This window comes from Chionomys nivalis, chromosome 6 (assembly GCF_950005125.1).
Source record: "Chionomys nivalis chromosome 6, mChiNiv1.1, whole genome shotgun sequence".
Classification (NCBI taxonomy): Eukaryota; Metazoa; Chordata; class Mammalia; order Rodentia; family Cricetidae; genus Chionomys; species Chionomys nivalis.
This window is the reverse complement of record NC_080091.1, coordinates 46887453-47031631: the sequence shown is the minus strand read 5'-3', so window position 1 is coordinate 47031631 and position 144179 is coordinate 46887453. Positions and strand designations below refer to the sequence as shown.

At 38.4% G+C, this 144179-nt stretch overlaps 1 protein-coding gene and 1 pseudogene across 6 annotated transcripts; both read left to right on the top strand.

Annotated features, from left to right (window-relative positions):
• The first annotated feature begins 37023 nt into the window (after positions 1-37023).
• On the top strand, positions 37024-127086 carry Rab28 (RAB28, member RAS oncogene family). 6 transcript variants are annotated; one of them, XM_057772190.1, is made up of 8 exons: positions 37024-37285; positions 41429-41525; positions 46502-46590; positions 58192-58321; positions 115813-115916; positions 118861-118938; positions 125020-125114; positions 126334-127086. In XM_057772190.1, the coding sequence occupies exons 1-7, from the start codon at positions 37211-37213 to the stop codon at positions 125107-125109; spliced, it is 663 nt and encodes a 220-aa protein (XP_057628173.1). In that variant the 5' UTR covers positions 37024-37210; the 3' UTR covers positions 125110-125114; positions 126334-127086. The 6 variants fall into 6 exon arrangements, with proteins under 6 accessions (XP_057628173.1, XP_057628172.1, XP_057628169.1 ...); XM_057772189.1 differs by having other exon boundaries at positions 126203-127086; XM_057772186.1 differs by having other exon boundaries at positions 124942-125114.
• LOC130875897 (rRNA 2'-O-methyltransferase fibrillarin-like) lies at positions 73414-74443 on the top strand (annotated as a pseudogene).
• Positions 127087-144179: the final 17093 nt, after the last annotated feature.

Genomic DNA, 144179 nt, shown 5'->3' with positions numbered 1-144179 from the left:
GCAAATTCCCTACATCCCTGATCATCACATCTGTGGTTTAAAAATAAACTGTGTGGAGATGTGCGCGCGCACACACACACACACACACACTTTTTTATGATAAGAGCAGTTGCTCCAGATCCTAGGTTCTATCATTAGGATTGGATATATACATACACAAATAAATAAAAATAAATAAATAGAGGACAAAGAGTGTCACTCAATAGTGTGCTTGCACAAGGCTCTGGTTTGAAATCATCATATATGTGTATGGGGGTGGTTATGTGCACACATGCGTGCCCTGTGAGCACACCTAAGAGTCCCTATGTATGGTTCAGATGGTCTCAGAACTCTCAGTCTCCCTGCATCCACCTCTTCTGTTCTGGGATTATGAGATTACAGGCACGTCTCACCGTGATGGATAGAAATCCTTTGTTTCTAATGAGACAAACCTTTGCTGTAAAACTATTGTTCTGTCCTTTCTTGTTCTTTCCTCACATATTTTCGTTTAGGTATCCATGAATATTTGTTGGACTGCTTCTCTGGGCCAGGAATATGACAAAAGAAAGTCCTTTGCCGGACAACTTTACCATCGGGCTGGAGACACCAAGGTCACAGCTGAAAGGAAAAGAAGATACAGTGTTGGTTGACAGGGAGCTCAGTGCATGACTATAGGGAAGGTCAAACACAAAGATACAGAGCTCCCTGCCCCTTCCCCTCCCCAAGAATTAATAGCTGGTCTTTGATAGAGCTCAGTTTTTGTCCTCCTGCATCATTGAGCATGGTGGTCATTGGACAGGCTGGACACTGGCCTGAAGCTCCTGGAGGAGCTAACTGCCACCTCCCCAGTCCATCCCTTTTCTCAACTCACTTATGCAGAGGCAGTTTCTGGTGATGCTGGGTTGGTACTTGGACTGTTAGGTTTCAAAGTACTCAAGACTGGTCTGCACTTGACGTCAGTTCCCCAGCTTACAGCTTCTGGGATGCCGATATCATTGTGGTTGAGATTAAAACAAGCAAACAAACAGGCCAACAAACAGGTAGAGCTAGGGTCTCCACGAGAGTCTGTGCTCTATCCTATACTGTGCTGAGTGCCTGCTTTAGGTTCATTAGCTCAATTTTCACAGCCTGAGAGGTGAGTTTGCTGAGGGTAGGAAGGAATAGAGGCATGCTGATGCAAGCTGTGCTTGTCTCAGAATGGGAGCATAGAGGCTTTGGGGGTGAGGTCAAGCTTGGCTCTTCTCAACCTTGTGGTTCGGGTGAGTTCTCTAATTGCTGGCTTTGTTATCCATGGAACAAGTGAGGCACATAGTTTTCCTTGAAAATGAAAGGAGGTAGCATCCTTTAGACTTGGTGCTTGGCACAGAACAAGCTCTTGAAAGGTTATTAGGACTTCAGGGTTGGACTCTGCCTTCCCAGAGTCCTGCCTCATTCTTCTTTTCCTTCTCACCAGACAAAGGGTGGGTGGGGGACTCTTTCTCAAGTTTGCTACTCAGGTGGCACAGAAGACAGTAGGGCACAGAGTCTGCAACCTCAGAAGGATGCCTTTTCACCTTGCCCCACTTGCTGTGCATCCCTTCTTAGCAGTGGTGTGGCCACCAGCAGGTGATACCTGGGATCCTAGCGGATTGGCAGCTGGGGCAGGTGGAGGGAGACAGCATAGAGGACTTAGTACTCCTTGTGAACGGATGGAGGTGCAGGGCAGAGAGGCAGAACAGGTGCTCTCAGTTTCATCTCTTCTATTTTTCAGAAATTCTGGTCACTTTTCTCGGGTCCTGGGTGGCAAGTTTCTCAGTGACAGCAATTTAACCCTAACCCCAAACTCACACATGCACATCTATACTCTTGTCCTCTGTCATCTTATCCCTAATGCAAAGAAGAAAAGTCCAGTCAGGGAAGGAATGTCTCATAGGTCCCTAGGACTTACCTGACTCCATTTAACCATCATAAGAATCCCAAGAATCCCATGAAGTGGGCAGGGATTATCCTTTTATAGACTGGTTAGCAAAGCTCAGGAGAGTCAAGTGACTTGGGCAGGGTCACACAGTTTGGAAGTGCTTGCAAAGACTGTCCAAAGGGTCCTGGGACTTGTAAGCCTCTAACTAGTGTGTTTTGACCAACAGAGCTTCACTCCTACATCTAGGGTGGGGACTTGGCAGTTCTGAGAGGAAGAGTGACTCCTGGGGGTGGGGAAGGAGGGATTAATTCTTTGGGCAGTTTCCTATTAAGAAAACACCCAACTGTGGTTGCCTCCTTCCCAGGGCTGCTGCTCTGCCTCCTGAAGGCGAGGCATGTATATTTGTAGTTTGATTCCACCCGTCAAGGCTAATTTCTCCCTACAACTTAATGGACTCGGCTTGACGTGCATAATGATTCCTAATCACGAACATTATTTTCGCTAGCGAGGAGACATGTTCCAGTTGTTGTGACAGATCGCGTTTCAGCCATAATGATGGAAAATTACCATTTCTAATTCTCCGGTTTTTGACACCTAAATCCACAGACCATATGTGGCAGGGGGAACTCTGGGCCTGGCCGTCCTCCCTGCTCTCCTGAAGCCTACAGGTCTGCAGTCCCTAGCTGTGCCCGTGGAGGTGGTGCGGTGAGACTCGCTGAGTACAGGCTCCTCTCGGCAAGCTTCTCAGACTTCCCTGACTTTCTCAAGCAAGGTCCCTTTACCTCCAAGGCAAAGCCCAGTGCTCAGAGGTCTCAGAATCTGATGCACCACCACCGCCTTAAATGGGGATCCATTTAACTGAGGAAGATCCACAGTTGTCGAGAGCGGGCAGCTCCTGCAGGATCTCACCTACTCATAAGTACCCATTGCTTTGAATGGTCTCTGCAGATGTGAACGGTGAGGCTCAGCCAGGGAAGCAGAGGGGAAGCCTACTCCTTCATTTGAAACTCTCCGAACTGTTCTTGAGGCAAAGCCTTGACAAACTACCTGGGTTAAAATGCAAAGGGATCAAACTGAGACCCAGAGTGGTCAGTCACATAGCACTGTTCCGGGTATACTGGAGCCCAAGTGCTTGCTCCTCAAGGGTTTCTAGGTGACCTCTGGCTTTCAAGTGCTGACATCAGCCAGGTGTAATTATTGTCACTTTGGGTTGAAGGAAGCTGAGGCTATTTGGTGGAAAATCAAATCAAAGACCAATTTGAAGTCTCTTTTCAACTCTTGCCCACTTAAGAGGTCTGGAGACCAGGGGCCTTCAGTATCTAGTTTGTGGGAAGTGTCTTCCTTTCCCTACTTTTCACTCCTGTCAGGCTCAGATCTAAACAAGGCCCTAACCCTGCCCACTGCTGATTAAAATATCCCAAACTAAATGTCCCAATAGTAACTGATGCAATTCATTTCTTAAGGTGTGAGAAGGTCCGCTGGCCAGATGGGTGTCACTCACAATTCACTAACACTGCTTTCGAGATGCAGTACAGATTGCCAGGTTCTTCTTCTGTAAAATGGGCCTAAACCGCTTCTGTGAGGGCAGTTTAGACGTCTACAGGCCTTCAGTCAGGGTAATGAGGGGACCCCAGCCTTTACCAACTAGCTCGTGAGGTTAGGGGAAGTGCTGAAGAGCTGCAGCGAGGATGGGGGGCCTGAAAGCTAGCTGCAGGTGTCAAGGGATAAGCCCCTGAGAAGCCAGAGAACCAGGGAAGTGCGACTCCTTGGGGGTGGGGGTGTGGGGGGGTGAAATTCAACAGGTCCTTGTGGGCAAAGCAGAAATCTGAGCTGGTTGAAGTGGGGTAGGGGTGGTCAGAGCACCCAAGTTAGGTTATTTTTCCCTGGTGTACCCCGTTTTTGTTTTTGTTTTGTTTTGCTGATGCGGCAAGTCCTTTCCTAGCGAAGAAGCAGTTTCGACTCAGGAAACAGCAGAGCTGGAGAGAGAAGAACTGCGGAGATCTGAAAGCTGGGAGGGGCGCGCGGGGGGGGGGGCGGCAACTCCCGGGGTTCTCTGCTTCTGCACTATCTGGCTCATCGCCACCACCCACGCGTTCCTTCTTCCCCCACGGTCTATCAGCCCTCACCATAAGGGATGTTTCTTCTCACCTCCAGGCTCTACAAGTCACCCCACAGCCTCAACAGTTGTTTCTTACTGACTTCGTGGGGGAGGGACGTAGGGAAGAAGGTGAGATCCTGGTGTGGCAGCCAGTGTCAATGCAAGCACCTAGTTCAACCCACTTCCAAAACTCGCGCTGGGGAGGGGGCGGCTTGCTGGTTAAAAAGAGAATATTTAGGCACAACTATCTTGAGGTTTTTCTTGAAGGGAAGTGCAAGACACTTACCATTTAGCTCCTTTTGACTAGGGAAGAAGTAGCCATTAGTGATGTCTTTGTGATTCTGGGTTTCAGTTCCTTTAGTGAACATAGAAAGAATTCCAGCCCTTTCATTTTCTAGAATGAAAGGTGCTAATCACTGTAACACAGGAAGAATATATATATATATATATATATATCCGACCAGGAAGAAGTGATCCAGAAGCCACAGAGATAGTTGTTCAGGTTCCAGACCCAAGCTTGATTTGGCCACTCAACTTACAAAGATAGAAACTGAGGCCAAGTCTGGGGGCAGCGGGTCTCTTTAGGATTCTTACACTTTAGCTTAGAAGGACAATTCCGTCAAAGGCATTCATTTCAGTAAGCTGGAAAGCTAAAAGAAGGTGGAGTATTGTTTCACAGGTCTTACAGCAAAGGAGGCCTCTGTTTTCATCGGTGTGGAGCCGTTTGCAGCCATTCACCCTAGGAGCCAGCACCAACTTTATCTTTTACAGGTTGTGTGGCATTGTGTTGTCAGCTTGCTCATCTGTAGATTCTACATGACATTAGAACTTATTCCACTGGGGACTGCTTATCGTTTTAAGCAAGTTAAAATGTCAAGAAGTTTAGGATAGTGCCCAGCATCTAGTAAGTACTTATTATTGAGGTCTGACCTATTGAGAACACTCAGGGCATGTTTCCCATTCCGGGGAGATACCACCACAGCTAAACCTGGAAAGGAAAAGGAGGTATTTGACCAGATTCAAACAAGCAAGCACATACAGCAACTATCATGGACTTATGGAGGTTGAAGGGATTTTGCCGAGAGGCCCTTTGCAAAGACTGCCCCTGGATGGCGACTTGAAGGGAAGCCTTCCCAGCCAGATGTCTGGATGTCATTCTCAGCTCTGCAGCATGGTAGCCTGGTAACTTTGAACCAACAGAGAATTCCTCTTTTGCCAACGTTTCTTGTGCAAAAGAAGGATGGCAAACCTACAAAAGAAGGTGACTTTGAGGTTTAAAAAGTACATGCAAAGATTTTAAAAATATTTTATTAATTCTTTGAGAAGTTCATTCATTGTATTTTATCATCTTTGCCCCCAACTTATTCCATCAGCGCTTCTCAGATCTGCCCACATCTTCCTATGACCCAACTTTGTATTTGTTCTAAATTTTTATTTAATAACTCTTCAACTCCAATTTGTGCTGTCCATATACTTCTGAGATTAGGAGCCACACCCTTAGAGAAAACTGACTGTTCCTCTCCCACTCTTCTTCTCCCAGACGACATCAACTGTCAGGGGCTCCTCAGCGATGTGGGTTCATGAACTCCTTCCCAGTCCATTACGCAAAGCTTTAAAAACCAAGCATGGCTTAAAGTCGAGCTTTGTGTTTGCTTTGAACAAGGTGAAGGGTTTCCCCACACCTAACACTCAATATTGTCTTTATTCCTTTTCAGTATATAAACTCCCTTTCGCAGATATTGCCAGTATTTCTAGAGGGAGATAAAGGGATTGGTGAACTCTCTGGTAACCGCTGTGATCACTAAGAGATAGGCTTTTAGGGATTATCAGAGTTCAAGATCCCTCCCTGGCTGGGTGGCCTGGTGTCAGTTGCAGCCTCCCTTAGCTAGCTGCCAATGGCTCTGGGACACAGAAGGTCGTTGGAAGCTCATCTTCGAGCTGTCAGGTAGAGAGCCCAGGATGTAGAATGAGGTTGGACGAGTTCCTGTGGCCCCAGTAGGTGTTTCAGCTGCTGTTAGTGCCCAGTGCATCCGAGGAAGGCCAAATGCTAAGCAAATGATCCAGTTCTAATTGCCTAGGTCTTTGGCTGGGGCATAAAGGCTATTTTCAAGTGTGCAGGGAGTTCGAGAACAGTCTTTAAAAAAATAATCAAGTAGGGGCATTTGGTACTTAATCTTTTTAAAAGTGTCTATGGAAGAAAAGACAAAATTCCATGGTTCACAAATGTATCTTTTGCGAAGGCAATTTTGATCCAGACTCCAGATCACTGCCTTCACCTTAGGAATTGCTCACTGCTTGCCGCTATTTTTATAGGCTTGGGTTTACAGCATCCAAATTGCTGACAATGTATTTGGCAAACATTACTAAAATACTGGAAGCCCCTATGATTAAGTCAAACCCCAACCGCCTGAAACTGAAAGGCTAAACAGAACCTTCTGGGTCCTTTCTGAGACAAAGTTCACGTGTGTATTTTTAAGCCTTTCCAGAAAAGTCTTGGAAGCACCGTGGAACGATTTCGATCCATTTCACTGAAGTATACCATAGGGCACTGAGATCTTTGCTACTAGAATTTCGGAAGGTAGTCAGAGAAGGCTCTGGATGCTTGCTCCAGGGCTTAGCGGAGGAATCCAGTACAGTTGGGAAGAACATCCTGCTGCGCATTCATGATATCCCCCCCCCATGCCTCTCTGCACCCTATTGTTACCAATTCCTTGGGAGTTGGAGTTGCGACCTAGGACCGATGGTTAGCTTCTACATCACACCTTGTTCCTCCAGGATCCTTGGAAACCATCAGAAGAGCAGGTCGGTGGAAGGATCTGGAAAAAAAAAATGTTAAGCTTACAGAAGTGGTTCTCAGTTGTAAGTGATGGTCTTTTTTTTTTTTTTTTTCTTTTTTCTTTTTGGTTTTTCGAGACAGGGTTTCTCTGTAGCTTTGGTGCCTGTCCTGGAACTAGCTCTTGTAGACCAGGCTGGCCTCGAACTCCCAGAGATCCGCCTGCCTCTGCCTCCCGAGTGAGTGCTGGGATTAAAGGCATGCGCCACCACCGCCCAGCGTAAGTGATGTTCTTTAAATGAATTATCACGCCCACTCTACAAGGGTTTACAGTTTCTGTGGCCAAGTTGCAAAGGACAGAATTCCTTTGTGGCTCTCCCATATAGTCAGAGAGGGCAGGAATTTGAACCTCCAACCCAAGCTGGCAACACTAACCGTGGCTATATGTTGCCTCCTTCTGTGTTACCAGGACCCAGAAGTGCCAGGTATCTGATAGACTTTTATGAATATTTGTAGAAGAGGAGGCTATCCATTTTCCTGGGGTTTAGACAGTGACAGTGAACTTGGCCAGAGAAAAGTGCCTGGTCTGGGGCAGAGCCATCCAAGCATCTCCAAAGCATAAGAGAGTTCTGGGGTTGCTTTGGATGTGTGGTGGTCATGGCATCCAATTGTTCAGTTTTCTCTTTCAGCAAACACTGGACCAGCTCGCAGTTCAGATGGCCACAGGCACTCTAGGTTAGAGTGTGGGAGTTCTCAGGCGTCCTGTATCCCAGAAGCCTGCAGAAAGGACTTAAACAAGGACTCCCATGTTTTCTTTCTGACTGGAGAGTTGGGCCTGTGTTTCCCTTCTTTTTTCCTCTCCTTCCTTTCTCTGGGACCTGAGTGCCCAAGGAGGATGCTGACTGTGTTTAGCCTTCTACATTGGACGCTCCCCAACCCTCCTTCCTTCTAACAACCACAGTTTTTCCTTACGATAGGCAACCCAGGGATTGTGAGGGGACAGGGAAAGTTAGGTTCTAGGACATAGGAGGAGGGATGGTGGCAGTGGATAGCACTCGCTAGCTTCTTATCTTCGCTTTATTCAGACCGGTGGGATCAGAGAATCCGCCTGCAAGCATGGGACACTTTCCTTGTATTCCCCAATCCCCTCTGTGTCATGACTCCTTGGGCCGAGTGCCACGGTGACGGTGAGGTCTAGCGCTTTGAAAAGCTAGCGAGGAACAGCGGCACTTCCAAAACAAGGCAAGGGACGGCAGAGGGGAGGGGGAAAAGCGGAGGGAGATCAAGTCTGGCCTAAATTCATCCTGAGGTGCTGCTTGCTTTTAACGGAAAGAGGTGGGCCCAGCAGTCTACATTTTTACCCTAGGATGCTCTGTGTTGGTGGCTCTAGATCTCACTGGAAGGAGCAAGCGTTTGTAAGGAGAGGAGTCTAGGGGAGTTGACTCTGGCCTCAGTTCGGTCAGCGCCTAGGAGCCCACGTGACCGGGACGCTGAGAATACAAAGTGCTTGTTCTCAACGCCTGCTGCTGAGTGGTAGTGATGGAGGTCTCTTCTTGAGCTTAACAGGGAGGTATCAGTCCTGGGGCCAGAACTGAATTCAAGACACTTAACACATGCAAAACTGCTTGAGTCCCAGGGCCAGTGTGCCATGCCTCTGGCGCGCCTGGGAGTAGCTTTGGCGACCTGCATAAGCTGTACTGAGCTCAGGGCAGTACAGGAGGCTGGCTTCAAGCTCTCTGTAGGGCGTCTTTGAAAGCAGCAGTCTGGTTGTGGCCTGATGAAGCCACAGGCACCTCACAAAGAAAATGATGGGCAACAAGGCTGTGGGTTTAAGTTTTGCCTTTCTTGGATCTTACAGCGGTTTACTCCAAGTCCAGCGCCGCAGACTGCAATCGATAGGTAGAGGCCAAATTTTTCTCTCAGAGAACTGGGGCATTGCTTCAGCCAGTCTGGGTGGGAGTCACATCAGCCTTTGGTTTGTACAGAACTTGGCAACCAATGAGAGCCACCTGCAGAGGCCCTCTGGCAAGTATGGATGTGAACCCACACCTGGACTGTGCCCCCTCCCACTCCAGTCTCAAAGCCCTTTCCTTGCGGGGTCTGTAGCTAGCTACAGTCTGGGTACCTCCCTTGAGTGTAAGGCAATGTCGTCAGGGAGTCACAAGCAGACACTGTTTGCTTGCCCTTACTTATCCAGGTGAATTATTTGTGGCGACTTCTAATTTCCTTCCCCAAAGAAAACCATGTCCTTCCATCTTTCCATCCTCCCCCTGCCCCACATTTAGCTTAAAGAATGATGAAAAACATTATGAAAAAAACATCTTCCGTGGCCTTTGGCGTCTCCTAGAAAAACAACCCAAACCCAGACTTCACTAGTAATAGTTAGACCTTAAAAATTCAAGTCTTTATTTCAGGCTCCCCTAGTTTTAATACTGACAAACATGTTAGAAAAAACAAATGTCAGGCTTAATACTTGACTATAATCAGAGATGGCCTGACTGGAATGACCCCATACCTATGAAAAACAGATTCCCACACCACAGATTCCCAGCCTGGGGTGTTTTGCTCAACTGTCTACACAAGCTTACTGAATGATCATCCTGGATGGAGTTTTTCCTTCTTTCTCTTGTTATAGATTGACTGTTTGTAGGCAGAAAGGTGGGGGTATAAGCCCATGAAATTCAATAAGAATGCCATTAGAATTTCCCCCTGCTTGTTCCTTGGTTTCTTTTACATGATATTTCATATATAATATAAACTATTTCTATAAAAACTTTCAGTGTTTCATTAACCAAAAAAAAATACGAGGAATGAAACAATTAAGGAACACAAATAGGTGTATTAATGAGCCCACCTTACACATGCAGCTATGGATTCTACACGATATTTTTCATTCCTACATGAGCTGTTAAATATACGAAGGAGGTACTTTTGTGGGCACATTAACACACTAGGAGAACTTGAACTTGTTCATTTCCTGGCTTTTATGGGCCTGGGTGAGCTGTGTGGGCATTCTTTATACCCACTCATGTGCCCTGAACTCCCATTGACTTCTAGACTCCACCTCCACAGATGGAGGGAGGCAAGGAGAAAATCACGAGACTAAGTATAAGCTGGCCAAATCAAAGCTGTTGCTAGATGGCTAATGGTAACTGAACACAGTGGTCTTGGCGCTAGTGTAGAAGGACAGAGGGAAGCTCTCTCTCTGTGTGATATTGGGCTGGAGTCTGTTTCTACACCCCATGGCCAGAGCCTTTTGGAAGATCACATGGCAAACCCACTACTATTTTGGTAGCCTCTCCCCTCATTGGTTTACTTGGGCCAATTTTGTTATGAATAAAAAAATATTAAACCAAAACTTCTCTGGTTTTTTTTTTTTGGGGGGGGGGGGTTTCGAGACAGGGTTTCTCTGTGGTTTTGGAGCCTGTCCTGGAACTAGCTCTTGTAGACCAGGCTGGTCTCGAACTCTCAGAGATCCGCCTGCCTCTGCCTCCCGAGTGCTGGGATTAAAGGCGTGCGCCACCACCGCCGGGCTACTTCTCTGCTTTCTTAATAGGCTATTCAGTTCTTTCCCTTTGTACAAGTGAGAGTGAAGTATCTTTCATCCTTTCCCCCAGAATGGGCCACTGTGCCTTCTATCTTAGATTTTTATTTCTCTTTATTCTCTATCACAGAATAGAGAATAAAGAGGATAGCTCTGTTCATTGAATAAAGAAAAAAATTGGAATTGTACTTGACAATGGGAGATGGAAGAAGTTAAAGTCACCTTCAAGACAGATCTTGGAGTAAATTTGAAAACGTTATTTTTAGTGCAAGTAACAAAGAAGGAAAGCGCTGCAATTGTTTTTTATAATGGAAAGGACTTTGAAGAAAACCGAAAACGATCATTGTCATTTTTCCATCTGGTTATAGGAACAGATCACCAGATATCTGAGAAGGAAATTTTGGGTTCTTGTTCCAGGGAGGTGGAGAGAGAGGAGAAAAGAGATGTATTGTGATTGAAGAGTCTACATTTTAACTGTATAGCCAGTCCATGATAAATCAATTGATATCTAGATTGAATATTGATAGTTTTAGAAGATGTGGCTTGCCGTTTTGACCTAAGACTGTTTATTTAATTAAAAGCATATCAAATTAAATATAAAACAGCAACCGTATGACTATGTAGCTTGCTACATAGCAGGTACCATACTTAGTACTTTACAAGTGGTATTTCATGCCCTCATATGAAAGTCTTTGGCATTATATTTATACACACATAAAGGATACGAGTGTACAAGTAGATCACTTCCCATCACATAGACAGTAAGTGGTGAACGTGAGAATGTGTGACTTTAGGACATACGTTTTAGCTCCCACTTGAAGCTGCCTCTCTCCACTGACATGAATAACCATGTTTCCCTGAGCAGACACAAATCCTCAGAAACTTGTACTGAAAAAGAGAAGTGTTCACTAAGTCAAATTAGTTCAAGTCAAAATGGTGGAATTGGCTATGAACTTGGACTCCAAGAAACATTACCTGACTTTCAAGACGGTGGTCTTAGTTGGTAGGCCTGAAATATTTCTGCTTTGCCGTTTTGTTTTGAAATGCTATTTTTTTGGAACAAAACCAATGGTTAGGCTCAGAAATGGAAATGCCAATGTGAAAGGAAAAGTGCTGAAACATTTTCCAGTTGTAAACCAGGGGGAGCTTGGTAGGGGGAGGGTAATACACATGTCACTTTCATATCAGAAAATGCACAAGTCTGATAGGTTTTATGTTGAGAAAGTCTTTTCAAATATTTGTGTGCTAAAAGATGTGCTCCAAGGACCAGATTCCCTGGCTTGTATACTGAAGATATTCAGCATTTTGAGTGTTACCAAGAGCTGTGAATTAATCCTTCAGAAAAATTCCTTCCATCTGCAAGTCTGCCAGTGCGGGGTTTTTCAGAGAGGACACTTGACCAAGGAAACTGTACTCCCTTTACTATGCAGATGTCAAGGAAGAACGCGCCCTTCAAAGCGGAGCCCTGGACCAGTAGACATTTTTCTTCTCTTTGAAAAATGAAAACTAAGGTTTCCTGCTTAGTATTTGCCTTTCCTATAAAGGTTTTAGTTTCTCTGCTCTTTGTTACGGTGTGACGATGGTTTGTTATTACTAAGCAACATTAAGTAAAAGACTTAAACGGATCAGCTATCGCCTCCGGTTCTCTATACTTGTAAAAAACAAGCAAACTGCAATAACACATGTGGCATTTGAATATAGTCCTAATAGTCCCAATACTTAGGAGCACTGGAATTCTTTTGTGGTTGAAGACTATTTAATAGTATTGATTGAATGTGATGAACGCTGGCTGAATAGGTCAATATGCTGTCTTTCTAATAGGAAGGCTTTGCTACTGGCTTGCCTTCCATAGTCAGGCACTTGGAGTTGTTTTTCAGGACTTTGGGAGCTAATGAAGGCCAATTTAAAGCAATTTTCTTGAAGATTGCTGTTCAACCCTGTCTGAATTATAATTCCAACATTTATGCCAGGCAGGAGTGAGTAGCTAGAGGTTAGTAAATACAATTATATTAATATTGATGTTATTTTAGTTACTTAGTATTCAGTTATCTTGCAGGCAGCCAAATTAACAGAGACCCGACATATTCAATGCATACATTACACCAATAAGCGTAGCATTTTGCCAGACATTTAAACTAAGTGTTTGAGAAAGCTTGAGCATGAAAATGGAGGGTGTTGCCTGAGCTTGCTCCCAGCTGCTAAAAAGGCCAACCTTTTATCTTTTTACTCTGAGGTAAATGAGTTGTTGGAATTTGCTCTTTTAGATAATGCCACTGTCATGCTTAGACATAAAATTGTGGTTTTTTTAGTTTTGTCGAGCGGTGAAATTATAGATTTTATTTTGACCTTGTCTCTTAGCATATCTGTCTCAAAAGGACTAATGAATAGGCAAATCAATTAACTCATATTACAGGCAATGGTCACACAATCAGAGGCTGGTTCAGAGAAAACTCATTAGGTTCCCCACCTCACTGGATTATTATTCAGGTAGGGGAAGGCGACTTTCGCACGTTTTTCTATCGTCCTGTAGACTCTTAGCTATTTTTAGGTTTCACTTTCCATTTTAAAAATAAAATTTCACAGATTAATTTATTTGAATTCACTTTTGAAAGTTAACAGTAGAAAGCGAAGCAAGACACATTCTTCTAGGACCTAAACTATCTTTGTTATTAAATTTGTCATTCTATGGGATTTAATTTAGTACTGTATAATATTTTATATTCTCAATTTCCTTGTGATCAAAATGAAATAAACTTCTCTTAAGACTGAAATACATTCATAAAATTATTTCAAAGACAATGACCCAAAAGCAATTGTGCAAAAATAGATTATTTGCTTTTTTTCATTTTTAATGATCTTACCTCACCCAGCAGAATCTGAATCTTAATGAGGAAATTTAAGTATATCAAATTTGTAGCCAACATCATTAAGTTGATATGTGTAAATTCTTTTGAAATTTTTGAGCTGTAAAATGGAAATTACTCATTTATCACAGTTATTTTAAGCCTTAACATATTGAAACAAATCAGATTAATACTAAACTAATGTAATGTTTGAAAATAAATTACTTAAGCACTTCCTGAAATTTTAATTCACGTTGACAGATAGTGGCTCGCCCTGTTACGTGAAGGCCAAATTTTAGATATAATTTAAATAAAATTTCAAGTAAGACAATTTGAATTTCCAAGGTTAAGTTGCTAATTTGTGTTAGGTGCAGTTGTAACTTTTGGTGCAAGAGCTAGGTCTTGGTAAAACCAGGTTAAGCATTTTGCTTTTGTTTTTTCTGCGAATTCACATCTTAACTTCAAGATAAGACAAATATAAAAAACCAGAATTAGGACTTTGAGGTGGGTGCTTACATTTTTTTTGACTTTAGGAAGAATTGTTTTTTTTTTTTTTTTTTTTTTTTTTTGTAAGGAGCACTTTCATTTGATGGACTTCTAAAAGAATACTGGATCCACCTTGTTAGAAAACCTTTGGAGAGAATTTGCTAAAGGTGACCTTAGGAACCAGTGACATCACACTGTTCTCAGAGTTTCTCTGTCTTTCAGTTCTAATGCAGAATAAGGAAGTGTGTATACTTTACTACTATGTAGTAACTTTATAAATGGTCTTTCTCATACTTCCCCCTTGGAAGTCATTAGATAATTTGTTTTTGTAGTCTCGAGTCAAACATTCAGATTAATATTCTTTCTCAACACAGAGCGTGTAATCACCAGATTATTAAGCATCTCATAATTTTGGGAGGTGTTTTAAACTCATGCATGTTTATTCCTGTACTGAGTTTCTTAAAATTACAACCTTTAATTCTGATTCTCCAAACAAACAAGCAAAGAGGGGGAGGAAAAGTTACCCAAGATGCACATAAAAGATGCATTAAAGGGGTTTCCTACTCTATGCTTTTTTATTATCCTTCTACCTTACCACCCACCAGTGTTGTGGATTTAAGAGAGTCGACATAATTGAGTAAGTAAATTACCAAAAACCCAAGCAGCTGCTGCAGACACCTAGCAACAGGCTGTACCTTGGTTCTAATGTTCTCGTATTAGCACATTAAAACAAGCAGAAAGGGGCTCTTAATTACACTTTGCTTTATGGGAGCACAATAAATTCCTTTTGTTGACCTTGCTGCAAACTCAATGGTGTTTTTGTGCCAGTGTTGAATTAAGAGATATCAGAAGTCATAGATTGAAGGATTATTCTGAGTATTTAAGGAACGTGTAAGTAGGTAGTAATGAACCCACAGCACAAAACCAATCTGCTTGTCTGCATGCAAAAGTACCAGTTATCCAACATTTCAAACTGACAGCTTGTAAATGTAAATTTTATTAAATGCACAGCAATAAAAATTTGTAGGTTTCTGTCACTTTGAATTTTAGTGGCTCGAAATGAGGCCTTTAGCCTTTTAAATCACAGCAGGCAGAAGCAGAACTCTCATGCAGTCAACATTTAAAAGCCGGGAACCATTCTCAGTTTCAGTGAATGCATTTGCTCACATAATATGCTTTGCAGGATCCAAGATGGATGGGTTATGTCACTAACAGGCCTGCATTTTCCATTGCCTTTCTCTGTCCCAGTTAACGAAATGTTTCTTATGCAGCTCTGCTGGAGGTGGGTCTGTAGAGTGTTAAATGGAAATAAACGTTCAAGAAATCTAAAAAGTAAATTAATAAAGAAATAAGAAACAGTATCATGTGATAATTCCTAACATGGGAAAATATATTTAAAAAATCATGCTCAGTTTTACGTCGTTACAGAAAACAGCTAACTGACTGAATTCACAGAAAGTAAGACTGTAGTGAGAAATTATCATGGGGAATAAACTCTTGGTTAAAATTTCATAAAGAAGTCCAAAATATAGAAAGGAAATTAAAACATGCATAAATCAAGGCTCAGTTTACAGGCCAAAATGATAATTGGTTTTTCAAGTAAAGAAAGACCAATATTAGACATAAATGGCAATCCTTCCTACACTCTGTCCTTGCTGAATAACAGGAGGGTTTGCTTTCTGTGTGGATCTTCCTATGAAGGAGCAGTTTCAAGTGATAGCTGACCAAAGTCAGAGCTTTAACGTGATAATTGAATATGCAGTTTGTCAAGTCATATTACTTTTCTGTGCTCAACATTGTTGCTATAAATGACTTTCCTGATGAGACTTGGGAGAAAGAATTTGGCCACCTGCAGTTGTTAAATGTCCCCCCCGGCACTTTTTCTAAGAGTTGAAGGATTACCCGGTGTTTTGGCCACATTCCAGTTTGTGCTAATGGCGTTCGTCCTCTCAAAGTCTGCTTTGCAGTTTTAATTGGATTGGACCCTTTTCTTCACATTAAGGAGCCTGCCTCCTGAAACAGTCTCATTCTGGTAGAAATAGAGGAGACAATCCTCCTTTCTTTGAGCAAGTCTCTGGAGAGCAATTACACTGTGCTGAGCATTGTCCCTGTGAATTTATACCCAGTGTGCATGTTCTCATCAGGACGTTTTCTCTTTTATAATTAAAAATACCCTTTGAGGTGTGCATTGACTCTTCCTTCCATATTAGGATACATATAGTATGCAGCTTTCCATATTGGTACATATAGGATACATATAGTATGCAGCTTTCTATATTGGTACATATATAGACACGGGACATGGTACTTAATATGCCTTTTTGTTTGTTTGTTTGTTTTAAAGACCAGATTGGCCTCAAACTCAACAGTGATCCAATTTCCTCTGCCTCCTGAGTGCTGGGATTAAAGCCATGCACCACCACTGCCCAGCATACTTAATGTTCTTAAACCAGAGTATGCAAATATATACTATTTGCTTAATGCTTTGCTATTATAATCGTGTTCCCTAAATATCCTTTTTTTGTATAAATAGGCTTATTGCTCTAGAATGAATATTTGTAGTTGAACTGAAGTTGTCCCAGGTTGTTACTGAGTCAACCATGGTCCAGAGAGATAATTTCTCTTCTTTTATATTTTAAAGATTTATTTTTAAATGTCATTTTATGTATATGTGTGCTTTTGTGAGTTTGTATATACCATGTACACATTGGTAACTGTGAAGGCCAGAGGGTGTTGGGTCCCCTGGAACTGGAGTTGTAGGCAGTTGTGAGCCATCTCATGTGGGTGCTGGGACCCAAACTCTGTTCCTCTACTAGAACCGTAAACACATCTTTCTCAGGACACACAGTTTGCCAGTACTGTGACCAAAGCCTTTGTTTCTCAACTTCAGTGACCTTTCTGTTTTATGCATTGGTCACTCTAGGGACACCTCTGATCTTTCTGGCCATCAAGTCTAGTCAAATAATTGAGTTCTATGTACAGTGAGCACCCATTTCAAAAAACATGTTGGAACCTGAACCAACTACCTGCTCCAACGCTCACCTCTTCTTAGAATTAACTTGTCTCATTGCTCTCATTTGCTGCCTTTAATTGGCCATATTGAAAACATCTCTGGCACATGGACTGGTTAAGAGCTGATGAAATTTGATCAAATCACCTTTCTCCATGTCTCAGACCAGAATGCTCACAATTCTTTGTGAGATGGGTCAGACACTCGCTATTCATCTCCATATGTGGCTGCTTCCTTGTGAATAAAAGCTTTTGTAAAACAAAAACCAAATAAACAGAAAAAAACAAACAAACAAAAAAGGAAAAGAAAAGGAAGGTGTTCAGTTATTGAGGAAGACACTCAATATTGACTCTGGTCTCTGTGCACACCTTCAACAACCATGTTCTTCTTCCTTTGTGGATTCCAAGCATTGCACTAATGTTAGATTTGTGTAGTAAGCTTTTACTTGCCGCCGAGCCATCTCTGTGGCCCTAGATCATAATTTTCAAAGGGCAGAAAAGCATTAAAGGAGATTTGTCATGCTGTTTCCAATAGACTATGTGATTTAAACAATCTTCTTGTCATCCTTCCACAGACCATTGTCTCCCATTTCCCAGGATACTGTCTGGTGACTCTGTCCCTTACCACAGAGTTACCTAGATCTGGGAAAGGTCTGTGGATTGAGCAGATAGAGTTCGACACTTTTAGTCAGTCATTTGATACAATGATTCACTCAGCAATAGAGAACTGATTTCTGAATGGAAAGCATGGCTGGCTTTCAGAATAGAAAGAAGTAGAGACTGCCATACCAAAGAGAGAATTGGATGAATAATGTGTCCAGAGAAAAACTAGTATAGAGATAGAGTGTGCACTGGCTTCCTTACCTAGATCTGGTTCAAAGCCTCTTGTGATGCCAAGTTCCTTTCTCGTCTTCATTTGAGACACTCCTGTCTCATCTCACTGTCTAGTTCCTTTCCCTTGAGCTTTCTTTGTTCTTTCTAGTTATACTTCCTAGGTGATTTAGCAGTGTTGATAAATATGATTGCTGGCTGTAGGTGGATTGTTCTAGTTGTACTGCCTAGTTGATTTACCAGGGTTGATAAACATGATTGCTGGCTGTAGATGGATCTTGCACTCACCAATCTTATAAAGTCTTTTTAGGGAGCTGAAGAGATGGTTCAGTGGCTAAGAACATTTGTTACTACTGCAGAGAAGCCAGGCTTGGTTCTCAGCACCCACGCCCGTCAGGTAGCTCACAGCTACCTGCAACTCCAGTTTCAAAGTATCTGATGCCCTTTTCTGGCCTCTGAATGTGGGCACCTCATGTATGTGGTGCACAGACATACATGCAGACAAAACATCCTAGACATTCAATAAAAATAAATAAATCAACAAATAAGTGCTTTTCGGGCTATACTTCTTCAAGTTGTCCTCTGCCCTCTATGAGCATGCTGTAGAACACTCATGCATATAAACATGCAGGTAAAGGTATAGAATTTGTTTTTTAATAAGAAGTAATTTAGGTTTATGAGTTTGTTAGATTTTCTGATCTTTTCTATGTACGTGACCATGTCACTTACAGAGTTTGGTCTTGTATTTCTGGCTCTTCTGATGATGCATAGAAAAGATAATGCTTGGGGCTGGAGAGATGGCTCAGAGGTTAAGAGCACTGACTTTCCTTCCAGAGGTCCTGAGTTCAATTCCCAGCAACCACATGGTGGCTCACAACCATCTGTAATGAGATCTGGTGCCCTCTTCTGACATGTAGGCACACATGCAGCCAGAACATTGTATACATAATAAATAAATCTTTAAAAACAAGAAAGAAAAGATAATGCTTCAGAAGTCTCTGCAAAGTGTCTCAGGAGTTAGTTTGCAAATCGGATTAAAGACATTTCCTTCTGTTCCTCGTATTTGTCATTTGAAAAGAAATCATGCTTGATTATAGACTTTTAGTGAATGCACCTTGGCTTCTGTAATTTATTCTATTTTATAGTTAGGTGTCTGTGGGGGATGAGGGCAGCATGCACACGTTAGTGCAGTGCCTGTGGAGGTCAGAGGCACCAGATGTCCCTGGAGGAGGACTTACAGGTACAGGCCCTCAAGTCCTCTGTACCCACAGAAATAATGAACCCACAGAGTTAACTGCTCCACTTTTCTGATTCACTATGATTTATCTTGTGAGTTCTCTTTCTACACCTTTTATATTTAACATTATATGGTCGTGGAATGAGTGCCTCGAACCAAAAGTTTAGGGAACCATTCCAGCTATGAGTCTCTTTACAGGTGGGCTGGTTGATGGAGGACACCCTGAGGGACACGCCCATGGGCTTCCTGTACACCCATGAGTTATTTGACAATGCACCTTTGATGGTAGAATTTATGGGAGATCCCCTTAGATTATTTAAATGATCTCTGAATGTAGCCACACACCGAGGAATGCGCTTGGAGAAGGGAGAGATCATTAGGTGATGAAGACTGACAGGGAATTTCACAGAGATTCCCAGGAAAACACAAGAGCACTAAGAGCTTGAGAGAGGCGGAGCATGTGCCCCAGAGCTGTCAGAGTGTGGCAACTCTCTTGGTAACTTTTATATCCTCAACTGAAAAAGAATACAGTTCTGATATTTTAAGCACCATGTTTTTGGGAATTTGTTATTGAAGTTTTGAAAAAATCCTAGAAGAATCCAGGTAGACTTGTTACTCTTTCTTTCCCCCTTAAGATAGGGTTTCTATGTATAGCTCTGGCTGTTCTAGAATTCACACATGTAGACCAAGCTGGTCTTGAACTCAGAGATCCACCTGCTTCTGTTTCTTGAGTGCTGAGATTAAAGGTGTGCCTCTTTTGAGTTGATGCTCTTTATTCTGCTTATTCTTCTTCTGCTTTACATGTTGCAAGGGGGCTTTGAATTATTTATTTATTTATTATTTACTTGTTTGTTTGGTTTTTCGAGGCAGAGTTTCTCTGTATAGTTCTGGAACTAGCTCTGTACACCAGGCTGGCCTCGAAATCACGGAGATCCACCTGCTTCTGCTTCTCCAGTACTTGGATCAAAGGCATGTGCCACCACCGCCTGGTGTCTCTTATCTTTTAAATTTGAATAGAGGCATTTGGCAGTTCTCACCCAGAGTACTATTGTGCTTTTGTTTTTTTTTTTAAATATTTCTGTTTTTCCTAGAAGTACTTGAACTTATTTTTTTCTCAAATTAAGGTAAAGGTGGAGTTATTGCAATTTCAAAATAAGAAAAGCACTACTAGTGAGGATCAATTTTAGTGAGGAAGTTACATGTCTCTTGGCATAAACAAAAATCCAATATTATTGACATATTAAGGGATGAAAGACTGTACCCTCATGTGGAATATGAGCACAGGATTTTATTGTTCTAGAAGAATCAGTGAGAGAAGATAAGTCTACAAGATTTTGGAAAGGCAGCTGAGCTCTGGAATGTACTAGTGTTTCACATGTCCTGATTTCTATCATAGAAGATGACAGCCCTTCCAAGGACACAGTATAGCAGGAAGCAGAGAGGAGAGAGAAGGTAGGGGTGGACCTGAGAGGAATTGAGGGAGAATGATGGGGTGAATGTGATCAAAATTCTCAAAGGATTAATACAAATATTACAAAAAGGAAACCACACACACACACACACACACAATCAGGACAAAAGTCTTTCCTAATCTCTCATTTTCTCCTTGATTCTTGTCGTGGTGCGTAATTTTGCACTTTAGAGTGATTTAACCTGAGGAGTCTCAAAGAAATAAAGTGACCCCACTAGATGACTTCTTCTTAGCTCAGATATGAGTGGCCTAAGAAACAGGCAATCTGTTAGATTTCTAGGAGGAACTTGAAGTCACCAGTACTGTCTGAACATGGGAGTCTCCCTCTCTGTCCCCCCCTCACCCCCGCCATGGGTCACCAGTAGGGGACTTTCTCCTGTGTTCACTTCATGAAGTGTTTTTCTCATTGGCAAGGATCCTCATCTTGTGACAGGGCTTTGGAGGGGAGAAGCAGGAGGCTCTTAGCTTGGTGAATCCCATAGCGGAGTGTCGAGATAGGTATTTTTCCCTGAAGTACTTCAGCTGTGACCTGAGCTACTGGAGTTCAGCTTCAGGATAATTGCAGCCCAGTGAGGGGCCCCTTCTGGAAACCAGCTGCTTGATCGGGGATTCATTTATCAGGGGGATTATGACTCCAAACATTTTTCTAGACTGTTGTGGCCATTTAAAGGGAAGGGGGGAAAAGAGGAGTCTGGGGAACTAATTAGGAAGGAGTGGCTCCCCTCGGTGTCTTGACCTTAACCCCATGAAGAAAGTATGGGATTTGCTTTACCTAAGTAAAAAAGGAACATAAACAGTTGGCAAAAATGCTTGAGGTGTGACTTTCAGCAAATATTGATCTGATATAGAAAAAGAGAAAAAAATTAAGCAAAACACTAGGAAAACACCAAATGTTTTCAACTTAGCACTTGAAGTTATCATGGCAAATAACTTATTTTGCATTGTCCTGCTTGCTGGAAAATAGAGCCTGTGATTAGCATATACAAAATAATATTAATTTTTTGGGGGGTTTTGATAAACTGTGAAGTATTCCCACAGTGAATCTGGGCATCACTTTTTATTGTTCTTTGTACACTTTGTGTGTTTGGTTTCGTGTGTGTGTGTTGGCTGGCAGTGTTGAGGGTTGATCCCTGAGCCTCAGATATGCTAAGCAAGCACTGTGTCCCTGAGCTATCCTCCCAGCCCAGTATATTATGTTTTCTACATTCACATTTTAATATCTCTCTTTAGTTCTGAAAAAGACTTGATGTTACTATCGCCTTCCTACATTCCCTTTCTCTTCTTTGGAACTATGGTTGTCTGGTGTACCTTCTTATTTCAACTTGTTTTTCAGCCTCTCTTGCATGCTTTTCTCTTCTGCCATATTTGTGTTAGGTCCTGTGTGACTTTATTATATCTATTTCCTGGTCACTGAGCTGTTGCAAACGGGCTATTTAATGCGTTCACTGAGGTTTTAATGTCAAAGACTGTAATTTGTTTCTCTGAAAGTTCTATTAAAAAAAACCCAGAGTTTAGGTTTGTGGTAGAAGGACTTTATAGAGTTTATAATTTGCTAAATACATGAGAAGCATGCATTTGTCTTTCTTTCTTCAAGCCTCTGCCATTTTCCTTTCAAGCCTCCTTCTGTTATAAGTAAACTTAGGAATAAAGAAAATGCAGGCACAGTTAGGCACTCAAGTGAAGAACAAGTAGTTGGAGATTCTTAATTAGTTTTCAGAACTGTTTAAAATAATTAGATTTATTTTGGGTCTCACTATGTTTTGCGTATTTCCATTCTACACATAGCAAGACTGAGACCTATAGGCCTGACCAGGGCCACCAAGTTAGTAAGAAGAGAAGCTGAAATGAAGCCCATGTCTTAAGGCTTTCGTGATATTCATATAGTAATTTTTATGAGTATGGGGGAGTGGAGGGTTGATAATTAAGACAAGTTGTACTTAATTGTATTTTTTTTTTTTTTTTTTGGTTTTTCGAGACAGGGTTTCTCTGTGGCTTTGGAGCCTGTCCTGGAACTAGCTCTGTAGACCAGGCTGGTCTCGAACTCACAGAGATCCGCCTGCCTCTGCCTCCCGAGTGCTGGGATTAAAGGCGTGCGCCACCATCGCCCGGCTTACTTAATTGTATTTTAAAGAATTAGACCTTTCTTTGGGACAAGCTAGCTAGGCTTAACTCCAGACTCAGTGTTTACTGGGCGAATGGCATGAGTTTTTCAAAATAAGTTCTTTTCTACCACTGTTGCTTCAGTCCCCGTTTCCTTAACGTCCTTCCCCCATTTCCAGTTTTTACGATCTTGTGTTCTGCAAGGCAATTCATATGCTGTGGCTTGGGACACCTGAAGATTCGATTCTAGTTTTGTCCAAGCCCTGTGATGATGAAATTTGGTAATGTGTCTCAGTTCCCACCGAGGTGTCTGCTGCTTCATACTGCTTGCTTAAGAAAAGTAGATTGGAAATTCTTTCATTAGACCGCTAATCAAATAAAGTTATAGTTCATCTTTGTGTCCTCCACAGCAGACAATATAGTTCTTTAGCAAAACAGAACCCTCTCTCTCTTTCTCTCCCTCCCTCTCTCTCTCTCTCTCTGTGTGTGTGTGTGTGTGTGTGTGTTTGTAGGGATCAGTGGGTCACATGACTGTCAATGTTGGCACACCTGTAGTTTGTGGAACTGGTGGTCAACTCAAGTAAGACTTTTAGACTATGACCACCATGAGGTAGAATATCTTCTACAGGGAACCCCAGTTTTTGAAAATGAACCATCACACAGCATGCAGTATTAATCCATCACAGTGTGAGTATATAGGCTAAATTCAGTATTTTTATTGGATTTAGTTAGATTTCTTGAAGGCAATGATTCTCCCCATGGCACAACAAACCTTTTGCTATATATAGTCACAAAAACTGACCCTCTTCTTCTGTCTACTTGAAAAAAAATTAGTTTTTTTTTTTTTTTGCCAGGCTCTCACTCTAGCCTATATTGACCTGAAACTCGCTATGTAGCCCACCCCAGCTTCAAACTCGTGTTAATTCCTCTGACTCAGTTTCCTTTCTGAGGTCTGGGGATCTAGGCATGAGTCACTATACTGGCCTCACTGTTTTGGTACGGCTGTTTTGAAGTCGAGCTGTTTTGTGTATGCGGGCTATCATGTGCTTACTGATACCGTTCACACTGAAAGCAGCACAGGTAGCTGTCTACCAGCCCTGTGAAGTAAGCACTGCTCCTGTAGCTTCTCTAGGAAACCCACAGAGGTAGTGTTGATGGTTCACGCCCATCAACATGACACAGATGGAAATCAGACTCACCCAGGTCTATGAGGCTGTTTTACCCCGTGCGTGTGTCAGAGTGGTCCTGCAGCTTTCCGTGACACCAAGATCTGTACCTCAGACAATGGGACTCCATCCAAACTTAAGGAGATGCTAAAACCTTTGACATATGAACCCTTTAGAAATGAGGGCATAAACTGGGTGCACTGGCACATGCCTTTATTACTAGCACCCGAGAAGCAGAGGCAGGCTGATCTGAGTTTGAGGCCAGTTGAGTCTATACTGTGAGTTCCAGGCCAGCAAACGCTACATAAAGAAACCATCTTAAGCCGGGCAGTGGTGGCGCACGCCTTTAATCCCAGCACTTGGGAGGCAGAGGCAGGCGGATCTCTCTGAGTTCGAGACCAGCCTGGTCTACAAGAGCTAGTTCCAGGACAGGCTCCAAAACCACAGAGAAACCCTGTCTCGAAAAAAACCAAAAAAAAAAAAAAAAAAAAAAAAAAAAGAAACCATCTTAACAAACCAAGAGAAGAAAAAAATGAGGATTTAATCACTAGGTATCTGTTCCTTAATCATTTGTCATAAATGTTCTTATTCTGGAGTTTTTCAGTTCTGAAGCAGTGTTTTGGAAATAATGATTTCTGCCACTTTTGCACTACATAATATGAATAAATTTTGCCTGGAAAAGAACCTCTTTTGCAAATAACACTGGGTAACTGTAAGTATCATTGAGCTTAAAAGGATCCAAGGCTGTTGTTGTACCTCAGAGTATGATATTCTCCTGCACACTGTCACTTTTCAAAAGCGGTGTAGTGTTGTTGTTGTTTTTTTGACCTTTACTTGGAAAGCAATCCATGGTACAAGTATCTTTTGAGAGATAGTACCCTAAGGCTAAGAAACTAGCATCATACTTGTCTGAATGTGTTAAAGTTAAATTTAACAACAGGGATAAACTGGAAGCCCAGATGATATAGCGACAGGCCACCAAGGGAGAGGCATTCACAGATAGGGGAGGTCTATAGGAAATGGTTTTGGTAGGATGAAAGGAAAGGGTGATTTGTCTTGGGAACTCCAGTAGAATCTGGAAGTGCCCATGAAGTCACTCAAGCCTTCATTCTGGTTCTCAGCACCCAGGGAAATACACACCCCGACAGCCCCCACAACCAAGCTCTGAATTCTACTGTATTTACACCCCAACTCCCATTTTTCAAAACCCTTGCACACATATTACCTACTTTAAATACACCAGCCTGATTGGTGGGCTGTGACAGGTCTGGTTTTCACAGCTGTGGAGTTGATTTGAGAAGTCTCTTGTTGTACACATTTTTTGGGTTTTGTCTGGAGCTCTGCATTGGGAATCAGTGAAGCATATCCTCCATGCAATGAGGCAGAACTGTGCATCCACAGCTGGGAAGCTGAAGCTCACAAACCACCCCGAGGTCTGTCTCAAGCCTGACTTCTTCTCTTCTAACAAAAGATTTCAGATAATTGCAAAGCCCACAGATTTTCTTTATTAATTTTGTTCCTTGACAATTTTCATATATGAATATAGTACATGATGTTTATTCTCAAGGCCATCTTCATTTATCTCCCTTCTATCCTCTCTCCCATCCACCTCCCTATAGTGCCTTTCCCATGTTTCTGCCTTTATTGAAAGGTTTTCTTTCTTTCTTTGTTTCTTTTTAAATGAAGGTAAATATGTTATACACTCTGATCCCCCATACATCTCCTCTTAGAGTCTCCCCATCTCCCCATCCATACAATTCCATGTCTTCTACTCCATCTCTTTAGAAAACAAACAGGCAAGAAAAATAAACCAGTGAAATAACACAAGAAACACACATCTTAAAAACCCAAAATCAGAAACCATATTATATAAGCAAAACACCTGTAGGATTTAAAAAAATATCCAGATAAAACAATGCAAGACAAAAAAATCAACAAAAATACTATTGAGTTTGTTTTGTGCTCACTGAGCATGGGACCTACACTTAATTAGGGTTTATACACCCAGTGAGACTCTCCTCTTCACTCCTGCTCTGTGTTTAATCCTCTTCTTCCAGTCTATCCCTTATCTCTCCATAACTATTCCATTTCTCTTCCTTGGGAGATACTCCCCTCCCTCCTAGTCCTTTACTCTACACTTAATCTCTGTGGTTATACAGATTGTATATGTCTGTAGAAGACTTGAAAGCTAACATTCGCATATAAGAGAATATATATTGTATTTGTCTTTAAGGGTTGGGGTTGCCTCACTCATGATCATATTTTTTCTAGTTCCATCCATTTTTCTGCAAATTTCATTTTTCCTAACAGATGAATACTATTCCATTACATAAATGTGCCACATTTTCCTTATCTGTTCATCTGTTGACGGACATGTAGGCTGTTTCCAGTTTCTGGTTATTACGAACAGAGTAGCAATGAACATGGATGAGCAAATGTCTTTGTATACGGTAGAAGGATGCAGAGTCCTTTGGCATATGCCTGAGTAATTTAGCTAGATTTTGAAGTTGATCTATCCCCAGTTTCCTGAGGAATCACCACACAACTTTCCTGGTGACTGTACAAGTTTGCTCTCCTACCAGCAATAGGCAAGCGTTAGTTTTTTCCAAGATCTTACCAGCGTGAGTTGTCACTTGTATTATTGATCTTGGCCATTCTGACTGGTGTTAAGATAAAAATCTCAAAGTAGTTTTGATTAGCATTTTCCTGATGTCTAAGGATGTTGAACATTTCATTAGGTTCTTTTAAGTCAACTGTATTTCTTCTTTTCAGAAAAAACTCTGTTTAGATATGTATTTTATTTTAATTGGGTTGTATTCTCGATCTCCATTTTTTTAGTTCTTTATATATTTCAGACATAACTCTAACAGATGTGTGATTGGTGAAAATCTTTTCCAGTCCTGTAGCCTACTGCTTTGTCTGATGTTGATATCCTTCAAATGCGGTCAGGGGAGTCTTGGCATCTTGGTCCAATCTTCGCTGTGGCTGTGTACTTGGGGATTTTTCTTGGTCTGCCCTTTCTTAGAACCCCTCAGCATTGGAGCTGGCTCTCAGATCCCCTCCACCCTGAAGTACGCTGTGGTGGTGGATCTAAGAACCCGCAGATGGAAATGAGTGCTTGGAGGAAGATGGGATGGGGTAACTAGAGAAAGCCAGTAGCCAGAGAGACACCCCGCTGAATGGCCAGGAATGTTTAAGGAATTGGAGGGGGCCTGTACTCCGGTTCCCAAGGCCTCCGCCTGGCTGGGCTGGCACACACTTTCCTCTCCGGATGGACCTCTTGGTACAGGAGCAGGGCCTCTTGCTGACCGAGGATCTCACAGACAAAAGGGCAGGCTTGGTGTGTGCAGGCTTGGTGGAACAAAGAAACCCCTGCAGCACTAGCACTCACCGCTGTGTCCCCAGACCCTCAGCCCGGAAGCAGGCTGAGTTGGGGGATCCTAGTACCCTGTAGATGGAAATTGTTGCTTGTGGGCAAGCTGGGATGGGATAGATAGATAAAGCCAGTAGCTGGGAAGAAGCCCCACTGAATGGCCAGGAAGTTCAGGGGATTGGAGGGTGCCTGTACTCTGCTCTTGGTCCGTCTGCCGGCTGGCCGGCCGGGAGGGCACACACTTACCCCTCCTCACTCCGAATGAGCCTCCTGGTACAGGAGTTGGGCCTCTTGCTGGCCAAGCTTTTCTGTTTTCTTTATTGCCTTTATTTCAATTTTCAAACTATTTTCTTCACTTGTTTGATTGTTTTATCCTGGCTTTCTTTTCTTTTTTCTTTCTTTTTTTTTTTTTTACTTATTTATTTAAAATTTCCACCTCCTCCCATCCTCCCATTTCCCTCCCACTTCCCCCATACCCCCTCCCCCTTGCTCTCCAGTCCTAAGAGAAGTCAGGGTGCCCTGCCTTGTGGGACGTCCAAGCCCCCGCCCTCCATCCAGGTCTAGGAAGGAGGGCTACTGATTTTTTTGAATTGATCTTGTATCCTGCCACTTCACTGAAGGTATTTATCTGTGGTAGGAGTGTTCTGGTGGAGTTTTTGGGGTCATTTATGTACACTATCATATCATCTGCAAATAACAAAAGTTTGGCTTCTTCCTTTTCAATTTGAATCCCCTTGATCTCTTTATGTTGTCTTATTGCTATTGCAAGAACTTCTAGAACTATGTTGAAGAGACGAGAGTGTGGACAGTCTTGTCCCTGATTTTAGTAGAATCACTTTGAGTTTTTCTCCATTTAATTTGATTTTAGCTGTTGGCTTGCTGTATATTGTTTTTATTATAGTTAGATATGATCCTTGTATTCTTAATCTCTCTAAGACCTTTATCATGAAGGGGTGTTAAATTTTGTCAAATGCCTTTTCAGCATCTAATGAAATAATTTTATATTTTTTCTTTCAGATTATTATGGTGGATTACATTGATAGATTTTCATATGTTGAACCAGCCCTGCATCTCTGGGATGAAGCCTATTTGATCATAATGGATGATTTTTTGGATGTGTTCTTGGATTCAATTTGCCAGTATTTTATTGAGAATTTTTGCATCCATGTTCATGAAATTGGTCTGTAATTCTCTTTCTTGGTTGAGTCTTTGTGCAGTTTTGGTATCAGGGTAACTGTAGCCTCATAAAAAGAGTTTGGCAATGATTCTTCTGTTTCTATTACGTGGAGTACTTTGAGGACTATAGGTGTTAGCTCTTCTTTGAAGTTCTGGTAGAATTCTTCACTAAAACCATCTGGCCATTGGCTTTTTTTGGTTGGGAGGTTTTTGATGACAGTTTCTATTTCCTCACAGCTTATAGGCCTATTTAAATTGCTCACCTGATCTTGATTTAATTTTGGTATATGGTATCTATCTATAAAATTGTCTGTTTATTTTACATTTTCCAATTTTGTGAAGTACAGATTTCTGTAGTAAGACCTAATGATTCTCTAAATTTCCTCAGTATCTGTTGTTATGCCCCCTTCTCATTTCAGATTTTGCTAATTTGAATATTCTTTCTGTCTTTTGATTATTTTGGATAAGAGTTTGTCAATCTTGTGATTTTCTCAAAGAACCATTTCTTTGTTTCATTCTTTGTATTTTTTTTTGTTTCTATTTTGTTGATTTCGGCCCTCAATTTGATTATTTCCTCTCTTCTACTACTCCTGTGTGAGTCTGCTTATTTTTTTTTAGAGCTTTCAGGTGTGCCTTTAAGTTGTTAATGTGAGCTTTTTCTGTTTTCTTTATATGGGCACTGCTTTTGTAGTGTCCCATAGGTTTGAATATGTTATGCCTTCATTTTCGTTGATTTCAAGGAAGACTTTAATATTTTTTCCTTGACCTGGATGTGATTCAGTAGTTGACTGTTTAGTTTCCATGAATTTGTAGGCTTTCTGGGAGTAGTTTTGTTGTTAAATTCTAACTTTACTCCATGGTGATCTAATAAGACACAGGAGTTTCTCTATATTTTTTATTTGTATCTGTGGATGTTTATTTTGGTACCAAGTAAGTGATTAATTTTAGAGAAAGTTCCATGTGGTCCTGAGAAGAAGGTATATTCTTTTCTGTTTGGGTGGAATGTTCTATAGATTTCTGTTAAGTCCATTTGATACATTACATATGTTAGTTCTCTTAGTTCTCTGTTAAGTTTCTGTCTGGTTGACCAGACAGAAGAGAGGAGTGTTGAATCTACTACTATTAGTGTGTGGGGTTTGATGTGCAATTTAAGTTTTAGTAATGTTTCTTTACATATGTAGGTGCTCTTGTATTAAGGGCATATATATTTAGGATTGAGACTTCATCCTGATGAATTGTTACTGTTATGACTGTAAAGTGTCTTTCTCCATCTCTTCTGATTGATTGTAGTTTGAAATCAAGTTTTTTAGATATTAGAATAGCCACACCTAGTTGTTTCTTTGGTCCATTTGATTGGAAAACTTTTTCCCAACCCTTTACTTCGAGGTAATATATGTCTTTGAAGTTGGGGTATGTTTCTTGTAAACAGCAGCATGCTGGATCCTGTTTTCATATCCATTCTTTTAGCCTGTGTCTTTTTATGATGAATTGAGTTGATTGATATTAAGTGATATTAATGCCCAGTGGTTGTTAACTCTGGTTATATTTTGGTAGAGTGTTTGTGTGTTTCCCTTATTTGGGTTATGCTGATGGGGGGTTATTAGATGTCTGTGTTATTGTGGGTGTAGTTCACTTCCTTTTGTTGAGCTTTCCCTTCTAGTACTTTCTGTAACTGTGTTCGTGGTTATGTATTTTTTAAATCTGTTTTCGTCATGGAATATCTTATATTCTCCATCGATGGTGAAAGAAAGCTTTGCTGGGCATAATAGTCTGGGCTTGTATCAATGTTCTTTTAGTGTCTGCAGCACATCTATCCATGACCATCTGGATTTCATGGTTTCCATTGAGAAGTCAGGTGTAATTCTAATAGGTTTACCTTTATATGTTACCTTTCCTTTTTCCTTTGCAGCTCTCAATAATCTTTCTTTGTTCTGTATGTTTTGTGTTTTGGTTATTATATGATGAGGATTTTTTTTATTCAGTCTATTTGGTGTTCTGTAAGGTTCTTGTATCATCATAGGGATATCCTTCTTAAGGTTGAGATAGTTTTCTTCTATAATTTTGTTGAATATATTTTTTTTGTGCTTTTGAGCTGGATTTCTTCTCCTTCTTCAACCCCTTTTATTCTAGGATGTCCCAGATTTCCTGAATGCTTTGAGTTAAGAATTTGTTGGATTTAATGTTTTATTTGATCAATGAGTCTATTTCCTCTATAGTATCTTCAGCACCTGAGATTCTTTTTTCTATCTCTTATATTCTGTTGGTTATACTTGTCTCTGTATTTCCAGTTCATTTACCCAGATTTTCCATATCCAGAATTCCCTTGGTTTGTGTTTTCTTTATTACCTCTATTTCAATCTTCAAGTCTTGAACTGTTTTCTTCATTTGTTTGATTGCTTTTTTTTTTTTTTTTTTTTTGGTATCTTTGAGGGATTTATTAAGGGAGTTTTTCACTTCTCTTTAAAGGTCTCCATCATTTTCATAAAGTTATGTTTAAAGTCATTTTCTTCTACTTCTTCTGGGTTAGGATTGTCAAGTCTTCCTGTTGTGTGTGTGTCCACTGGGTTCTCGTGTTACCATGTTGCTTTTCAGGTTGTTGGAGGAATTCTTGCATTTTCACCTACCCATCTCTTCCTTTAAATGAGGCTGGCTTTGTCTTGGTGTCTTGGTCCAATCCTTGCTGTGGTTGTCTGAGTACTTGGGAGTTTTTAGTGGTCTGCCCTTTCTTAAGTCCCCTCAGTATTGGAGCAAGCTCTGTTGCAGGGTTCTATGGAGTTTGCAGGTGAAAATGTGGGTTTGGGGGCCCGGTGAATTGGTGGATAGCCCAGCAGCAGGAAAACTCCCTGCTGGCTGGCTAGAAAAGCCGAGGGAGTTGGGGGAGGCTCCCCTGCATTTTGTCCCACTGGGGAGGTCCCAGAGAGTGGGGTGTTTGGCTGTCTGGCCCTGTGGCCACTGATGCACCTCTTAGATCCCCTCAGCACTGGAGCATGCTGTTTTTCAGGGTTCCAACGACCTTGCAGGCGAAAAGGCCCATAAATTTATTTTTAAGATTGTTTTCTTCTGCTTCATCTGCATTGGGATGTTCAGGTCACTAAGTTTCCAACTTGTAAAAAGGAAAGGGTTGTAGCAACAAAGAGAACCTACTGTAAATGTGGTTGTGGGAGGCAGTATCTTCCCAAGGGGGCAGTCAAACTTGCCAGTGTTGTCCACACAATTCTCGCTTTAGAGTCATGAAGGACACATGCATAAAGGGGTTATGCAATTTTCTTCTACAGTTAAGGAAAGCCTTTGAGGCTAGGAAATACATGGAGGGAAATTCCCTGAATGAAGGTCCTAAGAAGAAGGCATGAGGTCCTTGAGAGGCCACTGAGTAATGCTGTCAAAGTGAAGCTTGGATAGCATTGGAGACACCAAGATGCCAGAGGTGCCAGAGCTGTGCAATATCTGTCAAGGACAGCTGCATATAATGAATGGATTCTATCCAAGAGAAAAAGGATACTATAGGCAACAAAGCTGGGAGACCCATCTGTGTTTTCTGACATCAGATATGGAGCTACAGGATTTGGAGTTTGCCCTGCTGGGCTTCAGTCTCCTTTTCCACTATTTCTTCACTATGCCCCAATTCCTCCCTTATGAGTACTGATATGTGCTTTTTTTTTTTTTTTTTTTTTTTTTTTTTTTTTTTTTTTTGTTTTGTTTTGTTTTGTTTTTTTTGAGACAGGGTTTCTCTGTGGTTTTGGAGCCTGTCCTGGAACTAGCTCTTGTAGACCAGGTTGGTCTCGAACTCCCAGAGATCCGCCTGCCTCTGCCTCCCAAGTGCTGGGATTAAAGGCGGATATGTGCTTTTAAGACTACAGTAGGTGCAGTGATTTGGATGAGATGTTCCTCATGATTCTTGGGCCTTTGAATACTTGCTTTCCAGTTGGTATCTGTTTAGGGAAGATTAGAAAATGTGGCCTTGATGGAGGAAGTACGTCACTGTAGGTGGCCTTTAAGGTTTCAGAAGATTCATGGCATTCCTAATGTGTTTTCTGTTTCCTACTAATGGATCTAGATGTAAGTTTTTAGTTGCTGCTCCAATCACCAATCCTACGTACTTGTTCGGCCATCATAAATGCTAACTTTCTGGAACTGTTAGTCCAATTAAAATCTTTTTTAAAATTTACCTTGGTCATGTTGTTTTATCACAGATCTAAAAAAATAACTAACACAGTTCCATAGTTTAGCTCATGTTCCAAATCCAGGCTAATCCTGATCTCTTGAGCTTCTTTTAAAAAAAATATTTGTTTATTTATTATGTATACAATATTCTGTCTGTGTGTATGCCTGATGACAGATGGTTGTGAGCCACCATGTGGTTGCTGGGAATTGAACTCAGGACCTTTGGAAGAGCAGGCAATACTCTTATCCCCTTAGCCACATCTCCAGCCCCTCTCTTGAGCTTCTTATATCTTTCTTCTGAGTGCTGGGATTGGAAGCATAAGACACTGATTAACTCACATATTTAAGACTAACTCCTAGATATTGAATGTTAATAGCTATAGTTATAAATGGTGTCACCAAAAGTTGTGTTGCTCATTTGTGGCTCAAAGTTCACCCTTACTCCTTACTTAGTTGTTCTTCTATGTTTTTCCTTCCAGGTGAATTTAGCATGACTTTGCTAATGTGAGAGTTAGGGAAGTTTTCACTGAAAAATAGTTAAATACAATTGTGTAGAAGTGACACTTTATAAAGGTAAACAAAACAATTTTTATATGTGAATATTGATGTATCAGTAGAGGTCACTGCCAGTGGCCGTGTCAGAGGAACAGTAGATGGCAATTGACTTCAGGTTATGAGCCCACCAGGAGAAAAATCCCTGACAGGTGAATCTCAGATAGGTCCCAAGACCACAGACTCCAGAATATCTTTCGTTTCTTCTGTGCCTTTACATGTTTGCTGCTGCCTTCTTTCTCTGGTATTTGATGGTGGGAATGGGTGTGGAAAGATTCCCACTACCTGTAGTGTAGTATATTTATCTCATTTAAATATCCCATTCTACTGGGCATTTTCATCTGTGAATTATTTTGAAGATAATTTCTTCCTAAGGTGTACTGTCTAATTGATAATAATAATGTTAGTTTAAATAGAATTTTGATGATTGAAAAAAATACAAGAAAGTGTGATACAGCTAGGGCCTGAGTTTTATCTAAGGAGCTGCATAGATTGAAGTTCAGGTCAATGCTTAGGGAAAACATTTGAGTCTGAGGAGCCAGGCTGGCTTGAATTCTTTTCATCTCAGTTTTAGGAGATGTGTTCACAGGTTTTGGAGTGCATCATAGCCAAAGCAAACCTTTAAAACAACTCAAGGTTAAATTAGATGTTTTTGTTAAATAGCTTTGAGGTGAAAAAACCCAAGAAGACAATCTAAAGTTTTAAAAAGGCACCATTTATAACTATAGCTATTGAGTGAGGAACTTTTTAAGGTCAGGCAAAAAGAACAAAACAACTGATACTCATTAGCTGATGTATCTTTCTTGCTAGGACTGGTTTGTGACTAAAGGTGATGATTAATTCCTTATACCTATTTTTGCCTTCAATTTCCTGATATAAAAATCTATTGATGAGTGGGCATGAACCCTAAAGTAGAGATGACTGTTTTTATGTGTAAAAGGTTTTTTTTGTGATTCCTTTAAAATTCATTATAAGATTACCTTACAAGATAGTAATAAAGTGATTCTTTCTTTTAAACACAGTATGCAGCCTTTCAACAAAAGAACTGGCCAAGAAGAATACTTTGCTTGCTTACTCTGTCAATCTATAAAAAATTGCTTGAGTATTAATGTATGTGGGTTCTGGGGACAACTTATTTTTTTTGCCTGTAATATGCATAATGTTTAATCATGTAAGGTGAGAATAATGGTGAACTTCTGATTGTCGTCTATACTTCTGAGTGCTGGGATCACATCTATGACATCATGTCTGGTGTATGTGATACTGGAGATTGAACCCAAAGCTTCATTTATACGGGGCAAGAACTCTACCAGCTGAGCTCTATCTCTAGATTCTATGTTTTTCTTATGTTTATGGCAGAGATTCAGAGTATACAAGTCAGGAATGTGGTCATTATTTTGCCTCACACAACAATGTTTTCTCATTTTCTCCAAAACAATATTTTTGTGGACTTTAATCATGGGAGGTACATCTTTTTTTTTTTTTTTTTTTTTTTTTTTTTTTTTTTTGCTTTTTCGAGACAGGGTTTCTCTGTGGCTTTGGAGCCTGTCCTGGAACTAGCTCTTGTAGACCAGGCTGGTCTCGAACTCACAGAGATTCACCTGCCTCTGCCTCCCAAGTGCTGGGATTAAAGGCGTGCGCCACCACCGCCCGGCGGGAGGTACATCTTTTAAACTATGAAATGTTTCAAAAAGAGGAAGGAAAGTTTTTGGCAACTACAGCTGTATTAGAGGATGCCTAAGGGAAGCAATATACTGAAAGGAATATTTATTTTGGCTCACGGTTGAAGAGGATCTTCATTCATCATGGCAGGAAAGGCATGGCGACATTCATGGTGGAGGGAGCACATTGAGGAGTCTCCTCAAAACATAGGAGATCAGGTCAGGGTTGAGTACAACATTTAAAGGCCTGCCCTCAAGTCCTACTTCTTCCAGCCTGGTCTCATCTTCTGAAGGCTCCACAGCTTTCAAAATAACTACGAGCTTGAGAGCAAGCACTTGAGCTTCTGGGAAATATTTCAGCTTCAAATTGCAATCATGACTATTAGGTTGTTCAGAATATAGCAGAAGTTCAGAAAGGAGGTACTTCCTTAATCCTAGCATGTGGGAGACAAGGCAGATGGAGCTCTCTGAGTTCAAGGCCAATCTGACCTGTAAGAAAAGTGAGTTCCAGGACATCCAAGGGTAACTTAATGAGGCCTTCCCTAAAAATTTAAAAAAGAAAAAGAGTATAACAGGACACTACTTTCTAAAAATTATTTTCCCTTCATTAGTGATGTTGAAATATTTGAGTATTCTTGTTTTACCTATCCATAAGTTATCTTATTATTTTTTAACGCATCTGAAAAGTTCTTGTTATTGACTATCAGTGTCTCTTTTTGTACGAGCTTCTTGCAACTGCTATAGCAAATTACCATAAACTTGCTAGTTAAAACTAACGAATCTGTTTGAAGTTGTGGGGACATAAGTTTTAAATCAGTGCCACTGGACTAAACTTGAGGTGTGGGTAATGTGTTCCTTTTGAAGGCTCCAAAAGAGAATTTATTTTCTATCCTTGCCAGCTTCTCCTGGCCACCAGCATTCCTTGGTTTGTGGCTGCATCACTGCCATCTCTGTTTTCATGGTTATATTGCCTTTTTGGTCTGAGCCAATGCAGAGTCCACTTTTCCCTTATAAGGACATATGGGAATGAATTGAAATCCTACCAGGTAGTCTTCTCGTCACAAGATCTTTCATTCAATCATAGTTGAAAGTTGCTTCTTCTAAACAGATTAATATTTGCTGAGGAGGCCCCGGCAATGTTATCTGACCATTCTGTAGCTTATTAGACTTTTCCTTCAGACTAAGTTGCAAGGGGCAGAGTAGAGTGCTCATGGGTTTGGTCACTTCTGTGCCCTCCGTGCTTACAAGAGTTGTGAAGAGAACAACATTCACTAATACTTGACCAATTAAACATTATTGAGTCACCTTAAATATCTTTAGAGTGGGGAGTTTGTGATTTAAGAACGCATGCATGATGCAGTCATGGCATTAGGATATAGTTAGTTGGAATTTCAGTGAGACAACTGGAGAGATTATTCCATGGACTAGGTCTTACCCCTCCATAATCTAGGTGTTTCATGAATACACACACTCCTTGTATGTGGCAGTGTTAAAATTGAGTTTGTACAAGCCTGAAAAGATGCATTAAAGTCTGCATTCTAGTTGCAAAAATCCTTGATTTCATAAAACGCCTGGGATTCTTCTCAAAACTTTTGACTTATTTTTTGAAGGGGTCTAGTATGTGATCCTGTCATGAGTACTGCATCCGAGCATCCATGATGATATTTTTATATTTTGTGGATTAGTTCTATTTTTCCTTAGATTGTTTCTTGGTAGTGTTCAAGGCTAATAGGTGTCCATACAAGGAGATCTTTACCCTTTTTACATTACAAAAAAAATGACTTTAAGTTTTCAAACTCTCATTTAAACCCTTTCAATTTGTCACAGGTTTTAAAAATACTGTTATAAGATAACGCAACTGAAGTTTCATTTTATATAGCAGCATTGACCTAGGGAAATTCGTACGCAAGAGTTTTCCTCCAGCAAACTACACTTGTGAGATTCTGAAGGTGACAAAGGCAAAGAATGCGCGCTGATCGTGCTATGGAAAATTGTTTTGACTTCACGGGAACCCCAGAGTTCTCTGGACCACATTCTGGGTCTTGCAGCCTGAAGGTGAAGATTGTGTGGCCAGCAGGATGGTGCTCGGTTCCCTTAGTTCCGCCTTACTAATGAACTTTGCAGTTTGGCTGTGAGAGGTTAAACTAGGACCCAGCACCAGAGTCCCAGGACAGTCCAAGGCGACAACTACTCGTCTTCTCTTTCCTTTAAGGCCTTAGCAACCTCCTTCTGCTCCACTGGATTGCCAACCACCTGGCCTAGGCTCAACCTCACCGGCAGGATGGATCCTGTGCGCGCGCAGCCCAAAGCGTCCCTCGCTGCCCAGAGACAAACCCCGCCCCTCCACGGCTCCTAGATTCCAGGCTTCCGTGGCAACCGAGCCTCACCATGACCCCGCCCCCTTGGACTAAATTACTCACGTAAGTTATGTTATCAGAAAAAAGGACAGAGAGCAGAACGTCTGAGAGCTACTTTTCTCCATTGTGGATCGACATCGCTCGGAAGACATGTTGCTTTTGTCTCCTAGCCAATGTCTCCCGCGACTACACCGCGACACGCAGCCTGCATCTCTCGTTCCCCCCCCCCCCCATTAGCAGCCTGGTGGTCGGATCGGGGGCGGGGCGTAACGCGAGTGACGTACGGGGGCGGGGCTTTGGGGGCGGAGCTCCGCGGGGGTGGGGAGGAGGGCAAGATGGCGGTCGGTGAGTGATTCTGCCTGGGTTCCTTCAGGCTTGAGGAGACGCCGGGGCGGGGGTCCCGCTCGTCCTGCCTGCTGGCCGTCTCTCCCCCGCCCCCGGAGGCCTCCTCCTTTCCTTCCTCCAACTTGGAGGCGGGCCAGCATCCCCGGACACCATGTCAGACTCTGAGGAGGAGAGCCAGGACCGGCAACTGAAAATCGTCGTGCTGGGGGACGGCACCTCCGGGAAGGTCAGTCCTCGGGCAAACTCGGCGACCTGGGCTGCAGGAACCACGGCACGGCCAGGCCGGGCGGGCCCGTGGGGGAGCCGAGCGCTGTCCAGCGCCGCCTCCTGCTCAGCGGTCCCGCCGACTTGGCCTGGCACGCCTCGGGCCGCGGCCTTCCTCGCGCCTGCGCCCTGTGCGCGTGCCCGACGCCCGCCCGCCAGGCAGACCCGCTCCTGGGGTGGGCCACTGCAAAAACCGACACAGACCGTGACGCTGCGCAGGCCGAGCGCGCTCCGTACACCAAGGCTGCCCTTTCAGGGTTTAGTTCCGCCCTTGGCACCTGTCAGTTCATTTAATGGGTGTTTCCCGAGCTCCCGCGGTGGGCCGGATGCCGGGGGTCGCGAGGACCCCTGCCTTCTTAACCTAGCCTTCTGCGCCCGTTGGTTGCAGGAATGAATGGGCTCGTGCGGGAGAATACCCGCAGGCAGTTAGTCCCCTGTCTCCTTAGGCTGGAGTTCACCACCAGAAGTTGGGAACTCCTGAAATGGGATAAACATGTCTCATTGCTTGGTGGTACTCGGTACAGAGAGGGTCTCTAGGCGTCATCGAGGACTGGGGTTTACCAAATAAAGCGATGCACCCTTGTCTGGGCACCCTCCCAGTAGTCGCTCCAGTTGAAGCCACGACACTTTTGGGGAAGATAGTTAAAGTTAGTTCTTCTGCGCAGCCAGACTCCTCATAGAAAACCTCCCTCCCGCATCAGTCACTGGTGTCGTTGGACCTGGTTTCTGTGGCGACGGCTTTTGCATCATTCCCGGAAGGAAGCTGGGCATATGCTTTCGAGCTTTGGTGCTGAAATTTGGGTTCCTAGGGCCACTGCGGAATGTTTAATTCTTCTGCAAAATTTTGGAGTCTTCTGTTAATCCCGTTTTTGTTTTCCCAGGATACTTTGCTGTAGAGCGCTACCTCTAATAAAACAGTTCAATGTGATCATATTTTTGTGCAAAGAACAGAACTTGACTGCTTTTCTTTAGGAAGTGTATGAAATATTGTGCACTTAAGCTTTTTGAAAAAGCAGATTATTGTAAATCCGCATTGTTCATTCAGCAAAAATATTATTTTACGGGTTTCATTCTTAGCTTTTTTTTGAAGGCCACCTTGTGATTTTACCTCATAAACTCAGTTGCATTCATTGAACAACTGAGCTTACTTTTTTACATTTAAAACCATGACACTTCGTAATACTAGTACATTATCTAAAAGATACCCAAATTACCCAGTAAGTCAACATATTTTATTTATTTTTATATTTAAAATTTAAATATACCTCCTCCAATAAAAATAGTTAATATTTGGTCGTGTCTTTAAGGTTTTGATTATTTGTATCCCAATATTTAATAAATGCTGAAATTTACTCATAGTTTTATATCTATATTTTAAAAATTTAGCCAATCATAACTTTATTTTGCCTTTGTTGCTAGTTTAGTGTAATTTGTTTTTACTTGTTTAAAGTTCTGTCCAATGTTGAGCAATGTATTATTTCTCCCCCTCTGTATGGTTGGGTTAGGGTTATCATTCTGCATTGAAGAGTGAGTGGTCTTCTTTTATGGTGCTCTGCCTCAGTCTTTGTCCTCTGGATTAGAATGTCATAGCTTTTCCTGCTATACTTTCTGAAATGAGCTGCTCAACTCTGACTGGGGATCTGTTCAGCTCTAAGATTATTGACACCACCATTCTCATTGTTTCTTTTAACTGTCCTTTCTTTTATGAAACTCAGCCTCGTTTTCATTCTTATTTGTATCCTGTTTAACTCTTCAACATTTTTCTAATGTTTGAACTATCAGCATTTTTGTAGCCACAGGCAGAAGCAAGAAAGAACAGCATTGGGAAGATAACAGTTTCTGGAAAAGATGTTTAGTTTGTCCTTCTAGTATCATGTGTTTTTGTTTTTTATGTCTTTCCTGGTCTGTTTCATATTTTCAATTTTCTTAAGATTTTTTGAAGCAAGCTTTCTTTTTGGTATCATAATAAATACAGCGCTATCTCAGTGTTAGTAAGTATATAGTTTGGCTAAAAAATATTTCCAAAATCAACACAAATACCCTATATGTATGTACATCAGTAATGAAATAAAAATGTCTCAGCTATGGTAGCCAGTTGTTCACTTTAAGAAGAGTATTTATGCAGTGTCGAGGCAAGTCACTGAATATGAGTAATGGCAGTGAGGGTAAAGAACTGGAGAGGAAGGAAGTGCCTCCCACAGATCCAGTCGATCCTTGAAGCAGAATGTGAGGCGGTTTGAGAACCTACATGAACACTATATATGACTCATAACCTAGTTTGTTATTTTCAACTTGAAAATCCTGTGATTTTTGAGGCTTTGTGTTTGCCTCAGATTTTTCAGGGCAGGGCTTTTAAATCTGGAAATCCTGTTCTCAAGGAAAGAACTTTACTCAGAATTTTCCAAGTATATATTTTATTATTAAATGAAGTATTAGTTTTCATTATTTCATTTTTCAAATAAAATTTGCTTTGTTATTTTCCTTCCCTGGCTTTGTGCTTTCCCGCTTGCACTTCCGTCCATTTCTGAATGTTAATGAATATAAAAATCATAAAATTTCTTAATCTTAAATGAAAGTGAAAAAATACTTCAAATAAAATTATGCTATTACATGTGCCTTGTTTTTCCTTGGCTTTTAAATATTTAACTATTCATATGTGAAACATTTGAGATACTTGCAGTACTGTAGGTAATGGTATTTTTCTCTAGACCTCTGAGCACTAGGCTCAGTGGAATAATTAAACTTGACTGAAAGCCAAAAGATCTTTAAAAAACAAACACTTACCTCTTTTATTCTGGTTTTTCATTTTGTTACTGCAACGTACTTCAATGAAAACATAATGAGTTTATTTATAAATGTCTGGTTGAATGTCTCACATATGGGATTGATTAATCAATATTTGATGCAAAATCTTAGACATCTATTGTAATTACATTATTGGAATATTAAAGAGTTTGGAGTTAGCATCTGCAAATTGTCCTTTGTGGAAAAAATATGGTCCTTGTATTAAAGAAATTTAACTCACCTTGCTAAAAGTACTTGAAATATGACCACGTGTCACTTAGAACTTCTGTTCTCTTTTCATAGTTAATTATAATGCACTATCTTGGGAACTTTATTCTAGTTCTTGTTATTTACTAGTTGACTTCAAACTTTAACTTTTAAAATAAAACAAGTTTTGTTGTTCTCTCTCTCTCTCTCTCTCTCTCTCTCTCTCTCTCTCTCTCTCTCTCTCTCTCTCTCTCTCTCTCTCTCTTTCTCTCTCTCTCATCTGACAGCCTGCCTTGAAGCTTAAAGCTTAGTGGAGCTTCCTTTTTCTCCTTTGGGGTAGACTTTCGAGTGTGCATTCGAAACATTTCCTTTTGAGTTTGGAGTTATTTCAGTTGTTACTAGAAGTATTTTGTGCTCTGATAAGAAATGGTTCTCTAAAGAAAGCCCTGGAGTTATACTACCTGTGACTTTGTAGCACTGTTTTTAGATAGAGAATATTATTTTGCCTGCTTCCTGCTGATCTCATAATACTAACTTTTTATTTAAATTGTACATATTATCATGACAATTCTGTATAATTATTTTTACTCTCTAAGTATAGAGAAAAATGAACACAATGTTTCTTATAGCAAAACTGAAAGGTTCTACAAATAGCTTTCTCTTCCCTAATCTGTACTTCTTATTAGCTAATGGTCCAACTATCCTCAGACATTTAACCTTAGACATTTAAAGAGTTCTCCGAAAGTCTTGTTGAAACAATATGTAAAATTCCAATCTTAATGATATTGTTGCTTTAGTTGCATTTACAATTTTCAGAGTCTAATTTCCGTCAAGGAGGAGCTTGATGTCAGGGGACTTAATGAGCTCTAACTGATTAGATTAGTCTATTGTTTCCACTGCTGGTTGTAGGCAAGTGGTGTGTTCCTGGTGAGAGTGTCTCTCTACCTTTTTAAGTGATTTAGAGCTACTGAAGGTTGTTTGTTAATTAATTACTATGTAAATCTTAAGATTACTTAATAAGCTTTGTAATGGACTTATGTTTATATTTTTAAGGAAATAAATTAATTTTTCTATTCTGTATATCCATTTTTTTTTTTTTTTTTTTTTTTTTTAGACCTCCTTAGCTACGTGTTTTGCTCAAGAGACTTTTGGGAAACAGTACAAGCAGACTGTAGGACTGGATTTCTTTTTGAGAAGGATTACCTTACCAGGTGAGAGACTGTAAAACCTATGGGATTGCTTAAGTCTCACTCACAGGACAACCTTTCTAAGTATGAAACTCAAAACCTTACCTGTATGAGATTACATAGTCTCATAGGAATATGTACAGCAAATTAACTATCATTAGCATTATTATGAGAATATATTGTCCATGGGGTAACAAAAAGTTTATACATTCCCCTCCATTGCTGTTACTGGCAACTATGCAGTTTTCTTTTCTGAGTATAAACAATAGTTGCTCATAAAATTCCAGAAGGCTTTTCAAAAATTAAATGCTATACATTTCTTGACAGCTATTGTATTAATTAAATGTGAAAAAATTGGGAAAGATTTAAAAATATTATTTTGATTAGTTTCTGATTTAGTTTTTTTTTTTGTTGTTTGGAACTTGGAACAGAAGTATAATGTAGCTATGGAACTTCTGTGCTCTAATATGTGAATGCTGTTTTATTCAAGGCAGCATGAAATTGCTGGCATTTAATAGACCACTAAAATTTAGGGTCCCTAGGCACTCATAAAAATACAGTTTGAGCATTCACGATGTTTCAGTTCACCATGCAAAGAAACTATTTAGATGCCAGTTGCAGCACATTTTGTGAGAAATACAGGGAAATAACAACACAAAAAGAGTAGTTTGTGTTTTAGGTTAGTTTCTGAGCAATTAAAGCTTTAAAATGTATCCATTCAATTTCAGTGATTAAGTGACATGTTTCAAATATTTTATTAAAAGTAGTTATCTTGATTCATTTTATAAACCATAACCCTTCTTTCTGTAAATTAAGTGGTTGCCCTTGTAATATCAGTTTCCTATACTGAAATGTGAATAAGTTTCAGTATTATTGGAATTAGTTTCCCTCTCAAGTGCCCCATCTATTGTTAACTTCCTATGGAAATTACAGAGTTTTGGGTAATTGGAGATACTCTTTCTATCTCATTACTATTATCCCTGTTATATTTTGTGATGGTTTATGTTTGGATCTCAGTTTAAAATGGGTTAAGTGATACTACATGAGAAAAAAATTTTAATTTTCACTATTATTATTTAGAGGGTTAATGAGAAGCATATGTATAGTTTGTTCTTTGTTTTATTTATATATATTTTATGTATTCAAGATTGAAATACCATTTTAGCTGCACATTCGGAACAGTTGCTAGTAGAATATACACATAGGTTATGCTGCATGCATACTGAAAAATGGCTTTGTGCAAGTCTGTCTTAGTGATGCTGGTTATTGGATACAAGAGCCTCAATATAATACTTTGTTATCAGCTATTTTGTTGGGATGATTATATAGTCAAAGCACCAACTTGTTTCATTAATTTTGTTCAAATTTTGAATTTTTTTAGTTGAAATGCTGAAATAAAGGAACAAAAACTTACCCAAATATTAATATTATAAACATTAATTAATGGATATTTTATTTATATGATATTTGTGATGATTTCTGAACTGCTGCACAAGTTACCAGCTCAAAAATTGACTACTTTGTAAAACATTGTTGATAGTTTTAAAATACAAATTTATAATATGTTTGGTCTTAGAAAACTTTAGTTAAAAATGGCATTAGGGAATGTATGCTTTTAGGAATATATGTTTTACTTTTCCTAATGAAGTTTGATGAGCAGATTTTTAGAAAAATAATCGTATTTTTTAGGAGATAGTTTTAGCAACTTAATGAACTCAAACTTATAAATATTTAAATTTGAAAAAAATTTCATGTATTTTGATTTAATATTTAAAATTATAAAATATTCTATAATAAAATATATTCTTTGCATGCTCTAAACCCAATTTCAATGCATTGTGATGTTTAAGGTTTGATTAGTGTTTTCTCATTTGCTAACTAAAACATTACTGAAAGCATCTCTTGAATTTATGGTAATGTAGCATAGCGTGTGAATCTAATATTTGTTATAAGTTTAGTCATATTGTTAGGGCTGTAAACTCTGTGTGTTTATTCACATTTTCTTCGTGTAAGCTTTCAAGATCATTACTTTGCAGATACTCATCCATTTTAGTGTATTTCACAATCTGGTATGCTGTATAGTCTGGATGCAACCACTGTGCAGATTTCACTGCTTAAAATGGTGTATCTGTTAGTCAGAGATTCTGCTGATAGAGCTTCTTAAGAGCCTTAGTCAAAATACCTTCAGGAAACTGTGGTACAGTCCAGTAAACAGCGTTTTACTGTGAAAAGGATTTCTGAGTCTTTGGCACAAGAAGTGGGCAGTCTTGTGTTTTGAGTTCCATCGTGACTATGCAGCACTCTAAGTAAGGTTAACCAAGGCACTAAGTGTACTTATACAAGGTCACTGTTGAATCCCTGTGGTGTCTTTGACTCATACCAAATGCAGCTTACTGTATTTTATCTTTTAATATAAATGCCACTTCATTTAAACTTTTTCTAGTTTCATGTCATTTCCTATAGAGGACTGGAATTTTATAGTAGTTTGCATTTGATATTAGAATGCTGACAATTTGTTTAATGTTCTTTATTTGTTAGAAATCTGGTTTAGATGGATTTTTGATTTTAGAAAATATTACATTGATTAACCGAACATACTTCTATATGTTCTATATGTTATAATTATGTCATATTAAAAATAATTACTATATATGGTATTCCTACAAAAACTTAAATGAAAATAAGTTTGAATCACAGCTTTACATTATTTTTATCCTAAAATAGAAAATATCTATTTTATTTTCAGTTTTGTGTATTAGTAAGTCTAAAGTTGAAATGTAGATGTTAAATATTTTTCTAAGTATATGAAATAACTATGCAATACTACTCAGTAATTTTTTTGCTAGTTCTTTGCAAGCCAAGTTATGTGTTACTAATAATTCTATTGGAATTCAAAGTTATATCTTAAAATGCAAACTAATAACAAGAAGTATGTATTCAGAAAGATAAAGATTTTCAAATTACCTTCAATACATGAATGTAAATCAAGGTGGCAAACAATTACATATTTGAACTAGGCCCTTAAATGACTGTCACTAGAATTTGGGAGCATACATTGAAGAGTGTTCCTGAAGCTATAGCAGAAATATTCATAATGTGTAATTCAGAGAGGCTCTGGATATCAGAATGAAAAGTAGGAGGGAGGGGAAAAAACTTCATATCTGATTGTGAGGTTAAGCAGTAGGGATTATTGGGTCTTGAGGGAATGGGATTAAATACCTCTTAGTAATTATTAATGCGCAGCCTGAAATCTTGCTTTGAGCATTATTTTTGGGGAACGCTGTCTTTTGCTGTAAACCTAGGACTGCTGTTTTGCAAATCAAATGAATAGACTCCTGCCTGTTGGATGCAGGCTTTCGAACCTCATTCGTACATTTCTAGTGACGGCTAGCATATTCCCACCTGGTTAATTTGAGATGGCATCTGAAAAGACTGGTTTAGCTTCAGTTTTCACGAAAATTAGAATTCTAAGAAATTAGATTTATATGGTCTGTTGGCCGATTCTTAATCTGTGATATTTGTATTTCAAATACATAGAGCTTTAAGAACATTTTTGTCATTACTCATAGCATTGGAGCTGTGTGTGTGGCAATGATCACGGCGATAAACTTCAGTAGCTCTCATTAGTGCTAATGGATGTTCCTCCTGGACATCTCTGCACTGTGGCAGATGGAACAGATCTACATCCAAATAATGGAAATCTTGTAATACAAGTCCACACAAACCAAACTGAAGTGTAAAACTTTGGTGATTAATTCACTATCGTGCTTTCTTTCCAGCAGTGTAGTCAAAGGATGGGACAGACATTCTCTGATTTTAGTGTTTTACATTGGTTTAAAAATTAAAGTTCAGTTTAAAATCTGTTTTATTTTTCAGGAGAAATCATTTTTTTCAGTTCAAAATTTTAATTTCAAAATTTTCTGATTTGTGAATCATTTGGAAGGTACCAGTTCTGACTTTGGAGGAAACAATATAATTTTATGAGGAAAAAATGTTCAGCTAATATATGATATATAGTTTTTGACTTGCATAGTTTAATAATTAGTTGTATTGTTAAGAAAGAGGAGTTTGCTTAATAAATTTGTGTTCATGTCAGTTTTTTGCAAAATGCATAAATTGTTTTCAATGACTGCCTTTTAGTCCTTTTGGATACCTTTATGATGCTTGTAATGGAGAAAAACATTGGATATTTATGAAGACTTTGAAGTGCACATAATCATTTGTTTCAGTCATCATGTTTTGTACAAAATATAATTAGTTTGTAAATGCTGTTTTGGGCTTGCATAGAGCTCTAATATATATATTTAAGAGATTAAATAATATAAAAACACAATTATTGATTGTGTTTATATGTAATAGCTGGCATTCAAATTAAAACTTCATTTGAGGTAAAATTATGGGTGAATTTTTATAGTCTGTTACTTGTTGCGTTTCAGAACACATAATATTTAGAAGTGACAGCACAATTCATGTGTGATTGGGTAGGTTATAAAACTTCCGTCTTTATTTTAAAAGTATTTTTCTTTCTCTATGTATATGTGCTTTATATTGTTCCATTACCTGAAAATATTTAATTTTGTTAAGGCATAAGTTTTTAAATTAACGCATACAGTATTTCATTTTTCTTTTTGAAGTGGGTCTCACAATGTAGCCCTGGCTGTCCTAGAACACTTTGAAGATCAAGCTGACCTCCAGCTAACAGAGAGTCTCCTGTGAGTGCTAGGATTAGAGAAGTACATCACCATGCCTGCCACTGAATTTTATTTTATACTAAGTGAAATTATAAAGATGTTTCCATAGAAATAAGAGGTAGAGTTTCTCTACCACCATTTGTTTGACAACATTGCTTAGAGTTTTAAATATCTGACATGTGAACTTGTAGAATAAAATGAAGTTGACATTAGATTTTATCATTATTACTCAGTGTTCTGTGATACTGTGTTTAGTTGTTAGATTGTTAGTCTTTCATATTCCTATTTTATATTATTTTTATATTCTAGGAAATTTGAATGTTACTCTTCAAGTTTGGGATATAGGAGGGCAGACAATAGGTGGCAAGATGTTGGATAAATACATCTATGGAGCACAGGTATGACGTGAGTTCTATGATTATCCTAATATTTTAAATACTTTCCTTACAGAAGCATGCAGGTACAAGATATACACACATATTTTTAATTTTTCTTTGTACTTTATTTTTATTTATTTATTTTTATTAAAAATTTCCGCCTCCTCCCCGCCTCCCTTTTCCTTCCCCCTCCCCCCACTCCCCACGCCCCACTCCCTTCCCCCTCCCTCTCCAGTCCAAAGCCAAGGACAATGGCACTGAGTTTTGACCCTACCTCATGTACTGGCTTTGTGGGAGCCTAGCCGGTTTGGATGCTCGCCTTCCTAGACCTGGATGGAAGGGGGGAGGACCTTGGACTGCCCACAGGGCAGGGAACCCTGACTGCTCTTTGTACTTTATTTTTATTTCATGTGTTTGACTTTCTGTTTTTGGCTTGCATGTAAGTCTGTGCATCACATGCATGTGGTACCTAAGGAGGCCAGAAGAGGGCATCAGATTCTCTGGGACTAGAATTACAGATGGTTGTGAGGGGCTATATGGAGGTTGGAATTGAACCTGTGTACTCTGGAAAAGTAGCCAGTGCCATCTCTTTTGAGAGTTGGCTATCATTATTATTATTATTATTATTATTATTATTATTATTATTATTATTATTATTATTATCAGTGGTATCTCTTTTGAGAGTTGGCTATTATTGTTGTTATTATTATTATTATTATTTTATTTTTTTGGTTTGTTTTGAGACAATATACCGTAACTGTGTACTTTTGCCTGGTCCAGACTGGCCTGGAATTCAGAGATCATCCTGCTTCTACCTTTCAAGTACTGTCATTAAAGACACATGTCTGATCTGCTAATCTGATTTTTGTCTGATATGTAGAGATTGATTTTATTTATGTTAGTTCTTTAGTTACATTTTTTTCTAGACTACATTTGGAATGATTTGGTGGGAATTGGAAATCTCTTTAAAACTTTCATAAAACTTACCTTACTAAATTTTGCTGTCATTAGTTGAAAAATGCAGTGATTTGATTATGTGACTACTATCAGTAAACTGAATGAAAAATATTGAAGGGGGTATTTCATTTTAAGTTGCAAGTAACAAAAGATATACCTGTCTATCTTTTTGACCTATGTATTGGCTTGCTAAATATTTATAATTCAGGCTAATATATGTAACTTTACTCTGGTAAACTTTATTTACCAGACAAATAGATAGGATTATATGTATGGAGTAATGTAATAGTTCAATATAATAATGGCATGTTTTTAGAGGAAAATCTGTGTAGAAATGTTATTTGAATAGTTGCCCTTTTTTGGAAATTTAAGTTTGTAACAGAATGATTTATGTTTGTGTCTTTTCTTTCTCATAATATGGTCCAGGCAGTCTTCAAATTCATGGCAGTCCCCTTCTGCCTCAGTCTCCCAAGAGCTGAAATTATAGGTGTGAACCACTATGTCTGGTTATATTTTATGTTTTAGTATAAAATTATACAAATAGAAAATATGTATGCTAGTAGCACACTTTAGAAATTATTTCATTTTAAAGATATACCATAAAGAGTAGTTGCTATTTTAATGCTTTGGTGGGTTGCTTTTTCTTTTTTTGACAGACTTTAGGAATGCTGTAATGCTTTTTATGTTATTGTCTGCTGAAGTAGCATGTTTGTAGACAGGTAAAGAAGTGCATGGAACTTACTGAGCACTGACTTAGGACTTATGTATGTACTTTTTATTTTTGCTTTTGATTCTGGTTTTAATGTGCATCTTCTCCATCATCATGAGACATGAAGGTAATCTCTAAATGTTCATGGTTATTTATTGGAGTTTGATGTTTTAAGTATAGAAAGCATAATTTGGAGTTGGACGGTGGTGGTGCATGCCTTTAATCCTAACACTTGGAAGGCAGAAGCAGGTGGATCTCTGAGTTTGAGGTCAGCCTGATCTATAGAATGAGTTTTCAGTATAGCCAAGGCTTCACATAGAAACCCTGTCTAAAAATACCAAAAAACCAACCCTCTTCCTAAAAAGCCCCAAATAAACAAAAAGCAAACAACAAAAAGAAAGCTTAATTTGGTTAAGTGAAACTACATTTTTTGTTAAAAAAATGAATCTGTAGGATAAAGACAGTACTCCACTGTACACAATTTGACTCTTATCAGTTGCCATGGAAAGTGGAATCTACTTTTCTACAAAATATTGAGAAGTATAAATGAGATAGACAGGGAACTGTATCATTTGTGATGGTTCTGGAGACAGGTGTTTTCACTTACACTTGTCTCTTAAAACTTTCTTTAACATTTGTTCTTTCTGCATTATCTTGTTTGCAAAGTCATTCTGCTCATGTGTCACATTTATACTTGTGATTATATGGCCTGATAGTTTATATACATGCACTTTTTAAAGCTGTAGCTTAGATTTTTTCTTTGGTCCCTTTTTGCGATTGTTTCTAAAATTTTTTTCCTCTATGGTGCTGGAGCATCAATCTTACAGCCTTATACATATCAGGCAAATACTGTTCCACTGAAGTGTATAACTAGTCCCTTTTCTCTATTATTAAACTTATTTTGTTTAAAATAGATACTAAGCAAAGGAGAAGTAGCTGGATGGAGAGACATTGGAAGCCACAGTACTTGTTTTACTTAAGAGAATGGCTAAATTGAATTTGAAAGTAGCACATCTTTTTCTCCTTATCCCATAAACTATATCTACAGACCACATACCTTTTTTATTTTTAATAAAAATTAAAACAGTCTCTCTTCTAGTGATGTTTGACTCAGTATGTCACATAGAGCAGCTTTAATTTTTTTTCTTTAATTTCATTGTGTTTATGTGTATACACATGCCATGGTGATGTGTAGAGGTCAGAGGACAACTTCGTGGAGTCGTCTTTTCTCACCTTCCACCTTTGTGTGGGTTTGTCTCTTGGAGCTGTCTTTTATGATAGACAAATAGAATAGCACTTTAGGCATCATGGGACAGATAATATAAAAATTAATTATTTTCTTCTTTGCTTTAAAATTGTACAATATAGTGTATATGAATTGGATTCTTTTATTTTGCTTTTCTTTTTTTATAATATTTATTTATTATGTATACAATATTCTGTCTGTGTGTATGTCTGCAGGCCAGAAGAGGGCACCAGACCTCATTACAGATGGTTGTGAGCCACCATGTGGTTGCCGGGAATTGAACTCAGGACCTTTGGAAGAACAGGCAATGCTCTTAACCACTGGGCCATCTCTCCAGCCCCCTATTTTGCTTTTCTTTAAATCATGTAAAATATATCATATAAATTATTTAAAATTTATTACTTTTATATAAAAGTAAGTATTGTGAAAGTCACAAAATATGCTACCCATTCTCAGGTTTATAACTTACTATATGCATAAGATTATGCAACCATATCCTTAAGTTTGTGTATCTCTTTTATATTATTATTATTATTATTATTATTATTATTATTATTATTATTATTTGATTTTTCGAGACAAGGTTACTCTGTGGCTTTGGATTCTGTCCTGGAAATAGCTCTTGTAGACCAGTCTGGCCTCGAAATCACAGAGATCCTCCTGCCTCTGCCTCCCGAGTGCTGGGATTAAAGGTGTGCGCCACCACTGCCCGACGTATCTTTTATATTATTACATAATTGCTTAAAATGTAAGGGTGTATAATATGTCTTTCAGGATTTTGTTTGTTTGCTTTTGGCTTCTTTTTTTTTTTCTTAGGCAGGGTTTTTCTGTATAGTTCTGATTGTCTTGGAACTCACTCTGTAGACCATGGTAGTCTTGAATGTCAAGTACTGGGATTAAAGGCATATGTCACTAGGCCTGTTGCCTAAAATTCTTATTTTTTACTTTTTTGAGAATTCTTTGTTTTGGTGAAACGAGCTTCATTTCCTAGAAGAAAGTGAGTGTTAGGTGTCTTCTTAGAATGTGCCATGCGTAGCTCTACCTTGATAGTACATGTTAACCAGTTTTTCTTTTGCTGATGTTTTATTCACAGTTTTGTTACCAAGCATGTACCCTGCTATGCTAAATAACAGGGTAGTACAGTGTTTCTGAGAAATTTGTCCTAAGAAACTTGGAATTCTGAGAAGATGAAATAAACTATCATAAATTAATAATAGTGTAATAACTTTTTTTGTGCTCTCCAGAAATTATAAACCTAAATAATATGTAGAATACATAAAAATACATTTATCAGTTAGGCTGTTTGGTTAAAATATATGTAAATAATATACCTCAGCCAAGGATGTCAGCATCTGGGGAGTGTTACTCTTTACCAGGACATAAACTTTTTACACGTACTGTCATGACAGTCTGTTTTTAGTATACCAACCTAATATGCTGCTTTGCATTCTGGTTGAGGCTTTCTAACTTTTTCATTGTTTATAGATTTATCTTACGCACTTCTCATTTATCTTCTATAAATCTGGGTCATTAAGCTGTAGAGTATTACTTGTGTGCATGTAATTTTTTTTAAACATTAGTATCTAGGAAGAAATTTATTTGAAAGGTAGAAGTTTACTAGGCTTTAGATAAAATTGATTATTTTACCTCCTTTTTCTCTTAGTAACATTTAACTTTAGCAAAAGTCCATTGGATAGTGTACATTGAAACCAAGTGAACTGACCTCCAGAAAGAATTAAGATATTTTGATAAGAGCTAGTTTCAAGAACTAAAATAAGTCCCAGTTAAATGCCTGGATTTTAAATTAACTTTAAAATGTCTAGAAGTCTTCAGTAAGAAGTTATAGGCTATTTTTCCTAGCGGTTAGGAGCAAACACACAGTACATAGTGTTTAGTGCCCTGTAACCTGTGGCTAACAGAGGCTAATAACAACCTCAGAGAAGGACTGGATGTTTCATTTTCGTAGCTCTTTTCATCCTGGAATCTAAGTGGTTTGCAAACAGTGCTCCACTGAGCATAAACTCAATGAAGTGTAGTCATTTGTGAGTTAGAACACAACTACTCTTGTGCATCAATGCCCTACATAGCTGAGCCTGCTTGTTAACCATCAGCTAAATGATTTGGTGCCAGCATGACTACTAGGGACAGATTATATCTAAAAGCTTGACTCCCGAAACCTTCTGCTACCATTTACTATGATTTTTTATTGGTTATTTGCCAAATATAGCTTTATTTATAGCCTTCATTTACTGGCATTTCTTTAATTTTTTTATTTGTAGTTTTAAAAATTAAATTTAGACTGGATGGTGGTTGTACACAACTTTAATTCCAGCACTCGGGAGGCAGAGGCAGGTGAATCTCTGTGAGTTCGAGGCCATCCTGGTCTGCAGAGTGAGTTCCAGGACAGGCAGAGCTACACAGTGAAACCCTGTCTTGAAAACTGCCCCCCCAAGTTAAATTATATTATTTCTGTCTTCCCTCTCCTCCCTCCAATCATTTCTATTTCTTCTTTCCTTAGCTCTCAAATTTATGGTCTCTTTTTAAATTATTATTATTATGTATCTATAAATACATAAATATATAAATGCAATGTCCTGAGTCCATTTGTAGTATTATTTTTAGGTTGTAAGTATACTATATTGTAGCTATTGCATTGTATTTACGTTTTAATTAATTTCCCTGTGTAATTGAAAAATGAGGTAAATTATTTCTCTTGCATGTTAGGAAGAAAAAAAATCCTCTGGATTTTAAGGTGTCATTTGCCAATATAATAAAAATAGAGAAAAATTTATTAAGGATATGAAGTATTGCCACCAATGTTTGTTACTTCTTTTTTTTTTAATATTTATTTATTTATTATGTATAGAATATTCTGTCTGTGTGCATGTCTGCAGGCCAGAAGAGGGCACCAGACCTCTTTACAGATGGTTGTGAGCCACCATGTGGTTGCCGGGAATTGAACTCAGGACCTTTGGAAGAGCAGACAATGCTCTTAACCACTGAGCCATCTCTCCAGCCCCCTGTTTGTTACTTCTAAATAGCAGTCAGTTAATACCTTGAGAATTCTGTGCATTCAGTGTATTTACCCATGCTTATTAAATACATGCAAACAAACAACTGCATAAAGTAATCTTATAATCTATGTAGAAAAAGTCTTGAGCAAGGAGAAGTCATATCTTTTTGAAATTAGAAGGGAAGGTCTATTACAGTGAAGACATTGGAACATTGAAAGAAGCATTTCTTGAAGTTGAAATCTGATTTACAAAGGTTATTTGAAAGATTTGGGAAGGAGAGGAGCTACTGGAGGCTGAATTAGGGTGCGAAACAGAAGGGTGGCCTGAGCATAAAGACAGGAGAAAGATGATGGCGAGTGGGTGGTAAAATGTGTCTGGGACGGGAGAAATGCTGATGGCTTTAGATGGCCACAATGCTCAAAGAAAATTGGATTCCATAGTTGACAGGATCATTCAACTCGTGTTGAAGTTAAAATGAAACTTCTCAGAAAGTTGTATTTGTGACCAGGAAGATTCTGGTACTTTTTGGAGGGAATAAGAAGAACCCTAGATTGACTATTTATCAAAGAGACTCAATTTTGAGGGTCTTCCTGAGGAACTGACTACCCAAGAAGCTTTTTGGGTCTAAGGCTGCTGGTAGAGACCCTGGGAGTCAAAAAATTTGGTAATGAATGTTAAACTTTTGGTTCATTTCACCTATAATACCAAATTTTTAGCCATAAGGTTGATCATATATTCTTTTGATATATGTGATGTCAGCTTGATGATTTTTTAAAGATTTATTTATTTATTAATTAATTATATATACAACATTCTGTCTCCATATATGCCTGCTCACCAGAGGAGGGCGCCAGATCTCATTACAGATGGTTGTGAGCCACCATGTGGTTGCTGGGAATTGAACTCAGGATCTCTGTAAGAGCAGCCAGTGCGCTTAACCACTGAGCCATCTCTCCAGCCCTTTGATGACTATTTTTTATATTCATTCTGCTACTGTCATTTGTGTCTTTCCCTTGTAATTGCTTTTTTGAAGAATCTTTTTTTTGTACTATTTCTCTCTTTTCAACTTCATTGATTTGTGCTCTACTTTTTATTTCTACTCCCTTTCATTTGCTTTAGTTTAAGATTGCCTTTATTTTGGTTTCCTATCATGATAACTTAGAGAAGAGATTTTTTGGCATATGGTTCTAAAGGGTTAAAAATCCATCACTGTGATGCTGCATGACAGTGGGTGACAGGCATAGTTGCAGGGACAGGAAGCTGAGAGATTGAGCACATCTCCAACTGCAAACACAAGCATCGTCACCAGAGTGGTGGTGATTTCTTGGCAGAGCCCTCAAAGAGCAAACTTATGACTGTTGTGTGCTGATGTTCTTTCATAAAAGAATAGGATGAGAGAAGGATTATTGGATCCTCAACTGAGATTCCACACCTGTCTGCCATTTGTACACAGTTCTGTCCTAATTGCACATGGCCTCTTGGTCTTGGAAGGTATTAGAGTATGGAGTATGTAGAAGGTTAACTAAAGGGACACTCCATCTATGTGGTATGGGAAAGTCATCATCTTGGCTAAAGGGAGATCTTCTGGTAATATGGCTGTTTCCAGGCTTCGAATGTTCCTGTAATACCTCAACCACACTTTCTAAGTAAGCCATAAACCTCATTGATTCCTTAAATTGGATTTCAGTGGAATACACTATATTTTGTCATTGGTGCCCCTGTGGATGGGTAGAACTTTGTTTATATCACCCAGGGAAAGAGTTCCTAAAGTAAATGCCTTATAATTTTCTATTGAATGATAAAGTGAGGTGAATAACAAGAAATCAGGTAAGTGAGTCTTTGGTATGAAGTTTTATATTGCTTTAGCCCTGAATGCATTGTTTTCTTTCACTGACAGCTGTAGATGCCAGAGATTTCAAGTCCTCTAGCGTCTTTGTTTATTTCATCCCAACCTTTTTAGATATTTTGAAGAACGCTTCTCAGCTGAAATATTTGCTTATAGTTGCTCTTATCCCAAAGCTCTGTTAATGCCAATCTTTTAGTGGGCCTCAGATCAATGAGAGGATGGCTAGAGGAGTTGGAAGTTAGAAACTTTCCTCCACCCACAGGATCTAATGCTTTGTAGGGTATTGCATTGGTTACTTTCTCCATGTCAGAACTAGGAGCAGACCTTTCCTTGCTCTGCAACTTTCTGTGGGTAAATCCCATGATAGTGGTGGCGGGGAGGGGGAGGGTGATCCAAAGAGTGGGTTGCTGAGAGTCCTTCATGCTACAGCCAGGCAACAGTCCCTGCAGGTTGTTTGTATTACTGTGTCCTACATTACCATCCCCAGCAACTTCTGATCCAGGGAAGTCAGTTCTGTCTGTACTCTTTTAATTTACTATGCTTTCCAGGATTTAGGGCAGTGATTTGTCCTTTAATCTCAGTTCTCTGATGCACCCCTGAAAAATCTGATCTTTCTGTTGTAAGGCCAGAGATAATAATCAAAATTCTTTATGTGTTAGAAGCCCATACTCCTCAAGTTTCTTTTGTTTTGTTTTTATATCAGATTTTCATATTTTTCAGTATAACACTAAAGGTCACACCATTAATAATTATGGTAAGAATAAAGACAAAATAATAAATGTAAAAATAATTAAATGTCAAAAGTTTTTTTATATTTTATTGTGTTGAGAATATTTGGTTTGAAGGATAGCTAAGTTAGTGAATGAAGTATAGCTTTTTATGAATCTAAAATGATTCAAAATAATAACTGAAAAAATACATTAGTCTAGAGTAGGGATTGGCGACTTTCCTATAGAGTTAGATGTAAATATTTCATAGAGGCCTCCCAGGTTTAAGTCCTAGGTTTAAGGGCATGCTCCACTGTGCTAGCCATCAGTACATGGTGGCATGCATGTTCTACTCATATGTGTTTTGTCTTACCCAGCTTTTGTTCCATCTTGGGCAAATATTTTCATGTATTAGTCAAAAGGTTTCAATATTTCAAGGATTAGTTATCACCATGTCTAGACTTTATTTAATTAATGTACAATACCGCAAAATTACTATGAGAATGTGACTCACAGTGAGCAATAAAAATCATGTACAGTTATATAAACTACTAATTTTCAGTGATCTATTTGGTGTTTATTTTTATTTTCTTGATCATATAGGTCTATTAAGCGTTTTAAAGGTGGGACAGAAAAATAATTGTTCAGATTAAGTAGATGATGTTTCCAGGCCTGAAATCCAAGGGTAGGACTCTTTCAGCAAACAATAAATGCCATCACCCACTACAGAGGGAGGTAGAGTCAGTAAGGATTGGCTGTCTCTAAAGCTCAGTTTTGGAGCTATATTCTTCAAGAAATTGTGATTGCACTTCTTATTTCAGATAACTATTTTAGTTAATGACCAGAAATAATCTTGGAAGAAAGAAATAGATGTTGTTACCAAAATAAATCAGAAAAGCAGTTTTGTGTAAAATTATGTAACATATTTTTGTTTTATATAGTTCTTATTTAGCCCAGGTTGGTCTTATATTTAGTATGTAAGTAAAGCTGGCTTTGAACTCTTGATTCTTTTTACTCTGCCTCCCAAGTAGTGGTATTACAAGTGGATGCCACTTTGCCTAGCAAACTTAGGTATTCTATTTAAAAATTTTTTTGAAAAAAAATATTTTTTGAGACTGGGTCTTGCTCTGTAGTTCACTGTATAGTGGAAGCTATTCTCAAACTCAGAACAATCCATCTGCCTTAGTCTTTTTAGTTCTGGGATTATAGCTGTGAGCCACTATATCTGACTTTAAAATTACATATTATTGAAATTGAAAAGGATCTTAGAGACCATCAGAAATCTAATTGTGTGATTCATTATGTTATATGTATGGGCATTTTGCCTATATGTTATATCTGTATACCACATGTAGTACTCTGACAAGCCAGAAGAGGGTGTAAACAGGCATCACAGACCAATAATAGCTGCCATGTGGGTGCTGGGAAGTGAACCCAGGTTTTCTGGAAGAAGGGTCAGTGCTCTTAGTCCTTGAATCGTCTCTCTAGTCTCTAGAAACTTACTTTTAAGACAATAAATAGGTGACTTAAGGATTGATGTTGTTTAATAAAAGCTCAGCACCAGAAGATCATAAGAACAGCCAGTTCTAGCTTTAGAAACCCAACTCTTAATTTTTGACAGTTTTTGTGAGCAAATTGTTGAATACACTCATGATTATTTTTTTTATATAAACTAAAAAATGTTAAGAGTTATTATGTGGTCAAAATGAATTATCTACTAATTGCTATAATTTCTATTGTCTGGGATCCCAGGGTTGTTCACATTTATAGTTTATGGGTAGGGTGGAAATGCTAGTTCAGTAATGTCACATTGACAGCAGCTGCAGTGGAACTCTGAGCTAATTACTTATTACTTGCTGTGACTCCCGTGTTGTATACTTATCTGTTTATATATATAGTTTTCCTGGAAGACTGTATTACTTGAAGCTCAGCATTCATATCCTTAGCAGTCAGTAAAGTGCATGGTATAGAGTCTGCAGACAAATGCATTTAGTCACTTAGTCCTTGACTGATGTCCTGGTTCCATCTGTTATCTGCCTGGATCCTCTTGGTTATTATAACCTTTCTATCAATAAAGTGAGGATGATAATACCAATCACTGTAGGTTGTGGGGATTGGTGTAAAAGATCTAGATCTGTGTTTGATACATAGCAGATTCAAAAATAGTTATTTTAACATAAGAAGTAGGTATGAATGCCTTGAGTGACTTATCCTGTAAGCCGAGCTTCATATTAAGTGTTTTACTACAAACTAGATGAAAATCAAGTATGTGGTTTTGTTATTTTTGTGTATGAATATATTGAAATATAATGGGATAAATTATAAAGGAATATAATATATAAGAAGCAGGAAGTAACCCCTCTCTTATATTTAGCTTTTCTTGGACTCTTATTACAGTATCATGTCCAGCTTTACATTGCTCATTTTAAAGAGGATGTCAAAAAACTCTATGTAGTGTGTCCTGGGAAGAATCAACAGGCATGATTAAAGGGACAGAAAATAGGCCCTTTGAGGCGGCTTTAAGGAACTGAGTTTATTTACTCTGGAAAGCAGACTGGTAAGAAGTTACTTAACTGTCTTCAAGTATACGATGGCTTGTTAAAAGGAGGACACTCTCCAGTTGTTCTCTAAATGCACAGAGGACCAAAAGAGGAAATCCACATTTTATTTGAAGAAAATTGTGTTAAACACTAAAATTGCCCATCAAGGGACATCATGTATCATGGAATCTCATTTTTGAAGACATTTAAAATTGGAGAAGCAGCAGATGGTTACTTATTGAAAAGTTTAAATGTTTGCCTTGTGAAAGTGAGAGGTGGGGTTTTAGTCTTTGCAGGTTTTTTTTTTTTTTTTTGAGGTGATAGAATTTTTTTTTTTTATCTTGAATCTACTAAGAGTTCTTTAGGTATCTTATATTGGGAAATTACTTAAAATTTTCATAAAACTATACCTTAGTTTCAGTGTTTATTGTGAATGGGATCATTTGACATTGTTTCTACTAATAATACATTTAAGTTGAAATTGGCTTTTATATAAAAAACACAACTGTACTTTACAGTATACCTGATATATTTGAAACATTAAGAATTATTATTATTATTTCAAGAGTATATTATAAATATTCTGCATTTCTTTTCTGACAGGGAATCCTCTTGGTCTATGATATTACAAATTATCAAAGTTTTGAGAATTTAGAAGATTGGTATTCTGTGGTGAAGACTGTGAGCGAAGAATCGGAAACTCAGCCCCTGGTTGCTTTGGTGGGCAATAAAAGTAAGGTGGTACTACTTATTTATGTGTAGTGAAGTTTATTTGCTTCTGTAGACTGTTTGTGTCTTTCCACCATTTGGCATTTTGAGACTTGAGTTCCCAATGTGGTGGTTAGTAGGGGTTATAACTTTTACTTACTCACTGGGTCATGATAGTGGAGCCCTCATAAATGGGATTAACACCCTTATAAGAAATAGAGACATAAGAGAGAGAATTTTTTTTCTCTGTGAAATGAAGACACAGCAAAAAGATGACCGTCAAATCAGGAAGAGGACTCTCACTTTTATCTGCTGGTACCGTCATGTTGAACTTAGCAGTTCCTGGAATTATACGAAATAATGTTGATTGTTCATTCGTCTTTGGTATTTGTTATGGTGGTCTAAGCAGAGACTTCACAAAGGTGCTTGCCTATTTGTTGATCATTTTTTTCCTAAAAAAATATTCAGTGTCTGGGAACAGCTTTTTGGAGTTTAAGTAGAAAATTCTTATGAATATGAATAACCATCTAACAACTTTTTTTTCTAAAGTGACATTTAATCTCTGAAATTCATAGTATACCATATGGTTCATATTACAGTCTAAGAAGTAACTTTCAAACGTGTGAATTGAACCACCATTTCAGGCTTTACAGTGTAATTTTAAGACATCCTTTACTATTCAATAACTATTTTGAGGCTTGCTCTGATTAATTTATCTGCTGCTTTTGTAAAGGTAATTCAAGACTGATAGTGTATATTTTGGCTTCATGTGGTTTTTAGGAAGCTATGTGGACTGTTAAGAACAGCAACACAAATTTTGTGACACTACAGTACAGCTCTGTCCCAGTGGCTTTGAGACATTTCATTAAACGATCTTCTAAAGAAGGAATAGTGCTTACTGAAGTTTAATTATTCCTCATTCCCATCTTTTATAAACTTTTCCTGAATTTTTAGTGTTTATTTCTGAAATGCAGATTGTTTTTGGAAGAGTTTTGTATTAGGGAAAGGTACAGTCCTTGGTAAAAAAATAAGTATAGGTAAGTAATTTTTTGAGATCAGTTTCTTGAACTATGATATATATCAGACAGAAATCATAAAACTGAACCTGGGACTCTACTACTATTTGGTTTATTGACCTGTAGTAATTTTGAAAAGAAGACAATAAGAGGTTTTAGATACATGAGATATTATGGTATAATCTGATATTCTCCAGTTTACTTGAAGTCAGAGAAATAGAAAATGAACTCAAATTATACCATGGAGGATTTAGTTAGAAACTGTTTCCTGAGTACAAGGGTTGTTAAGTCAGTGCCTATCTATCTATACTGCCAAGAGAATTATTTTCTCTAAATGTCCGAAAAATGCAATACATTTTCTCTGTAATTATTTAGGAAATAGTATTTCCTAAAGGGTGAACCAGATTTCTGAATTGTGTAGTTTTACACACTGAGATGAGCATTTAATTTAATCCCTAGTTTAAAACCATTACAAACAGGTGTGAAGCCATTTCTTTGCAGAGTTTAAAATAGTACTGTCAGCTGTCTAGAAAAAAGTATAGCATGTCACAAAATGGCATGGCCTTTGGTAGAAATTGTAGTGTTTTGTTTTTAGCTTTAACTAAGAATTACACATCTGTTTTATAAGTAATTCTTTTGGAGTGAATCATTATTTTTAGTTCATTGAAATCTCCCTTCCAAATAATAGGTTTTGGTCACTTTGGCTTCTATTTCTGTGTGCAGCTTTTCATTTTAGATGATAATTTCTTGGTCAGTTGTCATGTTACCAAGGCATTAACTTATACTCTGCTTATACTTTTGTTGGAGGTTTCTCATCACCATATGGAAAGCTGTAGATGAGAGAGGGGAATTGGGATTTGTTTTCATTTCTTCCAGGGTATGATCTAACCATCATCTGAGATAATGACATAGTAGTGTATAATTATATTCATTATGCTATATGTTTAGGTTATCCTGCGACATCCACCATCATTGGTTAATGTCAACAACAGAATATTAGACTAGGTGAAATACTAGTCTATGCTTGTGTTGTTATGCCAAGGCATTAAAAATAAAAATAAAAACATATATAAGTTATTTAAATTTTTGCAGAAAATTAATAGACTGCTGTATTTGATATTTACTATTATTAAAAATTCACACTTTTCACCTTTAACTTAACAATTACCCCGTTTTAAATGTATTTATAATATGTCCCTTCAGCACAATATATAGCACAGTATATTATAGTCACAATAACTATTATGTAAAACAAAGTTTATAAGTGAGCATTTCCTGGCTGTTACTTACTGTTTTTATCTGTCACTGACCCAATTTCATGTGATTATATAATGAAAGATTATTCTACAGTTAAACCTATTAAGTCTTTAACTCTCTATCTACTGAATATTTTTTAATTTGTGTTCCAAAGTTGATGTTACATTAGTTAATGTAATCGTGTGTTTGTATTTTCTTTTTGTGCATACAGTTTTATTAAAAAGTAGTAAAATTCACAAAAGACCACACTTTGTCAAAGCAAGAGAAACATGATAGATTAAGAGTAGAAACTAGATCATTACGTTCTTGTTTAAACATGGTTACCTTTGCATGAAATGTTTTTATCTTTTTATTTACATTTATTTGTTTCTTTTATTGAAAATAGATTCTTTTAAACATAATTTTTAATTGAATCTTTGGGAATTTCACATTATACACCCCCAAACCACTCATTTCCTAGTTTTTAAATATCCACCGTCTACCCTTGTAACCCCTCCCCCAAGAAAATAAAAAATTAAAAAAAATTAGAAAAGAAAAGAAAAAAACTCAAAAACAACATCAAAAAACAAAAACCCTTCTATCTGACCTCTCTGTGCAACAATCTGTTCCTTTCTCAACCATAGCATTCTGTACATGTCCCAGTCCACTCTGCTGTCTTTACTGCTTTTCCACCCTTCTGCTTAAACAGCTTTACTTGTGAATGTTTATTGCAATGAGTCATTAGTCAAGTTCAAGACCTCTGGCCTTTGCTACACCATCAATACTAGACCTTCATTGAGACTCTCTATTAACTGTGCCCTGAGCTGTGGAGATCCTGTGACAATGGGTCCAAAGGATTGACCCTTTCACATGCTTCAGCAGCAACTCATAGATGAGGAAGATATTGGGGTGGTCCAACTAAAAATCTTGTCTGGGTCTAGATAGTAGCTGAGTTGGCCAGCCCTCCAGGTCTCCCGTGTTCACACCATTGGGGCCTGCTCTGCTGTCCCTATACCATCAGGACCAGCTTTTCCATGCCACCCAGGCAAGGGATAGGGCCCGCTCAGTGCAGCCTTTGGACATCAACATGGCCTCAGGCTGCAGTACAGACCGAGGACATCCTTATAGCCTTTGGTGGTAACAGACTGTGAACATTGACATAGATCCTGGCTGCAATATGACCACAGACCCAGATAAGGCCCTTAACAGCAACATAGACCCTCACATCATCACGGCCTCAGGTGGTAGCTCAGGCCTCTCACATTAGGTTGTTCTTCACCTCCATTACATCTCCAGTTCTTATAGTGCCCAAACGACTCCTCTTCTCTTTCTTTCCCATTTCTCTGTCACATACTTGTTTGCTTCCTATTCAATGAGGGCTAGACATGGCCTGGTGTCTCAGCTCTTAGATTTTTTTTTATATAATACATTTTGATTATGGTTTCCCCTCCTCTAAACCCTTCCCATGTCTTCCACTCTTCTCTCATTTCTTTCCAAACCTTTTCTGTCTCTTCTTAGAAAACAAACAGGCATAATTATAAAATAAGACAAACATGTTCACACACTTAAGAATGCCATAAAAACAGAAAACCAGAAGCCATAATATAAACACAAAGAACCTATAAGGTTAAAAAACAAAAACAAAACAAAACAAAAAACAAAGCACTGACTCAACATTATGAAACAAGGAACCTCCACGGATGCTTGACTTCATTTTGTGTTGACACAGGCCATGCTGTGCATGGAGCCTGCCCTTAAGAGTAGTTTGTTTCCCTAGTGAGATCCCCTTGAAGAAAAGTAATTTTTCATTTGCAAGAGGTTATCAATTGGAGCTAGCTTTTTGATTAGGGGTGGGAGCATGTGTTCACTTCTCTCAGTTCTAGGTCCCCATTTGGTGCAGACCCTTGCTAGTCCTGTGAGTGCTGCCTCAGTCTCCGAGTTCATATGTGCACAGTACTCATTGGTATTCTGAGTTTAGAAGGTCTTGTTTTCTTGGTACCTTTCATTCCCTCTGGCTCTTACATTCTTTCTGCTTCCTCTTCTGCGGACTTCCCTGAGCTCCGAGGGCAGAGATTTGATGGAGACTTCTCATTTAGGGCGCAGTGTTGCAAGGTCTTTCACTCTGTACATTGTCCTGCTGTGAATCTCTATCTTTTCTCAGCTGCTGAAGGAGGAAGCTTCTCTGATAATGGCTGAGCAAAACATTGATCTATGAGTATAGTATAGTAGACTACAGAAGTCATTTTATTGTTATGTACCTTCAGTAGAACAGTAGTGTTTGATTTTACCTAGGTTCCTAGGCTATGTATGCAGTCTCTGATTCTTGGTTCTTCAAGCAGTGTCGGGTATGGTTTCCATCTTGTGGAGTGGGCCTTAAGTCAAATCAGACATTGATTGATAACTCTCACAGGTAGGCACCAACTCAACTTCTCCTTGTTCCATGAATTTTGTATAGGTATTGTCTGTAGCAATGGGGAATTGCTTTTAGTTTGTGGAGAGCAAGCAATAGCCCTAGGTTGTTTGGAGTTCCCACAGGACGCCTTTGGCTAACAATTTGTTTAGGTGTAACTCATTCCCAGTATTGGAAGCTTCATTTGATGATGAGAGAAGTCCAGTTGGCGCTGTCTCTGCTGTGTTTTGGTTGATTTCATTTATATGAAATCCATGCTGGAATTAAAGGTATGCACCACCACTGCCCAGAAAGCTTGGGCTTTTTATTCTGTGGAATGGAGTTTGGCTGCATGCATCTGGAAGGCCTGAGTCCAGCCTTTATGGCCTTTAGAGTGTTTTTTTTTTTTTTTTTTTTTTTTGGTTTTTCGAGACAGGGTTTCTCTGTAGCTTTTGGTTCCTGTCCTGGAACTAGCTCTTCTAGACCAGGCTGGCCTCGAACTCACAGAGATCCGCCTGCCTCTGCCTCCCGAGTGCTGGGATTAAAGGCGTGCGCCACCACCGCCCGGCCTTTAGAGTGTTTTATAGGCAGAGCCTGATGGTTGGAGGCCCTCCAGAGTGGGCCCTAGCTATTAGAATATTCTGAGGGGTAGGACCTAGCCACTCATGTCTCTCTAGGGACTTACAACGTCCACATACAAGTGAATACATACCATATTTGTCTTTGTGGGTCTGGGTGGCCTCACTCAGAATGATTTTTTTCTGTCTCCATCCTATGAATTTCCTAGTTTCACTTTTTAATGGCTGAGTAATACTAGATTGTGTAAATGTACCACATTTTCTTTATTCATTCATCTATTGATGGACATCTAGGTTGTTTCCAACTTTTGACTATTATGAATAATCGATCAGCAATGAACATGATGCAGCAAGTTTCTCTACAGTAGGATGAAGCATCTTTTGAGCATATGCCCAAGAGTAGTGTTGCTTCTTCTTGAGATAAACTCACTGTTTGCTCTGTTCCTCACAACTTTTAGATAAAGAATTTGTTGAAAAGAAATATAGTCTGCGGAAATATTAGTGGCAGTAGTTAAGTCTTAGCTAAAGTTAATAGGGGAGCATATGTATGAATTCGTAACATATTGTGAACTTTTTCTTAGACTATATGTTTACTTTCTTTTTATTAAAAATAAGAAACTCTTAGAGACTTAGGCTGAAGATAGAGGGTAATTTTATGCTGTTTAGTTATGGGTTTATTTTTATGTTACTACTTATCTACTGAATTATATCTCTAAATTAATTTCTTATACTTACCTGTGTACCTAAGTAAAGGAAATAACTAAAGAGAGAGGGACTTGGTTTTTTTGGAAATGGTCAGAATGATTGGTATATAGGACCTTGTGAACGTCAATATGTAGTACTAAAGTATACATAATTAAAATAATTTGTTTTACCCTATATTCTATTTTAAAGCTCTGTCAGACATTAGCTAATGATTTTTTTTGTACAACATAAGATCATACCTGAAGTATAAAGTGGAGTTTAAGATCACAGGGCTTTAAATATGAGACTTTATTTATGAATACAATTTCTACATTTAGCAGAAATGCGTGTCTTTACGCCTTTAAGTCTTAATTCCTTACATCTGGAAATTAGTGTAGTAGTTTCTGTTTGATAAGTCAGTTTAAAGATTAGATGAATTATTATATGAAAAGTAATGAATGCTTTATGCATATGAAACAAATTTTAATTTTAGTGTTAATCATAATAGCTTTTTAAAAGCATGAAGTGTATATAGTGTCTATCTGGATGATCAAATTATAGTTTATTAGTTTGGAAATAGATGTCCTATGAAACTGAGGGGGAGGAAATGGTTTTTAGGAAGTCCTTTGTCACCAGCTTATTATTTTTCTCTCTCCTTTTAATGATAGGTTTGTTTGTTTTACTGTGTGGTGGAGGAGGGCCATTTATTCAACAAACTTTAAAATGCTATCTATGGCATATTAAGCTAACTATTGTTAATTTTCTCAAAGATTGAGCCAGAGGTACTTCTCAAGGAGTGGTTAGTGATTCTGTTAACATCTTTGGCTATGTTACATCTGGGAACAATTACATGCATAAAAGGCAGGGAGCTGAATCCACCTGGCTTAATCCCTATTTTTCCACCTTTGAAAGTCTTGCTTTTCCAGCTTTGGGGAACTCTTACTTGAAGAGGCCATGTTGTAGAGCTTAGGAGTATTTGATTTATTATGTTCACTTATGGGCACCTTGGTGGGTCTGGCCATTCCTGTCATATAGACAGCTTCCTGACTGGTGTTCCTGCTCTTTGCTTTGTTCAGTTAGTTTCCGAAGGAAAAATCATAGGCTGTTTCTATTTAAAACCTTTGTCCTTTTCACTGTTTTCAGAGTGAAATCTGCTTTCCTTCTGGTTATCTAGGTCTAGGCAATCTGACTCCTGCCTACTTTGCATACTTCATCATCTATAGTTTCCTATACTCAAGGCTTGGTCCTCACTTCTACATCCTCCTCTGCCTTTCTTTCTATAAGTCATTCCCAGTTCATTTGTACATCAGAGTTTCTTCTGCATAAAATGTTTTCCCCTCTGATCTTTCCTTTCTGTTAGCTGTAGTTTGTCACCCTTGTTTCATCCTAAAAGTCATTTTAAAGTTAATGCTTTTGGCAACTCAATCTCAAGGAACCACCTAGGCCTTTGTGTTGTCATTATATTCAGCAATCTGTGTAGTTTCATTGTCATATGATACTGTTTCTTATGTGTCTACACTAAAACTAAACTTTATGAAAATTAAGAATAAAAGCCTATTCATAAATTCTGTTGGAACTAGAAGTGTTTGTGGTCCATGGTGTTAGGAAAAATTATATTCATTCTTTATTTTAAAAAGTAACTTGAGAACTTCGTTCATGCATATGACATGAAAATGGTTTGTCTCAATATAGAAAATATATCTTTAGATGGCTTAAAGGCCTTCTTAGAGAATAGTACCAGTGAGAGTTTTTTAGAAACTGCATGACGATTGTATTATCCTGGGTCATGTTTGAAACAAAGTATAGATTTCATGTCATTTATTAGATTATATAAATATAAAAAATTTAGAAAGTTTGCTGTTAGAAATTTTTGTCTTTATTGAAGTATAATTTTAATTTCTTTTTAGAGCTTTAGGCAAGATTTTAACAAATAAAATGAAAATTTAGGAATGTTAACTTTTTAATGATTGCTTTAAAATTCAGCCTATACTTTATAATTATGTACCATTTTAATTTGTCGTTTTCTATCTTTAATCTCTTACATTTTCTTACTATCTGATCCATCAGCTAGCGTCTTCTCCAGCTAGCTCACATTCTGAGGTGGACAGATTGTAAACAGAGTTAACAGGGGCTGCATGGGAACTGCCCTGGTACTGATTTATAGCTTCTTGGTTAGTGGTTATCAGGAACATGTATTGGGGGGTAGGAATTATCATGCACTGGCATAGAGTGGATGGATGAATGATTTCTGCTCTTAAAGATATTAACCAGATCCTTTCCCAAATAAAGACTAATAACTCAGATTTTTAAACAATCTTCATGACAGATGAGGGCATAGAGAAGAGTGCATCAGGACTATTTAACAATGTTGAGTGTATATTCTTCCTAACAGTGATTGATTGTTCCTGGAGTACTATCTGCCCAGGAAGTGATGTTTTACATTGGGAAGTTGAAAGGTTACATTTTAACATACCCTGTAAGTTGTGTTCTCTGTACTCAGTGGACATGTATTACAAAAATAAATACATTTGAAGTTGGAAATGTATTGATGCTCTAAATAAAATTACCACAAGGTTTTTAAGAACATATATATAATATATATATATATACGTATTATATATATGTATAAAATAGAGTATAAGTAATGACCATGTAGTATTTACAGAAATATGTTTAACTATACTGTAAATTTGTTGAGACTTTGAGAATTCTTTTATGTGGACAGTAAATAGGTGGAACTACTAAATAGCTAATATTGATTCGTACCGCGAAGGGTATCAACTCCTATAAAATTTGTCATCTGCAGTATTATAGAAAATACATTTACTTAAGAAAGCTCTAATTATAAATCATGAGCAACTCTTTTGAGAACTTGTAAAGTTCATTCTGTTTATAATTCTAAACGGAAGCTTTCTGCTCCTTTCCTTATTTAGTTTATTTAATACTTCCTTTTTTCTTTTGGATTGTAGCAATTCCAGAGCACCAGACCCAGGTGTCTTTTTAGATGGGCCTGATGCTTCTGTTCCTATTGCTTTTTCTTCTCTTGACATGTACATTTTTAAAGGAAAGTTGTGATTATTTGCTTAATAGAAGTTATTGGAAGAAAGTACTTGAACATAGATGAGACATAGCCTTCTATCATGGGTCTTTGCATGTATACAACACTTCAGGGAATGCTGGCCTATTTCAGGATTACTTGGATGACTTCTATTTACAAATCTAGTGTGTAAACATGCCTTGAGATTGGTGTGGGGATGAGAACATTAAATGACTACTGCTTTATAAATGCAATCAAACCTGGTTTTTACATGATGCTTGCTTTAGTTATAGCATTTTGTTATTTTGAGGTGATTTCAGATAAGGTGCCTCAGATCATTTTAACTGTGTTGCAGATTACATAGCTGAAGAAATAGTATGTGTTTAGTTTTGTTTGCTTTGTTTTGGGGAGTTTTGTAATCATTTGAAAACATAGTCTACTTTCTTTTTGTTCATTTTTTGTTCATTTTTTTTTTTTTTTTTTTTTTTTTATTGAGTGCCCATGAAAGCTTAAAGATGCCTTTGGATCCTCTAGGGCCTGGTGATCAGCCTGATGTGTGTATTGGGAATTGAACTAGGGTCTTCTGGAAAAGCAGCAAGTGCTCTTTTAACTACAGAGTTATCTCCTATTCTTCTATTGTTTCTTTTATGATTTAATACTGATTTTAAATTTTAGAAAAAATTATTAAACATTGGATTAATATTAAAAACAGCTGTAAGACAGATAGCTTTGTGAAAGGGTGATTTGACCATTTTATTGATTAAAAACTAGGCCCCTTTAATAGTTTATTATAGCTAGCTCCTGTTTAGATTTTGTCTACATGACTTGCGCATTGGTGAGAGTGGATTATTGAAGTCTACTGTCAGTGTGTGAGGGACAATATGTAATTTAAGCTGTAGTAATGTTTCTCTTACAAACTTGGGTGCCATTGTGTTTAGGTCAAAGATGTTAAGAATTGAAATGTCAGTTTTGTGGATTTTTCCTTTGATGAATATTTTGTATCGTTACCTATCTCTTTTGATTGGTTTTGCTTTGAATTTTATTTTGTTAGGTATTAAAAAATTAATATTTGCATACTTCTTAGGTCCATTTGCTTTGAATATCTTTTTCTAACCCTTTACTCTGAGGTACTGTTTCTCCTCGATGTTAAGGTATTCTTCTTGTTGCAGCATAAGGATGGATCTTGTTTTTGAATGTCTTTTGTTAGTCTGTCTTTTTATTGGAAAATTGAGACTATTGATAATGAGAGATACCAGTGACCAATGATTGTTTATTCCTGTTGTTTTGTTGCTGTTATTGGTGATAGTGTGTCTGTGTGCATGTGTGTCTGTGTATCTGTGTGCTTGTATATGTATATGTATGTGTGTATGTGAGACAGAGACAAAGTTTTTGTGTGTGCCTGCCTCCTTTTGATTTTGTTGGTGAGAGATTACTTATTTCCCATGTTTTCATGGATGTATTTAACCACCTTAGGTAGGCATTTTCCTTCTAGCACCTTCTGAAAGACTGGATTTGTAGATATTGTTTAAATTTGACTTTACCATGGAATATCTTTGGTGTAGGAGGTCCTTCTGTCTTTGTGTTGCTTCCATTGGTTAATAAAGAAACTGCTTTGGGCCCTTGATAGGGCAGAATTTTGGTAGGCAGAGAAGACAGAACTGAATTCTGGGAGGAAGAAAGCAGAGTCAGAGAGAAGCTATGGATCTTCTGCCTGAGATGGATACCAGTTAGAATCACTGGTAAGCCACTGCCATGTGGTGATACACAGATTAATGGAGATGGGTTAAACTTATATGCAAGAGTTAGCCATTAAGAAGCTAGAGCTAATAGCCAAGCAGTGTTTTAATTAATATAGTTTCTGTGTGGTTATTTCGGGTGTAACCTAGCTGGTTGGCTGGGAAGAATAAGTAGCCTCTCTGTACAATATATCTTCTTTTCTCTATCTATGGTGAGTGAAAACTTTGCTGGGTGTGGTAGTCTGGGCTGGCATCTGTGGTTTCTTCAGAGGCATCTCCTTCTTTATGTTAGTAAAGTTTTTTTCTATGATTTTGTTGAAAATATTTCCTGGGCCTTTGATTTTTTCATTCTTCTCATTCCTCTATTCTATTATCCTTAGATTTTGTATTTTCATAGTGTTTCAGATTTCCTGGATGTTTTGTATCAATAATTTTTTCAGATTTAACATTCTCTTTGACTGATGTATCCATTTCTTCCATCGTATCTTCATTGCCTGAGATTCTTTCTTCCATGTCGTGTATTTTGTTCGTGAAGCCTCCCTCTGTAGTTACTGTTTGAATTCCTAAATTTTTCATTTTCAGAATTCCTTCAATTTATGTTTTTTTTTATTGCCTCTTTTTCTATTTTCAGGTCTTGAACAGATTTATTTGTTGTTTCAGCTGTTTGTTTTTGTTTTCTTGGCTTTCTCTAAGGGATTTATTAAGTTTCTCCAATTGTTTGTGTTTTCCTGGGTTTCTTTAAGGGATTTAGTAATTGCCTCTTTAAGGACTCATATCCTCTTCATGTCTTTTTAAGGTCTTTTTCTTGAGCTTTAATCATGTTGGAATATTCAGGGCTTCCTGTAGTAGTATAGCTGTGCTCTAATGGAGACATATTGCCCTGGCTGTTACTGTGTTTTTATGCTGATATCTAGGCATCTGGATTTAGGATGATTATAGATGTAGGTGCTGGGTTTTTCTTTGTTGTGTGGGTGTTTTGTTTCTTGATTTCTCTTTCCTCTCTGGATCTTTGGAGAGTGTGATGATTTTGTGTTGCCTTTTTACTGGTCTGCTCAGCTGGCTTATTCACAGGGAATGCTCACTGCTTTAGGAGGCTGCATAGTTGGGATGATTTGGGGGAGGGAAATTTGGAGGACAAGGTCTTTGCAATTCAGTGCGGATAGTGCCAGATAGGAAAGGGAGACTAGGCAGGTTTTCAACAACAGAGATGGGGATGAGACTGGGGGATTGGATCTCAGGAGCAGTAGGAGAGGTGTGGGCCACCTTCAGTTTACTTGTTGCCCTGGTAGGAGCTGCATTTGGGTTAGCAGGGTGTGCCTACTGTGGTTGGGGTCTGTGAAAAAGCAATGAATGGAAGGAAGAAGGTTAGAAGAGGAAGATCTATGGGATCCACAGGAGAACAGGGAAGGCTGCCATGGGTGTTCTGCTGCAGAATTAGGGATTGGATCTGGGGGAACAGAGAGAGAAGAGCTCTTTGGGCAGTTTACCTGATTTTCTGGCAAGCAGGGCCTGTAGGTTAGCAGGGGGTATCTGCTGGAGTTGGGGCTGGGATAATGGGATGATTAGGGGAAGCAGATTGGAGTAGAAGATCTTTGTGATCCTTTGGGGATGGTGTTGGCTAGGAAAGGGATACCATACTGAGTTTCCTGCTACATAACTGGGGATGAAACTATTTTTATTTGTTGTGATACAGAGATTGAACTCAAATCCTCAGGTGGCTTAGGCAAGTACTGTAACATTGTGTGCTACATGCTCAGTTCTACAGATGACCCCTTTGGCTAGTTCTGTCATTCATTTGTTAAATTAAAAAATTCAAGTGACTGTTTACAGAAAAAGGTACATAATGATAGGAGATAACAATAATGATAAGTTTAACAAAGACTTGCTGAATTCTTATAATTGGCCAGGTGTTTCTTGGAAATGTGGCCAGACTCAGGGTCTTTGGGAGAGTTGTAAAATTTACATATGTGTATACTTGCATATTTATATTTTACTTGAATTTGTTCCTCAACTTGAATTAAAATTATTTTATGTTTTTGAAATTTCAAATGTCTAGTCTTACAGTGTAAATACAGCAACTCAGCAGATGTTTGTTTTATTATTTGAATTCTCCATTCAGTAAGTATTCAACAAGTACATTGATCATTGATTTAGGTATTGGGGATACAGAAGCGAACAACGTACTGACAAAGCCCTTCCCTTCATCTAGCTGCCTTTTCTATTGGGAAAGACAAATTTAATAAGAAAGTAAGCAAAATATATGTCAAATAATCATTAATATTATGGTGGTAGATAAAGCAGTGAAGATGAAAAAGAAAATTTGAACAATGTTTTCAAGATCCTAATTATAGTAGCGACAGCCTGCAAAGATGACATTTGAACATAGTTGTAGAGGAGGACAGATAGCAAGAGTCATTTGATGCTCAGAGATAAGTTCAAGTACAGGAGGACAACTGGAGCAGAGGCCCTGGGGTGTAATATTTCCTTCTGGGAGCCACAAAGCGATGAGTGTGAATGTTCCACATTTGTGCATATGTTTATATAGCTATATGTAGTAGCTTGTGTATATGTGTAATTGTATGTAGGGGATAGTGGCTTAGGAATAGGGTAGGAAATGAAGTTAAAATATTAAGAGAGAAATATCCAGGAATAAAACCAGCTTTTACCTTGAGCATGATGGATAGCCACTGTGTTAGCTAGTCTTATGTCAACTTGACAGAAGCTAGAGTTATCTGAAAGGAGGGAACTGCAATTGAAAAAATGCCTTCATAAGATTCAACTTTAAAGCATATTCTTAATTAGTGATTGATGGGGGAGGGCCCAGCCCATTGGTGCTACCCTTGGACTGGTGGTCTTGAGTTCTATATAAGAAAGCAGGCTGAGCCAGCTATGTGGAGGAAGCCAGTAAGCAACACCTTTTCATGACTTCTGCATCAGCTCCTGCCTCCGGTTCCTGCTGTTTGAGTTCCTGTCTTGGCTTCCTTCAGTGATGGACTACAAAATGGAAGTATAAGCCAAAAACCCCTTTTCTCCCCAACTTGTTTTTTAATCATGGTGTTTCATTGCAGCAATAAAAACCCTAACTAAGATAGCCACTGAGAGTTTTGAGAAAGGTGAGTTAGGTAGTATTTGAAAATGAACACTGTAAAATTTGAGAATATTTGGTATTGGTTAAGAGTGAAAGCAGGGAGACCAGGTGAGAGGCTTCTAATATAACCTAGGTGGGCCAGTGTAATAGCAGCAGAACTAGTGAAATGTGTTTGACTTCTGGGTGTTTTGATTTCTTAATTTTCCTATTTTTAGATTGAGTGTTTTGCCTAAATGTATGTATGTGCATCAGGTGTTTGCCTGAAGGCAAACATGAATAAAATAATCCCACACTAGCTCAGAATTGAGTATAATAGAAGGGTCCATTGACTGAAGGAGATTCCCCATTACCTCCTCCTTTTGTCTAAATAAGAAAGTTCCAAACCTAATACAAAACTATATACAATAAGCACCGATATAAGTATAAAAATTAGAATTACAACCAGCATAAACAATATTAAGCAAGAAACATATGCTAATTGCTTTAATAATTATTTTATCCTAATGAGTCTAAGTCTTATATTTGAAATGGCTTGGCTAAGTCATATGAGGAAAGTAACTATGACTATCTAGTCTTCAGCCCCATCGAAGACCTGAGAAGGGAGATAAGGGAGATAATATTACTTGAATAGGCAGGAAGTGCAATCAAGCAACTTCCAAAATGTATAGTAAATGACAAAGACAACTGGTTATCTGGGCAATCACCAAAAGTCTCATTTGCAATGTTGGAGCAACCAACTTTTGCTAAGGCCTAGAGTAACTGACAGACCATTTTCCGAGGCAGGACCATTTTCAAAACTGTCTTACCCTGTCTTGGCAAGGTTTGGTAGTCTGTTTTCTTATATTCTGCTTGTCCAGTCTGGACACTGTGCATTTTGTCAGTGGTCGAGGCATGGTCAGTTTCTAGTCCAAAGGCCACTTTTGCCAAGAAGAAAACAAACTCCAAGTCTTTGGTGCTTAACATTCTCTCGGGAATAGATGGGTGCTGCTAGGAGCAATTGTGTCTCACATTAGCAGAACTCTAACTTATTTACATGCCATGTTCTACAGTTCTTTAAAGTGGTTGAAGATTACCTGTCTATGCGGAATACAATTTCTTTCTATATATCTAAAGAAATTGAATAGTCTAACTACAAGTATGACAAATATGGATGACTATTGACCTATAATTCTTAATACTTGTATAACTTAAAAACTAAGACTTCATATTAGAATAGTAAACGATCTTTAAACAACTGTGCAGCAAATGAGAACAATGACCTCAAAATGTAAACAATATAGTAAGTATCTTGATCAGAGATAGAAATGTATAATGCGGAAAGCCTGAGACTCATGGAGTGAGGGACCCTGCTGATTGCCGGAGCCGCGCGACCAGAACGCAGTGATGAAGCCAGGTTTCAGCCCCCGTGGGGGTGGCTTTGGTGGCAGAGGAGGCTTTGATGGTGACAGAGGTGGTAGAGGAGGACGAGGCGGACGAGGAGGCTTTGGCGGAGGTCGAGGAGGCTTTGGTGGAGGCCGAGGTCGAGGTGGAGGTGGAGGCTTCAGGGGACGAGGAGGTGGAGGAGGAGGTGGACGAGGTGGAGGCTTCCAGTCTGGGGGCGGCCGGGGTCGAGGTGGTGGCGGGGTCGAGGTGGTGGCCGGGGAGGCAAGAGAGGAAACCAGTCAGGGAAGAATGTGATGGTGGAACCACATCGGCATGAAGGAGTCTTTATCTGTCGCGGAAAGGAGGATGCCCTTGTTACAAAGAATCTGGTCCCTGGAGAATCTGTGTATGGGGAGAAGAGAGTCTCTATTTCAGAGGGAGATGACAAAATTGAATACCGAGCCTGGAACCCCTTCCGTTCCAAGCTGGCAGTAGCAATCCTGGGTGGCGTAGACCAGATCCACATCAAGCCAGGGGCCAAGGTGCTCTACCTTGGGGCAGCCTCAGGCACCACCGTCTCTCACGTCTCTGACATCGTTGGCCCGGATGGTCTGGTCTATGCAGTTGAGTTCTCCCACCGTTCTGGCCGTGACCTCATCAACTTGGCCAAGAAGAGGACCAACATTATTCCTGTGATTGAAGATGCCCGACACCCACACAAATACCGCATGCTTATCGCCATGGTGGATGTGATCTTTGCCGATGTGGCACAGCCAGACCAAACCCGCATTGTGGCCCTGAATGCCCACACCTTTCTGAGGAATGGAGGACACTTTGTGATTTCCATTAAGGCGAACTGCATTGACTCTACAGCCTCAGCAGAAGCCGTGTTTGCATCTGAAGTGAAGAAGATGCAGCAGGAAATATGAAGCCCCAGGAGCAGCTGACACTTGAGCCCTACGAACGGGACCACGCTGTGGTTGTAGGTGTGTACAGGCCACCTCCCAAGGTGAAGAATTAAAACTCGGAGCTGTTTGGATTCGAAGAAATGTGTGTTGCTACTGTTGCACGTGTTTTTTTTTTCTATTAAAAGACTCATCTGTCAAAAAAAAAGAAATGTATAATGCAATATGATAAATATATCCTAAAGTTATATCACTATACAAAATGTCTTAAGCAGAGGTAGAAACATGCATTCATACAATATAACAAAATAACTTTGCCTAGGTATACAAATATTGTAAACAGAAATAGGAGCATATTCAATATAACAAGTATAATTTCTATTTGTACCAACATACAAGAATCTATGCCATTGTAAATTATCTTTAAATAATAACTCAGAAGTATTCACTCTATTACTATTATTATTAGTGTGAGTAAGCTTACACTAATCTACCTATTATTCCACCCAGTTTCCCTTTATTTTTATTTTTTCTTAATCGGTGGAGCATGAGACTCTTAATCTCAGGGTTGTGGGTACATGCCCCATGTTGGGCACGAGATGAAGGCGAACACAAATAAAATAATCCCACACTAGCTCAGGATTGAATATAATAAATGAGCTCTTTATTTAGGGGAAACTCACAGATCACAGGCCTCGGCATGAACCAGGTACAGAAACTGAAACCAGCATCCAGGTGAGAGAGAGAGAAGAGAGAGAGTGCGAGTGAGTGGGCCAGCACCTTTTTGGTACCCAAGGCCATGCCCAACCTGGTCCAGTCTTTCAAAGGCCATTTGCTGAAGGTTTCCCATTGTGTGCCTGATGCCAGTGAAGGTCAGAAGGAGACATCAGGTCCAATAGAATTGGAGTTATAAATGGTTGTGAGCCACTGTGTACTCAGTGCTGGGAACTGAACCCTGGTCCTCAACAAGTAAGTGTTCTTAAACACTCTGCCATTTTATGAGCTCCTTAAGCATTTCTCATATTGGTAGAGGAGTAAAGAAAAAGTGTAAGCTAATGGGGAAATTTTAAACTTAAACTCTGGAAAGCCCAAGTTGCCTTGACTGGGAGGAAGAAGATTGTGGGAAGAATAAGTTTTGGGTAAAGTTTAAAGGTTTGGATTTTAGTGTTCTAACTTGGAGGTTCTTATTAAGGGTCAATGTAAAGATTTAACAGGTGAGGTGGATACAGTAGTCTGGAAGACAGGGAAAATTGTATTCTATAAATAACAATCAGAGTCAACAGTATGTGAATGATACAGTCAGGAGATTAGAAAAAATTTACCAGTATGAAATAAGAAAGGGTCCAGAGATTAAGCTTTGGGTGATATCTGTTTTAAGAATTTGGGAAAATGAAGAGGTACCGGTAAGGAGATTGAAATATGGTCAATGAAGAAAGGAAGAGAATCAGAGTGAGGTTTTCTTTCTTTCGTTTTAATTATTACTTAAAAAAATATCAATCCAAATTCCCACTCCCTCCCCTTTTCCTAGTCCCCTCCCTCTCCCTCCATAGACCCTCCCCCTCAACCCTCCAACCCTAAGGGAGTGCCATGCACCCCGCCCTGTGGAAAGTCCAAGGCCCTCCCTTCTACATCTAGGTTGAGCAAGGTTTACATCCAAAGAGAATAGGCTCCCATGAAGCCGGTATATGCAGTAGAGACACAGCCCAGTGTCACTATCGGTGGCCCCTCAGTCTGCCCCAGCTGTCAGTCCCCTTCAGAGGGGCTTGGTTGTTCTCATGCTTGTTCACTCCCAGTCCATTTGGAGTTGGTGAGCTCCCATTGGCTCAAGCAAACTGACTCAGTGGATAACCCCCTCATGGTCTTGAATTCCTTGCTCATACTCTCACTCCTTCCACTCTTCAACTGGATCTTGGGAGCTCAGCCCTGTGCTCTACTAATGTGGGTCATTGCTTCTGTTTCCATCTGTTGTTGGACAAAGGTTCTATGGTGATATTTAAGATAGTCATCAGTCTGACTACAGGGTAAGGTCAGTTCAGACACCCTTTCCTCTATTGCTTAGGGTCTTAGCTGAGGTCATCCCTGTGGGTTCTTGGGCATTTTTCTAGAGCCAGGTTTCTTGCTAACTCCATAATGGCTCCCTCAATCAAGATATCTCTTTTCCTTGCTCTCATATCTGTCCTTCCTCCATCTCAGCTATCCCATTCCCTCAAGTTCTTTTTAACCCCCCTTCTCCCCTTCCTTCTACTCTCTGCCCTCCTGCTCCCAAATTTTTGTCTGATTCTAATTTCCAGGTGGGTCTATATTATGCTTTTCTTTGGGTTCACCTTATTACTTAGTTTCTCTAGGATCCTGAACTATAGGCTTGTTGCCCTTTGTTTATGACTAGTATCCACTTATGAGTGAGTACACACCATATTTGTTTTTGGGTCTGGGTTACCGAATGAGGTGTTTTGGTTGCCAAGTATAAATGCATTTTAAAAGAGTAATCAGCAGAAAAAGATTAAGATATGTTAATTAGCACAATTTCCAGGTTTTCAAGTACATATATGCTAACCATGATGTTGTATATTTTAAATATGTATAAATTTTGTCTGTTGTACCTTAATGACTGGTGGAAAAGAGTTACATTAGATGGGTTTGAATTAGTATGGTGGTTTGAATGAGAAGTGTCCTCTATAGGCTTAGGCATTTGAATACTTGGTCGCTAGTTGGTGACATTGTGTGTGGAGATTTAGGAGATGAGGCCTTTTTGGAGGAAGTTTGTCACTAGAGGTGGACTTTGAGAATATTTAGCTTGTCCTACTTTTAATTTGCATCTCTGGTTCATTCTTATGGTTGATGATAGGAATGATCAGCTTCCTGCTCCAGGAGCCATGCCTGCCTACTGCTGTGCCTTGGCATCACTCTGGAACTGTAAACCCAGATAAACTCTTCTCTATAAGCTACCTTGTTCATGTTGTTTTGTTACAGCAACAGAAAAGTAACTCATACAGTTTATTAATACCACATAAATTTATTTAAAAGTTTATATTGCATGTGGAGGTTTTTTTTAGTAGCCAAATTCTTTTTAGCTTTTTTCTTTTCTTTTTTGTATACATTACATTCTGATTGCAGTTTTCCCTCTCCTTCCCTGAATCTCTTCTCCACCTCCCCTTCCCCCAAAATCCACTCTAATCTTCTGTCTCCCCTCAGAAAAGAACAGGCCTCCCAGAGACATCAACCAAACATGGTATAACAAGCCACAATAATACCAGGCATATACCATCACATCAAGATTGGATGGATGAGGCAGTCCAGTTGGGGAAAAGGGTCCCACAAGCAGGAAAAAGAGTCAGAGACAGCCCTACTCTGTTAGAAATCCCACAAGAACACAAGCAACTCAGCCATAACATATATTCAGAGGACCTGGGTCAGACTCCTATAGTCTCCCTGATCTCTGTGAACCCCCTTGAGTCTCTTGTCAGTTGATTCTGTGGACTGGTTCTTGTGGTGTCCCTGACCCCTCTGGTTCCCCTGGTCCTGCCTCCCTTTCCTCTGCAGGATTCCCTGAACCCCGCCCAATATCTGGCTGTGGGACTCTGAATCTGCTCGGATGAAGTCTCTCTGGTCTCTTTGATGACAAATCTGCTATGCTCCAATCCCAGAACACTCTGTAGGCAGAACAAACTGTAGGCTGAAGGCTTTGTGGCTGGGTCCCAATCCTTCCTTTTGAGGCCTTGCATGATTACAGAAGATGGCTGGCTCAGGACTCTGCATCTGCTCCCATAAATTGCTAGATGAAGTCTCTCTGATCTCTTGATGACAATTTTGCTAGAGTAGTCAAACTTTTAATCCTAAAGTACACCATAAGTTTCATTATAAATTCAACTTTAAGTTGGGTATGATGACATATGCCTTTAACCCTGGCACTTAAGAGGTAGAGGCAGGTTCTTTGTGAATTTGAAGACATTAATGTGTTCAAGACTACTCAGTGCTACATACTGAGACTGTCTCACCCCACTGCCCTACCAAAAACCTCAACCACTTCCACAAACCAAAAATAACAATAACAAAATTAACTTTAAGAAGATAGATGTTTTTTCCTAAGGATATTAATTTCATATATTTTCTGCCGCTTTAATATATTTAATAGCCATAGACAGTATAATATGTTTAATAGTTACATGTAGTATGTGTTCCAGACATATAATCAAGACACTTAGATGCAAATATGAACTCATAGTAACTATGTGACTATGCTAAGTCACCATTTTGTTCCCCAGTTTTCATATCTGCATAGTGGAACTTATAACATTTAATACACAGGAAGATTATTGTGACATAAATGTACAAAGCTCCTAGAATCATTCCTGTTATGTAATATAGCTACTTGTGTTAGCGCTCATTATTGTCTTTTCTATTCTATCTTCAAAATCCTGTTTTCTATTTATAAGCAATAATAGACAATTCTGCTAAATTTATTTATTTCTTTTTTCTTTTCTTCTGAGCCATGTTAAAGCTTGAACTCAAAGCCTGATGCATGGTAGATAAATACTCTATCACTGAATTGTATGTCCAGGCAGTGCATATTTTTATTATGAAGAGATTTGAAAGCAAAAAGTTGGAATTTTGTGAAATATCTTTGAAAATGTAATGATTAAAATGTTAACTATAATTAATGTTTGGAAATCAAAACATTTTAGATTATAGAATAGTTTTTTTAATATTAAAAATTCTGTTGTGGAGGTGATGCAGTTTTGATAGCTACTCTGAATGATGAAAGCTACTGTACTATTGCTGTGGATTTCTATCTCAAGTTTATTTTACTATTCAGATATGTGTCTAATGAAAAAAAAAGATGGTGCACAAACCACTACTTGAGTTTGAATGTGCTTCTGTGTTTGGTTGAGTTATAAATGTTATTTCTGGCTGTGTCCTTCATACTTAGCTCTTCTTACAACAAATGGAAAGTCCTTAATTGTACCTAAGGGAATAGTTAATCCACAGTGGACATATGGTGGACAAAAGCTGAGTCTAGTAAATGGAATGAAATTATAAATGGTAAAGATGTAAGTGCCTACAAAGTTTGGCAGTTATGACAGATCAAGTATTTGAGATTAGCAACTTTTCTGTGCAGAATAATGCTATTTTAGGCATGTTTATGTTAAGTCTCTGTGTGTGTGTGTGTGTGTATGTGTGTGTAGCTTGGTTAAAATGTTCTCCACAGTTATGTATAAATCATGTCTCTTGAAAGCACTGTTATGTTCTGAGATGTGTCTCTGATTCCAACAATAGACACTGATCTCACATTTCTATGAAGTGACTGCTCCTTTGATTGGGGGCAATTAGCATTAACCTGGAATAGCTTTTGGGCTCTGTGGATCTGAGTATTCTATGTGGTGCACTCTCCAGTGAAAGGTTAAGTATTAATGGAAAATGGTCACAGCCCTTTTACTTAAAGGAAATATGTTACTTGTAAGTTTTCTTTTGATTTTACTTTTACAGTTACATTGAATGTCTTCATTCATTAAACCATCCATAAAGCAAATATTGTTTCACATGCAATGGATAATAAGCCTTTTTAGGACTTCTTGTGTGGTATGTTACAGGTCATTAACTGCAAGTAACCACCTGACTTGAGGGAAGCCTGGAAGCATCATTATAGTGAAATAAACTTTTCTTTAGATATCATTGCAGCATACTAGTTTATAGGAATGTCACAAATTGATACCATGAAAATACATTCTCATCATTTAGAGAATAGTAGAAAACGATAGTCTACAGTTGTAGACTAAAATGATATATTATTAACAATAGAAAAGTGAGAATACGGTTGTGGTCTCATTTTACTTAATTATTGAAGAACTAGGTATTCTAAGTGAGCTGATGTTCTAGAATGCTTTTTGTTTTTTTGATGTTGTATGTGTGTTAAGAACATGTGTTGCAGTCACCATAATTTAAAATACCTTTAAATTAAGTAGTATAGAAAATAAATAGAAAGATTTGTATAATTATTTAGTAAAGCCAATGCATGAAGCACCACTTTTGTGAGTATATAAGTGATTTACAATTAAAATTTTTAAAATATTAAAATATATTTATATTATTTTCCCCTTCCCTTTCTTTCCTCCAGCCCTTCCCATGAAGTATACCCCAAGTTCATGACCTCTATTCTTAAATTGTTTTATATGAATATAATATATTTCTAAATATATAAATATAACATTCTTAATTTGTATAATATACTTATGTATATATAATTTTAGGGTGACCACTTTACTATCCAATACAGATGATTTTTAAGAAATATGTCATGAATCCTGATCTTAGGACACTTAAAGTCTTGTTGTACAAGTCTTCTACTGTGAGTGGAATACTTTCCTAGCAAAACTTTCAGTCTACAAAATAAAAACTTTTAATTTAATTGTATTATATGCTGGGAAGAAAATATGTCAAAAAGTTAAGGGGAAAAATGTAAGGATTAAGAGAAGAGTAGAGCTCAGAACTGGGTCTTTGCAAACTTATCACTTAAAGAATAATAGAGAATTGTAGTCTACTTCAAACTTAGTAAATAAGTGGAAATACTGAATTTTAGGTGCATTTTTATACTTTAAAATAAGGCCTATTTAGAGGGAACTAGACAGAAATGTTGAATCCTTCAATATTTGGTGTACTAGAGTCCATAGTAAGTATTTACTATTTTCTCTGATAAAAGCTATTGTTCTGGTTTGATGTGACTTTAAGTTCTTGTCATGCAGATTTTTTTATTTGCTTGGTTAGAGTTGCCCCAAGATATTTTATATTATTTTTTGACTATTATGAAAGGTTGTGTGTCCCTGATTTTTTCTTAACTCATTTGTCATTTATATAAAGGAGTATACTCATTTTTTTTAAAGATAATTTTGTATCCAGGCAATTTGTTCAAGTTGTTTATCAGCTCTAGGAGTTCCCTGACAGAATTTTTGGGGTCAGTTAGGTGTACTGTCATCTGCAAATGATGCTACCTTGACTTCTTCGTTTCCGGTTTGTATCCCCTTGATCTTCTTAAGTTGTTTTATTGCTCTAGCTAGAACCTCTGTTATATTGAATAGATATGGAGAGAGTGGACAGCCTTGCCTTGTCCCTGATTTTAGTGGAATTGCTTTAACTTTTTCTTCATTTAATTTGATGTTGGCTATTATTTTGCAATATATTCCCTTTATTATGTTTAGCTATGCCACTTTTATCTCTCCAAGGCTTTTAAAGGGGTGTTAGATTTTGTCAAAGATTTTTTTCAGCATCTAATGAGATCATTCGTGTTTTTTTTTTTTCCCTTTCAGTTTGTTTATATGTTGAATTACATTGACAGACTTTTGTATGTTAAACCATCCCTGCATGTCTGGGATGAAGTTCACTTGATAATGGTGAATGATTTCGACATGTTCTTGGATTCAATTTGCAAGTATTTGAGTGTTTTTGCATCGATGTTTATGAGGTGTAATTCTCTTTCTCTTCTGAGTCTTTGCTGTTGATATCAGGGTGATTGTGGCCTCATAAAATGAATTTGGTAATGTTCCTTCTAGTTCTGTTTTTGAAAAACAATATGAGAAGTATTGGTATTAGGTCTTTGAAAGTCTGGTAGAATTCTTTGCTAAAACCAGCGGTACTTGGCCTTTTTGTTTGAGAGACTTAATGACTGCTCTTATTTTTCTTGGGGGTTATAGGTCTGTTTAAATTGTTTATCTGATCTTTTATTTAATTTTAGTAAGAGGTATCTACTGGGAAAATTGTCTATTTCTTATAGATTTTTTCCAATTTTGTCAAGTATGGGTTTTTGAAATATGGCCTAATTGATTCCTTGGAATTTCTTGGTGTCTGTTGTTATGTCCCTATTTTTGTTTCTGATTTTGTTTATTTTGATATTCTCTCTCTGCCTTTTAGTTAGCTTGGGTAAAGGCTTGTCTATCTTACTGATTTTCTCAAAGAACTAACTTTGTGTTTTGTTGATTCTTTGTATTGTCCTCTTTGTTTCTATTTTATTGATTTTGGCCCGAGTTTGATTATTTCCTATCATCTACTCCTCTTATATGTGCTTACTTCTTTTTGTTCTAGAGCTTTCAAGTGTGCTGTTAAGTTGCTAGTGTGAGATTTCTTCAAATTCTTTATGAAGGCATTCAGTGCTGTGAACCTTACACTGCTTTCATAGTGTTCCATAAATTTGGCTATGTTGTGTATTTATTTTCATTGAATTCTAGGAAGTCTTCAGTTTCTTTATTTTTTTTTTGACCTATTGATAATTCAGTAGAGAATTGTTCAGTTTCCATGAGTTTGAAGGCTTTCTGTTGTTGAAATCCGACTTTAATCCATGGTGGCCTGATAAAATTACAAGGGGTTATTTCAGTTTTCTTGTATCTGTTGAGACTTGCTTTGTGACTGAGATTATGGTCAATTTTGGAGAATGTTTAATGAGGTTTTGAAAAGAAGTTATATTCTTTTGTGTTTGGATGAAATGTTATGTAGATATGTGTTAGGTCCATTTGAGTCCAAAAGCTTGCTACTTCATCATTTCTGTTTATTTTCTGTCTTGGTGACTTGTCTATTGATGAGAATGGCGTGTTCAAGTCTCCCACTATTAATGTGTGGGATTTGGTGTGTGATTTAAGCTTTAATAATGTTTCTTACACAAATGTGGTCACCCTTGCATTTAGGACATAGATTTTTAGAATTGAGACATCATCCTGGTCGATTTTTCCTTTGATGAGTATGAAAGGTCCTTCACCATCTCTTTTAATTAATTTTGGTTGGAAGTCTATTTTGTTAGGTATTAGGATAGCTATACCATCTGGCTTTTTGGGTCCATTTGCTTAGAAAACCTTTTTCCCATCTCTTTACTCTGAGGTAATGTTTATTTTTGATGTTGAGGTGTAGGTGTGTTTCTTTATTTTTTATTTTTTTTTTGCTTTTTAATTTTTTATTGATTTTTTTTATTGAGCTCTACATTTTTCTCTGCTCCCTTCCCTGCCTCTTCTTTCCCCCCTTCAGTCCTCCCCCAAGGTCCCCATGCTCTCAATTTACTCAGGAGATCTTGTCTTTTTCTACTTCCCTTGTAGATTAGATCTATGTAAGTCTCTCTTAGTGTCCTCATTGTTGTCTAAGTTCTCTGGGTTTGTGGTTTATAGGTTGATTTTCTTTGCTTTATGTTTAAAAACCACCTAAAAGTGAGTACATGTGATAATTGTTTTTCTGTGTTCAGGTTACCTCACTCAAAATAATGTTTTCTAGCTTCATCCATTTTCCTGCAAAATTCAAGATGTCGTTATTTTTTTCTGCTGTGTAGTACTCCATTGTGTAAATGTATCACATTTTCCTTATCCATTCTTCGGTTAAGGGGCATCTAGGCTGTTTGCAGGTTCTGGCTATGACAAGCAATGCTTCTATGAACATAGTTGAGAACATGTCCTGGTGGCATGATTGAGCATCCTTTAGATATATACCCAAAAGTGGTATTACTGGGTCTTGAGGAAGGTTGTTTCCTAATTTTCTGAGAAATCGCCACACTGACATCCAAAGGGCTTGTACTAGCTTGCATTCCCTCCAGCAATGCAGAAGTGTTCCCTTTTCCCCACAACCTCTCCAGCATAAGTTGTCATAAGTGTTTTTATCTTTGCCATTCTTGCAGGTGTAAGATGGAATCTCCGAGTTGTTTTGATTTGCATTTCTCTGATGACTAAGGATGTTGAACATTTCCTTAAGTGTCTTTCAGCCATTTTAGATTCCTCTGTTGAGAGTTTTATGTACTCCATTTTTTATTGGGTTATTTGTTCTTTTGATGACCAATTTCTTGAGTTCTTTGTAATTTTGGAGATCAGACCTCTGTCTGATGTAGGGTTAGTGAAGATCTTTTCCCATTCGGTAGGCTGTCGTTTTGTCTTGTTGACCATGTTCTTTGCTTTACAGAAGCTTTTCAGTTTTAGGAGGTCTCATTTATTAATTGTTTCTCTCAGTGTCTGTGCTGCTGGGGTTATATTTAAGAAGTGGTCTCCTGTGCCTATGTGTTTAAGTGTACTTCCTACTTTCTCTTCCATAAGGCTCAGTGTGGCTGGATTTATGTCATGGTCTTTGATCCATTTGGATTTGAGTTTTGTGTATGGTAATAGATATGGGTCTATATTTTCATTCTTCTACATGTTGATATTCAGTTATGCCAGCACCACTTGTTAAATATGCTTTCTTTTTTCCATTTGATATTTTTTTGATTCTTTGTCAAAAATCAGGTGTTTGAAGATGTGTGGGTTAATATCTGCATCTTCCATTCGGTTCCATTGGTCCTCCTGTCTATTCTTATGCCAATACCAGGCTGTTTTCAGTACTGTAGCTCTGTAGTAGAGTTTGAAGTCAGGGATTGTGATGCCTGTAGAAGTTCTTGTATTGTACAGAATTGTTTTTGCTATCCTGGGTTTTTTTTTGTTTTTTTTTTTTTGCTTTTCTATATGAAGTTGAGTACCGTTCTTTTGAGGTCTGTGAAGAATTTTGCTGGGATTTTGATGGTCTTTGCATTGAATCTGTAGATTGCTTTCAGTAAGATTGCCATTTTTACTATGTTAATTCTGCTTGCCCAAGAGCATGGGAGATCTTTCCACTTTCTTGTGTCTTCTTCAATTTCTTTCTTTAAAGATTTAAAGTTCTTGTCATATAATTCTTCCACTTGCTTGGTTAGGGTTACTCCAAGATATTTTATGCTATTTGTGGCTATTGTGAAGGGTGTTGTTTCTCTGATTTCTTCCCTAGCCCTTTTATCATCTGTTTACAGAAGGGCTACTGTTTGTTTTTTGTTTTTTTGTTAATCTTGTATCTTGCTACATTACTGAAAGTGTTTATGAGTTGTAGAAGTTTCTTGGTAGAATTTTTGGGATTGCTTATATAAACTATCATATCATCAGCAAACAGTGAGAGTTTGACTTCTTTTCTGATTTGTATCCTCTTGATCTCCTTTTGCTGTCTTATTGCTCTAACTAGGACCTCAAGAACTATATTGAATAGATATGGAGAGAGTGGACAACCTTGTCTTTTCCTGATTTCAGTGGAATCGCTGGAGTTTCTCTCCATTTAGTTTGATTTTGGCTGTTGGCTTGCTGTATATTGCCTTAATTATGTTTAGAAATGTTCCTTGTATTCCTGCTCTCCAAGACCTTTATCATGAAGGGATATTTTGTCGAAAGCTTTTAAAGCATCTAATAAGATGATCATGTGGTTTTTATTTTTCAGTTTGTTTATATGGAGTATTATGTTGACAGATTTTTGTATGTTGAACCATCTTTGCATCTCTGGGATGAAGCAGACTTGATCATGGAGGATGATGGTTCTGATGTATTATTCTTGGGTTTGATTTGCCAGTGTTTTATTTAGTATTTTTGGGTTAAGCTTTTGTTAGATTTAATGTTTTCTTTAACTGATGAGTCTGTTTCCTCTATTATATCTTCAGTGCTTGAGATTCTGTCTTCCATCTTTTGTATTCTGCTGTTCATGCTTGTGTTTGTGCTCTTTGTGGTGTTGCATGTGCTCCTACCTTTTCTACTCATCTTTTCCTCTAATATGTGTGGTTGGGGATATCTGAGATTCTGTTGAATAATCTTCTAGGTGCCAGTGAATCCAAAGCTCAGATGGTTGTTCCAAAGCTCAGATGGTTGTTTCTGAATCCAAAGCTCAGATGGATGTTCCTTGTGGTCAGTGGCACAGTTCTAGTTACCCCATTGGTTTCTCCGTGTTCCTGGAGATAGCTCAGTGCTCCTTTTCTTGGCTCTGCTCCCTTAGTGTTTGCTGTTTCAGGCCTACTTATGCCTAGGTTACCAGCTTTGACCTGTTTCTGTAAATCCTGGTCTGGATTCCCGTCTGCATAAGTCCCTGGCTTGGAGTTGGTCCTGCAAAGTTTTCTGGCTCCAGTCTACTGTCTAGGAGTTCCCAGGCTTGGATGCACCCAGTACCACAGAGGACCTGACTCAGGCTTCCTGCCTCAGAGGTCCCAGACTCATGCTTGGACCCACAGAGGTTCCAGGTTCCTTCCTATTTCCTTTGATGTCCCAGACTAATGCCTGACCCATAGAGGTCCAGCTCAGGCCTAATCCCTCTGAGGTCCCAGACTCAAGCCTGTCCCCGCAGAGATCTCTGGTTTCTGCCTACTCTCTCAGAGGTCCCAGATTCATGCCCAGACTGACAGAGGTCCTGGCTCAGGCCTAGTTCTTGGCAGGCTCTAGACTCATGCCCAGACCTACAGGGGTCCTGACTTAGGTCTACTCCCTTGAAGGTCCCAGACTTACCTCTGGACACTCAGAGGTCTCTGGCTCTGGCTCACTTGCTCAGCAGATACTCCCCTGTACCTGTTCAGGTGGAGATTGCTAACTCTAGTAGGTGTGTTTCTTGTATGCAGAGAAAGGATGGATTCTGTTTTCATATCTAATTTGATAGCCTGTATCTTTTTCTTGTCAAATTGAGTTAATTGATACTGAAAATATTAATGACCATTGATTGTTAATTCCTGTAATTTTGTTGTTGTTATTGGTGGTGGTGGAGGTGGTAGTGTGTGTGTGCCTCCTTTCTTTGGATTTTGCTGTTGTGAGACTTTTTTTTATTGCTTGTGTTTTCTTTTTTTTTATTTCAAGAACGTTTTTATTTTTATTTTTTTAATTAATTAATTAATTAATTTCTTAAAGATTTCTGCCTCTTCCCTGCCACCACCTCCCATTTCCCTCCCCCTCCCCCAATCAAGTCTTCCTCCCTCATCAGCCCAAAGAGCAATCAGGGTTCCCTGCCCTGTGGGAGGTCCAAGGACCACCCACCTCCATCCAGGTCTAGTAAGGTGAGCATCCAAACTGCCTAGGCTCCCACAAAGCCCGTACGTGCAGTAGGATCAAAAACCCATTGGCATTTTTCTTGAGTTCTCAGTAGTCCTCATTGTCTGCTATGTTCAGCGAGTCTGGTTTTGTCCCATGCTTTTTCAGACCCCGGCCAGCTGGCCTTGGTGAGTTCCCAATAGAACATCCCTATTGTCTTAGTGTGTGGGTGCACCCCTCGCGGTCCTGAGTTCCTTGCTCGTGCTCTCTCTCCTTCTGCTCCTCCTTTGGATCGTGAGACTTCAGTCTGGTGCTCCAATGTTGGTCTCTGTCTCTGTCTTCTTTCCTCGCCTGATGAAGGTTAATATTCAGGAGGATGCTTATATGTTTTTCTTTGGGTTCACCTTCTTATTTAGCTTCTCTAGGATCACGAATTATAGTCTCAATGTCCTTTATTTATGGCTAGAAACCAAATATGAGTGAGTACATCCCATGTTCCTCTTTTTGGGTCTGGCTTAACTCACTCAGGATAGTGTTTTCAATTTCCGTCCATTTGTATTATTGCTTGTGTTTTCATGGGTGTAGTTAACTTCCTTGGGTTGGAGTTTTCCTTCTAGTGCCTTCTCTAGTACTAGATTTGTGGGTAGATATTGTTTTGAATTAGACTTTGTAATGAAATATCTTGTTTTCTCCATTTATGGTAATGGAAAGTTTTTCTGGGTGTAGTTGTCTGAGCTGGCATCTGTGGTCTTTTAGCTTCTGCAAGACCTCTCCAGGCCATTCTGACTTTTAGTGTCTTTATTGTTAAGTCTATCATAATTCTAATAGGTCTGCCTTTATATGTTACTTGGCCTTCTTTTCCTTGCTATTTTTAATATTCTTTATTTTTTTCTGTGTGTTTAGTGTTTTGATTATTATGTGGAGTGGAAACTTTTCTTTTCTGATCCAATCTCTTTTGTGTTCTGTATTGTTCTTGTACCTTTATAGACATGTGCTTCTTTGGGTTAGGAAAATTTTCTTTTATTATTTTGTTAAATATGTTTTCTTGGTTCTTGAGCTGGAATTCTTCTTTTCCTATTAGTGTTCTGTTTGTTCTTTTCATAGTGTTTCAGATTTCCTGGATACTTTATGTTAGGAAATTTTTTAGATTTAACATTTTCTTTAATTGATGAATCTATTTCTTTTATTGTATCTTTAATGCCTGAGATTCATTCTCTTTTCTATGTCTTACATTCTCTTGGTGATGTTTGCATTTGTACTTCCTGTTCATGTACCTAGATGTTGCATTTCCTGTATTCCCTCAGTCTGTAGGGTTTTTTTTATTGCTTCTGTTTGCATTTTCAGGTCTTGTACAGTTTGCTTCCCCCATTTATTAGTGGTGCAGGAGAATTGTCTGTATTCTGTCATGTTATAAATAAACGCTGATTGGCCAGGTAGGAAATATAGGCGGGAAAACCAGGCAGGAAGTAGAAATGATATAATGAGAACAGGAGAATTCTGGGAAGGAGGAAGTTGATTCCTCCCTCTCCTGCCTAGACCACTGAAGCAGCAGGATGTGATCTGCTCCACTGAAAAAAGGTACTGAGCCACATGGCTACCATAGATCAGAAAAAATGGGTTAATCAAGATGTGAGAGTTAGACAATGAGAGGCTAGAGCTAATGGGCCAATCAGCTTTATAACTTATAGAGATCTATGTGTGATTTTTCTCTGGGACTAAACAGCTAGGGTACTGGGAGGGACAGAAACCCAAATAAGCAAGCAGGCCCACTCTTGTTGCATATTTGTGCTTTTTTTCTTGGCTTTCTTGGCATTTTCTAAGGGATTTATTGATTTCCTCCAATTTTTTTTCTAGTTTCTTTAAGAAATTTTTTTCATTTACTTTTAAAGTATCTCTATCACCTTTATAAAGTTGATTTTAAGGTTGTTTTCTTGTGCTTCATCTGTTTTTGAACTTTCAGGTCTTGCTGTGGTAGAATAACTGGGCTCGGGTAGTAGCATTTTACCCTGGCTGATGTTGATTGCATCCTTAAACTGGCATTTAGGCCTCTGGGTTTGGGATGAATATAGTTCTAGGTGCCGATTTCTGAGTTTGTCTTTGTTCGATGGGTGTTTTGTTTCTGTTTCCTTTTTTGTCTTCTGGTCTTTGTGGCCTGGATTTCTGGTGGCTGACTTGACTTCTGATCCAGTGGAGAGTCTCTGTCTAAGTTGGGAGCTGGACTTTTGGTGGCTAGATTGGCCTTTGGTGCAGCAGGGAGTCTCTATCAGAGTGGGGAACGGGATACGGTGATAAGGAAGGGAGTGGGGGTTGTGGGTACTGAGTGAATATGCTGGTGGCAGGTGTGGTCTATGGTACAGCAGGAAGTCTTTGCCTGAGTTTGCCTATCTGTTCTTCTGGTTAGCTTGGTCTGCACCTCTTCCTCAAACTGTCATGGCCTGTACTAGATGCATGGCGTGACCTGCATCTGGGCAGTAGAAATCTGCTGCAGTTGGGTGCAAGGGCAAGTCAGCAGGGCAGGAAGTGGGGTAGGACAGAGAAGGGCAGTGGAATGGGTCTTTGGGAATTCAATTTAGGGAGTTTGGTTGTGACTAGTGTGATAGGCACCTGTGCATTGGAAGTCTGCCAGAGTTCTTATCCTTTTTCTAAAAACTTTAAGTTTTTTTATATCCAGTCTTCAATTTCCTCTCCCTCCTCTCCTCCTATTCCTGTCTTCCCCCTACTCAATCCACTCCTCTGTTTCTATTCAGAAACTGATAGGTTTTGTTGATACCCATGGGTATCAACAAAGCATGGCATATCAAAGTTGCAGTAAGATTAAGCACACCCTCTTGTATACTAAGTAATAAAGTAATGGAATTCACTATGGTATTTCATACATAAATATTATGTTTTGTTTTTATTCATCCTTTTTTTCTAGTTAGTGCTTAGGAAAAACACAAGGAAAGACTCTTTGAGGCCCTTGAAGGAAATCTTGACCCTGTCAACACCTTGACTTTTGGGAACTATAACAGAGTAAGTTTCTGTTGTTTTGAGACAACAATTTGTATTACTTTGATATAACAATTCTTGGAAGCCAACCATCTCCAGCTGAGATTAAGAATGCTTTGCTATCTCATGTGGATATTTTCAAATTGTATTTCCTTATGGGTAGCTTCCTAGTGCTTTCATAGTTGGGGATAGTGTTCTTCCAGATGCCTACTTTGAGACAGACTATCTCCCAATGGAAACTTGGATTGACCTTAAAGGCATTTCTTGCTGTGCCATCCTTCTGAGTGCTGGAATTACTTGTGTGTACTCTAGCATTTTTGGCCCATTTGAAAAAATTATTTATATGTATGAGTGTTCTGTACACTTGCATGGCGAAAGAGAGCATCAGGTTCCATCATAGATGGTTGTGAGCCATCATGTCGTTGCTGAAAATTGAACTTAGGAGCTCTGGAAGAGTAGCCAATATCTTCCCCAGCTCCTTCCTTCCTTCCTTCCTTCCTTCCTTCCTTCCTTCCTTCCTTCCTTCCTTCCTTCCTTCCTTCCTTCCTTCTTCCTTCCTTCCGTCTCTTCTCTTCTCTTCTCTTCTCTTCTCTTCTCTTCTCTTCTCTTCTCTTCTCTTCTCTTCTCTTCTCTTCCCTTTTTTTTTGAGATAGTGTTTCATTGTATAGTCCTGGCTGTCCTGGAACTCACTTTGTTGGTAGATCTGCCTGGCCTCATACTCAGAGATCTGCTTTAGACCCATTTTTTTTTCTTCCCCGAGACAGGGTTTCTGGTGCCTGTCTTGGAACTAGCTCTTGTAGACTAGCCTGGCCTCGAACTGGCAGAGATCTGCCTGCCTCTGCCTCCCAAATGCTGGAACTAAAGGCGTGCATTACCACCACCCAGATCTTAGGCCCATTTATTTATTTATTTATTTATTTATTTATTTATTTATTTTTATTTTTATTTTTTTTCTTAGGCCCATTTTAAATGCACAGAGCATGTCTTAGAGATTCCTGACTTTATGCTAGAGTTTTGTTTCTAATTTTATGACCTTTAGCAACATCAATAATTTTTGCAGGTGGGATTTATATATACATTGATATGTTTATTATTTATTTGTTGTATATCCATTTATATAGTGCTGAGACGCATGAAGGCAGTTTTTTTCAAATGTATTATGTATTTTGACTATATTGATTTCTATAACCTCTCCTTCCTTCTCCTCTCCTCCTTCCTCTGTTCTTTCTTCCCTTAGTTATTCATCTGCCTTCATCACAAGTACATTCATGTGAATATATGATCACACATATACAATCTGTGATCCACAAATGAGTGAAACATGTCATATTTATTTTTTGAGGCTAGCTTATTTAATAAAATTCTAGTAACATTTTTGTATCATATTAGCTCATAATTTGTTTGACTTAATTTAAAAATCCTTGTTTTCTTTTAGCCTTTTAAATGGGTTGTTCATTCTTTTAATTAGTATTCTTGGTTTTATTTTCTCCTGTTATTTTTTATCTGACATATGTTATAGTTTGTTTTCTGTCTTCCTTTGTCTTCTGTAGATCAACCTTTTTTTTTTTTTTAAATTTGTTGCTCCTGGAGACTTGAAATTTTCCTTTTAAAGTGTATTATTGTCTAATCCCCTTTTTTTTGCTTACAGTGCATTTCTTTTTTAAATATTATTTTTACTTTATTGATTCTTTGTGGATCTCACATCATGTTTTCCAATCCCATTTATTTCCCCATCTCCTTGAATCTACCCTCAGCCCTTGCCCCCTACCCCCAAATCAAAAACAAGTTTAAAAGAAAAACAAGAAACCTGTTGTTCTGTGTCGTGGAGATCTTGCTGTTTTGTATCTGTAGGTTCATAGATTTGGTGGAAGCTGGAGTGGGCCAACTCATAGCCATGGTTCTGGACCAGGGTGGTAGCTGGGTTGATCAGTTTGCTAGTTTCTCCTCATCATCACTACCTGAATAAGTTCTCCAGCACTGTCTTTGCTAGCTCACCCAATGCAGCCTATAGCAAAGAGCAGGGCTAGTTCTCTTGCTCTCTGACCCTCAGATATGGATCTCCCACATCACATCACCAGGGCCAGCTCTACTATTTTGCCCAGGCAAGGTTCAGGGTCCTCTATCCTGATTGCTATAGTGGGAATACAGTGTGTGTGTGTGTGTGTGTGTGTGTGTGTGTGTGTGTGTGTGTGTGATTGTGTGTGAGTGCGCGCACGCTCTCCTGATTGCTATAATGGGAATACTGTGTGTGTGTGTGTATGTTTATGTGTGTGTGTATGCGCGTGCCTCCCTATGACTCCAGTTCAGAGGATACACTGCCCTATTCTTGCCTTTTTCAGGTCCCATACACATTTTGTACATATAAACACATGCAGGTATGCACACATGCACATAAAAATAATAAGGAAATCTTTAAAAAAGAAAATAGAAAATGAGATATTAACTTTGATTACCATTCCTTCCACACTTTTGCTCTCGTGCAATTTAAAGAATTTTAAAAAAATGCTTTGTAGTATTGAAATTTAGTATGTTGTTTAGATTATGAGTATGATGAGTATGCAAGGTGTATCACATACCTTACACTGGGGGTTTTATTTGTTGGCATAAATTGGGACATTGTTTTCCCCCATTATATGGTGACGCCATTTCTCTCTCTCTCTCTCTCTCTCTCTCTGTCTCTCTCTCTCTCTGTCTCTCTCTCTCTTTCACACACACACACACACACTTAAATATAAATGATGCTTGTATGCATGTTTTCAGGGCTGATCATTTGGTATTGATTAACAATTGGTGTGCTCTTCCCTAGGGAAAACTATTTTTCCTACTCTTAGCATTTCTTTATTGCCTGTAGTTCTTTGTGTAGGGTTGAGGCTTTGTACTCTTTCCATCTTCTCACTTGGCTATTCATTGTTGTCCTTGTTCAGCTAGTATTTAGGCAGTCATGTTGGTATATGGATGTTGCTTCCAACATTACTAGGAGATAATCTCACAACACACTCCCTGATCTTCTGAAGACCCTCATAATCTCTCTTTTTGTAATGTTCCCTTAGCCTTAGGTATGAGAGTGTTTTGTAAATGTATCCATTGGGACAGGGTTCTACAACTGCACTTTGATTAGTTCATTGTTTTCTGTAATGGCTCTGTTGCAGACAGAAGATTCCTTGCTGTGAGGGGAGGTCCATAGTTAACTGGGTCTTTAAAATCTGTTGGTGAGGCTTACCTCTGAACTTTTAATTTGATTTCCTGAGTTTTTCATCTCATGTTTTATTTCAGTTTGGTTTTTCATTGGTGATTTTATTTCTTTGTTTCTTATCCTTGATTGTTTTCACGATTTCAGCTTTTTGTTTGCATTTCCATGGTCTTCATTAACGCTTTTATTCACATCCTCTTTAAGGTTTGTGGTGGCTTGAATAAAAATGGCTCCCATATACTCTTATATTTTAATACTTGGTCACTAGGTGATGGAACTGTTTGGGACAGATTAGGAGGTGTAACTTGCTAGAGTCAGTGTGTTATTGGTTGGGTATGGGCTTGGAGATTTCAAAAGCTCACACCATTCCCATTTAGCCCTTTTTGCCTCAGGGTTATGTCTCAAGATGTGAGCTCTCAGTTGCTGTTCCAGTCCATGTCTATCTGCTTGCAGCCATGCTCCTTACTAGTATGGGCATGGACAATAAATAACCCTTTGAAACTGCAGTCTCCAAATTACACTCTTTGTTCTATAAGTTGCCTTTGTCATGTTCTTATCACAGCAATAGGAAAGTAACTAAAATAGAAGTTGTTACCAGGAATTGTGGTATTGTTGTGACAGACCTGACCATGCTATATTTTGGATGAATGTGGAAAACATTGAGACTTTGAACTAAGAAAGCAGTTGGATGCTGTAAGTAGGGCTTAATAAGACATCCTAATAAGAGCTCTCAGCTATTGATTGCTCTAATGCCATGCCTACTTGCTTGTTGCCATGTTGTTCCCCACCAGGACTGTCATGGTCTCTAACATTTTGAACTTATGAATCTTAGATTAAATTTTTTCTTTTATACGTTTCCTTGGACGTGTTGTCATATCATAGCAATAGAAATCTAACTAAGACAAGATCCTTGGACATATAATTGCTGTTTTGAAGTCCTTGTGCTTCAACTAAATTTCTTTTCACAAGTTCTTTTATAATAAGATTGCTGACTTCTGCAGAAGGCATATTTTCTTGTTTGTTCATGTTTTGTGCTTTGATCTAAGCATCTGGTGATATGATATTTATGTTGTTTCATGATGTAGGTACCTGGTCTTGCCTTGGTTGTTTGTACTGTCTTTTGGTTGATCTTTCCCAGTGTGGGGTCTAGCCAGGTGTGGTCTTTGTGAGGTCCATGGTAGAGAGCTGTTCTGAGGATTGGATGTGAGGCACAAAGGAATGGATATAGATCCAATGGAATAGATGAAAAGGGCAGTTGGGAAGAACTAAGGTAAGCCTGGGTCTGAACTGTGAAGCTGAGTTTCAAGAGGTTGAAGGTTGGCTGAGAGGAATATATGTGGATTTTTAAAATAGAGATCAGGCAATACATGCTTATAAAGTCTAGGGAATATAAACATTAACTAAGAAAACAATTTACTCTTAGTTTTGTTGCATAGAACCAACTTGTTTTTAAAATTTTTTACCTGGTTTTATTGTTTCATGCAATGTTTTTAGCCCATCATCCTATTGTCACCCTGTTGATATTTTTTTTTTCAAGACAGGGCTTCTCTGTGTAACTCCAGCTGTCCTGGAACTTGCTTTATAGAGCAGATTGGCCTTGAACTCAGATCAACCTGCCTTTGCCTCCAAGCGCTGGGATTAAAGGTGTGTGCCACAGCCACTCACCTTATTATCATGTAGAGTTAGGAAATTATATTTGAACTGTCCATAATTTTCATTGATTGGATTTTCTATAAATTACTTATTTGGGTCTTTATGAAACTTCTGAATTAAAATGAGTTTTACAGTGTTGAACTAAGAGCCATACTTCAGTGAATATTGGATCTCAGTAAGTTGAGGAAGTGAGAAAATTGACTAGTTAGTGAAAAATTTTCATTGCTGTTGGTACCTGAGAAGCTATCATACTTATTTGTTGTAAATTCCCAGAATGCAGTCTTCCTCTATTCTTTGGATAGGAACTAATTAGAAAGAATATGAATCAAAATTGATTACTTCCACTGTAATTGCTTCCCCATGAATTACAGCATTCACTATAAAATTTTTAGGTGCTATTCATGAATACTAATTGCATTCTTGACTTAATAGAAGCTTGTCAGCTTTTCTGAATATTTTTCTTGTACTAGTAAAAGACGTCTATTATATGACAATGTCAGAACACAGTTACACATTGAGAAAACTACTGACTGAAGAACTGTGGTTTTCAGAAGTTTCTTTTAACTTCCTGTCTATCCCAAACAGGCTGACAGTTTTCTTTAACTTCTTTTTGGTGTAAACCCACATGTTTATTATTTCAGCTTCAGAGAGCATATTGCATTTATGAGCTAGACCACTGGGGTTTCTTCCTGAGAGAGGAGTATCGTGTGCTATATTTGAATCTATTTCTTAAGAGTATGTAATTTCCTTGAAGACATCTCAGTAAGAGAAAGACTACTAATGTTAAGTCAGATATTCTTGAACTGAGATTTTTGGCCTTGTATGCCTGCCTTCTCAGTGAGAACAGTTAAAGTCTTTTAGCAAATGCTCTTTTCTTTTCAACAAGAGTTCAAATTGTCATTATCAGCCAAAGATGTTCTACATAAAACACTAACTTTTGAAAATGAATACTTGAATGTGGAGTTTACACAGTTCTTGATAGTGACTCTGACTCTGAAATACATATTTATAATTATTTATAATTTGGGATGAGCCAAAACCATAAAGAGGCTAGTTAGTTTTAATAAAAATGTAATAGTATGGCAGGTGTGTAAAAATGAGCAAAAAAGAAGTTGGTGTTATTAAAACATTGTCTTGGTTAGGGTTTTTATTGCTGTGAAGAGACACTATGATTATGGCAACTCTTATGAGGAAAACATTTAATTGGGGTTGCTTGCTTACAGTTTCAGAGGTTCAGTCCCTTGTCATCATGCCGGGGAGCATGGCAACATGCAGGTAGACATTGTGTTGTCTACATTTTGATCAGAAGGCAACAGGAAATGGACTGTGACACTGAGCGAAGCTAAAGTAAAAGAAACCTTACAGCCTGCCCCTGCAATGACACACATATAAGTGGACTTCAACAAGGCCATAGCTCCCAATAGTGCCACTCCCTATGAGCGTATGGGGGTCAGTTACATTCAAACTAACACAAGCATATTAAGTAAAATTGTACATTTTATTTTCTTAAAATATTTTACGTTTATTTTATGTTCATGAATATTTTGCTTACATGTATGTCTGTATATCATGTGCATGCCTGGTGCCTGTGGAGGTCAGAAGAGGGTATTGTATTCTCTGGAACTGTAGTTTTGGATACTTGTGAGCCACCATATGGCACTGGGCATTGAACCTGGATTTTCTGTAAGAACAACAGATGCTCTTAAGTGCAGAGTCATCTCTTCAGCTTCCCCCCATTTTGTTTTCTTAAGGAAAAAAAAAAGGAATCTTTTTGATTCTTGGGGGAGGGTTTAAGGGGAGGGGAGAGGCAGGGAGGGGAGCAGAGAAAAATGTAGAGCTCAATAAAAAAAAAACTAAACACATCAAAGGTGGTTTGTATAATTTGCTTCTGTCTTTATACTAACTTCTCCACAATGTCATTTATATCCACAGAGTTATAATTTGATATGCTAATATATTGGAACTATGTAAAACTGAAGGTTTTGCAAAGGAGAATATTTTTTGTGGCTTGAAATCAAATTGCCTGTTTCTTTAGTATATTCTCTTTTTTAAACATTAAAATTACTGGTCAATATTCTATATTTTCTATAAATTAATGAAAATTAATTTTGTATTTAGTTCTAGGTTCATTCAGGAATTATTTTTTCTTTTTCAAAATGATTTTCTTTTGCTTAAATTTAGTTCTTATGTATGTAGACATTTTCACATACTATTAACTCTTGTTTTTTAAAAATTACTCCTTCACTCATTTTTTAATTTAGTCATTCATGAGTGCCTCATATATATATAGCATGATGGTAAGAGAGGCAGTATAACAGAACTACCTTAGAGTGATGTACTTGTACACACAGGGAAGACGTATAGGATGAGGAAACCTGCTGAATTTAGGAAGCAGGCTGGAGTGTAAGAGAAATTTACAACTTTCTCTCACAGTTAGAATGTGGGGCATAAGGCAGGAAGAGTTTATATTTTGTTATGAGAACTATAGAAAACCATGAAAGGTTTTTGAGCAGAGGAGGAATTCTTTCATTAGTAGCGTAAAACAAAGGTCAGTAAACTATGACCCATGGCCTCTTTTTTCTTTCTTCTTTTTCCTTTACATCAAGTATCTTGATCCCATTCGTTTCCCCATTCTCTCACAGCCGCCCTTTGCTCCTGTACTCCCATCCCCAAATAAAACAAAATTTAAGAGAAAAAAAAATGAAAAAAAGATCCCCCTTAGGAAGGGGAAATAGACAAGATTTCCTGACAAAATTGGGAGCATGGGGGTGGAGGGAGAAGAAGAAGGTGGAAAGGGAGGAGGAGGGGAGAAAGGGAGCAGAGAGGAGGACTTGAGGGGACAGGATAGTCGAAATGGGGGAAGGACAGAAACAGAAATATTTGATATTTGACTGAGGGAACCATTATGGGGCTAGCAAGAAACCTGGCACTAGAGAAATTCCCAAGATCTCTTGAGTAAATTGGGAGCATGGGGACTTTGGGGGGAAGTTGAAAGGGGGAGGGGAGAGGCAGCGAGGGGAGCAGAGAAAATGGAGAGCTCAATAAAAATAAATTTAGAAAAAAAAGAGAGAGAAATTCCCAGGAATCCACAAGGATGACTCCAGCTAAGACCCTAAGCAGTAGTGGAGAGGGTGCCTGTACTGGCCTTGCCCTGTAGTCAGGTTGATGACTATCCTTAATGTTACCATAGAACCTTTATCCAGCAGCTGATGGAAGGAGAGGCAGAGAGCCACAGCAGAGCACTGGGTTGAGCTTCCAAAGTCCCATTGAAGAGTGGGAGGAGTGAGAATATGAGCAAAGAGGTCAAGACCATGATGAGTACACCCACTGAGACAGTTTACCTGAGCTAACAGGAGCTCACCAACTTTGTCCAGACAGGGAAGGAACCAGCATAAGACCAAACTAGACCCTCTGAATGTGGGTGACAGTTGTATGGCTGAGGCAGACTGCGGGGCCACTGACAGTGGCACCAGAATTAGTCCCTGCTGCTTGTACTGGCTTTTTGGAAATCATTCTTTTTGAATGGATACTTAGCTCAGATACATACCTAGATATAGTAGGTAGGGCCTTGGTCCTTTTTCGGAGTAATGTGCCTTGTTCTCTCTGGGGCATGGATGGGGAAAGTGGAGGGACTAGGAGGAGGGAAGGAAGTGGGAACTGGGATTGGCATGTACAATTATTAAATAAGAATAAAAATGAAAAAAGTTTTTGTAATAGTGACTTTCTCTTAGGATAATATGAAAAAGTTTTTTAGATTTTTTTAATTTATTATATATACAATGGTCTCCCTGCATGTGTGCCGTAATGCTAGACGAGGGTAGCAGATCTCATTATAGATGGTTGTGAGCCACCATGTGGTTGCTGGGAATTGAACTAATGACCTCTGGAAGAGTAGCCAATGTTCTTAGTCACTTAGCCATCTCTCCAGCCCCCAAAAGTTAGAACAATGTTATAATTTTAGCAACATTTTAATACATTGAGGTATGTGTGGAGAATATGTAAAATATATATGTAGTTTATCTTTCTTTTAGGTTTTAAAGATTTATTTTATGTGTATGTGTATTTCTGAATGTATATATGTATATACACCACATGTCTGCAAGAATCCATGGAGTCCAGAAGAGGGATCAAATCTTTTGGAACTTGAATTATAATCAGTTGTGACTCACTTGGGATAGGTGCTGGGAACTGAACCTGGATTCTCTGTAGGAGTAGCAAGTGCACTTAACTACTGAGCCATCTCCCCAGCTCTTTATTTTTAATATGTTTATATGTGTGTGTCTGTATATGGATGTGTGCACTTTAGTTCAGGTGTCCATGGAGGACAGAGGCATTTACTATCACTGAAGAAGTTAAAGTTATGAGTGAGCAACCCTTTATGTGTGCTAGAAACCAAAGTTGGGTCTTCTGCAAGAGCAATAAGTACTTGTAACAGTTGAGCCATCTGTGTAGCCTCTATGCCTAAAGCTTAAAGAATTATTACAAGATTAGAACATAGCTCATTGCCAGTATTGATCATGTACCTTTCTTACTTACTCATCACTACCCTTAAGTCCTATCCATTGCCCTGTCCTCCTCTCTTCCTCTTCCTCTTCCTCTCCTTCTCCTCCTCCTTCTTCTTTCTTCTCCTTCTTTTTTGTTCTTCTTCTCATTCTTGTTCTTCTTGTTGTTCTTGTTCTCCTCTTTCCTTCTTCCTTCGTGTTCTTGTTCTTGCTTTTCTTCTTTTCCTTCTCCTTCTCCTTTTCCTTCTCCTTCCTCTTCCTCTTCCTTCTTCCTTCTTCCTTCTTCCTCTCCTCCTCCACCTTCTTCTCCTCCTTTTCCTCCTTCTTCTCCTTCTTCTTTTTTGTTCTCATTCTTGTTCTTCTTGTTCTCCTCCTCCTCTTCTTCCTTATCCTTCCTTCTCCTTCTTCTTCTCATTCTGTTCTTCTTGTTGTTCTTGTTCTCCTTCTCTTTCCTTCTTCCTTCTTCTTCCTTCGTGTTCTAGTTCTTCATCTTGTTCTTCCTCTTGTTCTTGTTCTTGCTCTTCTTTTTCTCCTCCTCCTCTTCCTCCTCCTCCTTTTCTTTTTCTTTCTTTTTCGTTTGGTTTGGTTTTTCGAGACAGGTTTTTCTCTGTATCTCTGGAGCCTGTACTGGAACTAGCTCTTGTAGACCAGGCTGGCCTCAAACTCACAGAGATCTGCCTGCCTCTGCCTCCCAAGTGCTGGTATTAAAGGTGTGCACCCATACCACCCAATTTCTTTTTATTTTTTCTTTTATCACCCATCTACTATTTACCCAAATTATTTAGTTTTGCCATTTCAAAATTTCTTATAAATTGCATTCTGTTGGGCCTTACCACATGTTTCAGATTTATTCATATTGTGAAGAACACTTCATGAATTTTGAGACATCTATAGCATTTCTATAAAATGAAAAGATCAATACACTTTTAGACAGAATGGTTTTTACTTTTTATTTTATTTTATTTTGTTTTATTTTGCTTTTTTGAGACAGGGTTTCTCTGTGGTTTTGGAGCCTGTCCTGGAACTAGCTCTTGTAGACCAGGCTGGACTCGAACTCACAGAGATCCGCCTCCCTCTGCCTCCCAAGTGCTGGGATTAAAGGCGCGCGCCACCACCGCCTGGCTTGTCTTACTTTTTAAAATGATGTTTAGTCTTTGAAAGTAGGGTAGAATTCTTGGCTTAACCCATGTGACCTTGAGCTTGTTTTGGTAGGGACCGTTTTAATTTTGCTTCTGTTTCACTGGGTACTAAGATTTGTTTAAATTGCTTACTGGTCTTAATTTAATTTTGGTAAGTGGTATACAGCAAAACAATTATCCCTTTCTTTGAGATTTTCTAATTTGGTAGACTATAGGTATTCAAAACATGTCCTTATGATTCACTGGATTTTCCAAGTGTCTGTTACTATGTCCCACCTCTCACTCTTAATTTTGTTAAATTGGATAGTCCCTCTCTAACTTTTAACTAATTTATATAAGGATTTATCAATGATTTTCTCAAAGTACCAATTCCTTGTTTCATTGGTTCTTTTTTTTTAAATTTCTCTTTTATTGATTTTAACCATAATTTTGATTATTCTTGCCACTTACTGCTTTTGGGTATCAATTATTTTTTTTTTGTCCCAGAGCTTTCAGGTATGCTGTTAAGTTACTAGTATGAAATTTCTCCAATTTTTTTATGTAGGCATCTAGTGCTATGAACTTGACTATTAGAACTGTCTTCATTGTATCCTATAAGTTTGGGTATGCTGTGTATTCATTTTCACTTAGTTCTAGAATTTCTGTATTGGCCTGTTTTTTTATGTAACAGTGAGAAGTTCTTCAATACCCCATGAATTTGTACGCTTTCCATTGTTTCTGTTGCCGATATCTAGCTTTATTTAATCCCTGGTGGTCTGATAGAATGAAAGGAGATATTTCAGTTTTATTGTTGAGATTTGCTTTGTATCCAAGGGTTTGGTCAGTTTGGGGGAATGTTCCATGAAGTGCAGGGAAGGGTATATTTTGTGTTTGGGTGAAATGTTCTGTACATGTTAGGTTTGTTTGGTTTATAAATGTCAGTTAGCCTCAGCATTTCTCTGTGCAGTTTTTGTCTGGGTGAACTGTCTATTGGTGAGAATGAGGTATTGAAGTCTCCTACTATTAGTGTGTGAGGGTCAATATCTGATTTAAGCTGTAGTAATATTTCTTTAACAAACTTGTAGCCCTTGTGTTTGGGGCATAGATGTTCAGAATTGCCATGTCCTTTCATAGATTTTTGATGAGTGTATAATGCCGTTTCTATCTTTTATGATTAGCTTTGGTTTGAAGTCCATTTTGTCAGATATTAAAATAGGTACACCAGCTTGCTTCTTAGGTTCATTTGCTTTGAATATCTTTTTCCATCCTTTTACCCTTGGCTGATGTCTGTCCTTGATATTGAGGTGTGTTTCTTGAATGTAGCAGAAGGATAGATCTTAGTTTTGTATCTGCTCTGTTAGGCTGTCTTTTTATTGGGGAATTGAGACCATTGATGTTGAGAGGTATCAATGAGCAGTGTTTGTTGATTTCTATTATTTTGTTGTTCTTATTGTTGTTGTTCGTGTGTGTGCATGTATTTTCTCTCTTTTGATTTGTTGGTCTGGGATTATTTATTGCCTGTGTTTTCTTGGGAATGGTTAACTTCTTTAGGTTGGGATTTTCCTTTTGGCGCCTTTTGTAGGGTTGAATTTGTAGATAGATACCGCTTGAATTTGTTTTATCATGGAATGCTTTATTTTCTCCTTCTATGGGTGATTGAAAGTTTTGCTGGGTATAGATGTCTGGGCTGACATCTGTGTTCTCTTATGTATAACATATTTTTAGGCTTTTCTGGCTTTTAGAGTCTCCATTGGGAAGTCAAGTTTAATTCTAAATAGGTTTGTCTTTATATGTTAGTTGGTCTTTTTCCCTTGCAGCTTTTAATATTCTTTATTTCTTCTGTCTTTTTAGTTTCTTGATTGTTATGTGCTGAGAGAAAGTTCTTTCCTGGTCCAGTCTGTTTTTGTTCTATATGCTTCTTGTACCTAAATACATATATCCCTCTTTAATTTAGGAAAATATTCTACGGCTGTTTTGAAAATATTTTCTGTGTTTTTGATCTGGGTTTCTTCACTTTCCTGTTTTCCTATTCTTATTTCCTCTTATTCTTATTAGTCTTTTCATAGCGTTTCAGATTTCCTGAATGTTTTAGGCAGGATTCTTTTAGATTTCACATTTTCTTTGACCGAGATATACATTTCTTCTGGTATGTTATAAATGCAAGAGATTCTTTCTTCCATTTCTTATATTCTGTTAGTGAGGCTTGCTTCTGAGGTTTATATTGGAGCTCCTAAATTTTTCACTTCCAGTTTTCCAGTTTGGGTTTTCTCTTTCCACTTTAATCTCTTGAACTTTCTATTCATTTCCTTTCATTATTTGTTTATATTTTCATAGATTTCTTTAAGGGATTTATCCATTACCTTTTTAAGGACCTCTGTCATAGTCATAAAGTCAGTCTTTTGAGTTTCAGCTATGTTGCAGTACTCAAAGAAACTACAGTGGTAGGGTTGCTTGGTCTCTTTGGAGACATATATATATATTATATATATAATATATATATATATATTGGATTATATTGATTGTACTTTTAAGCTAGCATCTATCTAGGTTTGAGAATATTTTAGGAATTTGTTGGATGGGTATTTTGTTTCTTGTTTTTTTTTTTTTTGTTGTTGTTGCCTCTGTAGTTCTTAGTAGAGTGTGGTAGGTATGTGTTACCTGGTAGAAATTCTGGGACCCTGCTATGTGTGGCCACTGGGGATTTTTTGGTAAAATGTGTCTAGGTGTTGGGAACTGATACTTAGTAATGGGGATGGGCTGGTGGATACCAAGGAGGCCCACAGGAGGGAGAAAAACAGGAGTCCCCTGGGAATGGTGGCAGAGAGTAAGGAGAGGCCAAATGACTTGGGGTTGTAACTCAGGGATTGGCTATGGAGAGGAGGGAGAGTGAAGATCTGAAGCTTGATTACCTGCTTCACCTGCCTACTTGCTTCTCTGGCAGGCCTGGTGGCATGTTTTTGGGGACTACCTGCTGAATTCAAAGGCAGCAATAATGCAATGAGTGAGTGTAATGGAGGTTGTAAAAGCCCTATGTAATTTTTGATGATAGGGCTCAGAGAGGAAGGGGAGACCTCAGCAGGTATTCTACTGCCATAATGGGGTGAGGCAGGGGGTTGAAGGGAGGCTGTGGCAGGTGATCTGCTACAGAAGTGGGAATGAGACTGGGGGTTGGATGTAGAAGAATCGAGGAAGAGGTGAAGATGTGCAGTTGGCCTACCTCTTTCCCAGGCTGAGCTGGACTTCAGGTTCCCAGGGAATTCCTGTTGAATTTGAGGGCTGGAATAAAACAATGAGCATGGGACACAAAAGTTTGGAAGAAGATCTGTGATCCTCTGGAAATGGAGGCAGGGTGGGGAATAGGTAGGCTGCAGCCGGTTGTCTGCTACAGAGCGGGGTAGGGGTAAGACTTTGGGATTGGATTTGGAGGAATGGAAGGATAGGTGAAGATCTGCAGTTAGTCTGTCTGCTTCCCTGGTTGGAGTGGCCTACAGGTTCCCAGGGAATCTTTTTCCCTTATTTTAATAACCTAAAAACTTCTTTTACCCAATCAATAATTTGAGTGGTTATTGTATTTGAAAATTCTTTTACTTACTTGTTTATTTTGTTTTCAGCTTTATATAACAAGAACTCAATAAGCATGGTGGAAATACTAATGACCTTATTATTGAAAGAATATTGAACTTTATGAAATCTTAGTTTTTGTTTTTCAGTCATGAGCAATCTGAAATGGAGATCCTAATCTGAAGAGAATGCTTACAACAAATATGGGAAGTATTGTCATTATAGGATGTACTTAAACTAGTAGGTAAACAGGTCAGTGGAAACAGGCAAGAAGAGACATTTCAGTAAAAAAGCTAGTGAAAAGGAAAAAAAATGTTAAATTGCCTTCCCATCTTTAAACTGATACTAGAAACTAAAGTAGCTTCTTGGATGCTTCAGTGTTCTGTTTTATTCCTGTGTGGAACTCAGTAATATTCAAGACTGTTACTTTGGTGAGAAGGTTAGTAAAGAAGCTGCAAATTTAAAGTCAAGTTTTTTTTTTTTTTTATTTTCTTGCGTTAACAATTCTAATATGGCATGATTTACTATGGCATCATAGAAAGACAGCATTAGAGAGTATGCATGGCAGGGTAAAATTAAACACATGCTCACAATCAAATTAATGTATCTCATCTGTCTTCAACTAATAACAATCTGTCATGTTATCTATCTGAGTAGGGGCATAAACAGTTTATTTTGTGTTTGGAGTAACTTCCTGGAGGTAGTTAATGTGACAAGTAGTTTGTTTGAATTGAGTATAACCAGATCAACACTCTAGATGTTTCCTTGATAACCTAAAAATTACTGTTAAAATCTGTACAAGTGCTGTATTTATATTTTGCTTTTACTTCTTTAAGTTTAGTTGTGGCAACTTTTAGACTCATTTCACAGAGAATATTCTGTTGCTGCAGTTATACGTAGAATGAGGAGCAAAACCAGTTGATATTTTGAATACTGTCTTTGTCAGGGACTGGACATTAATAGTGTAATTATTTAGCATCATAGAGCACTTTCCCTTGTTTCAAAGCATGAAATAACTGATTTGAGTGAAAAAGTCATATTAATTACTATTATGTTATGATAGGACATTAGAAAAGAAGTACATGACAAATAAAAATGCTGCCAAGTTTAAGACCAGGATAAAGAAAATAAAAGTTTATTGCAAACTGTTTTCTTTTTTTTTAAACAGCTTTTTTTATTAATTTATTTATTTATTAAAGATTTCTGTCTCTTCCACGCTACCGCCTCCCATATCCCTCCAATCAACTCCCCCTCTCTCATCAGCCCTAAGAGCAGTCAGGGTTCCCTGCCCTGTGGGGAGTCCAAGGACCTCCCACCTCCTTCCAGGTCTAGGAAGGTGAGCATCCAAACAGCCTAGGCTCCCACAAAGCCAGTACACGCAGTAGGATCAAAACCCAGTGCCATTGTTCTTGACTTCTCAGCAGTCCTCATTGTCCGCTATGTTCAGTGAGTCCGGTTTTATCCCATGCTTTTTCAGACCCAGTCCAGCTGGCCTTGGTGAGTTCCTGAAAGAACATCCCCATTGTTTCAAACTTTAAAATTGTACATCATTTAATCTTATAAGCAGTTCTGATTATATTTTATATATCTAGGTTTTAAAAATCTGTTATATTGAATACTCGGGTCTTTGGCTATAATGGTCAGTATAAGGTAGTTACTGTGGAAATCATGAATAAGGTGAATGAAATATAGTTTTCTTCCACCTTCCTAATGTGCTTGACTAATTTTATTTTATTTATTTTTTTTATTCTTTTTTAATTAAAATTTCCACCTGCTCCCCGTTTCCCATTTCCCTCCCCTCCTCCCAAATATTGCCCCCTCCCCCCACTCCCCTCCCCCTTTCCCCACTCCTTTTCTCCTCCCCCCCACACCATTCCCCCTCCCTCTCGATACTGAAGAGCAGTCCAAATTCTCTGCCCTGCGGGAAGACGAAGGTCTTCTATCTACATCCAGGAAGGTGAGCGTCTAAACAGGCTAAGCTCCCACAAAGCCAGTTCATGTATTAGAATCGAAACCTAGTGCCATTGTCCTTGGCTTCTCATCAGCCTTCATTGTCCGCCATGCTCAGAGAGTCCAGTTTCAACCCATGCTTATTCAGTCCCAGACCAGCTGGCCTTGGTGGGCTCCCAATAAATCAGTTCCACTGTCACAGTGGGTGGGTGCATCCCTCGTGGTCCTGATTTCCTTGCTCATGTTCTCCCTCCTTCTGCTCCTCATTTGGGCCTTAAGAGCTCAGACCGTTGCTCCAAATTAAGTCTCTGTCTCTACCTCGATCCATCGCCAGATGAAGGTTCTAAGGTGATATGTAAGATATTCATCAGTATAGGATAGGGTCATTTCAGGTTCCCTCTCCTCAGTTGCCCAAGGTACCAGCTGGGGACAGCTCCCTGGACACCTGCGAATCCCTCTAGAGTCAAGTCTCTTGCCAACCCTAAGATGGCTCCCTTAGTTAGGATATATACTTCACTGCTCCCGTATCCATCCTTCCTATATCCCAACCATCCCAATCCCCCGAGCTCCTCCCATCCTCCCCTTCTCATGTTTCTCATCCCATTTCCCCTTTGCCCCAAGCCACCTCACCCGCAAGTTCCCAGTTTTTGCCCTGTAATCTTGTCTACTTCCCCTCTCCAGGCGGATGACTATACGATTTTCTTTGGGTTCACTTTCTTATTTAGCTTCTCTAGGATCACAAATTATATGCTCAATGTCCTTTATTTATGGCTAGAAACCGATTATGAGTGAGTACATCCCATGTTCCTCTTTTTGGGTCTGGGATACCTCACTCAGGATAGTGTTTTCTATTTCCATCCATTCGCACACAAAATTCGAGAAGTCATTGTTTTTTACCGCTGAGTAGTACTCTAATATGTATATATTCCACACTTTCTTCATCCATTCCTCCATTGAAGGGCATCTAGGTTGTTTCCAGGTTTTGGCTATTACAAACAATGCTGCTATGAACATAGTTGAACAGATACTTTTGTCATTTGATGGGGCATCTCTTGGGTATATTCCCAATAGTGGTATTACTGGATCTTGGGGTAGGTTGATCCCAAATTTCCTGAGAAATCGCCACACTGATTTCCAAAGTGGTTGCACAAGTTTGCATTCCCACCAGCAATGAATGAGTGTGCCCCTTTCTCCACAACCTCTCCAGCAAAGGCTATCATTTGGTGTTTTTGATTTTAGCCATTCTGACAGGTGTAAGATGGTATCTCAAAGTTGTTTTAATTTGCATTTCCCTTATCGCTAAGGAGGTTGAGCATGACCTTAAGTGTCTTTTGGCCATTTGAATTTCTTCTGTTGAGAATTCTCTGTTCAGTTCAGTGCCCCATTTTTTTATTGGGTTAATTAGCATTTTAAAGTCTAGTTTCTTGAGTTCTTTATATATTTTGGAGATCAGACCTTTGTCTGTTGCAGGGTTGGTGAATTTATCTATTTAATTTTTTTTTTATTTTTATTGAGCTCTACATTTTTCTCTGCTTCCCTCTCTCCCTCTCCACTCCCCTTCAGCCTTCTCCCAAGGTCTCTATGCTCCCAGTTTACTCAGGAGATCTTGTCTTTTTCTACTTCCCATATAGATTAAATCTATGTAAGTCTCTCTTAAGGTCCTCATTGTTGTCTAGGTTCTCTGGGATTGTGAATTGTAGGCTACTTTCCTTTGCTTTATGTCTAAAAGCCAGTTCTGATTGAGTACATATTAAATTTGTCTTTCTGGGTCTGGGGTCTGGGCTACCTCACTCAAAAATACGTTTAGCTCCATCCATTTGTCTGCAAAATTCAAGATGTCATTATTTTTTCTGCTGTGTAGTACTCTAATGTGTAAATGTACCACATTTCCCTTATTCATTCTTTGGTCAAGGGGCATTTAGGTTGATTCCAGGTTCTGGCTATGACAAACAATGCTGCTATGAACATAGTTGAACACATGTCTTTGTGGCACAATTGAGCATCCTTTGTGTATATAGTTAAAAGTGGTATTACTGGGTCTTTTCCTAATTTTCTGAGAAATCACCATACTGACATCCAAAGGGCCTGTACTAGCTTTCATTTCCACCAGCAATGTAGGAGTAATCCCTTTACCCCACAACATCTCCAGCATAAGTTGTTATCAGTGTTTTTAATTTTAGCCATTTTTGCAGGTGTAAGATGGAATCTCCCGAGTTGTTTTGATTTGCATTTCTCTGATGACTAAGGATGTTGAACATTTCCTTAAGTGTCTTTCAGCTATTTTAGATTCCTCTGTTGAGAGTTCTCTGTTTAGGTCTGTACTCCCCCCCCCTTTTTTTTAATTGGGTTATTTGTTCTTTTGATGACCAATCTTGAGTTCTTTGTATATTTTGGAGATCAGACCTCTGTCTGATGTAGGGTTAGTGAAGATATTTTCCCATTCGGTAGGCTGTCATTTTGTCTTGTTGACCGTGTCCTTTGATTTACAGAAGCTTTTCAGTTTCAAGAGGTTCCATTTAATGCTTCTCTCAGTGTCTGTGCTGCTGGGGTTATATTTAGAAAGTGGTCTCCTGTGCCAGTATATTCAAGCATACATCCACTTTCTCTTGTATGAGGGTCAGTGTGATTGGTTTTATGTTGAGGTCTTTGATCCATTTGGACCTGAGTTTTGTGCATGGTAATAGATATGGGTCTATTTTCATTTCTCTACATGTTGATATCCAGTTATGCCAGTACCATTTGTTAAATATGTTTTTCTTTTTCCATTTGATATTTTTTGCTTCTTTGTCAAAAATCAGGTGTTTTAAGGTGTGTGGATTAATATCCAGGTCTTTGATTCCATTCCATTGGTCTTCCAGGACAGGCTCCAAAGCTACAGAGAAACCTTGTCTTGAAAAACCAAAAAAAAAAAAAAAAAAAAAAAAATTTAAAGGTGCTGGTAACAATCATTTATGTATACAACATGGTAGCAGAACAATTTAATGTTTATGAGATCTGTGAGATTGTGACATTTTTATCATGTACAATTTTCTTCTGAATTCTTTATGAATTTAAAAACAACAGTGAGGTGGCCAGTGGAAGTCTTTGGAATTAAACAGGAACATTTGAAGGTTTTCTGATATATTTTACCCACAGGGATTGGAGTTGTGTTCCTAAATATGTGAGCACATTCTGGTCAGTTTGTATAATGTTACTTGTTTGTGTATTTTCAGAGATAAAGTTTGATGTTTTAAGATAGGATTTTACTATGAAGCCCTGACTGTCCTGGAACTCACTCTGTAGACCAGGCTGACCTCAAACTCAAAGAACCTCCTGCCTCTGGCTCCTAATTCCTGGGAATAAAGGCTTATGCCACCGTGCCTGGCAAAAGTATGTTTTTTTACTGTCACATTTCACTTCCCATTCAGTCCAGATTTCCTTTACATTTGCTTTAATATAAATAAATTAGGAAATTAATATAAAAATTATTTATTCTTTTAAAAAAGATTTACTTCTGTTTTTATTTATGTGCGTGTGTTTCTTTATGTATGCCATGTATGTATTGGTACCTGTGGCAATCCCTTGTAGCTGGTGTTATAGGCAATTTTGATCTGCAGTGTGGATGCTAGGAACTGAACTAGATCTTCTAGAAGAGCAGCAAGTTCAATTAACTGATAAGCCATCTCTCCAGCCTGGGAACAGTTATTGCTTAAGTAAGATGGCTTCTTGTATGTGATCTCATCATCTTTCTTGGTCAGTAAAGTTCAACAGTAGAGATCGTCTATTCAGATATAAAAAATTTTTGCTCTAACTGGAATTATACAGTATTATTCTGTTGATGACTGGCATGTTTCAAATAGCCTGAAAATTACATGTTGTAAACTGAAACAGGACATTACTAAAAAAGAGAATTACAGATCAATCTCACTCATGAACATTGATGCTAAAATACTCAATAAAATACTGACAAACTGTATCTAAGAACACAATAGAAAAATTTCCACCGTGATCAAATCATCTTATTTTTATCAAATCATCTTTATCCAAGAGATGCAGGGATGGTTCAACATATGAAAATCTGTCAATGTAATCCACCATATAAACAAACTGACAAAAAAACCCCACATGATCATCTCATTTAAAAAACCTTCAACAAAATACAACATCTCTTCACAATAAAGGTCTTGGAGAGAGCAGGGAAACAAGGGACATACTTAAACATAATAAAGGCAATATACAGCAAGCCAACAGCCAACATCAAACTAAATGGAGAGAAACTCAAAGCGATCCCACTGAAATCAGGAACAAGACACGTTGTCCACTTTTTTCATATCTATTAATTGTAGTACTTGAGGTTTTAGCTAGAGCAATAAGAAAACAAAAGGAGATCTAGGGTATACAAATCAGAAAAGAAGAACTCAAACTCTCACTATTTGCTGATGAATTGATAGTTTACAAAAGTGACCCTCAAAATTCTACCAAGTAACTTCTACAACTCATAAACACCTTCAGTAATGTAGCAGGATACAAGATTAACTCAAAAGAAAATAAGTAGTTCTTCTTTATACGATGATAATTGGGCTGAGAAAGAAATCAAAGAAACATCACCCTTCACAATAGCCACAAATAACATAAAACATTTTGGAGTAACTCTAACCAAGCAAGTAGAAGACCTATATGACAAGAACTTTAAATCTTTGAAGAAACAAATTGCAGAAGACACAAGAAAATGGAAAGATCTCCCGTACTCTTGGGTAGGTAGAATTAGCATGGTAAAAATGGCAGTCTTACCAAAATCAATCTGCAGATGCAATGCAATGTCCATCAAAATTCCAGCAAAGTTCACAGACCACAAAAGAATGGGACTCAACTTCATATGAAAAAGCGAAAGACCCAGGATAACCAAAACAATCCTGTACAATAAAGGAACTTATGAAGGCATCACAATCCCTGACTTCAAACTCTACTACAGAGCTACAGTACTAAAAATAGCCTGGTATTGGCATAAAAACAGACAAGAGGACCAATGGAACCAAATCAAAGACCTGGATCCACACACCTTCAAACCCCTGATTTTTGATAAAGATTCAAAAAATATCAAATGAAAAAAAGAAAACATATTTAACAAATGGTGCTGGCATAAATGGATATCAACATGTAGAGAAGAAATGAAAATAGACCCATATCTATTACCATGCACAAAACTCAAGTCCAAATGGATCAAAGACCAACATAAAACCAATCACACATCCTCATAGAAGAGAAAATGGGAAGTATGCTTGAATGCATTGGCATAGGAGACCCCTTCCTAAATAACCCCAGTAGCACAGACACTGAGAGAATCAATTAATAAATGGAACCTCTTGAAACTGAAAAGTTTCTATAAAGCAAAGGACACGATCAACAAGACAAAACAACAGCCTACAGAATGGGAAAAGATGTTTTCTAACCCCACATCAGACAAAATATACAAAGAACTCAAGAAATTGGTCATGAGAAGAACAAACACTCGATAAAAAAAAAATGGAGTACAGACCTAAACAGAGAACTCTCAACAGAGGAATCTAAAATAACTGAAAGACACTTAAGGAAATGTTCAACATCCTTAGCCATCAGAGAAAGGCAAATCAAGACAACTCTGAGATTTCATCTTACACCTGTAATAATGGCCAAAATTAAAAATAGTTATGACAACTTATGCTGGAGATGTTGTGGGGTAAAGGGAATACTCCTCTATTGCTGGTGGGAGTGCAAGCTGGTACACCCCCTTTGGATATCAGCATGGTGATTTCTCAGAAAATTAGGAAACAACATTCCTCAAGACCAAGCAATACCACTTTTGTGTATATGCTCAATCATACCACAAGGACATGTGCTCAGTTTTGTTCATAGCAGCATTGTTTGTGATAGCCAGAACCTGGAAACAACCTAAATGCCCCTTGACCAAAGAATGGATAAGGAAAATATGGTAAATTCACACAATAGGGTACCATACAGCCAAAAAAAATAATGACATCTTGAATTTTGCGGGCAAATGAATGGATCTAGAAAACATCATATTGAGTGAGGTAACCCAGACCCAGAATGACAAATATCATATGTACTCACTCATAAGCGGCTTTTAGACATACGGCAAGGAAAACCAGCCTGCAATTTTGAATCCCAGAGAACCTAGACAACAAAGAGGACCATAAGAGTGACATACAGGGATCTAATCTACATGGGAAGTAGAAAATGACAAGATCTCCTGAATAAATTGGGAGCGTGGCATCAGGAGAGTGGGTAAAAGGGGAGGGGAGAGGTAGAGAGAGGAGTGGGTAGAAATGTATAACTCAATAAAAGCAATTAAAAAAACTGATACAGGAGCTCCTTCATTTTAAAGGCTGAATAATAACCGTTTTGACTCTACCACATTTTCTTTATCCATCCACTGATGGAAATTTGGTTTTTTTTCTACCTCTTGGATCTTGTGTCTGATGTTGTTATGAGTATGGGTATGCAAAAAAATTTTTGAGACCCAAGTTTTAATTGTGGGCATTCGTGAAGTGAGATTGATGAATCATATGGTAGTGAGTTCTTAGATTTTCAAAATATCTTCCGTATTGTTTTCTGCAACTATTGGGAATATGGGCGCAGTTTTTTTTCTCTCCAAACTGCTTCATGCTGTATGGGGGTGCCATTAATCAGGTCTTTCATGGTGTATCCTATATGCTAGGTTCCTCTCAGTCAGCAGTTGAGTGAAGTAATTTTTTGAGGGTGTTTACAGAAACCTTTCAGGAGGGCATGGTCTACCATACCATATTGGTATAGAAGCAGTCCACAGGGTCTCATCCTCTGTGAAAACAAAAGAACCTCTTTTCCAAAGCATCATATCCTTAGATTCAAATTCTGAAGTCAAGATACCTTTATAATATACATGCTGGATTATCTTAGCCCATACAATGAAATGTCTCTCTGTACTTAGCTCCTTTATAGTCAAAAAAATTCAAAGAAAACACAATAATATACGTAATCCAGACTCTCTGTGAATTTTCCATTTTTATGTGACTTATTTTTACTCTATTTATTTTGTCTCTTTAAAACTTTAACCCCCCCCCTTTAAAGCATTAACTTTATTCTATGACTTTTTAATACTCCTTTCTTCTCTCTCCCAAGCCTACATATGTCTAACACTATGACCCATTTAGAGGTCTTTCATGTCTGAATCTGTCCTATTGCATTGTCTTTAATTCTCTACTGTCTTGAAGAACTTTTAAAATTTTAAGCAGCTTTGTTGCAACTGCTCTGGATGTTGGCTCCACCTCTCTCCGATTTCATAATGGTGGATGTACCATTTCTGCTAGCTCTGGGGCCACCAGGTAGGAGCCACATTCAGCACTTTAACTCTGAGACTGAGCCTTTTATCTGAGTTACAGCCCAATCTGCCATGCAGAGCACTGCGGCAGCCTGGCCTATTGTGAATCTGTAATTCTTTACTATCCAGGAGCACTTCTTAAAATGCTTAGCGCTTCTTAAAAACTTTAGTTTGTACCATGTAGGGGTAATATGGTACTGCCTGTTTCCTGCCCATTCTCAACCTTAACTGTGGTGTTATTATGATAATTACGATAGTTCCTGCCTGAGTTCAGCACAGTTCAGCATGGCAGAGCCTTTTGGTACCCCTGAGCCATGTACAGTTCCAGGCACACAGCAGTCCACATTGCCATCAAGCAGTAGCACTGGCATAGAATTGTACTGCCTAAAATTATAGATAAAATATGTGAGTTTGTAACTTATAATTTCTTTTTAAAAAAATGTTTCAGTAAAAAGTCAAAGGAAAATATAAGAGTAACCTGGAGGTGTTATTTTAAAGATGAAGAATGTAAAATAAAAGTATTTTTGTTGTTGGGTTCTCAAAAAAAAAAAAAAAAAAAAAAAAAAAAACCCATTCAAAAGCTCTGTCTCCCACAGGAGCCAGAGATCGCACTGGCAGCTCAGCCCAGAAACTGGTATTTCAAAACTGCCACTTTGTAGTAGACCTGATCCCACTGCCAGCCAGGCCCCGAGTGGGCATAGAATAGCATCGCAATTAATAAGTCTTACAACAGATCATAATGGGAAAACTGCTGTTGGCAGTTCTTGAACTAGTGCTATCTTTTCTGAATTGTATTTTTATCCTAGTCAAAATTAGACAATTCATTTTTAACTATGTTGAGAACTTACAGCAATTTTTCTTTATTTTTCTGCAGAGTGCCATTTCCCTTGCTTTCAACATTGAAAGAGAATCTTGTAAATACCAAAAGTTGTCCTGTTCAAACTATCTCCCCTTTAGTCTAAAAAAAAAAAAAAAAAAAAAAAAAACCTACCACACTGCATAATTAGTTTTAATACCTCATGTGATGGTTAATCTTGATTGTCATCTTGAGGGGAATCTAGAAACACATAGGAGACAAGCTCCTAGACACGCCTATGAAGGATTATTTAGATTAGGCTGATTGAAGTGCCCACTGCGATGACACCATCCCATGGGCTAGAGTCTTGGACTGAATAAAAGGGAGAAAGAAAGACAAGATTCATTACTCTATACATGAGTACTGTATTTACATCATTTTCCTACTCCACCTCCTCCCAGCACGCCCTTTCTTCAAATTCATGTGTTCTTATTCTTTAGTTATTATCATTACACATTGCTTTAAAGCCCAGGAAGTATATCTTGCTCATTATTCTCAAAGTGGATACTTAGTGATTTATAATCAGGTACATCTTGAAAGTAAACTGTGGTTGTGAATATATTAATATAACTATGGAATATAAAATATTTCTGAGTTGTTCTAATTATTAAATTATCCTGTAAGTAATTAAACTATTTCTAGCCCTTACATTTGTCTTTTCTCTCTCTCTTTTATTGATTTTTATTGATCTCTACATTTTTCTCTGCTCCCCTCCGTGCCTCTCCCTTCCCCCTTCAACCATCCCCCAAGGTCCCCATTCTTCCAATTTGCTCAGGAGATCTTGTCTTTTTCTACTTTCTACTTCCTATGTAGATTAAATCTATGTAAGTCTCTCTTAGTGTCCTCATTGTTATCTAATTTCTCTGGAATTGTGGTTTGTAGGCTGGTTTTCTTTGCTTTATGTTTAAAAACCACCCAAAAGTGAGTACATGTGATAATTGTCTTTCTGTGTCTGGGTTACCTCACTCAAAATAATGTTTTTTAGCTCCACCCATTTTCATGCAAAATTCAAGATGCCATTATTTTTTTCTGCTGTGTAGTACTCCATTGTGTAAATGTACCACACTTTTCTTATCCATTCTTTGGTCAAGCGGTATTTAGGTTTTTTTCCAGGTTCTGGCTATGACAAACAAAGCTGCTGTGGACATAGTTGAGCACATGTCCTTGTTAGCCCTTACATTTGTATATCCTAACTTCATCTCATAACTGTGCTTTAATGCACTACATTGAGCAGATGTGTTTTGAACTTTATCATGGTGTGTGAATTTATATAGGTAATGCTATAGTAATATTAACACCACATAATTTTAAGCATGTTGCCAATCTTTGTTCACTCCTCATTGACTGATTCTGAAAGAATACCATATGAAATTGGTGTATTTATTATTCACAGTTCATCAGTGTGGAAACTGAGGCACAAAGAAGTTAAAACATTGCCTAGGATTACACAGTGGGAAAAATATTGGAAAGTAAGTCAATTTAAGCATGTTAAAAATAATTTTATTATTTCTAATATTGATTTTTGTTCATCTTTAACTTTTTTTTCTAGTTGACTTGGAGCATATGCGAACAGTAAAACCTGATAAACACTTACGATTTTGCCAGGAAAATGGTTTTAGTAGCCACTTCGTTTCAGCCAAGACAGGAGACTCTGTAAGTAAAAGAGTAGAGTGTGTTGTAAGTGATGCTTTGTCTTCAGTTGTTCCTGGGAGTACACTTCTGATTCCTAATAAATACTGGATGTGTTCAGAAGGAAGACATAAACAAATTAGATGAGAATGCTTATTTTGGATAGATTAATTTTATAGTTGATTTAGTAAGAATTATAAAGTACCCAAGTCACATAACCCGGCCTCCAGAGATATCCATTCAGAGTCCAAGAGGATTCTTTACTGTTTTTCCTCTGAAGGCCTCACTGTCATTACTGCTGCTTCCTGTATGATGGGTGTTGCATTATCCTGATTATCTCTATTGTGTAGGTGTATCATTTAAAGCTCATGTCACAGGTCTCAGTCTACATAGATATTATGTGGTAGAGATATGATTTGTGAGCCCAAGTAGTGATAGTCCAGGCCCACTATTTTAACCATATCAAATGTTCTTCACTAAACATTCAGATCTTTGTCTAGAAATAGTTTTATAGTGTGTTTCTTTTATTTATTATTTTTATCTGTAAAAAACTTCCCATGTCATTTAGTATTATAAAGTAAATTTAGTCATTATTAAATGTTCAAAATATATCTAATCATGCCCTATTGTTGGACATGTAGGGTTTTCTTTTCTAAGTTTCAAACATGAGTTTTATTATGAAATTTTGATAATACATTTTGATGCTTTTTTCCCCTTCCTTCCTTCCTTCCTTCCTTCCTTCCTTCCTTCCTTCCTTCCTTCCTTCCTTCCTTCCTTCCTCCCTCCCTCCCTCCCTCCCTCCCTCCCTCCCTCCCTCCCTCCCTCCCTCCCTCTCTCTCTCTCTCTCTCTCTCTTTTTTTTTTTTTAAAGTTTTTTTGAGACAGGGTTTCTCTGTGTAGCTTTGGTGGCTGTCCTGGAATTCGCTCTGTAGACCAGGCTGACCTCAAACTCACAGAGATCCACCTGCCTCTGCCTCTTGAGTGCTGGAATTAAAGGCATGCACCACCACTACCTGGTGCTTTATTTTCTTTAGACTCTTTGACAGAGGATTGAAGCATGTTATTAGATGCTTACCAGAAAGACTAAATTAACCTATTCTACAGAGCAATTCTATTCTACAGAGTTTCCTAATATTATAAGATTGCTATGTAAACCCTTGTAATACTAAGGATTTAATTGTTCTTAAACCTTTGCCAAAGTTGTAGATCAGTACAAATAAGAATACAACAATAACAACAATATAAACCTCGCTAATTTTGAATTTCTTCAATGAGTGTTTAGGTTGAAATTTATAAAATTTTATTAGCTATCTACTTTCTACTTAACAGCATATATTTTTCATTGGCTTAAAAATACTATTCCCATATTTCATATTATAGATAAGAACAGATTGTTACATGTCTTGCAAATATTTATCACTGTCCAGTTTTTTGGTTTTTTTGTTTTGTTTTGTTTTGTTTTTTTTCCTGAGACAGGGTTTCTTTATGTAGCTTTACCTGTCCTCAAATTTGCTTTGTAGATCAGACAGGCCTTAAACTCAGAGATCACTTGCCTTTGCCTTCCAAGTGCTGGGATAAAGACCTGAGTCAACACACTTGACTGATGTCCAGGTTTTGTTTGAATTAGTTTTTTCTTTTTCTTTCTTTTGGTGCTGGGACTCAAATCCAGGGCCTTGTGTATGGCTGTTGATTAAAAAAATTGTTTAAGTATTTATTTTTAATTAATACGTATATGTTTGCCTGTTTGAGTCTTTTCATGTGTCCCACATGTGTGCAGGACTCTATGGAAACTAGAAGAGGATATAGGATCCACTAGAACTGGAATTAGCCTGTAGTTATATAAGCTGCCATGTAGGTGTTGGGAAATAACCCTAGGTTCTCAGGTGGAGCAATATTTTCTCTTAACTTCTGATCCATCTCTCCAGTTCCCTAGAAATAATTAAGTCAGTAAAGTTGGGACTTATATTCAGTAAGTGATCCTGAGATGAATTGGGGTAGGAACCTGGTAGGACAGTTATGGAGCAAAGGTAAGTTACATAGCAGAAATGGTCATGCCTCAGTCTCCCGAGATTCTAGAAGACCTGGAAAAAGCCAACCACTTCTGAAAGACTGTTTATAGAAATGTTCATAATGTATAGCTGTAATGGACTTTATCACTCCTTTACCCCAAACTGATAAAATACAGTAAATAGTACCAAGTTGTTTTACTTAAGGAATAATGGAGAGTTTTGACATTGATAAGAGAACCAAAAGTGTTAATGGTTTGGAGAGAAAGACGTGTTAAAACAGACTAGAGCCAGCTCAAGAGAACAACACAGAACTGACAGTCAAACACCAGTACAATAAAGTATACATGAATTTACTTTCATTTTCCTCAGGAATGGTGGAATTTTATAATGCTTTTAGATGTGTTGGCATGTTTTTTACATTTGTCATTGTAATTAATATGTTAAATCCTTAAACATGGGGTTGGAGAGATGGCTCAGCTGTTAAGAACACTTACTGCTCTTGCAGAGGACCTAGGTTTTGTTCCCAGCATCCACATGGTGCCTTTTAACTACCTATAAACTTCATTTCTAGGTAATCTGACAACTGCTTCTGACTTCTAGAGGTACCAGGTACACATATACTATGCATATATATATATATATATATATATATGTATATGTATATATATATACACACACATGCAGACAGAATACTCAAACACATAAAATAAGAATAAATCATTAAAAATTCTTTAAGAATGTTTTTAGTAGATGCAGGTTTAGAATAATTCAGTGAATTACTTGGGTCTTCAAATTGTGGTTTAGTCCTTTAAAAATTATTTCATTTTATGTGTTACCATATATGACAAATGGGCCATTTTTGGAGTACTTGTTGTTTATTCTTTTGTAGAAAGTTCAGTGTATTTGAAGGTAACTGAAGCATGCCTGCTTTAAATCATTTAAACCTATTTTGTTATGTAGGTCTTCCTGTGTTTTCAGAAAGTTGCTGCAGAAATCCTGGGAATCAAATTAAACAAAGCAGAAATAGAACAGTCACAGGTGATTATCTTAAAATTTATATTTTAAAAAGTAACAAATTTCTTGTGACATTAATTTTTATGCATCAATTCTTTCCCATTTATTTTATGTATAAATCACTAAAACCCTGGAAACAGATTATATGTATAATGACTGCTTATTGTAAAACATGAAAAAATAATTTTTATAAAATGATGATATTCATGTAATTTTTGTCCCATTTGGTGGAGAAAAGGGAATAAAAATTTTATTAGTTCTTTCTTAATGGATTAAGGTTCAGAGAATCCTGTCTTGTATCTCTTCTTGCTTGAGAGAAGACCTCACTCTGTATGTAGCCTCTGTTGGCTTCCTCCTGCCTTCCCCTCCCATGTGCAGGGAGTTTAGACCCTGCTTGTACTTTTTCTTTGGGGTTATCTTTTTATCTTTAAAATATATGTAATAATATTATTTCTTCATATTATTTTGTTATTTTAATAAAATTATTAGTTACTAAAGTTACTAGACAATTTCATAAGTTAATATCAGCATCCAAGCACTTAAAAATGCCATTGTAGCTTCTCTGTAAATCATACATTTCATAAAACAAAGACTTTGAGTAAGAGTAATCTGGTTAAAAGCAACAAACTTTTTTCCTAAATTCCTCCATCTACCATTCCATGCAGCTAAAAACAATTGTTATCTTTTAACATCTTTCAATATTTACTTGATTATTTCATAAATTAATTCTGTGATGTACTCTCATGGTTACACCTTATGTGAATGTGTAAAGCAGTTAGAACTAGCTCCCTTTTCTCTCCCAATAGCCCCCCCTTACTTACATATCATACGTATTTGTTATATATGTATAAATATATAACATGTATATATTATATATTTCATGCCAGATATTTTCTACAGAAAGGTGTATGAGAGAAATAGGATTTCTTTGTGATTCTTATTTCTTATTCCTCTTAATTTGCTCATCTCCAGTTCTATCAGCTTGCCTGGAAATGGCATACTTTCATTCTTCTTTTCGGCTGAACTTAACTACAGAGTGTACATACATCCCATCTCTTTATCTGTTCACCTGTTGCTTGATACCTAGACTGATCCAAAGTAATATATGTTATGAATACTTCTTCTATAAAAATGGGTGTATAAGTTTCTGTATAATATGTTGACTTAGATTCCTTTGCATGTATTCCAAAGAGTGATATAGCTGGATTGTACAGTAAGTTTAGTTTCAGTTCTTTGATTTTTGTAGTGGCTTTTCCTAGTTTACATTCCTACCAGCAGTTTATAAAGGTATCCACTCCCATCCTTGCCAGAATTAGTTTTTTAATCAGTAGCCATTCTGACTGGATGAGATGGAATTTCAGTGTAGTTTTGGTTTGCTTTTTTTTTTTAATTTTATTTTTTATTGTTTATTTATTTATTAAAGATTTCTGCCTTCTCCCCGCCACCACCTCCCATTTCTCTCCCCCTCCCCCATCAGGTCCCCCTCCCTCATCATCCCTAAGAGTAATCCAGGTTCCCTGCCCTGTGGGAAGTTCAAGGACCACCCACCTTCATCCAGGTCTAGTAAGGTGAGCATCCAAACTGCCTAGGCTCCCACCAAGCCAGTACGGGCAGTAGGATCAAAAACCCATTGCCATTGTTCTTGAGTTCTCAGTAGTCCTCATTGTCCATTATGTTCAGCAAGTCCGGTTTTATCCTATGCTTTTTCAGACCCAGGCCAGCTGGCCTTGGTGAGTTCCTGATAGAACATCCCCATTGTCTCAGTGTGTGGGTGCACCCCTCGCGGTCCTGAGTTCCTTGCTCGTGCTCTGTCTCCTGCTCTTGATTTGGACCTTGAGATTTCAGTCCGGTGCTCCAATGTGGGTCTTTGTCTCTGTCTCCTTTCATCGCCTAAATGTTTTTCTTTGGGTTCACCTTCTTAATTAGCTTCTCTAGGACCACGCATAATAGGCTCAACGTCCCCTATTCATGGCTAGAAACCAAATATGAGTGAGTACATCCCATGTTCCTCTTTTTGGGTCTGGCTTACCTCACTCAGGATAGTGTTTTCTATTTCCGTCCATTTGCCTGCAAAATTCAGGAAGTCATTGTTTTTTACTGCTGAGTAGTACTCTAATATGTATATGTTCCATACTTTCTTCATCCATTCTTCCATTGAAGGACATCTAGGTTGTTTCCAGGTTCTGGCTATTACAAACAATGCTGCTATGAACATAGTTGAGCATGTACTTTTGTTGTATGATAGGGCATTTCTTGGGTATATTCCCAAGAGTGGTATTGCTGGGTCCAGGGGTAGGTGGATCCCGAAATTCCTGAGAAACCGCCACACTGTTTTCCAAAGTGGTTGCACAAGTTTGCATTCCCACCAGCAATGGATGAGTGTACCCCTTTCTCCACAACCTCTCCAGCAAAGGCTATCATTGGTGTTTTTTATTTTAGCCATTCTGACAGGTGTAAGATGGTATCTTAAAGTTGTCTTGATTTGCATTTCCCTGATCGCTAGGGAAGTTGAGCATGACCTTAAATGTCTTTTGGCCATTCGAACTTCTTCTGTTGAGAATTCTCTGTTCAGCTCAGTGCCCCATTTTTTAATTGGGTTGATTAGCCCTTTATGGTCTACTTTCTTGAGTTCCCTATATATTTTGGAGGTCTGGTTTGCTTTTTCCTGATGGTTAAGGACATTGAAAGCTTTTTCATGTATGTATCAGTCATTTGTACTTCTGTATGTATCTCTGATTGCCTAATTGTATATTTCATGAATAGTGCAACATTCCAATTTCATGAATAGTGCTGCAGTAAACAGGAATGTGTAGGGATCTTTATAGTATGTTGCTTTAGGGAAAGTAGTATAGCTGATTATATGATAGGTCTATTTTTAGTTCTTTAAAGACTTTCCATACTGATTTTTTAGATTATTTGGAATAACTTATATTCCAACCAGCAGTGTATGGTTCATTCCCCCTTTCCACATGCTTACCACATTTATTGTCTTTTGTTTTCTTAAATGGTAGTCATCTTGACTGTGGTAAGATAGCATCTTACCATAGCTCTGATTTGCGTTACTCTGATGACTAGGATGGTGATAATTTTTTCATGTTATTTTTACTTGCCCATTTACAGATCTGATTTTTTGTTTGATCAGTGTTTCTGTTTGTTTGTTTGATTTTAATATATTGTAGATAAGAATCCCTTATTAGAGGTATAGCTGGCAAAGATTTTCTCTCATTTTGCAGGCTGTCACTTCACTCAGTTCATTTACCTTGCAGAAACTGTTTCATAGTCTTGATGTTATTTCCTTAGTTCTTTGCAGAAAGTTTTTGCCCCTCTCTGTATCTTGAAGAGTCTTCCTTATATGTTTCCCTTAAGAGCTTCAAAATTCCATAGTAAGTTCTTTGGTCCAGTTTGAATTGACTTTGTGTAGTATGTTTTTTGCAGGATAAGGATATACTTTCATTCTTTTCCTTGTAGATATCCACACATTCCATTCTTTTTCTATCAACTCCTTAAATTCATGTTTCCTAACATGTTAAAAATTCTGAGTGTGGTGATGTACACCTATAATCCCAACACTCCAGAGGCGAAGGCTGTCTGTTCTTTATGTGTTCAAGAACAACCTGTTCTATATAGCAAGTTCCAGACCTGCTAAGGCTACATAGTGAGATCCAATCTCAATTGAAAACATTTTTTTGAGATCTTAGACACAATACACTTAAGTCTTATGCTTTATAGAATAGGAGATTGTGAAGACTGAGGACATGAAACTTTAGTGCAAAGCTGTGAGTGTTACTGACAACATACAGTGGTCTGTTGTATGAAAGGACAGGAGATTTATTATTATATCATTAGTGTTTAGTGTGAAAATTATTATTTTTAAACATGCTGCATCCATGTGTCATGTGATTATCATGTACTTTAAATATATTAATCAAAAATTTATGGGGGCTGGGCATGTGTGAGGCCCTGGGTTTGATCCCCAGTGTGATAAAATAATTGTTTTTAAAGTTCACAGATGTTTCTATGCTAGACTTTAATAGTACAAAAGCAGAGATCCCCTGCTGCTTATGTAAATGTCTACAATTCCTAGTGAATCATTTTTAATATGTAATAGTAACAAGTGTTTTAGCTTTCAGTGTCTTTATCTCATCTCCTGTAATGGTAAGTATTATCTGGGTTAAGATGCAGCTGTGTAAAGTTAACCAGATTTAACTTTAACACTCTCCAAAGAGTCCCTGTATTTTTACCTTTGACTCTCACTTCAGGTAGCTTTCTTGCTCAAGCTCTTGACTGACCACACTTCTATCTTTAGCATATCTTGCAAATGTTCTTTGAGATGAGAATGAAGCTGGTGTTCACTGATGTGGCTCCTTTCATTCTAGGGTCACTTCATTATTTCCTTCCATTGACCAAAACAGAGAGACATTGACTGTACATTATGGCTCAAGAAATAAAGGCTGGTGTTTTGTAGATGTTTTTCTTAAAAACATTAAAATTTGTTAAATAAGTCATATATTGTCATTTCACCTATTATGCAGTTTTGTAATGTGGAAATGACATTTTTCTACTCACAATAAGTGAAGCTTTGAATTTGCAGACACTTTTTTTGGTGCAGCTTCATATTCAACAGTCAAAATCCCAAAGAAAAGTTACCTTGTGGGTTATTAATTAATTTGACAAAATAAATGATAAAAGCTAGTCATTTATGGTAGTTAATACTTTGACCCCTATGTCATACAGACAGGTCATTAACCTGACTGGATTTATAAAGAGGGCATAAACCAATGTTTTGTTTGATCAGTGACTTATTTGCTGGAGGTGAAAATCCCTTTTCTTCATTGTAATCCATAGTTTGGCCTGAAACAGTTAGGTTGAGGGAGTCAGGTTATGGCATATCTCTCATTGATGTGCCCTGCTTGCACCTCATCTGTCAGTTGGCCCTGCTTCTGTTGGTAGCATCACACCAAGTGCCTGGTAAATGAAGACACTTGTCCAGAAGTTAATACTGCTCACTAGAGAACCTATGCAGAACTTAACTAACTTCACACATTTGAATACTTCAATGGCCTGCTCACTTACTCTCAGTGTTTATCAGATCTTTATTAAGAAATATCTTCACTTAACAGCCACTCCAGTTAAATGTGTTTTCATGTGTATGTTAATAAGTGACTATATGGGGTTAGGAAGGGAGAGCCTTCTGAAATCAGGTTCATGCAGCCATGCAGAGAGTATTCCTGGTTTCAGATCTAAAGATGTGTAGTTATAGGAACTTCTCTATAGATGACTATCCCACAAAGACCTATAACCAAGGAGAGAACAACTATTGTATAGAACCATGGTTTTATTTAGTTTCTTGAAAGAAACAGCTGGTGTACTTTAATATTGTATTTCATGTTTTTTTTTATGTGACCCACAACTTTTGTTGTGATTGGCATTTGTTGTTGTTGCATTTAAAGTGATTTCTATATGAATTTGGAAATATGGGATCAGGAAGAGTGGGAAGCAAGCATCAGAGGAAATCATGGTAAAGTATTAAGTATAAATATGAAATTTCTAAAGGGCACATGTCTACCTCTGATTTTTGAAACAACAGAGTTTCTGTCCTTTGTGTCCTTAGAGCATTACACTCACTGTCAAAGCACTTAACTGGTGTGACAACAGGTTGTGTGTTCTTTGCCCACTAGGTCTATAATAACATGTGAATAAATCTTTCAGGTGGTTTGCTTATGTACCCCTAGCACAGAGTGACTAACAGTAGAGCATCGGTAATATTTGTCAAAGGAAATGAATAAATACTTCCATTTCACTTTAGCTTAAACAAGTGCAATAACTCTTTATAGTCCTCTGTAGCACTGAGAAGTTCAGGGGCATCTGTTTCTGTGGTTGGATAGAATTATAAAGTATAATACTTATTGGATCTTTCCTACTTCTCTTTCCTTTTATGTGTAAACATCCTGCTGATTCTTTTGTGACATGTTTAAATTCATGTGTTAATTTTCTTTTTTCTGCTTTGGTGTCCCCTTCTATTGTCAGTCATTAAACATGTTTTTCATTTGTCTTTCTCTCTTTTTCTTTCTCCTTCATTTTGTTTATGTTGTACGGAATTGCCAGCGTATTGTAAGGGCAGAAATAGTCAAGTACCCGGAAGAAGATAATCAACACCCCAGCTCTTCTCAGAGTAGAGTCTGTTCAGTACAATAGTGCAGGTACTTATGGGTGAATTACTGCCATTTGGGGGTGGGATGGGAACTAGTTATATTATCCTGTTCTTCCTTATGAAAGAACGTGATAAATAAATGATAGAAGTCATGATTTAGAATTTTGAAAAGTTGGTCCTTTGCCAAGAAACTTAAAAATTAAGAAAGAAATTGAGAACAAATTAAAATACCATTTCAATTACTTTCAAACATGTTGATCTTTATGAATGTTTATCACAGTACAGAGGATTGAAGCAGTTATTTCATTGGTAATGCCTATACCACTTTTCCCCTGAAATAGATGGTAATTGAAAGGTTATTTTAAATTACTTTAAAGAAAGGCTTGAACTGCCCTTCTCGTTTTTATGCATAGATTTAGTAAAAGCTGAAAGCAATAGAGGGTTTGTTTTAATTTGCATTTTTACTGAGAGATGAGTATTAGACAGTTTACTAAATTCATTGATTTAGACTGAGTGTGAGATGGAAGGAGGAGTGAAAGTATCTTTTGGTTTAAATTGATTTACAGGCATGGATATGAGGTGATTTTCTAAATTCCTCACTATGTCACATTTTATTAGAGTCATTATGCATAAACCATAGTGAACTATTTCGAAGTAAGTATTTTTTTTTTCCGAAGTAAGTATTTTGAAAGGAATGTTTTGAAAACTGGAAACGTTTTTAACAGTGGGGTTGCTCAGGTCACTCTGCTTTCTATGTGGGTCCTTTAAAACACACTTAGCAATGCTGATGTCTTCTCTATTTACTAAATATGCCTGAATGATTTTAACTTTAAAATTAAAAGCAGGATTTAAATCTTTATATTGATTTGTGAGTTTTTAATAAGACTTGTGATAACCTCAGTTAATGCTAAAAAAAAAAGGCATGACTCATAACTGAATTGCTTCCTAAAAAAAAAAAGAAGACAAATAAGAAAACCCTAAACATGGCTATGTATTAGTTCTGACCTATTGTTTTCAGTACCAACTCCTGTTTCATCTATGATGTTTGTTATTAGAAGTTCACCAGAGCTCAGAAAACAAAAGATGTTCAGGAGCTTTTTCTGATGTCCTGATAATATCTCTTTTCTTTCATGGCAGAGGGTGGTGAAGGCAGATATTGTAAACTACAACCAGGAACCCATGTCAAGAACTGTTAACCCACCTCGGAGTTCCATGTGTGCAGTTCAGTGAACACACACTGTATTGATAGTTTTGGTTTTCTTCCCCAGGATTGGGCCCAGACTGTAAAGGAACATGTTTTATCAATGACCATTTCTGTAGTCAGTTCATACTTTCCTCCTGCTCTGCTCCTTCATCCTTAAGTTGCCTCATAGTAGCAGACAGCTCCCTGGACTGGAAGGAATTCGGCTTCGGGACCTCACATTTTGAAATCTGAATGGAAAGAGTCCATTCTCTGGACTGAGACTGCCTCCTCGCTCCAGAAGAACCATGTGGCTTCTTTATGTCCTCACTTCTTTTTTCCTAAATACAAAAGAATATAACCAGATGTGAAGATGTTCCAAGCTTTGATCATCATTCTATATCTGAACTCATGTATGTGAAAGTGTATACTTCAGAGTACTGATGGTGACAGTTACTCAAGAAGGTGTTCCTTTGCTGGCTATTAAGAGAAAATATACAAAGCTTCATTTAATTGAAAGTGCTTCAAATGAGGCTGTAATAGAAATATATTTTCATTTTTAAAAGGCGTTTAACTTGTTTATATTGCAGTTTATAACTCACAAGTAGTATTTGATATTGTATTTTATTACTGTATCATGGTCATTGCATATTTTATCATATTTGGCTTAGATCCTTTATGAATTTTGATAAATGGTTCAGCTGATCCTCCACATGGATTTCCTACAGACTGCATGAGAATGCTTTCAGATGAGTCGAGGCATCCTTGGATCATTGTGGATCGATCATACTGTACCTGATGTTCAGATGTTTTTCTCTCATAAATAAATTTATTTAAATTATGTTTTCGAGAATTTTCATTCATTCATCTTCCTTTTTGTTACAGTCAAACCAAGTAGATTTGAACACATAGGTAGCAATCCTGAGAAGTCTAGTGTACAGTCAGTCATTGAAGAGTTCCTAGTTTATTTTGCTGGCCTGATTATAATTCAGAGCCCAAGACCTGCCATTTCTGGGTCTCCATCATCTCCAGCCCATTTTTCTACCTAGCTTATGTCACTGTTGCCTCTATGCACATAAAACTGTGGATTCATTCCTATCTGTTAGCTCATACTCTACCCACTGCCAGGAATCCTCCCCTCCTCTCCTATCCTCTTTCTCTTCCCTGCCCTCTTTCGTTGCTGCCTGCTCTGTGTTGGTCATAATTGTGCTGTGTTTTGTGCTAATGTCCAGTGCTCAGCACATACTTGATTCTGAAGTAAGAATGAGCTACCTCCCAATTCACAGACACATAAAGCTAGCTTCAACTCTACAGCTGAAAATTAACATCTAGTATGGTTCCTTCCCCTTCCTGTCTTGCAACACAAGGCACAACTTTTATATCTCTGAGTATTCTATTATTTTTATAAGCCATGGGAGTACTCAGTAAATGACAGCTTTGAGTTCTTCCTCATATCCTTCAGTATAAGCAAATTTCCCATCTCTGGAACTTCACCCAAAGTGTGTGCAGAAATTCTGGACACCTAAGTTTAGAGATGTTAGAGATTTTAGAAAAGTTCATATCCTGTATGTCTAAGGAAACTAAATTGAAGAAAGAAAATTTGTCCAAGATGATGAATGTGAGACCTAAATCTTGTGGAACATCTGTGTCTGCCTCTGACTGTACTGATTAGGTTGTGGGTTAATCTTCTACTTTAATTTTATTACTATTTTAAACTTTTTAAAATATTGCAGCACCCTTTTAAACCCTTTATCCTTGTCTAGCTTGCTGTTCCTATCAGCATGTGCCTAATGTTTGCAGGCAAGAGTATTTAGGAGAAGATAAAGTTGGATAAATGAGATCTGAACCCTCAGGGATTTGGGGGGAACTCTTAGGAGAGATATTTGTTGATGGTGCTGTTCTAAATGCTGTGATTTAAGCCCATGGCTGAACTAGATTTGCCAAGGCTTTACCTTCAGTTAAGAGATAGGCCATACTTCTTTGGCCCTTTTGTTGGTTTTTACATGTGTATGAAAACTTGAAGACCTTGAGAAGCTTATCATTTTCCATGTGCATGTGATGGTACAAGATGAGCACTGTGAACATCCAAGGACAGCAATCAGAAAGGTCTGTGGGACAGGGAAAATTCTGTAGCTGTCTCTTTAGAAAGTCTAAACTGACTGAATGAGCAGGGAGAGGGGAGAGAACGGCCTTTGTAGGCTGGCTCGGGCATGGAGCCTTCCAGGCCTTGTCACACGAGCTGTTTTATTTTTATACCAATTGATGAAAGAAGAACCATCCCCTGTCATGAAGGACAGTGAGCTGAGAGTGAGTATCCTTGGTAAGTGGCAGAACCAAGAGCCATACAAAATGTTTTTGATTGAGAACAGAATTCTGATACTGATCTTGCTTGCTTTACATTTGCGGAACTGAGCAAGCTGGGCTGTGAGTGATTCTTTTGAGAAGTGGTGATTGTCCTGTGAGGCTCCATCCACTTTCTCTACACCGATCTCCTTGACCACAGAGATGATAAATTAGCCCCCTTTCCCCTTCCATCTTCAGCTCGATTGGGCTTCTATATGCCAGTTAAGTGTGACCAGTGACCACATACTGAGAACCTCATTACAGGTAAAGCAAACACGAGCTGTATTCAGAACAGCTCAGGGGAAGCAGCTTCATTACCAAGTTTCCCTTTACCTTGAGGATTATTATGAAATAATAATGTAGAATCCATGCTTATTTTACTTTGACTGTTAACGTCTCCTGTCTACTGCTTTTAATTTCTGAAATTATAAGTTTTTCTATCTCGTTTTGGACACTTTGTCTCTTGAAGGAACATGCTATAATGTTTCAAACACATTGTGGTCACTTCTGCTGCTTATTGAGCTTTTGAAAAACACAAAGGTCTTTAGCCAGAACTGGCCATTGGATGCTGCCCCTCAAATGTCCCCTCTATTATGTGTGGCAAACCGCTCTGGAGTGGTTTTTGGCGTGGCCTGAAGAACTCCTGTGACTGCTTTATTCTGGGAGGAGGTAAGCCAGGGCCATTTAGAGTTGGTCACTGAACAGTAATAGAGCATGATAAAATAAAATACAATGTTTAAATGTTTGTGATGTTTAAAATAGAAAAGGGTTTTCCCATAACCTATGCTAATATGGGCTATAACGCTGGATGTCCTAAACAGTTTCAAGATTCAAGGAAAAAGAAATGAAAGTCTGTTTTGGTAGTTGTCCATCAGCAGCCACAGTTCTTCCATTCTTGGTGGAATCCCCCTTTTCCAGCTACTCTTAGTTCTAGAACCTTCATTAGTTTAAACCCATTAGCATATAGACTTCATTTGTATTGGTGGTTGTCTCAGAGATAAGCTGATAGATAATTCCTATCAGGACTAATGTAACAAGGGGATGTTTGTTGAGCTTCCTGAAATAGAAGAAGAAAAACAACAACAACAAACCCCAAACCAACCAAATAAACAGAAAAACCCAAGAAGGTTTCAGAAGACTCTTCTCTTACCCAGTGGAGAAGGATGAAAAAGAATGAAGCTCTGAGGACAATTGCAGCACTCATAAGATGACAGAGGGAAAGGAGTGGGGTTCATTGTACAGAAGCAGAATTGGGGGAGGTCAGCGATAATGCATCCTGGGATCAAGCTGGGCTTTGAGCTGTTGAAGAGCATTTATCAATTTTCCTTTATCATTTTTTCTAATGTTTATTTGTTTTCAAACAATTTTCTTGTATAAGCAAATGGTCTGTACTAGAGGTCTTTGCTTGGATTCTCAACCAGATATGAAACTAGATCTTTATTTTGCCTTTTAGATCTAGGTGCATGCATAATTTATCAAGGTGTAAAATCCATTAGTATGATAAAATGTGCCTTATGAGAAGTATGCTTAAAAACAGGGTTTAGATAGGCGCAAACAGAACCAACAGCATAGCACAATTGTAATCAAGAATCTGTAAGCTTAGGCTGCATTCACATTCTGAGCATTTGGGTAGTCTGGAGTCAGCAGGTCAGCAGGGCTTGTGGTTCTGCATTTATATTAAACTCTCAAGTGATACTTAGGCTGCTGGGTTTTGGATTGTAATTGATTTGCAAGAGATTGGACTATGCCCACAGTTTTCCACCTTACTGATTGGTTCTTTCTTTCTTTCTTTCTTTCTTTCTTTCTTTCTTTCTTTCTTTCTTTCTTTCTCTTTCTGTCTTTCTGTCTTTCTGTCTTTCTGTCTTTCTTGAGACAGGGTTTCTCTGTAGCTTTGGGACCTGTCTGTAACTAGCTCTTGTAGACCAGTCTGTCCTTGAATGCACAGAGATCTTCCTGCTTCTGCCTCCCCAGTGGTGAGATTAAAGGCGTGCACCACCACTGCCTGACTTTTCTTTTAAGAAGATAACAGCATATTCCAAGTAAATTGGGGGGATTTGACGACAAATGAAATAGTTGAAAGAAGACTATGCTTAGATAATATGGAAGGAGAACGTCAGAATGAGACAGCCAAGAGTGGTATTTAGATAGATTAGAATGGACTCTAGGAGAACGTCAGAATGAGACAGCCAAGAGTGGTATTTAGATGGATTAGAATGGACTCTAGGAGACCAGTGTTAATACTTCCTGAAGGAGGAAGAGTAGGATGAGATGGAGAAGCTTCAGTCTGGCCTCGGAAAGAACCTTCAAATGTTTGCTTTTCCAAGATGGATGTTTTTTTACCTTATGTGTTGTTGTACTCTATTGTGACACGAATGAGAAATACTAAGAGTGTAAGACAAGGAGGAGTGGTAGTGATGAGTAATTAATAAAGGCCTTCTAATCCAGTTTTAAAAGTTCTTTTGGCCAACTAAAAGCTGTGTGTGAAGAATGCTTTTCCTGGCACACATGGAACCTTCCTACAAAGAAGAAAATAAGCATTCCTTTCTTAGGCCACTTTACTTTTGTTTCTTGGGGAACCAACCATTTTACTGTTTTCTTGGAACAAGACATTTTTCTGTCGTGGAGGGCCAGGGAAGTATCTGCAGCACTGGTGCTGTGAATGGTGGCATGGTAGGTAGCCTGGACCAAACCCCTGCAGATCAGGTTGCAGCCCTGTGCCTGTAAACCTCAGACTTTGGCTATAAAGCTGATGACATTGCTACTTGCCAAACTTTGTCAGAAGGTGGTATCACAATGTTCAGGCTGGGGCTGGGGCCATAGGGCACACAGGCATTTGCCTCAAGGAGCTCCTGGGCTAGAGGAATCCTGTGGGCTAGAGTGACCTTATGTCATCCTGGGTTTTCTGAGATTCCTCCCACAGGAAATTTGGCACATGGACCATGTACAGCAGGAGAGTTCACCTGAATTGGGGGGATAATGAGGGGGAGAAAAGTGATCTCCGTTTGAGAATGACAACCCTCACACCCTTTCCAATGGGAAATGGACTTGCCTGTGTCATGACAAGTTTTCTGGACTGAGTTTAGGTCCTCACACTTGTGTTCTTTCTAGCTGACAATGTACCAGCTTTCTGGGCTGGAGAGTTAGGAATGAGAAAAGGCAGACTGCCTCCTTGATTCCAGGATGTTTGCCCTACTCCCACACTGCACATGGAAGTAGAACCATTTGTACACAGTGTGGGAGGAACATGCCACTGTTCATACACCAGCACATTTACCCACTCTCCGTTTTACCTCTGGACTACCCCTTTAATCCTTAGTGGCACCCACAGGTTTTATGTGATGGTACTTGCTAGTACCATGTCTCTCAAGCCTTGCCTTTTTCACCAGTGAAGCCTTCAGCCCCTGACACCCAAGTTATTCCAATAGCCTCTTCAGCGGCTTCCATCATTGGCCAGTACACACCAGTGTGGGAATGAGTTTGCACAGGAGTTTAAGTCACTCTTTCAGAGCCCCTCTAAGGCTCCGCATGTCCCTTCTCATCAAAGGCAACTGAATTCCCTAGTGTGACATTCAGAACCCTTTGACAGCTTTCCCAACCTTCATGATGAAGCAACCATACTTCAACTGGTGAACACTTTGTTCTAACAGGTGGGTCCTGCACTCTTGTCTTCACTGGGTTTTCCTTTGGGCAGAGAGAAACACTGCAGAGGACAGATGGGAAACCACTTGTCAGAAATCCTAGTTCTGCCTTCCTGGTCAGTCAAACAACCTAACCCCTCCAGCTTGGTTTCCTCATTGGAAGAAACTGAGGGACTGGACCAGAGCAGATGTAGGGACTCGTTTGCTGTGTTAGTAGTTGCAGTGGCTCATTTAGCACAATGCAGGTATCCTATACTATTTGTAAACATATTCCTAACTTAATGGTATGGCATAGTCTGTCTTCCAGGTGACCTCTAGGATTCTCATCTGGTATTCTCATCTTGGGGTCATCTTTTTTATTAAATTGCATAACCCATAATCACAAACAGAAGAAATGGTGATAATTGATCTCCAAGGCTGACTCCTGAAGATATTGCCACTTTCATTCACCTCAGCCTCTTGAATTGCTCCTGGGGAAAGCCAAACACCATGCTCTTGAATTGCTCCTTCTGGAACAAGCCAGACACCGTGCTGTCAGGACTCTCGTAGCAAGCAGACACATAAAGAAGACAGTCCATCAACAGTCAAACCTGACAGTCCTTTAGTGCAATCAGCTTAGATACATTCTCCAGCACCAGGCAGGCCTTAAGGTAATTGCAGCCTTGGCTTTCTATCTGAGTTCAGCCTCAGGGAAGAGAGTGTCCTTAGTATCCTATTTCTATGAAGAGACTCCATGACCATGGCATCTCTTACAAAAGGAAGGATTTCATTTGAAGCTTACAGTTTCAGAGATTGAGTTCACTATCCTCATGATGGGGAACATACACAAGCAGATATGGAAGCTGAGAGTTCTATATCCTGATCAGAAGGCTGCTGGAAGAGAGGACACTGGGCATAGCTTGAGCTTTTAAACCCCAAAGCCTACCCCCAGTGACAGATTTTCACCAATGAGGTCATACCTAACCAACAAGGCCACACCTTTTAATCCCCCAAGTAGCACCACTCCCTAATGACCAAGCATTCAAATATATGAACCTATAGGGGCCATTCGTATTCAAACCACTGCACTAAGAAGTACCCAGCGGAGCACCCCAAACTCCTGACCCACAGAACTATAAGGGATAATTAATCATCATTGTTTAAAATTCTGATTCCTTACAGTAATTTATTGCATAGCAGTAGATAGCCAATACAATGACCATTAGTATCTTTCACAGATAAGGAAACCGTGGCTTAGCATATTTTGGTAAGCCATTCATCACTTGAAGCTTGTGAGTTATGATGATGCTAACCCAGATCATTAAAGTGCAGCAGCCCAATCTCAACTGTCCCCGTGCACAGTAGCTTCAAATGAACAGACTCTTAGAGCAACTAATTATATGAGCATATATAAGGATGCTACTGAAGATATAGAAGAAATATCTACAGTCTCCATTGGGTTGGATTTTCTTACTGTTTAGTACTAATTAAGAATATGATTCTCCAAATAAAATCAGCTCCATCATTTGTTCTGATTGTACAAATGGTGCACAGGGAAAAAATTAAGACCTCCTCTTCCTCTTCTTATTGATGACATTTGGTTGAAGAGCCATCTTCTAGACATCTGTGCATAAATACACATCTCCAGGAGCTGTACTCACATAAAAGTTACATGGTACCAAATAAGCAATGAGATTTGCCCTTATTTTTTTTTTTTTTGCTGGGTAATTCTATAAATATTTTTCTTGTATCCATGGGTATCATTCTCAATGGGTGTTATAAGGTAATATTCATTTACTCATTTTACCAGTGGGCAGTTTTCACATTATTACAAACTATGTTAGGTGAACTTTATATATTTACCTTTAAGGTAAGCCCCTAGAAGTAGAATGGCTGGTCATAAGGCTAGTTAGAAAATGTATAATTTCATAGCTTTGACAAACTGCCCTCTAGAAGTAATGTCCTAACTTGTCTTGCCAATCCAAATGAGACTAGCTGTCTCCCCATGACCTTGTATGTTAATACACTAGACCTAATAATTTCCAACACACTTAGAAGCAGAAAGTTGCTCTGTAGAGTTACTGGGTATGTAGAATTGTCTATTCTGCACAGTGCTGATGGAGGCTAGCATTCTTCCGTGGTCTTAGGAGAGGCAGGAAGACTGAACTACAACAAAAGTCCAGACCTGTGAGGACATTTGCTTTGACCCTTACATTTTTCTTTTTAAAATCAGGTTGTTGCATTAAAATGTTTCAAGGTGATGTTATTCTTATATATAAAGTAATACCCTTAGAAATATTTCACTTGATGTTGTTTAATTCATATTGCATAAATGCATAACACACATGTAGCTGTTGAAACAGAAGTAACTACTGTTGCATGTAAGAAGCCTTTGTTCTTATTTTTCTTTGTTTTTCTGAAGACTCCTAGGCAGAGGTTACTAACTCCTTCCTTTTCCTGTCACTCGTATACCAAATCTCCTCCTCTTGTAGTGTCATGGAGGCACACTGTTTCCAGGAAGCTTCTTGTCCTATTGTTCCCCTGAAGGACAAGATATACTTAAGGTTTGTTGAGTGGATAAAACTTATCTGTATTGTAGACTACTAAGAACTACACACACAGCTTAGGAGTGAGCTGTGACATCTCTGTTGTGGGAACTAAGTGGAGGGACAAATTTTGACCTAGTTAGAAACAAAACTGTGCTTTTCTGCCAGTGCCTTTCTCTTTCTTTACGTGCGGTGAGTTTGTTGGGTGCTATCAGAGGATCACAAGACTGTTTGATCCCAATTACCATGGAAGCTGAAAATACCACTAATCCTTGGGCTCAGCCTAGCGGCAGGGTTTTTGATTCTGTCTTGGATCATTTGGTACAGTTCTTTATTTATGTCTACCTTTTCCTCATATGCACAGTAGTATTGTCAATGGTGAGCTTCCATTTGCAGATCTGTAAAATGGGACAGTGACCATGATGCCATTTCTTAAAAGTTTCTTAGGGATGCGATGTGGTGATGGGAGTCAAGATCTAAAAAAACGTAATTCCAACCCAGTAGGTGAACTACTGGTCTGCTTATCTCAGTGAGACAGGGAGTGTAGTTTTGGAGATCAGATACTACTAAAAATCGAAGGTCTCCTTTGTTATGGCAACTTAATCCCCCGTGAGGCCGTGTCTTTAGCACCTTTTACCAGCAGTCCAGGTTCCTCTGAAGTCCCCTCATTTGTTAGAATATTTTCCAAATTGACTTTGACTTGGGCAAGGAAGGTTATGTCTTTTTAACTTCCCAGAGACCATGGTACTGAAGTCAATCATTTTTCTCTTATACTGGCCCTACCTCCTGTTCTCTTTCTATGCCCTTATTTTCCTAAATTTCTCTTTGAAATTGGCCGGTGACACAGTAATGGATTATCTGTGCTGGGATGGAGTCTGGTATGATGGTATAAAATGTTGCCCAAATATTTCCTCACTTCTTTCACAACCAGTTGGTAGGACCCACTTTAATTTTGGCATCACCTTTTTAGATCAACCCTCAGACAGCTGAGGATGTGGAAGGCAGAATGGGGGAACTGAAAACGTATCAAGTAGCTATAACATACCAGGTGCCCAGTTAGGTACACAGTTTTTAAAATGGTCAACCTCCACTGTTCACCCTTTCTGCCATGCAGTTCACTGATATAGTCCTAGGCCGTGTGAGATTTGAGATTCTTAAATTTTATAGACCAGAAAACTGTGATTTAGAAGAGAGAAATGTCTTATTCAAAGTCACTCTGCCAGCAGGAGGCAAGGGTGGGATTTGAACTTGCCCCTTCTGACACAAGCATTTGCCCTATCTGACATGATTATTCAGATTCCATATTTAGCATCTACATTTCCAGGAAAAGGAAACTAGAATGAGATTTCTTTTAAGTTTTTGGAGTCAAAATTATTTTAATTTTATGGCTGGGAAAAATGTAAACTTACATTTTCAGCAGACCAGAGATGATAAAGTATGTGTTTGTCAAATAAAATTCTTTACTGTGATAAAGTAAATCTTTCTTTGGCCTTGTAAAAAATTAGGCCTCACTTGAACTGTTTTCACTTGGGCCTTTGCTAATATTTCTGTTATCTCCATTAGGGATTACCATGACAAATGCCTTTTATTCGCTTCGTTAAGCACTTGGGTGAATGTGTGAACACACAGAGCTTCATAAGTCACAAGGAAATGAAACAACATGGTCTTCTGGAAATAGCTTGAGAGCCTGACAGACTGGGGCTAGCACCTGGCTCTTCCACTTAGCAACTACAGCACTCTTGGTAAGATTCGCGGCTTCTCTAGGCATCAGTGTCCTAATAGGTAAGGTGTGGGCATCACTATTTATCTCCGTAATTTTGAGAATGAGATGAGAAGGCATGCTGTAGCTACACAGTTCCTGGTATGGAGTAAGTGTTCACTGTTTGTTTTGACAAGTTGTATATCGTTCTCAGGGTACCTAATACCTACTTGCTGACCATGTTGTTTGCCTCATGGTAAACATAAAAGAAAAGATGTAGGAAGGAACCAGGACAGGCTCCTCTACTTGAGCCCCATCCTTTGCTAGCATGTAGAAGCTTAGCACTCACCGTACAAGCCTGTCTAAAACACTTCATGTTTCAACATAGCCAAGGTCATGGAGTTAAGAGAGTAGCTGACCTGGATGAAGACACAGCACACATAGTTAATCTTACTGGGGCACAGATTTTTCAAGTTCAAATATAAAAATGTAATTGGCCTGTCTTGGGGTGGCCATGATATTTTCTCTCAGTGGTGAAATTCTTCAGTGTTTGGAACTTTTTGGAAATGAACTCAGACAGGACTGGGTAGGAGATTTTCTACTTCTCCTTAGGACAGAGTGAGTTGTGAGCTCTGTGTGGATTTCTGGGTGGACAGTGTACCCAAATCCCATTCTTAACTGCTTAATGGAAGTTCTGGGCATGGCCAGCCTCCTCCCCATCAACCCAATGGCCTCTTTATCTGCCTACTGTCCAGGAAAAGAGTCAAGTGTAAACTAACCAATCAGGTAAATGGGCTGTCAGGTTACTGAACCAATATGTTATGGTTAATCTGTTAAAACAGCAAGGTCCCTGCATTTGTAAACATTCCTTGATAAGCTTCTTATAGCATATACAACCTAAGAAAATGAATGGCAGCCACCACCTGTCCTGGAATCCCTACCCACAACCCCCACTGCTTGTCCAGATGACCTTTCCATTGAGTTCAGCCCACTCCCACCCTTCCCAACTCCTGTGACACCACCTGACCTCAGCTCTGTGCAGCCTCTGCAGTGGGGGTGGGGTCAGAGATTTTAAAGCCTCCAGCTTTAAAAAATGTAGAGAACAGGAGGGCCGGGGGAGTGAGAGGGTGTGTGGGTGGTGCTAGGTATGTGTGAAGACACCAGGACTCTGCTTTGTAAGAAGCCACTTCTTCCAGGATTTTCTGTCCTGTCCTCACCAGCATCCCAGATGTCACCCCATTGTCCTGTCTTACCCTAGTTATTGATGTTATACATACTATAGAGATGTCTTATTTCCACGGGCAGAAGGCCCTCAGGTCAGCAGCTGATCGAATTCTGAGGTTGGAGGGAAAGTGCCATCACATGTTAATTTGATGAATGGCAGAAAGACTTCTGGGAGGGGGGAAAGGCTCGCACAATCTAAGATTCTTGGCAAAGTTAACATAGAAGAATCATTGCCTGTGAAAACATGGTGACTGTCAAGTCCATCCTGTTTTATCTTAGTTTTTAGAATCTTTTAAAGACAAATTCCGTAAAACAGTAGCAAATAACGAGTTGTGAAATTCAACGCAGGGCTGAAGACATGAACAGCTGAAGCCATAAAGTCCCAAAGTCCAAAACCCCATAGCTCCAATATCTATAGTCAGAAAGCGATGGATGTCCCAGCTGCCCTTCTTCAACCCACAGCTAATGCCCACCCACGCTGATGAAGAGTGTAGAGGTTCCAACTTAAAATCTCTTCTGGAAATATCCTTACAGAAACATTCAGAAGTGAGGTTTTGCCAACACTCTGGTCATGTCTTAGCCTATTGATAGACAGCGTTATTCTATCACACACAAACACTGCTAACGCCCCAGTGTATTACAGGTGTATTTCTGTCATCTCTCCTCTGCTGAGATTGAGTCAGATTCCCATGCTTCTATTCGACAAAAATACATTCAAAACTCTTTGCAGGTTTGCTTGAATATCATGCTGGTGAGCCCCTGGGAGCAACCTGTTTCTGCTTCCCAGCACTGTGATTACAAGTGTGTGTCACACACCTGGCATTTTAAAGAAGTGGGGTTTGGGGAACAAACTCAGGTCTTTGGGCTTGCAAGGCTTTAACAACAAACAGTCTCATACAAACATCAGTTTATGATGATTCCCATTGCATGTGTCATTGAGTATGGTACCCAACCACCCTCTGTTCCTTGCCTTTGCTTACTTTGGTATTATTCTGCTTCTCGGGACTTACAACTTAAATTTTTTAACTGGACTTAAAATGTAACCTTCCATCCTTTCCCCATCTGTAACACCTCACCTTACTTTCTTACTCATGCCCATTTCCCTTTAAACCTAACCTCAAACCTCACCCATTGTAGAAAACATTGCCTTATTACCCCAAGTTCTTTGGGACACCAACAGCTGGTACATGTATTCTTACCTAGACAAGACTCATTGTTTATCTGTTTACTGCCTTAGGAATTCAAATAAATGCTGAATAAATTAATAAAAACACCATCAATATGGCTTACTATTCCCTCATAGCTGTTGTCTACTCTAATTCAGAATCTTTTCTAGGGTACCCTATTAGATAGCCAAGGGATAAATGTGTTTGCAGGGTTCTCCAATTGAACAAAGTATTGGAATTTCACCTCTGACCTCTCATCTCAGCACCAACTTTGAGACCACAGCAAAGCTCCCAGAATTTCAAGGCACTGGACATACTCTCTGGCCAACAGATTAATTTTAGAGTCATTGAAATTCCGCCAAGTCTGGAGGGAATGATTTGGAAGCCAGGCTGACAGCCAGCAAAGGAGGAAATTGCTCTCTGTCTATTTCAAGACGAAAGAATTGTAACCACGGTGCCTCCCCAGTGATGCTGTTCAAAAAAACATAAATTTAATACGTTTATGAAATCTAATCTTCTAACCATAAGTGTTTCAGGGCTGGTTTTGATGTTTAGAGAAAGCAGCCTGATGCCAGTGTGTTTTGTATATTTGGAGAGGGAGTTGCCTCACACATAGGCAGAGCAGTTGGTCACTTACTCCTTGGGTAAATAACTTGACAAATATTTATCACTGCCTACCATGTTCAAAACACATATGCTGCAGGAGTGTAAACACAGATTTTCAGGTGTGTGTGGAGTGCACTCAGGTCCTATCTTAGTCTCCAACTGGGCACAAGTCATGGCATATTTCACAATTTCGTTTTCACATGAGAAATAGGGTTGTGCTTCTTACTCATAAGAAAAGTAATGAGAATTTTGAGAGAAACAGTAAGAAAGTGAATGCCTTTTGTAGTACCTAGACACTTATTCAAAGGAACCCCAAGAGCATTTGGTTCTGTGTAAATGTAACTTGAGTTGTAAGAAGTCATGGTCTGTATCTTACTATAAGTGCTCTACTCATTTAAGGAGACTGTAAAACCCACTGAAAATGAACTTATCTCAAAAATAGAACCCATCTGATTCAATAATCATACTTCTAGGAGTATATAGGAAGGGAATGAAACCACTGTTAAAAAGACATCTTCCCATCCGTGTTCATTGCAGCATTCTTCATAATGTTCATGAAACAGGAACTTCAGGGTTCATCATAGATGAATGGATAAAGAAATTACAATACATCTATACAGTGGAATACCAGGGAGTCACAAAGGATGAAATTGTATTATCTGGCATAGAATAGATGTGATGTAAGCCATTATGTTGTGAAATAACTCATCTGCTTCTGTGCCTTTCTAGACAGAACTTCATGATTTCACTCATACGGGGAATTTTAAAAAGTTGGTTTCATAGAAGTTGAGAATAGACTACTTGTTACTAGAGGCTGAGGAGAGTAGAGGAGAGAGGAGGGAGGAGGGAGGAGGGAGGAGGGTAGTGAAAATTTGTTCTTGGATTCTAAGTTACAGTTAGGGTTTGGTGTGCTATATAGCACAGTGGGGTAGCCATAGGTAGCCATATATAGTTTAAAAAGTTACAAGAAAGAAATTTTAATCTTCTCATTACAGAGAAAGAAAAGATATGAGGTGTGTCTCAGAATAATGTATTAAAATATCATTTCTACCTTATAAATATTCATTGATTTTATATCAATTAAAAATTTCCTTTTCATATTTAGCTTCCACAATAGACTGTTTGGGGGAAGAGAGAGCCTTCATAAGTAATGTTTGCTATGTCTACAGTGTGTGCTTTGTTTCCTCCCAAGGCTGATTTTGCATGAACAAAGTGATGTTCTTAAGTGTGCAGTTTGGAAGAGATACAGAGATCAGTATGGTGTATATTACAGAGACTGATGATGAGGTTGTCAAGATGAAGTATCTTCTGTGCTTAGACAAAATATAAAATGGACCCAACAATGTGGAGAGTGATTTTTCTTTTAAACTTAGGAAGTGATGAGTGTTTACTTTTGTATTTGTTAGGGTTTCTATTCCTCTTATAAAAGGAAACATTTAATTGGAGGTGGATTATAGTTCCAGAGGTTTAGTCTATTACCATCATAGTGGGACATGGTGTCCTGCAGGTGTAGACATGGTGCTGGAGGAGGAATTGAGAGTTCTGCATCTTGTTCTATAGGCAATAGGAAGTGAACTGTGACACTGGGTGTAGCTTGAGCATATATGACCTCAAAGCCCACCCCTAGAGACACACATCCTCCAACAAGGTCACCTCCTAATAATGTCACACCCTGTGGGCCAAGCATTCAAACATATGAGTCTATGGGGCTGTATCTATTCAAACCACCACATTCCACTCTGTGGCTTCCATAGAGCCATAACAAAATGCAAAAATCATTTAGTGCAACATCAAAAATCCCTGAAATCTATAACAACCTCAAACTTGTTTAAAAGTCCAAAATTCAAAGTTTCTTCTGAGATACATGCAATCTCTTAACATTAATTCCCTATTAATCAAAATAAAAAGGCAGATTACATACTTATAACATATAATGGCAAAGGATATGTATAACTTTTCCAAAAATGGAGGAAAGGGATGATATCAAAAAAATACTGGACAAAAGCAAGACTGAAGCCCAGCCGAGCAAACTCTAAACTCTACATCTCCATATCTGATGTCAAAACTCTCTTCAGATCTTCAACTCATTTTATCTTTGTTGACTACAACACACTTCTTTCTCTTGAGCTGATTCCACTCCCTATTAACAGATCTCCTTGTCAAATATCCCATGACTATGGCATCTCTAACATCATGGAGACTACTAGGCAATCCAGGCTTCAACCTTACAACTTCACACAGTGGTCTCTCTGGGCCTTCATTTAGGGACACTCCTGATACACGTCTTACCTCAGTGGCTTTCTTTTGTTACAGAGAAAGATTCCATAACCCCTTTCTTCTAACCTTGACTTTAAAGCCAGAACCACATGGCCAAAGCTGCCAATTTCTGCTGGTTGCTGTGGCTGGAACATGTCCTCATTCAATTACATCTTCACCAGCTTTTCTGTTTCCAGTGGATTCCTTCACTGCCTAAACTTGACTGTTCTGGAACTTGCTCTGTAGAACAGGCTGCCTTCTGAATGCTGAGATTAAAGGTGTGCACCAGAACACCTGACTCTAGGTTTTTCTTTAATTCCCTTTCACAAATTGGAAGTTGAGCTGGATGGGGTCTTGCCCCAAGGTTACCATTTACATTTTTCTGTTTAACATCTTGCTCTTCTTTAATCTGTTTATCTCCTTGAACAAATGACTTAGTTCCATTCCACTTCCTGGTGTCCCCTTTCTCCTCAATGTGTACATCTTGTATTTTTTTACTTGCTCAGCTTGCTCCTTTTCCTTATAAATCTTCATTAGAGTTACCACTAAAAAACACATGACAGAGTCTATATTTTCTTTGCCGAAAGAATTATTCCAAATCACTTCACTTTAGCCTCAGGCAGACTCTTCAGACAAGGGAAAGGAGCAGCCACATTCATTACCAAAGTATCACAAGAATGATCTCTAGGCAACATACTAAAATTTGTCTTCTCTGAAACCTCTAGATCCAGGTCCACAGTTCAAATGTTAATTGAACCCTCAGCACCATTGTCTTCCATGCTTCTACTAGTATGGCCCACTAAGCTCCCCTTAAAGCTTTCAATGCCTTTCTAATACAAAATTCCAAAGTTCATATTCCTCCAAACAAAAACATGCTCAGGCCTATTATAACAATGAGCCATTCCTGATACCAACTTCTGTCTTAGTGAGGGTTCTTTTGCTATTAAGAGACGTCATGACTACAGCAGCTCTTATAAAGGAAACATCTAATTGGGGATGGCTTACAGTTTCAGAGGTTTAGTTAATTATCATAGTAGGACATGGTGGTGTGTAGGCAGACATGGTGCAGAAGAAGGATCTGAGAGTTCTACATCTTGATCTGCAGACAGTGGTGGTGGTGCAGACCTTTAAATCCCAGCACTTGGGAGGAAGAGGCAGGTAGATCTCTGATTATTCAAGGCCAGCCTGGTCTCTGGTCTACAGAGTGAATTCCAGGACACTTAGGCCTGGAACACAGCGAACCTTCTCTCAAAAACCAAAACAACGAAAACAAAAACAAACAAAAAAAGATTCATAGACAACAGGGAGTAAACTGAAAAACTAGATGTATCTTGAGCATATATGACTTCAAATCCTTCCCCGATGGTGACAAACTTCCTCCAACAAGAAGTCCCACTCCCTATGGGTCAAGCATTCAAGCACGTGAGTCAACGGAGCTCATACCTATTGAAACCACTACAACTACCATTATTTTAAATATAACTTACTTAATTGAGTGTGCCACTTAAATTTTAATACTGCTGTGTTTAATAATTTGCCCATAAAGTTTCTAAACTCTCACAGTTTCTCACAAAGCAGTGAGTATAGGAGGTCCAGTATACTCCTCTACAAAGTCTTTGTTTAGTGAAATAAAAACAGGGGTGTGAAGATGAGTGTGTAATGCTCATACTCTCTACTAATCCTCTTTGCCAAGGGAAGAGACATATTTGTGACTTCTATGGATGTAAGCCATTGTGAGATTTAGGAGTAAAGCTATGTCAGCACAGACTATTCTTGTGGCATGGAAGGCTGGGCAATCAAGTTTGAGCTTTTGGAACAATACAGGAAGCATAGATATGATACCAGAAGGGAAAAATAGTAGTGGAGTTATTCACACTAGGAAATAATTGACCAGGTGGATCTATACGTTATATTTTGCTGTATACATTAATAGAATTTTGAAAACAGGCTATTATTTTATATTGGAAGTTGATGGGCTTACTTTATTTTCTAGTTAGCTTTAATTGTCAACTTGACACTAACTAGAAATCACATGAGTGTAGAGCTTCAGCTGAGTGCCTTAGATCAAATTAGCCTAGTGTCGTGTCATGTCTGTGAGGAATTGTATTGACTGTTAATTGGCATAGGACCCAGCCCATTGTGGGAGTACCATTCCCTGGCCAGCTGGACATGTAAGGGAAGCACAGGCCTGTGTGAGCCAGCAAGCAATCTTCCCCTATGGTTTCTGCTATGCTCTTTGGCTGTAGTGTGAGTTCCTTGGCCAGAGCTAATGCTGTGGGAAATTGTTTCCCCTCTTCTTGACTGCGGATCAGATGTGATCAGATATGTGAGTAGTTGCTCAGTTTTCTGCCTTGACTTTCCATCAGTATGGACTATAACTGAGAATTATAAGTCAAATAAACCCTCTCTTCTAAGCTGCCTTTGGTCAGAATGTTTTAGCACAGCAACGAAAAGGAAAGTAGAAAACTTTGTTAAAG

What these genes read in the sequence shown, in the direction of transcription:
- Rab28 (XM_057772186.1), top strand. Translation starts at nt 37,211, where the DNA reads ATGTCAGACTCTGAGGAGGAGAGCCAGGACCGGCAACTGAAAATCGTC. An exon ending in CAGCCAAGACAGGAGACTCT is followed by an intron (nt 115,917 to 118,860) that starts GTAAGTAAAAGA and finishes TTTGTTATGTAG; the next exon opens with GTCTTCCTGTGTTTTCAGAA. An exon ending in CAGAAATAGAACAGTCACAG is followed by an intron (nt 118,939 to 124,941) that starts GTGATTATCTTA and finishes TTCTATTGTCAG; the next exon opens with TCATTAAACATGTTTTTCAT.